At 46.2% G+C, this 133,931-nt stretch overlaps 2 protein-coding genes across 4 annotated transcripts in view; one reads left to right on the plus strand and one right to left on the minus strand.

Moving 5' to 3' along the window:
* LOC121440550 (TNF receptor-associated factor 6) overlaps positions 1-20,755 on the plus strand; it is a 24,631-nt gene extending 3,876 nt beyond the window's left edge. For both annotated transcript variants that reach the window (XM_041641285.1, XM_041641284.1), the window contains exons 3-8: positions 2,332-2,649; positions 5,554-5,704; positions 7,864-8,022; positions 9,599-9,670; positions 12,140-12,217; positions 14,321-20,755. In XM_041641285.1, coding sequence (XP_041497219.1) covers positions 2,354-2,649; positions 5,554-5,704; positions 7,864-8,022; positions 9,599-9,670; positions 12,140-12,217; positions 14,321-15,157 — 1,593 coding nt within the window. In that variant the 5' untranslated portion in view covers positions 2,332-2,353 and the 3' untranslated portion in view covers positions 15,158-20,755. The remainder of the gene's footprint in view (positions 1-2,331; positions 2,650-5,553; positions 5,705-7,863; positions 8,023-9,598; positions 9,671-12,139; positions 12,218-14,320) is intronic.
* Positions 20,756-30,709: 9,954 nt separating this feature from the next.
* Positions 30,710-121,638, minus strand: LOC121440573 (proline-rich protein 5-like). Of its 2 annotated transcripts, none has more exons than XM_041641327.1 (9): positions 121,590-121,638; positions 85,998-86,278; positions 84,733-84,813; positions 71,562-71,610; positions 59,611-59,668; positions 53,532-53,623; positions 47,050-47,190; positions 41,588-41,714; positions 30,710-33,809 (listed from the first exon to the last, which is right to left on the minus strand). In XM_041641327.1, the coding sequence occupies exons 2-9, from the start codon at positions 86,159-86,161 to the stop codon at positions 33,409-33,411; spliced, it is 1,113 nt and encodes a 370-aa protein (XP_041497261.1). In that variant the 5' UTR covers positions 86,162-86,278; positions 121,590-121,638; the 3' UTR covers positions 30,710-33,408. The 2 variants fall into 2 exon arrangements, with proteins under 2 accessions (XP_041497261.1, XP_041497260.1); XM_041641326.1 differs by lacking the exon at positions 121,590-121,638 and adding an exon at positions 111,431-111,664.
* Between the last annotated feature and the right edge of the window lie 12,293 nt (positions 121,639-133,931).

Raw genomic sequence — 133,931 nt, forward strand, 5'->3', positions numbered from 1 at the left:
CAGGTCTACTTTAGAAACCATGACTAAAGAAGTAGAGGTAGGATGCAATCTGTAGAGAGGCACAGCTGTCCTTTGTCCTCCATATAAAAGCAGTAAAGGCGGGCGGTCTAATACTCAATCTTTGCCTAGTTCTGCTGTGTGCCAGTTTCTCATTCTTTCCTGTCTTCCAATCAGAATGGGCTTGTCCCAGGTATTCACGTTAGAAATGGTAAGGCTTTAGGAGGAAATTTCAACTTTTCAAAACTATATCAAAAATAAAGTAAAATGGTATGAGGTGTCAGGCGACTTTTTGGAGTTAAATCAACTCAGTGTAATAACACTGGACAGCACTTAAAAAGAAATAAATTTTAAATTATTTTGTCACAACACAGATAAACATAATGTAGTGCAGAAGGTTCTAGGGTCAGGTAGACTTGTGGATTGATCCCACTCTGCTACTTAGTTGGTGATCTTAGGCAAGTTGACCTTTTTAAACTCTATGGTTTCACTCTAATAAGCGAAGACAATCCTGTGTAAAACTGTATGAAATAATAACTTGTTCTGACTGCAGCTACAGCTCTCAGTGTTCAGTGCATATTAACACATGTCATCCTAGCAGGAACTCTAGATGGAACTCTCACTAATAAGAGAGGAAACTGAAGCATAGGGTTATCCGGTTTGCCTCAGTCGTGACCACAAGACTAAGAAAGGCCTAGGTGCAGACTGCCTAGCCCCGAGGCTGCACTGTACTACACTCTGCCCCTGCGACCAGAGCACTGCACTTCGATGTTTTGGTTTTTCTGTTTTATTTTGTTTTTTACGATTTATTTTATTTTCTGTTATTTGTCCATGCGAGTCCAGGTGCATAGAGAAGCCAGATTCCCTTAGAGCCAGAGTTACGGGTGGATCAGCCACCCAGCATGGGAGAAGGGCTCCAGCTCAGATCCCCTGGAAGAGCAGGAGCTCTTTACCTCTGAGCTGTCCTCCAGCCCCTCCTGCTTCTGTAGGAACCTGTCAGACAGTGACTGAAAGACTTGAGGCATCCAGAAAGGTGTTTGTTTCTAGGGGTGCAAAGACTGGGAGCCCTGTCCTTATTTCCAGTTCAAGGGGTTGAACCTAGAGCCTCACAGTGGCCAGGCCAAGTCCTCTGCCACTGGGCTGTTTCTCAACCCTCTTTTGACTGTTTTAAAGCGGGCTCATCCAGAATCCATCCTCCTGCCTCAGCTTCCCTAGTAGTTAAGATTACAGACCTGCCCCCACCAGACCCAATGGAGAACTCCTTTTGTTGTTGTTGTTGTTAGGGGTTTTATTGTTGTTTAGTACATTTGTGTACTGCTGTGTGAGAGGAGTGTAGGTGGCACCTGTATGGAGGTCAGAGGACAACTTATGGGTTCCAGGGGTTAGACTCAGGTGGTCAGGTTTAGAGGCAAGCACCTTTACCCACTGAGCCATCTCACTGACCTGGTAGCTTAATCCTCCAATTGGCAAACTGTAAGACAGAATTTTTATGTAGACAGGTATGGGGGTTATTGTCTGCTGTATTGACTAGAGGTTTGCATTCTGCTTCTAGAACTATAGTTTACATTAGGAATTTCCTCCAGGATAATTAAGCTAAAGACATGACTGGTTATAGGTATTATAAGTTGCTTTTAAACATTCATATCTCATATATATAATATAACAGTTTAGAATGTGAAGGCATCTATCTGCTCCTAATACAATAATTTTCCATAGGCAAAGAAACCTCACATGTTTTTCCAGTCACTAGTAGTGAAACATGGTCATCTGATCTGACTTGAAGGCAGAAAGATAAATATAAATATACACTTTTAAATTCCATTCCTTCTATATAAAAGAAATTGCCATACTGAGCATTTAGAAATCCACATGGGGTTTAAGTTCTGAGTGGTCCAGATCCCACACACACCCAGTACTGCTGTTCCCTGCAGGCTGTACTATTCTCTTCAACTAAGAATACCTAATGGACCCTTGATTACATGAAAAACCTCCTCAGTAGATGTTTAGTGAGCATCTACCACCATGTGAAGAACTCGTGTGCTGGGCATGGCAGTGAACACTAAATTCCTGATCTTGGTGTAAACAGATGCTTGGGCGTAGTAACTGAAGGGCTTTCCTTTTCCAACCTCCCGTTGTCATTGCATAGACTGGGAACTTTCCTTTGTGTTCGGCATAGGTGATTCATAAACATTTTGAAGGAGGGAATCAGATAACTTACCATGAAGTGGTAGTCACTCTAGAAATTATTTGTAAATAATACTAAAACAGTATGTGACTAGTATGGGTAAGCTATGTGTTTGCATGCTGAAGCATTTTTTCTCGCTTTGTGTGCAGATTGACTGATAACAAAGCTACTATGAGTCTGTTAAACTGTGAAAACAGCTGTGGGTCCAGCCAGTCCTCAAGTGACTGCTGTGCTGCCATGGCCGCCTCCTGCAGTGCTGCGATGAAAGATGACAGTGTGAGTGGGTCTGCCAGCACTGGGAACTTCTCCAGCTCCTTTATGGAGGAGATCCAGGGATTCGACGTGGAGTTTGACCCACCTTTGGAGAGCAAGTATGAGTGCCCCATCTGCTTGATGGCGTTACGGGAACCAGTGCAAACACCATGTGGCCACAGGTTCTGCAAAGCCTGCATCATCAAATCTATAAGGTATTTGATTTTAAGAAAGAACGATGCTTATAACAACCAAATACAAAGAGCATGTTAGAAACAGGCCATCCCTAGAGTGGTGGTGGCAAATGCCTTTTTTAATCGCAGCACTTAGGAAGCAGAGGCGGGAAGATCCCTGAGTTTGAGGCCAGTCTGGTCTACAGAGCAAGTTCCAAGACAGCCAGGACTACATAGAAATAAACCTGTCTCAAAAGAAAAAAAGGGAAGAAGGAAGAAAAGAAACAGGTCATCCTAAGAGTAGGCAGACAGAAAAAGCTGCTCTGAAAAAAAGAAGACGACAGAAAAGTGAGTGAGTTAGGGGCCTATCCCAGTTTGTGCTGCAGTATGAAAGGAGGCTCCTGTGTTTCCCATCCCTTATCAGGCTAGGCTTTGATTTTTTTACCCCTAGCATTTTTCCCTTAAACAATTGATAACTGATGCAGGTTTGTTTTTGTTTTTGTTTTCTGCCTACAGCACTGGAAAGTAGATCCTTGAGACTGAGATGTTAAACTGGCTTTCTCTAGTTACAGCAATAGTGCCTTCCTCACAGTAGGTGCTTGGTGTGTGAGTGTTGTCACTGGATTAAAATATACAAGACAAAAAGATCCTCATTCAGTTCTGTGGGTCTCACCTCCTGGGTTTCCATTACCTTCACACTGACCAACAGACTGAACCCTCAAATGGATAAATCCACTGAGGAGGTCAGAGCCCTCATTGAGTTCCAGTCACATCCCCAAAGCTCTGTTTTGAGCATTGCTGCATTAGGGACCAAACTGCAATGATTTCTAAGTAGACTAAGGCCATCTTGGGATACTTAATGGTCTATGAATTCTTACAGAGAATTTTTGTACCAGCTTTTCAATAAAACTCCATCCTTGGGGCTTGAATTAAGAAACAGAGGAGCAGCACATTTTTTTAATTTGAGGGGAAATGTGTTGCCTGGCATTGAATCAGTAGGAACTGTAGAGGATAAGGTTATGTTATGTGTTTGTTTCCCAGCCTTGGCGCTGCTGATATTTTGAGCCAGATGATTCTTTATTGAGGCAGGATGTCTAGACCCTGAGCTTCATGCCTGCTGTGTGTCCACTGGATGCTAATAGTACCACCTTCAGCCCAGCCTGTGAGGTCACAGCCAGCGGTGTTTAAGGCTCATCCTCCCGTCCCTGTTTTAATGTAGTATAATTAGGTAAAATGGTAGCACATGCGGCATGCTGATGTCTATAAGGGAGAAATGCACACTGTGTCATCAAGTGTCCAGGACGCTACCTTGCTAAGCTTTGTAACAAAATGTTTTGAAAGTTGTAGGATAGTGATAAGAGAAACAAATCCCACAAAAGGAAATCTGAGGCCTTAGTCCTGTTTCCCTCGAGGCTAGAAATGACAGAGTACTATGGTTTTAATCTCTTAAAAGGAACTGCTGTAAAGTCTTCATTGACTATCATTCAAGAAATCAAAATGGGTCTTGATCTAATTCATTTTCTTTTGGGTTTTCTAAAACTGTGGGTAGTGGTTTTAGATTTACTTTGTAAAGTTATTAATTTCCCTTAGATATGCATGTTTTACAAGGTTTGTTTCCACTTTCTATGTTTTAAAAGTATTTGATAGTTTATTGTGTAATTTTTTTTTGAGACAAGGAATATAGTCTTAATTGTCCTGGAGCTCCCTGCATGGTCAGGTTGACCTTGAACTCAAAGAGATCCCATACCTGGCATGCATTATGTAATCTTAAACAGAACCCATAAAGATCAGCTCTGTCTCTCTTAGTTCTGTGCTGTTTGACAGTAGTGTTGAAGAAACGTTTCAGTAATTGATTAAGGCTCCCGTGGCTTATCTGATTATCACATTTTCTGACACAAGACTGAGACATCTCTGGATGGCTGGAGGGATGGCATCTACTGCTCTTGCAGATGACTCAAGTCAGTTCCCAGAACCCCCAGCAGGTAGTTCATAACTGCTTATACCTACAGCTCCACAGGACCCAATACCTCTGACCTCCATAAGCACCTGCGTTCATGTGCACATGCCCCCACACAGATACAGATACATAGTTAAAAATAAAATATCTTAAAATGATATTTTGAAAATCAAAAAATTCAAAGGGAATAGCAGACTCCCTGGTTTTCTGAGGCTGATTTTTCCCACCAAAGATGAGGGGAGAGCCGGGCGATGGTGGCGCACGCCTTTAATCCCAGCACTCGGGAGGCAGAGGCAGGCGGATCTCTGTGAGTTCAAGACCAGCCTGGTCTACAGAGCTAGTTCCAGGACAGGCTCCAAAGCCACAGAGAAACCCTGTCTCGAAAAACAAGCAAAAAAAAAAAAAAAAAAAAAAAAGATGAGGGGAGGTAGAACATCGGGAAGCCCACCACAGAAGTCCTCTAGCTCTGCGGTAGTTCACCCTTGATATGCAAATGAAATCATTCTATGGCTCAGGAGATGGTGTCATCATAGACCTCACTTCAGAACTTACCAGAAGCCTCAGAAGAGTTCTGCTAACCAGTTTGACTTGTGTTTGTAACACTATGAATGTGTTGCTAAGACTGTAAGCAGCGTAGTCTGACTTAGTGGTCGACTGTAGAGGTATTACAGAGCACAGCCAGCCAGACTGCCAGAAGTCTTTCCTAACTGACCTTCACTTCATTTTTATGCCAAACTATAATTTTATTCAGTGTTTTGCTTATTTTCCAGCTGGAATTTATCCTACCATCTACAGCCCATCTGCTTTTGATAAATAGTGCAGCGCTAGTTTGCATCCATTTTATAAGTGAATTCATAAACTCCACAGTGCACTATCATTCTGGTGTTGTTGTGAAATATAATGCATGCCTTATTTCATAAGGAGAGCTGCAGTCAGTCTTCCAAGGTGAACGTTTCAGGCTACTAACTTTAAGTTCCTGCTTCTTTTAGGGATGCAGGTCACAAGTGTCCAGTTGACAATGAAATACTGCTGGAAAATCAACTGTTTCCTGACAATTTTGCAAAACGAGAGATCCTTTCCCTGACTGTAAAATGCCCAAATAAAGGCTGTTTGCAGAAGATGGAACTGAGACATCTCGAGGTATTAAGATGTTTTCTAGCTGTTGTCACTACACAATGTAGTCTGTAGAGCATAACGACTTTGCCCTGTTGTGTGTGTATCATTATAGCAGATCAGGATGGGTGAATAAATTCTTGCCGTTATTAAGTGTAAAAAAAAAACAGAAAATGTTTTATTCTTTCTACTTTGACTTTGTCCCCGCAATAAAATAAGTCTGTGCTCTTGGGAGGGTTTCAGATAAGCACTTTTACAGTTCAACAGTTGAAGAGCTCCTTAATTGGAGATTACATCTTAACCTAACTTTATTTCTCTCATTTTGAAATAAGAAACAAAGTGTCTTACAGCCATCATCTCAGTACCTTCATCATACTTTCTCTATTTTTTTAAATTGCACATTGTTTTATTCCCTGAATCAAATATTCGTATAGTTTATGAATGTTTAGGTTGGGTTTCAAGTCTGTCCCTTTTATTTTGTTCTTTAAAAAAAAAAAAAGATTTCCTCCTTTCAGTATGTGTGTGTGGTATGCGCAGGTGCTCATGGAGGCCAGAAGAGGTATTGGATTCCCTGGGATTACAGAAAGTTGTTTACAGTCCAGTGAGGGTGCTGAGAACAGAAATCTGGTCTTCCTGAAGAACAGCATTCCCTTTTAACCAGTGAGCCACCTCTTTAGTTCTATTAGTGAGAGTTACCCTTTGTTGTGAGCCATGCCATGGTGGGCTGCCATATGTCGGGAGCCACCTTTTTGGGGTGAATACTGCTGTGATCCTAGCCGTGGCGGGTTTGTGTCCCAGGGTAGGCGCGTGAAGATTAGAAAAGTTGAGGAATCACAGTGACACAGAATAGTAACAGGAGGGCAACTTAGTGAACACTGAATGCTGAATTTTTCTGAGTTCGAGTTCTGAGTTAGCCGGTGTTTATTTTTCCATGCACTTTATACCCCAAGGGGGTGTACAAAAGGGGGGACAAAGGCAAAAGACTGCTTTAACATGATACAAAGGACAGCCAGAACAGTTACTTGCTTCAGTGCTTGAGACATCAAGCCATTAATTAATGAGAAAAGCATTCTGTTGTTTAGGCAGTGAGCCCACCCTAGACCAAGTATCCTGAAGGCAGCCACACCATAGGTCAAACCTCCTATTTCAAAAGAAGTAAATTCTCTGACCTTAGGTCAGGGTGGAGTGGATCTACCTGTATGGGCCATATTAATGTTCACGACACCAAGCAACTACACCCTAAGTCAGGGTGTGTAGACACAGTTGTTGTCAACAACTTTGAGCAAGCTCAAACTCTGACCTTCAGACAAGGTGGAATAGGCTCACATTTTTGGGCCTCCATAACCCTTTCAGCACAGAATAAATTACTAATCTGGAAATCTAACTTCTTTCCAAAACTTCTCTAACTGGAAATTTAACTTGAGACTTCTTATTCTTTTTATAAACTTGACATCACAATTATTGTTTGAAAGACTTTATTAAGGCCTCCATGCTGTTTGTGGCTAGAGAATGTGGTCTTTTGTTACTGTCCATATTTAGTCTCTATCCTGTGAAGATACACTCTGACCAAGCAGTTTAGAGTAGGAAAGGCTGTGTTTGGCTTATAGTTCCAGATCGTAATCTGTTGTTGAGGAAGTCAGGCCTGGACTCACACAGAATCCTTGGAGGAACACGATTTCCTGGCTAGCTCAGAGGCCCTTACTCAGCTAGCTTTCTTTTTTTTTTTTTTTATTTTTTTTTTTTTATTTTTCGAGACAGGGTTTCTCCGTAGCTTTTGGTTCCTGTCCTGGAACTAGCTCTTGTAGACCAGGCTGGCCTCGAACTCACAGAGATCCGCCTGCCTCTGCCTCCCGAGTGCTGGGATTAAAGGCGTGCGCCACCACCGCCCGGCCTCAGCTAGCTTTCTTATACATCCCAGGACCACCTGCCCGGTAATGGTGCCACCCACAGTGGGCTGGCCCTCCTCCATCAGTTAACAGTTAAACATCCCTTGTAAACATGCCCAGAAGCCAATCTGATCTGTGCAGTCCCTTAATTGAGACTCCCTTTTCAGGTGACTTGTGTTATGCCAGATTGACAGTTAAAAGTAATTCTGGAAGAAAAAAATTGTTTTCTTGGAAAAGATTATCTTTAGAAAACATTTTTAGGGTTTTCAGATACTAATCAATTATTTTCCTTTATCACAGGATCACCAAGCACATTGTGAATTTGCTCTTATGAATTGTCCCCAATGTCAACGTCCTTTCCAAAAGTGCCAGTTTAATATACATGTTATCGAGGATTGTCCCAGGAGACAGGTGTCTTGTGTAAACTGTGCTGTATCCATGCCATTTGAAGAGAAAGAGGTATGTACTAACTTAGATGTGTTCGTTACATTTAAAGTACATATTTGAAGGGGTTAGCATTAAGATAAGGATGTAAATACAAAAATTAATTTATATTATCAGGTTTTGTTTTGAATTTTTTTGTTGTTGAATTCACTCTGTAGTCCAGGTTGGCCTCAAACTCAGAGATCTGCTCCACCACCACCCAGCTATATTATCAGTTTTTAAAAGCTAAGTTTTATGAAAGAAATGAAGTTTCAGGGAACCCAGGGACCTTAAATGTAGAGTTCATATTTCCATATCCTTCGAAAGCATTAGACTAATTACTGAGAGTAAACAATGAACAGGAGCTGCTAGGAAAGATACCTGCTGCTTTCCTCCCTGTCCATGAATATCAGTGAACAGTCTGGTGGCAGATACTGTGAAAAAGGGATACAGACTGGTTTACATAGGGTGTCAACTATTGCATCTGTAAGAAAGAATTTATTAAATACAGCAAAGTGTGTTCCACTGGTACTAAGCCATTGGCTCCATTCACTTTTCAGTGTGTATATTGTCCTTCAGTTGAAGCTAACCTTTAAAAAGAAACAGTATGGTGCCTGGCAGCATCATAATGGGACGGCACTTGTTTCCATCCGGCTGGGTTGTAAAGAGGCTAATTAGTTTCACCCTATGTTTCAGTGTTCTGGTGACATTGAACCCTACCCTTGTACTCTGTACTAAAATAACCTGCGTAAGTTTATCTTCCTCTGCAACTGATACTTAGTTACTTCCTTAAATTTATACTCTTCTAAATTTGTTTCTTAGAAAATTGAGCATTTTATATTAAGTGTGTTGATAAAAATAGTCAAGAAAATTGTTGAGCGATGGTAGCGCACACCTTTAATCCCAGCACTCAGGTGGCAGAGGCAGGCGGATCTCTGTGAGTTCAAGGCCAGCCTGGTCTACAAGAGCTAGTTCCAGGACAGGCTCCAAAGCTACAGAGAAACCCTGTCTTGAAAAACCAAAAAAAAAAAAAAAACACATAATAATAATAATAAATAAAATAGTCAAGAAAATTCAGCTAACTTGCTAATAATAAATATGTAAAATCTCAGTCATAATTGGAACAGATTTGGTGAACTGATGAGGAAGGCTTGTCTCTTTTCGGCATATCTGTTAAACCAGCGTTACTGTGTTCTACAAAGTGGGACTCCTCCTTTTGAGAGTTTAAGTACCAAAGCCTGTGCCCTAACACCTTTTGATTGATGGCTTGCTTGCTTTAAGTTACCGGAAAGAATTGTAATTAGCTTGTTATGCTGCTATTGAAACTTTTGCCCTTGGAGAATTACACCAGCCGGTACTCCATGCTACTCCGGTACCATGCTACTCCGGGGTGCTCTGCTTCAAGTTCAAAAGGAGTCATATCTGTTTTGCATGCTAACAAATTCTTTGAAGGAGATTGAAAACCGAGTCTCATTAACTAGCAAAAGTCTCACGTTGTGACTGTACATAAATGTTCTTCATTTGCACACAGTGAAAAAAATTACTGTAAAAATTAGTCTTTTTATGTTTTCAGACTTTCTCATACATTTCTTAATTCTCTCATACAACTTAGATCCATGATCAGACTTGTCCGTTGGCAAATATCATCTGTGAGTACTGTGGTACAATCCTCATCAGGGAACAGGTAGGTGTCTCTTTTGCAAATTACTGTGTCCTTAAGAGCTTAAAGAAGTGCTACAGTTTTTTTTTTTAATTGAGAATATAAAAAATAAGGCAAAGTCAGTATATGTTGAAGCATTCTGTTGTACAAAAAAATATGTAAGTTAATGTAATTGAATAAATATTTAAAAGGAACAAAAATTAGTATTTGTAGATGCTTGAATCATGGTGGCTGGTGTATACCTTTACTCAACACTCAGGAGGCAGGAGCAGGTGGATCTCTGAGTTCTAAGCCAGCCTCATCTACATAGTGAGTTCCTGGACTTCATAGAGAGACATTTCTCAAAAAATAAAAAAATAAAAGGATTCCATTGGCTAGGAATGGAACTCAGAGGACTAGAGACCCTACCTAGTGTGCCCAGCACAGACAAAGAAATCAAAACTGAACCAAAACAGATGAATTTCAAATGAAAACAATTGAAAGTGAAGGGCCCCACTTAAAAACAGACTCGTAGAAGAACACATATACACATTGGCATGAGGCCTGGTTGTCTGGAGGTTGACCGAGAGAACGAGGAAGCAGAAGAAAGCTCCGGCTCAGCAGCACAGTACTGTGCAGCACCAGCTCCTACAGAATGCAGAGGGCTTCCAGAACCACTGCAGAGCATCACCAAAGACAACAGTTGTCATAGAAAACTGTTATACTTTAATTGCTAATAAAGGAAAATTCCATCAGATTGCTCTCTGTTGAAAGTTAGGGAGTTTACCACAAAGGATGAATATTAGTCACTAAATCTGTGTGAGCTAGAAATATAGTGAAAACCTCCCTGACTGCCTTACTTGGTAAGACGTTGACTAAATGTTCCCATGGGTTTGTTTGTAGTGTTTTTCCCAAGAATCCTAATTTGAAGGTATTAAATGTTTTGCTTATGAAGTCATCTTGTACCCCTGGTTTTCTTTTTTGTTCTCAATTAATATTTAAAGGAAACTATGCTATGCCAAACTTATAAAAGCTCAATGAAAGTAAAATTTAATAAAGACAAAAACCATAGTGAAACTTCAGAAAAACTGAACTTTGATCTACAACTATGGCTCAATTTCTTGTGAAAATTAGACCCAACTTTCACATGACTTCTTTCTTCCCTCTTTATGTCTCTCCTCCCCTTTCTCTTCCTCCTCTTCTCCTTTCCTTTTCTTTTTCCTTTCTGTACTGGAATACACCCCAGAGTTGATGCCTGCTAGGTGAATGTACTCTTCCCATAGTGAGCTGCCTCTCCAATCCCTTGGTACCTTTTCTGTGTTTGGTTGGTTGGTTCTGGTTTTTTTATTTTTGGCTTTTGGGTTTGTTTGTTTATTTGTTTGTTTGTGGCTGGGTATGTAGCCATGGCTGGCCTGAACTCACTGTGTAGATCAAGCCAGTTAGACTCAGCAGCCCCTGCCTCCAAGTGCTGGGATTAAAGGCATGTACCATCATACCCTGCTCCTTTGGTACTATTTTAAAAAGGTGATCTCACCCTAAACTAAATGCTGAAGTGTCTTCACCATCTTCCCTCATGGAGCACAAGAATGCACTGACAGATGCTCTCAAGAGTATCAACATTGCCGAGAAGAGAGGCAAATGCCAGGCCCTTCTCAGGCCGTGCTCCAGAATCATCATTCCCTTCCTAACCGTGGGGGTGAAGCCTGGCCACATTGATGAATTTGAAATCATTGATGATGACAGAGCTGGGGAAAATGCTGTGAACTGCACTAGCAGGTTGAGCAACTGTGCAGTGATCAGCCCTAGATTTGAGAGCTCAAAGACCTAGAAAAATGGCAGAATAATCTGCTCCCATCCCGTCAGTTTGGCTTTATTATAATGACAACCTCAGCTGGCATCATGGACCACAAATAAGCAAGTTGAAAACACACAGGAGGGAGAATTCTTGGATTATTTCTAGAAATGTTGAAAAGCCTCCGTGGACTGTGCCCAGGTTCAGTCCTATTTCCAGAAGAATAGCAGACGTCAGGCAGCGTTGACTGTGCTGACTGGTGACACTTCTCCTATGACCAGTCGAGTCTGGGGTGCTGTATCCAGCCAAGGATGGTTGTATCTCTACCATATAATAACCAAGTTCCCCAGTAGAGCCAAAATAAATATGCCTGGGTTTCAAAGATAAGATGATTTATAAAAGATTGTCATATGGGAAGTAATAGGTCTGTTCAGAGGCTTTCATGAATGTATGACTGGTCCCTGGGTTTGCTGTGGAAGTTGTTAGGGTGTGTAAACGCCACAAGAGGGCACCAGTGTTCTATCATAGAAACAAACCCATTTTAAGAAATGAAGTTTAGTGAATTGGGTGATGTAAGATGTTAATATTTAATTTTTCTCAGAATTGTGAAAAAACCGTAGATAATACACAGTTTTGCTTACTTTAAGATTTTAAATGTACTGTCATCATCTAGAGCATGATATTCAGGGAAAGACATTTTTCAGCTTCATTTTGATTTTCAGATGCCTAATCATTACGATCTGGACTGCCCGACAGCACCAATCCCTTGCACCTTCAGTGTTTTTGGTTGTCATGAGAAGGTAAGGTTTTTTTGAATTCTGCAATATGAATTCAGAAATATATATATTATACACACACCATACTCAGGTCTATACTGAAGAATACCAACAAATTTAAGTGTTTAGAAACATTTATATATAAACACTGTTATTGTAAATTATTATGAATATTAATGCTATTACACATGTAGTAATGGCTTAAGTATTTAGGTACACATGAATGAACATATATAACTGAATCTTTGCCCTTTTTAATTTGTGTGTGTGCACATATGCACATCAGTATGCATGTGGGTATGTGTGTTCCATGGCATACATGTAGAGGCCAAAGGATAGCTGATAGGAGTTGGTTCTTTCTTCGCCCATGTAGATACCAGGAGATCAATCTCAGGTTGTCAGTCTTGGTGGCAGGCACCATTGCCGTCTTACCAGCCTGTGGACTGAATCTTAACAGGTGGGGAAAGCAGTGTTCAGGGCAGCTCTGCAAGATGTCTCAGTGGTTCCTGGCACCGACCTACATCATGTGGCTCACAGTGGCCAGGAACTTCGGCCCCAGGACTCCTACACCTCTGTATAGCACCTGCATTCACATGCATCCCCAAACTTAGACACACACTCCTACCTGTAGTTTAAAATAAAAATAAAATTTTACTAAAAAAAAAACAGACAAGAAGACGAGAGAAAGTGAGAGTAAGTGTAGTGACTTATTTTTTTGTTTGGAGGTTTGGTTTTTTTTTTTAAATATTGTTCAATCTAGCGACAACAAGGAAGATATGAAGTAGAATAAGGGAAGGCAGTATCAGAACTTTTTACTAACAACACTCAAAATAAAGTCAGCATGCATAATGAAAGTGAATGGAGAGAGAGCTCTAGGAACCCTGGACACATTTAGGAGGGAAGGTCTAATAGTAATGAAGTAGGTACAATAGGCAGAGAAGGGGGCATCCGGAATGACTGTAGGTTTATGGTCTCAGTCACTGGGTTGGAAGGAAAGACTTGAACAAAAAGAGTAAACACAGAAAGAGCTGTGCAGCTGAGAACTTAAAAAGAAAGAAAAGGTGTTTTAGTGGTAGTGAGTCTAGCCAGCTCTGTGCATTCGAATGGAGATGGCCCATGTGTAGCCTAGAGTACTGACTTGGAAAAGTAAGAAGAAATGGAAACAGTATTGCAGTGATACAGAATTTGTCTTACAGAAAAGAGAGGTAAGCAAGGCAAGAAACCTGAACAAACAGTATTCAAAACAAGTGCATGGTAAGGAGGAAAGTCCTGCATTGTCTCCTAGGTTAGCTCTAAGATGAGGTCACAGTGTGAAGTGTCTGACCGCTTACTATGTGTCACTCTTACTATGGCCTGGTTCTCTCTGGTGTACATAATTGCATGTTTTTCTCTGCTCTACTTTTACAGTACTTAGAATAAACATATTTCACAGCTTAAAAGATAAAATTGGTAACTCATACTTAAAGGTTATGAAGAAGTTCTATATTATGTGTGCATAGAGAAAAAACTGAAGGATATCAAAATGCTAAGACAGATAATAGGTAGCCTATTTTCTTTTTAATCACCTGTATTTTTTATTTTTCTGTAATATACATTATTTTATAGTTATGATTATCATAAAACATTTAGGATTTTTGGTGGTCTTAGAATGCTGTGGAGATGGCAGTTTGCAGTAAGTCAGCACCATAAGGGGAGCTGAGGTAGGCTCAGGCGGCTTTAAAGGGGAGAAAAATGATGTTGACTAAAGAAAGCATGATCCATAGAAAGCTTTGCCTTGTTTTTCTAATGCAAAAGTTTTATTAGCTGTACTCTGATGAGAGAAACATTAGAGGAAGGAACATGGGAGAAGGAGACCTAGGTGTTTGCTGTCTTCAAGTCAACAAAGAAGGATGGGTGTCCATGCTGCCTTGACAGAAGGGAGATGAATTGGAGTAACAGCTGAGTGCTCTTGAGTTAGCACCAGTCAAATAAGAGAATTATTTCATTGGATCAGGTAACAACACAGAGAAGTGATAAAGGTTTAAGAGAAATTGTGATGCTACTTTTCAAACCTCTTGTCTGTCTGACTGGGTCCTTTTCTTCTTCCTCAGTGAATGCTCCCAACTTGTGACTTGTGCTTTGTTTCAGATGCAGAGAAATCACTTGGCGCGACACCTGCAAGAGAATACCCAGTTGCACATGAGACTGCTGGCCCAGGCTGTTCATGATGTAAACCTTGCTTTGCGTACATGTGATACTTCCTCTCCGTCCCGGGGATGTTGTCCAGACGACCCAAATTATGAGGAAACTATCAAACAGTTGGAAAGTCGCCTAGTAAGACAGGACCATCAAATCCGGGAACTGACTGCCAAAATGGAAACTCAGAGTATATATGTAAGCGAGCTCAAACGGACCATTCGAACCCTTGAGGACAAAGTTGCTGAAATGGAAGCACAGCAGTGTAATGGGATTTACATTTGGAAGATTGGCAACTTTGGGATGCACTTGAAATCCCAAGAAGAGGAAAAACCTGTTGTCATTCATAGCCCAGGATTCTACACAGGCAGACCTGGGTACAAGCTGTGCATGCGCCTGCACCTTCAGTTACCCACTGCTCAGCGCTGTGCAAACTATATATCCCTGTTTGTCCACACAATGCAAGGAGATTATGACAGTCATCTCCCCTGGCCTTTCCAGGGCACCATACGCCTTACAATTCTTGATCAGTCTGAAGCAGTAATAAGGCAAAACCACGAAGAGGTCATGGATGCTAAACCAGAGCTGCTTGCCTTTCAGCGTCCCACAATCCCACGGAACCCCAAAGGTTTTGGCTACGTAACATTTATGCATCTGGAAGCCTTAAGACAGGGGACCTTCGTTAAGGATGATACATTATTAGTGCGCTGTGAAGTCTCTACCCGCTTTGACATGGGTGGCCTTCGGAAGGAGGGTTTCCAGCCACGAAGTACTGATGCAGGAGTCTAGCATCCATTTACTTGGGTTAAAAAAACTACAAACCATATGGAAAACCAGTTCCTTCCTTGCCTGCTCCCAGTCAACAGTATTCAGACAAGCAGTGGGAAAGGCGTAGCACCAGCAGCAAGTGTCGGCAGTGAGGTCCCTCCACTGCTTACTGTTACAAATACCTGAGGCAGTCTTCACAGGAATCTACAAATCTATATGTCCCCTGTGTCTTCAGAAACCTAACATTGGCGGGGCCTGTGGCTCATCTGTCAGTTAGTATACCTCTTTGTTGTACTTCATGGACTTTTTCCAGGTACTTCACTGTAAAAGAAAAAAAAAGGCCAGAGTTAGTGTGCTGAAGCTGAATTGTTTAATAATGCTTGGTGCCGTAGAATGGTGGGCTAGTTTTAGGATGTTTAGGTACTATATTAAGCAGAATCACTACTGCCTGTGATTACACCAGTGAGAAAGTTGCTGCTCTGGTGCTGAGTTCTCATTTTAGTGGACGCTTGTGAATTTCAGAAGCTTTGATCCATGGCCCTGGAAAGTCTTAAGTTCTCATGTGCTCCCTTCCATTATTCTCTAAGGGTCCAGGGACTGCTTTAGCCCTTCCTTACTTAGCGTGAGCATTTTATCTGTTGAGCACCAAGTACTTCTTCCCTGCTTCCATATTTTGAGGCTCAGGCAGCAGCTTCTCCAGTTTGTAATATGTGGTAATGTGGTTGCCAACTGTTAAATGCTGTGGCCATGTAAGCTCCCTTGTCTTTGCAGTGTAGCTTAGTGTCTGCATCCCTGAGCACGTCTTCTGTCGCTTGCCGACAGAATCACCAACATAAACATTCGAAGTGATTCAGCTCACCAGCCATTAAAAGTCATCTGCGGATGACTGCCGAACTCTTACAGCCAGGGAATTTGTCAGCCCTCTTGACTGCCTTTTGATTTAACTTAGTTAATTGAAATAGAACTGATTTTTTCAACGGACTGGAGAGATGGCTCAGCGGTTAAGAGCAGCTCTTCCAAAGCCTGGTTCAACTCCTAGCCCCTGCATGGCAGTTCACAACTGTCTGTGACTCCAGTTCCAGAGAGTCTGACACCTTCATACAGATATACATGCAGGCAAAGCACCAAAGCACATAATTTGAAAATTAATAAATAGAATAGATTTCCTCAAAACAGAGTTTGTTAAAACTTGAGAAATTATAGGTTCTTGAGAGATGACTAAACCAAGGCTGGCAGTCATAATGGTTGTATGAACACCCTGCTCAGTGCCAGCCTGAGCACGTTCTGTCGAATGTCGTGGTGTGGAGAGGGCATTATTGTGCTGTTCTGTGTCTGCTAATGGCCTGTGCATATAAAATACTGTGGAAGTAGTTCTCAGGGAGTCCTACATCTAATTAGAGCATTGGTAAAGAACCTAAGGGGATCTGTCTGCTGCTGTTTACACAAGATCGTTCAAGTTTTCTGGTAGGAAGAAAAGGCTCTTCTGTCTCCGGCCAAATCCGAGCCACTGGCCAGCGCTAGATCTGCCCTGCTTCCCAGAGGACGCTCAGAGACCTCGGTGGAGGAAGGAGTCTGATTTTCACTTGTAGCCTGTCCCCAACAAGTGGCACTTTGACCTCTTAATTTTTCTCTCGTTGCTTCCATTCCACCCACAAAAATGAAGGAAAGGCTTTGTCCCCTACCTTACACAAGCTCACATGCATCACCAGTTGGTTTCCTGGTGGTGTGGGTCTTAGCTGTGCCTTTAGCAGTCTTTGAGCCTCTTGCAACACCTCCCGCCTAGGGAAGCCTGCATTGCCCTATTCCTGCAGTTGTTTCCCACTGAAGAAATGTGGGGTTTCCTGAAAAAGCAAGCAATAGTTATTTTTTATTTACTTTTGAAAATGTACTCAATTATTTGAGGGTCTATTTTCTGTGTGTATTCTTAATTTTTTTTTGTATTCCATAGTAAGCTTTTTTATCAGTTAAGTGTTACCACAAAATATCAGCCCCCCCCCCCTTCCCCTCTCAGTTTTGAAAAAGGAAATGATATTTAAAAGCTTCCTGGTCAGATTTCTATTTAAAAGATGTCTGTATTAGGTACTAAGAACAGTCATTTCCTGCCTTGGTTTTGGCCTTTTTTTTTTTTTTTAACTCCAGCGTCATAAGTTTTTTGCCTAAGTTAAACTTTTTCCAACATGGTGATGTTCCTGCCTATGAAACAAATTGGACTAGATGTCTCTAGTGTATGTGTTGAGGAGCTCAGTGCTAAGCCACAAAACATTGACAGTACTGGCTTTACCAGTGGAAAATTGGTGTGACTGTCCCCACTACTGACATGAACGCTTTACTTAATGTCCATCAGCTGATGTGCATCTTAGCATAGTTTTATAGCTTCCTGCATTTGGTGTTTGTAATAAACGAGTCAGCTAGTTTATGATACTCAGTCACCATGGATACAGAGTAAAAATAATCAAGCTGATATTAAAAGACAGCCCTTGACAAGGTCTACTCAGAATCAAGTTTTAACCTAGAAAGCTGGTTTCTTAATTGTCTCCCCACTCCTGAACATTTCCTGATTCACCAGTTAACCTGTGTCTACAGTGTGTTGGCCATGGTTTCTTAACAATCTAGAACATTGCTATTTTTCAAATTGTTTTTTCTTCCAAAAATGTCCAACTTATTATTGGAGATTTTTTTCCAAGTCAAATATCTTCTATTAGAAATCAAGCCTGTTGGTGATTGTAGTTTGGTAATTGGCTACTGTCCTTTGGGTGTGACCATTTCTGGCTATTCAACTTACTTTCACAGACTGAAGAGGGGAAACGGCGAATTAGAATCACAAGTGCTTTTTCACCCTAACAAGAACCCACCCTAACAAGAACTGACAGGCGCTGGGTGATTTCTCAGTTAAATTTTATGACTGGCGTAAAGCTGAGTTTTTACCAGTATCAAGCAAAGTAAGACTAACTTGTGAATTATGTGTGCAATTAGACTGTTCTCTTACAGAGAAGTTGCTTGCTGCTGCTCTACCTAGACTCTCAATCTCTTGTGACCAGAAAGTTAATTACTAGAGAGCTTATTCTAACTTAAGACTTTGAAGGGCTTTCTTTTTCTTTCTCTTTCCTGTTATTAACCCACTTCTTTCCTGACATGCCTAAAATTCTCTTCATTGTCTTAACATAAAATGTCATTACATTTTTTGTGGGGTGTTGGGTGGTTATTTTCCTAGATGCCCTAAGCGGGTGACTAGGACACAGTCAGTAATCATCTGATTGTCTGTTGAAATACTCTAAATGTCAGCAGGCTCAGAAGAGCTGTCATTTGTCTCACAGTTGATGTAACTGTCTGTGGAATGGATTGGTGTTTCCCAAGTCCCAGAATCCAGAAAAATGAACCAAATGTGATCAACCCGAACAAGTTAACACTTGCTCACATGCCTTGAAGTCACTCGAATGGAATTAACCTAGTTCTTTCTCTGAAGGTCACCTGTGTCCTTGATGTTTTAAACTGCTCATCCCCCACCAAAAAAAAATTCGGGTTAATAAAAAGATAAAACTGGAGAACGATTCTAGTTCAAAACATTGTGGAGTGTGGAGAGGTGTTCCTTGTCCTGCCCAGTGTCTCCTTAGCAGACACTTTGTATCTCCTGGGTAGCCCTACCTGGCAGAGAAGAGAAAGGGTGGCCTACAGGACACTTGACACTCAGAATATAGCACCGTTTGTCTCCTGGAGCCGCAGTTCCCTTCTTTGCAGGACCCAGTGAAGGCCAAGGTCCTGTTCTAGTGGCTCCCGAACCCCCTGTTCTCAGCATACTGTACATGGGCCTGAGCAGTATGTGGCAACACCTAGTGGAAGCCAGCTGCTTCCCAGGTAGGCAGCTTATGTAAGGTTGCTAAGGTGAATGTTACGGGTTTTGCGTTTTCCCCAGCACTTTATCATAACAGTTCTCAAATATGGAGATAGGTTTAAACCCAGTGGACATCTGCCACCCAGGACAGTGTTACCCTCTGTGCGGCTCCTACTTCTCTTTAAGACTGTTCAGTCCTCAAATAATTAAACAGCTTGGAGTTGTCTCAGATTTTCCTTGGAAACTTGTGAATTTTATTGTAATTCAAACTGTATCCTCTGCTTTATGTCATCTTAGAGTTTGTGTGAATGTTGTGTGGAGCTTTAATCTCTTTTTGTCTACAGGAGAATTCCCATAAAGGGTTTACTTGGAGGTTCCTGGTTATGCAGACTGTTCTAATGTTACTTTCTTATTTGAGTTAATTCAGTGGATAAGAGTGTAATTTGGGGCACATTTTGCTAATATATATGATTTAGTTCCCTGGGGACTAAAGTGATTTAGCATAGATACTATATTTGGAGTCAGGAGATAAATTGTTGTGGGGCTCTCTGTGACCTCTCTGGCTAGCATCGTGATGGTCCTCAGGAGGCGAGAAAACAATTCAGTTCAGCACGACTGTGCAATTGTTATTAGTTCAAACTTCAGGAGCCTGACCCCAAGTAGTTTTGGGGGACATATTTAAGCACAGTACAGTTTGATGGAAACTTTTCCAGTGAAAATTAATTCAGTCCTGTGTATACAATAAAACATACATAAATCTCTTTGAGGAGCAAAGTAAGCTAAATAAAGATCCAATGTGACCACATCAGTACTTCATAAAGTACACATGACACCTTCCATAATGGATCCTGTAGACTTAATGCACAGAAAGCTTTAGATGGGGGTCTGGAGGAGGGTCAGATGTGATCTCCTACCACACCGATTGCACAAAGGTCACCAAGCTAGACACTTTTCTGTTCCCAGCCTTCCAAGTGGATCCCATTCCTTGTCTTGAAGTAATAGCCCTGTGTGCTGACATTCCAGGTTCCCCTAGTACTTGTCCATGACTACGGGCTGGTCATATATGTTCAGTTTTATTCTGAGTTTAGCTGCCTGTAAAGTGGGAATTTGAAATTGAAATATTATGGAGTAGGTAGCATTATTAATGCCCAGGTCTGTTTTTGAGGGTATTTTTATAGACTTAGGGAAGGCGCTTATAATTTTATAACTGAAAATTAGCATGAAATCTGACTTTAAAAATCAAAATGCAATGACGAGATGGTCACAAGCCTGCTGTGCTCAGAGGGCTGCTGTGGAATTGGTAAGGGGACTCAGAGTTTCACTGTGTGAGGGGGAGTGTAACGACGAGGTATGCGTGGTAATAAGCTTAGGTTGCAGCAAGCAGGTTTGTTTGGGAACACTCTCTGCCAGGTGCTATGTAAAGCAGACCCTGCCTGGCCCCCACCTTGCCTCACATGGTCTCCCTCAAGCCAATGCAGCTGATTGCAGGATTGATGCAGAGGGAAAGTCTGAGGTTACTGTGCTGCAAACTCTGCACTCCATCTAGATAGGTGTGACATCTTCCCAAACCCAGGTCACACATGTGCACTCCCGTTCATCTTGCAAGAGACACCTGGATCTGACTTTCATATGTGCCTTAGCTGTAAAGATGCGCCAAAATGTATGCCTTGAGTTGTTTTGAACGTGTTGACTGACATACCTCCTCCCCTTCTTCCTTATCAGCCTGTATATTGCTCACTCTTTACAAACGAATGCTTAATTGAAATAAAATATAGATGCAAATATCACAATGGTATTAAAATAACAAAAGTGTCGGGTAATGGTGGTACATGCCTTTCGTTCCAGAACTTGGGAGGCAGAGGCAGGTGGACCTCTGTGAATTTGAGGCCTGCCTGGTCTACAGAGTTAGTTCCAGAACAGCTAGGGCTGTTACAGAGAGAAGTCCTGTTTTGGAAAATCAAATAATAATAATATATGATTGATTTGCCTTAGGGTTCCCTCTGTTTAGGGTACTGGGCCTCACTAGGACAAGAAGAAAAATAACCAGGCACTACTTTCTATTTAAAATAAAAAATCATGAATACCTTGATCCTTAGGAAACAATAAATGAGGACTCACTGTATTTCCTGATTTCAGCAATGATTTCTGACCTGAAGATTCAAGTTTGAAATACAAGCCCAGAGAGTTTTCTATACTGTAGGCCCAGTGAAAAACGTGACCACATGAATTTATTTTAGACAGAAACTGGCAGGGTATCCATTCTCCCCGATTCCAAGCCTCCAGATTTGCTCTGCCATCCCCTTAACAAACTCCCCTACTGTTTTGTTTTTATGTACAGCGTGTGTGTGTGTGTGCCAGGTGCCCTGGGAGGTCAGAAGATGGCATTGGATCCCCTGGGACTGGAACTGCATATGACTGAGCTCTGAAATAGGTGTCAGGAATCAAATGTGTGCCCTCCAGAGGAGCAGCCGGTGCTGGTAACTGAGTTGTCTCTCAGAATAAAGGTGCTCCCGTTATAGGGCTATTAGAAGTTTTTTGGAGCTTTTCTATCTAAAATAGACTCAGCAACCCTGAGGACAATATCAAGATGGTAGGGCGTGTAAATGCTTTAAAAGATGCTACCTTAATTTGAAATTCCAAATACAGAAGGCTTTTTAATTTAGCATCCCACTTCTATTTTGGTAAGCTGCCCACTCTTAGACTGTTTCCATGTGTGTAGTTAATTTTTCTATTCATGTGTACATGTTCATGTGGGGGGATATTCGTGTACATAAAGTGCACATTGGAGATACATGTGCACATATGTCCTTGTTGGGGTCACGTGTGCATGTCAAGGCCAGAGCTCAATGTTGGGTGTCTCCTTGATGGCTCTCCCCCTTGGTTTTTTTGGGGCAGAGTCACTGAACCTGGAACTCACCAATTTGGCTAGACTGGCCAGTGAGCTCCAGGGATTGATCCACTTTGTCTTGGTCTCCATCCCCCACAGTGCTGGAGTTACCAGTCCCATGCCTGGCTATCTTACGTGGGTGCTGGGGATTGAACTCGGGTCCTCATGCTTGTGCAGCAGGCCTGTTACCAGCTGAGCCATCTCTAGCCTGTTTCCACATTTGATTACATTTTATATTAGGATCAGTATGCGTAAGAGTACCTCACACTGCATTAAATATAATCCTTTGCTTTAGAGGGTTCTGTCTCTGGAATGTCTGAGGCAGCCAAATGCCTGGGACAGGCTTATTGTGGCTCTTGGTGTAAGGTGATTCAGTCCACAGCTGACCCTGCTTCTCTGGGCCTCTGGCATGCCTGGCTGGCTGGGGCCTCAGAGTCCCCTCCATGTGCATGTTCCCAATGCTAACTTCTCCCAACAGGCCCCACCTCTTCTAAGTTAAATTGTCTCAGAATACTGCTGCATCCTGAAGCACATGGCCTTTAGGGGGCATTTCCAGACCCAAGCTATAGCACTTGAGATAGAGATTTTTACATTTTAATATGAAACTGAGTCTGATGGCAGACTTCATACTCCAAAAACATTAAGTAAACCACACTAAAAGGCAAATTTCAAAATCCTGAAACAGATAATTTAAAAAATAATAACGATATGGCTCATACCAATACCAAACCAGCATGTGTTAATTTTATGAAATCTGGCTAAGATCACATGTAGTAAAACATTTTATGAAATCGTAATGAGGGAACCAAGGGATGCTACAACTAGTTCCAAGAAGAAGCCAGACAACAGACACAGAAGTACTGGAATAAATATGTAAACAGACCAATCCTTGCTTCCTCCAGAGCGGAGGAGGAAAGAGCAGGGCACAATTCCTCCTCTAAAACCAACGATGACTTTGCATTGCTGTCAGCTATCCACAAGGCAGAGTTGTACGGTAAGTCACCTGTTCTAGACTGAGCTACGCTGAGTTCACTGAAGCAATTCTCCCCACACCCTGTGCTAAAAGCTCAATGAAACATGCGGATTGTAAGTAAATCGAGCTGGGCCCAGTGGTGCAGGGCTACGAGCATGTGGAGCGCAGGTTCAAAGCCTGCCAGTGAGATGGGAAGCCTGGCATCCCAAGACGCAGTGGAACGAGAGAAGTGGCTCCTGCAAGCTGTCCTCTGACCTCCACACAGGCATGCACTCGTACAGACTAAGCACAATTTCAAAATTTATTTTAATGACAGTTAGGATGGCAGTTTATTGGGAGAGCACTTTCCTAACAGGTATGAAGTCTGAGATTCAGTTCCCAGAACTGAAGAAAAGGTGTGGGGGGTCCCAGTTCAGTCTGTTATCATACTTTTCTGTCAGCATCTGCAAAACCCCAGACTAGAAGATTGCCTGACAAGACTCCAGAGCAAATCCAATGTAAGAACAGCACAGTAGGTGCTGAAGGGATCCCAAGCCTGCGGAGCACTGGCTGCTCTTCCAGAGGACCCGAGTTCAATTCCTAGCACCCACATGACCACTAACAGCCATCTGTAACTCCAGTTCCAGGGGGTCTGATGCCTTCTTCCAGTCTGCACGGGCAATGCACACATGTGGCACACAGACAGAGATGCAAGCAAAACACCCATTCAAGTAAAATAAAAAATATATCACTCTTTAAAAAGAGAAAGAAAAAGAACATTGTGGCAGTAGGTGGCAGCAGAAGCCTACTCCTGAAAACTACAGTCTTCAAAAAGAAAGCGTGGAACAGGCTCCATAAATTTTCCCGATGGTACAGAAGTTGGAATGGACTCATTTTTTTCTGGGAAGCAAGTCCTTAATTTTTGCTTTACACCCAATGAAAGCTATGAGGCATTTTCAGCAAATGTTGGGAAGCCTCATTTCAATTAATATTGGATTGCCAAATAGCTTCAAGTTAGAAACCCTTGGGGAGTTATTAGATCTTACCGTACACTGCCATTTTTGAAAGTCAATAAAGAGTTAAGTTTTGGCAGTTTCATGTGATTCAACCTATATATACAGATTCATGGTCGTCCCCAGTCCCCTTTCTATTACAGTTGATGGTGGGTTCACATTTAAGAGCAGCTGCCTTGTCTACGTTTATGTTTAGGAAAATGGACTATCGGGCTCTAGTCCATCCCAAGGCTGAACAATGAGAACCAATGTGGCATTCACATCCCCACCCATCCAGTTCACTGGGCAGCTTTCTCACGGTGTTTGATCGAAGAACCTCTCCACGTGCTTACCGAAGTGCCTATAAGGGCTGAGGGTGTAGCTTAGGGATTAAGTGCTAACCTAGCCTGCACAAGGCTTTTGATTCAGTCACCAGTACTTAAAAAAAGAGAGAAGGAAGAGAAGGAATGTGGAGGATGTGAGAGGGTAGAACAGAAGAAAGGGGGTGGGGAGAAGCCGTCTCCACTACTGCAACCACCTATGCCAAACCCCTAGCCAACTTGCTACATTAGACTCCAAGGGAGTGGGCAAAGAGATCTTGATTTTAAGGATGCTCCTGGCACCAGGAGGAGGGATGAGAGGAGGTGTGTGGGCATCAAATGGGATTGTTAAAACCATGACTCTCACACCAGTGTAGAGACCAGAGCATGTCAAAGTATGTGCTCTGTTCATTAATTTCTGACTGAACCACAAGGTGAAACTAACTCAGTGAGTACGTGGGGAGAGAGACTTGTACAATCCTCCAGGAGATGCCTGCTCAGAACAAGTGGGAATAGCAGAGCGAGAGTACCTGGTTACAGATGGCAATGCTGAGTCCCTCAGGGAGGAAAGGGGATATTATGGAATTTGACCCCCCCCCCCAAAAAAAGAAAAGGATGCTGTAGAGTTTGACCCAAACTAGCACACAATTTCATGGTATCCAACTCTAACAAAGAACCTGGAGGATCAAACACACAAAAAATTCTAGAGAATCAAATAATTCTTAGTTAATAAACTCACTTCACAGGACAAGTTTATCATTCATAAATTTATAATAGGATCTCATTTACTATTTTTTTTACATTTTGAGAATGAATAATTAGTTTGACTTAAATAATTATATTGAAGTATGTTTTATATATCATAAATTTCTCCAGTGTCCAGGTGTCTCTTAGACAGCAATCAAAACAGTATCATTCACAAGTATAAAAGGGGGAGCCCAAATATCCAAGTTGGATGAAAGGTCAAGTCATTATGCATATAATGGAATACTCTTCAGCCTTAAAAATAAGAGAAAAATTTACAGTTCTACAATGGAGGGACCTTAAAGACATCCTGAGTGAAGTGAGCCTGTCGCATAAGGCAGACCTCCACTGACTGGAGTTATGGGAGTTAGCGTAGAATCACTACAAAAAGTAGAATGGCGCCTGCCCATTAAAAGGAGGGGCAGTGAGAGTTGGTGTGGCATGGGTAGGGAGTTTCAGCTGGGTAGCTGGCAATGCTCTGGAATGCTCTGGAGATGATGGTGGCGATAGCTGCATGGCAATGTGATTTGCCTGATGCCACAAAACTGTAGGTTTAAAACTGGCTAAAGGTATAAAGACATGTCTGCCATCCCAGCAGCCAGAAGCAAGAGGATCGTGTAGAGGCAAGCTTGAGCTGGTCAGCCTGGCCGCATAGTATGTCCCAGCTGTTTCCAGTTGGGGTTCTAATGCATAACACTGCTTGAACATACATATATATGAGGAGTGTGTGCGCATAAGTGTGTGTGTGTGTGTGTGTGTGCGTGCATGTGTGTACTTATTTATTTCTCTTAAATAGAAACCTAGAGCACTTAAATTTTTGAGAAACTGCCAAACTTACAAAGCAGCTGCACCACTTTGCATGCTGGCCAACAGTGGACAAAGGTTCCCATTCGCTCACTTCCTGGCCAGCACTTGCTACTGTCTGTCTTCTGCAATGGACCCAGTTGTCCTAGTAGGCATGAAGTGTTATCTTGAGGTCTAAAACTCCCATTTCGCCCCTGCTCAGTAGGGTCAATCTTCATTTTGTGAGAGCTTCCCAACCATTTAAATGTTTTCTTGGGTGAACTTTTATTCACAGCTTGTGCTTTTTTCCCCCATTGAATTTATTGTCATATTTCTAGGAATTCTTTGTAAGTCTTGTTGCAAATCCTTGACAAATATGTATTTTGCAAGTATATCCCTCTAGTCTGTTGTCTTGGTGGTGTTTTCGATTTTCTTCTTAATTATTTTAATGAAGCCTAATGATGTGTTTCTTTATAGCCTGGAAGAACTTTTTACTTAACTTATTGTTTCAATCATTTTCTCCTTTTCTCTTCTAAAATGTTTTGTATTAGCGCTCACGTTAAGCCTCTTGTCTATTGAGTTCATTTGTATGTGTGGCGCTGGCAACGGTCTACAATCACTGCCTTGTGTGAGTATCTGGTATCAGCAACAAGCACGAGTTGTTGGATTATTTTAAGCAGTTCTCTAGTCAACTGCTTTGCACATTTGTAGAAACATTACGAGGAGAAACAGTTGACTGTAAATACAACGATTCTCATTTCGGTTCTGTTCCATTGACCTACATGTCTTCACAGGAGTGACATATCGTCTTGATACTGTGGCTATAAGCACAGGAACTCAGACAAAGCCAGATTTGAATAATGTCTTATCTGTACCTTTGTCTAGCTATGTGACCTCAGGAACTGGGGCTTTAACTTCCTTATCTAGTAAGACTGGGATACTAAAACTTGCTTCATAAAATTACTCAGAGGGCTCATACAAAACAACTAATGTATAATACTTAATAATGGTCCTTGAACTATAGCTGATGACTAACAAATGTTAATTTGTGTATTGTGATTCATATCTTCCTTTTGAATTGATCATTAATCATTATGAAATTTGCATCCTTCTAATTGGCAACATCAAGTTTCTCTTGCTAACTGTTATTTTTACATGCTATATATTTTTCTGTCATTGTAGTATCAGTCTGTTTTTTTATATTTAAAGTGTGTCTCTTGTTGGACATGGTGGCACATGCTTTTAGATTTATCACTCGGGACAGAGACAGGCATATCTTTGTAAGTTCAAGGCCAGCCTGGTCTACATAATGAGCTTCAGAACAGCCTACATAGTGAGACTCTTGTCTCAAAATAAGTAAGTAAATAATAAATTGTGTATCTCTTAGAAACAAAATGCTATTATTTTGCTCTCCTTTGGCCATTTTTGTTTCTCCATTGACTTGTTTGGTCCACTTACATTTAATGTAATTATTGATATAGTTGTGTTTAACTCCAGAATCTCGTTTTGGCCATGATCCTATCTTAGAGTGAGACTCAACCCAATACTGAGAATGTATGTCAAAGCCCCCAGCTTTAGTAGGGCCTGAATCTCCTCAACATTACGTAGGGACTGAGATGAATTTGTTCTGTTAATCACCATAGCCGCTGTTTCCCGTCAGCTAGATATGGTAGTTTTGGGTGTACTACTGTCTTTCCCGTTACTATGACAAAATACTTGAGAAAAGGGGCGCAAGTTTGTCTGGGCTCATACCCTAGATGTTTCAGCACATGGTCACATGAGTAGTACATCACAGTGGAAAAACATGGCAGGAACAAAGTTTCTCACATAATGGTAGCTTGGAAGAAAAAAAAAGATGAAGAGGCTGGAGTCCCAGTTTTCCATTCAAGAGCATAACCTGCAATGATCTAACTTCCTTCTGCTAGGGCCCACATCCTAGTGGTTCCCTGTCCCTCAATAGACCCAGGGGCTAGTGACCGAGTCAACATCCAGTCTTTGGAAGACACTTGGCACATTAACCATAACATGCTCTGTGCCTGGGAATGAGCCAACACTTCAAGGGAGAGCTTGTCTGTGGATTTCAGTCACCGGTCTCTATCAACGTTATCTTCAAGCTCCAACTCCTCCACAGCTTTCCATCTCAGTCCAGAGCCCACTGCTTCCTGCTGTTACCCCATAAATGTGTTGGGGGAAAACCAGACTGAGCTTGTCTCACAGGGTTGCACTCTCTCAGTAACCGGGCCCTCTCAGATCCCACCTGGACTGAGACATTGCCAATTCTTCCAAACATTTGTTTTATGCTTTTTTTTTACTATTATTATTTGGCAGAGAAATGAATCTGACGCAAGCCTTTGCCCCATGTGAAGAATCAAAAGCCTTACCCTGTTTCCATTTATTGAGCCCATCTCAAGTAGGTAGGAAACCTTCTTCCTGGCAAACAAGTAGACTTGATCCTATATCAGTCTACAGAAAATGGAATGGTGTAATGGATAACAACAAAGTTATCTAAGATATTTAACTAGTATCCAACTGGATTCTCTAAGACTGCCATTGTCTTGAGTATCTGAAGGCCTTTGGGGATCCAGGGTCTGATGAGAACACAATTCAACTGAAGAAGGTATTCCCAGTGCTTTAGAAGGCTTTTCGAAGGTCAGTAAACTGAGCCCGAGAAGTCAGAACAGCTAAGGCCAACCTCATGAGTGACATGTGAAAAAGGCATTCTGAAGAGGTGGGCAGTTGTACTGTACAGGAACAAGGCCTGCAAGAATATTTCCAAGGTGTGAAGCTGTTGAGTAATAAGCCATAAATAGGACCCATTGTTTCTTGGGAACAGATGGATGTCACCTGTGTTTCACCTATAACTCGAGGATGCTGAGGAGTTGTCACCAAGATTGCTTAAGATTGTGAAGAGCCCTTAGGTGGGGTGGGAAGAATCCGTCGGGAGGCTCCAGTTCTGTCCGCACCCAAGTGAGTAACCTTGGTTACCTGGAAACACTGTTGTCTTCCCCCAGGGAATATAGTTTTCAATCCTGGTCAGTCAGGGTCTAGTCAGAGAACAAAGCTGCATCTGTTATTTTACTAATTTATTTATTTATCTATCTGAGTATGTGTGCATGTGTCCACCATGTGAGCGGGTGCCCATAGAGGCCAGGAGAGGATATCAAATGCCCTGGAGCTTGAGTTACAGTTGGCTGACAGCTACCTGAAATGGTTCCTGAGGACTAACCGCGGACGCTCTGAAAGAGAAGGAAGCAGGTTAAGCTTAACTGCGGAGTCGTCTCTCTGACCCCCACATCCATTATCTTTGCACGGGGTTTAATGCAAGATTGTAGAAATTAAGACAGCAGAGAGGGAATGTGCTGAGATCACACAAGTGGCAGCTACCGGCATCAACCACCACCCTGTGATGAGGCAGAGCAGAGTGGCTGACATAGCAGAGGCTAGAGAGGGCCCAAGAGCTGGACTCCAGACTCTGAAGATGAGACTAATATTTTGGGGTTGTATGTAGTGGATATTTTTGACACATGTGATATCGAATAGAATAAAGCTCATAAGTGAGAGTTCTATAAGTCCACTTTAAAATGTATAATTGAGAATTGACTTAGACTTTTTATGGTGGCATCTAAGCTTACATAGAATAGAATAAACTCAATTGATGAACTTCCAGATTTCCTCATAAGCTCAATTTATCAGCTTTCCTGGAGTAGGATGCCTTTGCTTACCACCAAAACATGAACCAGAAGTATTTAAAGGAGGTGAATTAAGTCTATACATTCACTTAAAAATACGTGAAGTGCTGGCCTGGGTTCATAAACAGGACTAAGCATTATTCCAAGGCAGCTTGGAAGATTTTGCTAAAAATCTGCTAGATTTATAAATAGAATAATCAAATCTGTCACCCAAATGTAAAAGCCTAAAAAAGATTTTTAACTTGCTTATTGGCACTAATGGCAAATAATATGATTGGTTAAATACATAATTATTATGTTTACTAAGTATTCAGTTTCAAAGTTACACTTACACAAATAATATGGAAGAGGGGGAAAACCACCCAAGTCTATTCTGTGGACAGCCATCCTGCTCAGGACACTGGACTCTCCTTGTCCAGCTTTTGCCCATGTCCTCTGGAAGTGGCCAGTCCTCAGCTTCTCTGGAAACCATGAAACCATCACTCACCTGATAGCAGGTGCTGGTAAGCTCCCGGCTTGGCTGCTTGGCTCTTCCTTTTCTAATTAGTCAGGATGCCTCCTGGAGCAAGATGCTCCAACACTAGACGTGGGGCTTGGTCCCTACCATTCTAGTGTCCAAGGAAACAGACACTTCGGTGATTTTTCCATCACTGTATTCCTAGCGCCAAGAACAGGCCTTATGCAGTGGAAGCTTCCCTTAAGTATGATGGGTAACTTGGCGTGTATACACTGTGTTAGTCTGACATGGTTCTCGCTGAACTAGATCCAAGGTGTCAGGGCTGGGTTCTTTTCAAAGGGCTGCCGGGGATAATGCCTCCTTGCCTATGCAGCACTAGAGACTGTTCCTATTCCTCTGCTTATGCCCTTTCCTCGCCACTGAAAGAAAGACTCCCTGACCAGCACAGCTCCAGTGTAATTAATCAGCGGAGACCGTACCTCTCCAAATGCTTTTACTAAGCCTGCTGAGCCCTCCAACTCATACTGCCCTTCTAAAAGTATTTACGCAGAGAGTAAAACATTATAAATTTCTTCTGTCAAATAGAATCAGGAAAAACATGCGAGGAGCTCATAATAAATATAACACAGTAAGCATTCCCTCTAGGTCAAACACTCTGAAAGGAAAACTTCTTGAAGAGCTTTTTTTAGTGTTTTTATGTTCACAGATGAGATGCTTCTCCAGAAAAACACGCCTACCCAGTCTAGGCTGGCCAACGAAACCAAAGGCTAGGACCTGGCTCTGGAAAAAGGGCAATAAAACAATGGAGCCTGTTACACACAGCCAGTGCAGGAAGTATTGAGGGGAGAATGCACCATGGCCAGCTTTACCGTGCTTGCAAATTCAGTCAGAACACAATTGAAGTACTCAACACCGCAGCACACATGACAAACAAAATATTTATTGTATCTATTTTAGAAACACACAATAAGAAAGGAGTTCAGTTTGGGAGTTCACTCAGAGCCCAGAGTTGGGATTATACGGTCACCAAACTTCAACCTAGGGGAACCCTTGGCATAGATAGCAAGATGAAATCTCCCTGGCACCAGAGGGAGGAAACCTGGGTAAAGCTTCTACAGGTGACTCTTGCAATAGGTCTGATGGCCAAAGCCCACAAATGCCGTAAAACGTTGCTGTATACAGTCTGGGGTATGTCTGTACTAATGCCAGGTGTGTCCAAAGAGAAACTTGTAAACTGTTTAAAGTCAGCAGCAATGGAGTTCAACAGCCTGTCCACTTCTAATACAAGAGCTCATGTATTATACTGACAACTGCTGTCCTTGACAGAGACATCCAAGATAAGGAAAACGGCATATTTAAAACATGCACTGTTCATCTTATCAATGAGAAAAGCAAACCCAAGCATGACGAATTACTTTGCCAGGGTCAATAAATAATCTCAAGTGTGTGCTTGGTGTACTAACAAGGACCCAGCCATCAGTTAAGTTAAACAGACTACAATGTTCTGCCCACTAACAGACGGTAATTAACTTATGGAGAGGTTTTTTTTTTTTAAGTTATTTTCAGTGTGTGTGCATGCGTGTGTTTGTCTTGAGTGTATATATGCACACTGTATGCATGCAGATGCCCCCAAGGGACAGAAGAGGGCATCCAATCCCCTGGGACTGGAGTTAGCGATGGTTGTGAGCTGCCTGATGTAGGTACTGAGAACTGAGCCCACATCTTCTGGTCTTCTGCAAGAGCAGAAAGCGACCTTGAGCACCAACCCACCTCTTCAGCCTCCCACCTGTAGACTTTAGACACTACATACAGAAAGATTAGTTTCGCATGAAGTTCTCAAAGGAATTTGAACATTTCTCTTTGTGTATATGGCATGTGTGCGGTGTGTTTATGTGTGTGCACGCATATATGGGTTCACACACTGCGTGGACGTGTATGCGTGCACGTGTATGTGCAAGAGCATGAGCACAGGTGTGTGACATTTAGACAATTCTGTGACAAGTAGACATCTCTCTTCTGTCATTTGCTCTTGGAAGGACAAACTTAAGATATTTTTTTTAAAAAAATTTCTAAAGCAAAATGCATCAAAAGCACAGCTATGGTCATATTTCAGATCTTTCCCCAGAAGGGATACACTATCAAGACTTAGATGAGTGTGAATGACCTCTTCTTCTATTGGTGGCTTATGCACTGAGATGCCATCAACAAAATTTCCAGATCCTGAGAGGTTAGCACACACCAAGATCAGGAGAAAGTTTCTATGTTTTTCTAAGCTTCTACTAGCAAGACCAAAAGACAATTATAAAGAGGAAGCCAGGGATTCAACATAGACAAAAAAGTTCCCTTTCCCCAATCTGGAGCAAATATTAGTCAGGACCTAGCACAGTAACAAAGCCTGCTGCTTCAAACAGCATCACAAGACAGATACAACAGGAATCCCAGACACTTCTGGGTACTTCTATAAGCCCAGGGAATAAACACTCCTCCAAATAAAACGTGTCCATATGCCTATCTCTCTGTCCACGGATGCATTCTAGTTACTAGGCTTCTCTGCCTAAGAGGCAGGCTCCTGATTCCAGCACAGTCTTCCCTAGAAGCCTAGACACTTAGAGCACAGGCCCCTGCAGAGCCAGCTCTGAGGTATGTGAATCCCGCCCACTGTGGGTCCCTGTGTTCTGAGCTATCTCATCACCCTTTGAAGGGGTCCACTTGTGTTCCATCTGCAAAGACACTCCTCTGGAAATGAACAGTGCAAGATCCTACGTGCAAATATTTACGAACTTTTTTTTTTTTTTAACAATACATGTTTTACAAATTCAAGTGAAATCCAGGTAGACTAGGTCAGTCTTTGTCTGCCAGCCTCTCAAATGCACAACAGGAAAGCGGTCAGTTCCTGAAACTAGAGGAGTAAGGCACCAGTGACTGTGAGGGTTCATTCCTGCAGTCTGGGGGGAAAGCCTGAGAGGGAAGCCTGAGGCTAAATGCAAGACAGGGCTGCACCAGTCTGGTAGATTCTCCTAGGCTAAAAAGCCCTTCGTGTAGACAGCACATGACATCTGGACATAAGTAAGGGTGCAACCTGTATCCTCACCCACAAGGAGGATAATGCTTTCAAGGTCACTACAACCAAAATGATAAGGACACATTCCCAGGGCCACGTGTGACATGGGCTACAGTTGACCTTCCATGCTATACAGAACTTCTGCTAGTCTTTCTATCCATTGGCTTCTGCTTCATGGGATCATTTGGGGAACTGCCAAGATTGGCATATTCTAGATGCTCACGTGTGGTCCAACCTTCTGCTATAGTCACACCAGAGCATTATATACTGGGAGCATCGGGCCAGTCCAATATGATAGGAAAGGCCCAGAGATGAAGCTCCAGATGAAGTAGGTGAGCTGGAAGTCAGGAGAACAGTGGCATGAGGAGCTAGTCACAGACACCGAAGTGGAGAGGTTTACAGGTGTTTTCTGAGGGCGTGGAGACTCGGCTTGGGCCCTAAGAAATAAGGCACTATCACTCAAAGCCAGAGCGCCTCGGTGATCCACGGAGGAGAGACAGCCACACAGTCCTCATCCTGGCCACAAAGCAGGGATGGGGAAACCCCAGAGGTGCCAGCTCAGCTGAGGGAAGCACAGTTCATCTCTGAGTCCTCCTGGCTGCCACTTGCTACATCCTCTAGTTCCAGTTCATCGGGGCTGTCGGGGATGCTGGGTTCACTGGAGCACTGGCGGTGTGGCGGCGGGAAGCTCGGTGGCAGGAGCAGGTGCTTGTCCTCGCTGCCAGCCTCCTCCCCTAACCCTGAGTGCATCATGGTGGCCATAGCCAGCAGCTGGATGTCTGAGTGGGCATTGGCCACGGTGTGCCGCCGCACACTGCCACACTTCTCCAGGTACGCCTCTCCTTCCTGCTCTGTCAGCGGAGTCAGGGCCATCTCATTCAATGGCCGGCCAACCGAGGTCATCAGAGAGGCGTAGTTCAGGACAGTCACCTTGGGCCGGACCCTGGAATGCCTCCTGGCTGCAAGAGAAAAGGCAGCAATGTCTGCGATGGGGAACGGTAACAACATCTTCTGAGGAGCTTCTCATCAGATGGAGGAAGAAAGAGGAAGCGCCTCAGACTCCAGAACAGCTTCAGGTGGCCCTCCTGCCCCTGCCCCACTGAATCTAAGGAACTCCCCCTCCCAACAATGCCACTAGCAACAAGTCATGTCTCACACCTTTACAACCACACCTTGTGGCCTGGCTTGTAGGGAAACCACAATCACCCTCACAGAAGCTGGACCCAACAGCTTCAGAGGACATGGACTAGAGACAGTCTCTGTTTCTGAGGTGAGGCACCCATCTGCGAGGTAGGGTGTGTGCAGAAGCCAGAGTCAAAAAGAGGACAGGAGAGTTCCCATTTCAGCTGTGACAGAGACTCCTAGGATCTGGGCGAGCCTCCAGGTAGGGAAGAGACACATTGAAGGCAACACAGGGACATGAACTGCACTGACAAGAGGGGAAGATGTTACATGTGCTAAAACATGAGACGGATTAGCTAGGGTGGGGTGTCCAGGCAGAGCACTGAGTGGGAGCAGGGGCCAGTGCCAGGGAGAACACAGGAGAAGCTGAGGGAATGCAGAGTCAACATGTGGAACTGAGATCCATTGCATTTCTGGCTCAAGGATTTTCATGGGCCTCAACCTGCTGGAATGAGCCCAGGAAAGGTCTCTCAGGTTTTCTGGACATGATCCATTTTTCAGTGCAGTCAAGTCCGTGAAGGGTTCTACTGGTAGTGAATTAACAAGAGTTCACTTTGGATGCAGCTGAAAAGAGCTGAGAATTGAAGCCAGACTGAGACTGAGACAGTCTTGGGGAGTGGGAGTGGGTGGTGGAGAACCATGCTGTCTTAGAGGTGGAGAACCATGCTGCCTTAGGGGTGGAGAACCATGCTGCCTTAGGGGTAGAGAACCATGCTGTCTTAGGGGTGGAGAACCATGCTGTCTTAGGGGTGGAGAACCATGCTGTCTTAGGGCTGGAGAACCATGCTGTCTTAGGGGTGGAGAAACATGCTGTCTTAGGGGTGGAGACCCATGCTGTCTTAGGGGTGGAGACCCATGCTGTCTTAGGGCTGGAGAACCATGCTGTCTTAGAGGTGGAGACCATGCTGTCTTAGGGGTGGAGAAACATGCTGTCTTAGGGGTGGAGACCATGCTGTCTTAGGGGTGGAGAAACATGCTGTCTTAGGGGTGGAGAACCATGCTGTCTTAGGGGTGGAGACCATGCTGTCTTAGCCTTCAGCAAACACTTGCAGAGCTACACTTTGCAAAATGCTGCACTACCTGCAGAAAAGAAGAGGTACACAAATTTGATTGGGGGGGAGGCCAAAAAGCTTGTGTGGACTATGGGGGTTCGAGCCCAGCTGCAGCTATGTGCTAGGTGCCCAACAAGTGCTAGGCACTGTACCCAAAGGGAGATGGTTCACCAACGGCATCTCCTCCCAGTGTGTTGCAGAAGAGAAACATGAAGTCTGCAATCACAATTACTTACTCAATTAATTATTCAAGTCTGGGGCCCACAGCAGACCTGTTTGTGACCTTCACAAGCTAGAAAGAGGTCAGGTCATTTGAGCAGCAGTAATGGGGCATGAACGGAAAACTTCTGGTCAGGAGGAAAGCATCTCTGGCCTACTGGGAGTGGCTCAGGGTCCATGACCTGGCCAAGGGCTACACCTAGCCACGCAGGGCCAACTTAAGTCATGCTGAAGAGATAGGCAGAATTACTGTTCCTTTAATGAGACACTGTATTTTCCATCCCTAACACAGTGCCTGAAGTTCATCGGGGGGGGATTAGGTTTGAGTCCTTACCTTTGCAATGACAAGCACTTTACTGACTGAAGCTCCTCCTTAACCGCAAGAGAGAGATCTTGAAGAGAGAGTACTTCAGCCATACTGGGAAATAGTAAGACTCAAGACACACAGACCTCTCTAGGGCCTGGACACAGAGAAGAATGTGTCCAAGGCCTTGCATAATTCTAAGAGGAGGACAAGCAAATCATGGCAGCACAGCATGACAAGGGCTTGGGGTCCCTGGAAAGATTAGTAGGTAACCTCACACCTGGAGGAAGAGTGGGACAGGCTGCCCCTAAGGAGCCCATAACACAACATGGCATGGCATGGCATTGCTTGGCCCTGCCCTTGGCGCTGTTTCTTCCCCTTGCTCTCTCTCAGGAGAGAGAGCACGTGCAGGTTCAAGCCACGGGCAGGTCACAGAAGGTGGGTAACTAGCACCAGACCAGAGTGCACAGATGAGCCCTGGCCTAGTAGTCACCAAGGTCCCTCGCTGTCCATGTTGCCTCCACTCTTGCCATGCAGTGATTTGCCAGAGAGGCCTACAGCTAGCTCTTTCCTCTGCTTTCTGGAAGAATATTTTGGTTCCCAAGATGTTGCTGGCAGAGCCAAGGCCACACAAGCCTCATGGTTTGCCAAGTGTCCTGGCAGGCAGTGCTTCCTTGGTGAGCTGCCAGTCACCACAGCTAATCCTCAGAAGTCAGCAGAATGGTGACTCTATCAGTCAACCCTGCCTGGCTCCTTAGTGAGCCTGAAAACCAAAGGCTGGGACCTGGGCGGACAGGCAGCTTCCCACCGTTGGGCCCATTATATTCTCCCTTTCTTCATTGCACCAGAGACAGCAAAACCATGCCCACAGAGAAAAGGGAGTGGAGTCTCCCATTGAGGGACTGGCTGTGACTGTCTTCCTAGGGCCTTCTGAGACGAAGACTGGGCTTTCTTTGCAAGGGGGGCACTCTTGCAGGGAGAGGCTGGCCTGTCACCTCAGCGGCCCCCACTCTCAGGCCACTTCCCCTTCCTCCTTGACTTTCACAAGGTAGGGCCAGCAGAGCCTTTACCCCCCCCCCCCCCCCAGGCCTCCAACTGAGCCAGGAATTCATCCCCGAGGAAGCCAGCACCAGCAGTTTCTTTCAGATTCCTAGAGAGGCAAAGCCTGTGTAGGGAGGTCCTTTGTTGGGGATTGGCTCCCCAACAGGCCTTTGATCTTCTAGGCTCCCAGAATGCCCCTGCCTACCGAAACCATCAGGGGCTCCTGCTCTAGGCCAGAGCTGAAAGGCCCAGGCGGCCTTTGTCATGCAGAGAAGCTAGTATCCAGCTACAGAGACGGTTACAGAGGGGCCCCAGGGATACAAAGGAGGGAGGCTGTGGGAGGCTAGGGCTTTTGTGAAGGAGGAATCTAGCCCGCTAATGTTTGCTGCAGAGGAGGGGCCCTGAGAGGCTCAGAAACCCCAGGCAGCTCAGGAATTTGGGTAACTTGAAAGGTAGCACTTAGGTCAGGCCTGCACTGTGGTTTTGTTGTTCTCTTAGCTTCACTGTGGCCCCCCTCACCTGATACTGCCATTGCCCTCTTACATATAAAAAAAAAAAAAATTGGAGCAGAGGGCTTGCATACGTGTGCATACCACACACGTGCGCGCGTGCAAGTTCCATTTTGGGCTTTAGATTAGATCACTTATCTGTTGTTCTAAAGCAAGACCCCCTGTCCTGGTCCAACTCCAGATCCAGCAAGTGATTGCCCCAGCATCTCTGGAGTCAAAGATGCAGGGACACAGGGTAAGTACCTTTCTAGCCTGCAAAGGTGGAGTGTTTCTCAGGGACTCTGAGAGTAACAGTAGCACCACCCTCCTCCAGCCACGCACACTTGCCAACAGCTTGGACAGGCGTGTTCCACACAGCCACTGGGTGAGTGGCTTTTCAGACTATATCCCAGCTGCCCTGACAATCTCACGCTGCTCTGGGCACCAAAGCCGCAGTACAGTCCTGCCTCAGATGAAAAACGATCTTTCATGATCCCAATGTGACTCTTAAAATTGTTTCATTGTCCACTTTTTAAAAATTGTGCGTGCGTGTGTGTGTGTGTGTGTGTGTGTGTGTGTGTGTGCACCTGAGTGACTGTGCTCACAGAAATCAGAGGTATTGTAATTTCCCTGAGCTGGAGTTACAGCGGCTTGTGGTGGCTTCTAGAAACTGAACTTGGCTCTTCTGCAAGAGCAATATGCGTTCTTAACCTTTGAGCCTTTCTCCAACCCCTCAATTACTGAACTAATACCCCTCTGCCCCACACTGAATGGATGCTCTTTTTACCATCAGAAGAGGTCTCTGTCCCCAAAGGGTAAGGAAGGCCACCTCAGTTTTTAACATACAGAAGTCTGTGATGAAATGTTGGCCTGGGACCCCTCCTGGAATAAGGAACAGAAGGGCAGGATCACCGGTACTACTGTTCCGTAATGAACTCGGGTCCCCAATGCTGACAGGGCTGGGCTGGGGGTGGTAGACTATCGAAGGCAGCTGCAGAAGCTCAAACATCCTACCTCAAAGAGCCCGGTGAAGTTAAGTGCTTACAAAGCAGGGATGGTGACCCTGCTCCACGGCCCAGCCAGCACACTGCCGATGATTTGGCCCATACCCAGTGCTCTTTCTTGCCACTGGCAACTCTGAATCTATGAAGCCCCTTCAGTTCCTCACGTGCTCCATCCTCTGGCCCTCTCGCAACCCCCTAGACCTCCCAATCATCCTTCCTGACGACTCCCTTCCTCTTGTTAACTCAGCTAACTCCTGAACATTGCACACCTCCCCAGACAGCTCACTTCCTCCAGGGAGCCTTCCCCGGTGTTTTGTCTGGGTGGTCGCAGTGCTTCCCCCTAGAGCATCCTTATACAGATGAGTCTCTGCATCCACTTCGCCCACGCCAGACAGACCATGGGCAGGAATAGATCCCATTTGCCACATCTGCAGCAGCACACAGGAAGAGTCTGACGACACAGCTGCTGAGATTATTCATCAATGGGATAAAAGTAATTTTTAAATTGCTCAGAAGAGGATAATGGTCACCCTCTGTCCCTTTTAAAGCAAAGTCCCTTTCAAAAACAAAAACTGGGCTGGCAAAATGGTTCAACAGGTAAAAGTGCCTGTCACCAATCTGTCAGCCTGAGTCAGAACCCCATAACCTACATGATGAAAGAGAAAATGGTCCCCCACAAGCTGTTCTCTGGCTTCTATACTTGGGTTGTGGCAGGTATAGATGGACATGTGTGTGCATGCACACACATGCACACGAGTGCACACACATGTGCATACACACATAAACAAATAAAATGTACTTTAAAAACCACACTATTCTTCCTACAAGAATAAAGCCAGGGCTAGAGAAATAGCTCAGAGGTTAAGAGCATTGACTGCTCTTCCAGAGGTCCTGAGTTCAATTCCCAGCAACCACATGGTGGCTCACAACCTTCTGCAGTGAGATGGGATACCCTCTTCTGGTGTGCAGGCATACATGCAGATAGAACACTAGTATACATAAAATAATTAAATCTTGTTTAAAAAAAGAAGAATAAAGTCTTGGGCCTCCCCTTATCTGACAAAAGCGTACATTGTTCCTATTTGGGCTGGAGAGCCAGGGCCAGCTCTTCACAGAGTTCTCATATCTCCTCATGTTCCAGGCATGGGAGACCAGAATATGCCTCCTCAGAACATGAAGTGGGGGCTGAAGAGATGGAGTAGCAGTTGAGAGCACTGGCTGCTCTTCCAGTGAACCCAGCTTCTATTCCCAGCAGCACGCAGCGGCTCAAAACCACCTGCACCTCAAGCTCCAGGGGAAGCAATGCCCTTTTCTGGCCTCTTTGGGCACTAGACACACAAGCTCACACATACAGGCAGAACACCCAGACACATAAAAGAATAAAATAATTTTTAATAAACACATGAAGGATTAGTGAACTAAAGGCACTGAAGAAGCAGGTTCAAGCTGGAGGAGCGGAAGTTCTAGGCCATCCTCAGCTACATAGGAAAGTTGAAGCCAGTTTGGGCTACATAAGACCCTGTCTCAAAAATTACTGTTCTTTATTAAAGATATTACATAAACAGGAATTCAAAGCCAACTCTTTGAAAACTACTTGTTCCCTGGATGTCTCTCCTGCATGTGAGAACACATGTTTCAATACACTCATTTGTTTTTCTCGTTAATCTGTTACAGGAATCTGTTCCAACTAAAAGCTTATGGGGCTTGAAGAAAAGTTATTTTTCTTCCCCTCTTCTGGCATTAGGCCCTGACTATGGTACAGTTCTTGGCATAGCTCAGCTAACCTGCTGGCATCCTGACATCTCCCTGGGTCCTCATCCCTGTAATCACATGAGCCCATGCAGTAATAAGGAAGGGAGGCTCCATGGAGACTGTGCAATATAGCATCTAGCTTGGGGCGCAGGGTGGGAGACTATCTTCCTTCGGTAGCTTTCTGATCTTATGTGGAGGGAGTGAGGAAGAGATCAGAGATGGAGGCTGTGGGCCGACCTGGGGGTCAGCTGACAACCGTCAACCTCCTCCAGTCTGTAGATACAGTGAAGCTAGTACCTCCAGAGAAACAGGAGCAGGAAAATGGTCAGTAGAAGGCTCGGCTGTCTACACAGAGAGACCCAGGAAGGGCAGCAAGGGGGCTCCTTGCCCCCTTGGCTGTGAAGCTCAACTACAACTCGATCACAGCAGAAAGAAGGCCAAGAGACTCTAGCCAGGTGATGCTTCCTGTTCTGCAGCTTTCTCTGGGTGCTGGCTGCCCAGGCTTGCAAGTACAACTGCCTGCATGGATCTAACAAGCATACTCGAATACCTGCAGCTTTGCTGCATGACTGTGTGCACGGCACAGACACCACTGCAGATGCTGAAGACAGAAATAAGCAAGTGAGCGTCTGCACTGTAAGTGCTTACATCCCAGGCAGTAACCGAAGTATCTTTATCACGAGCCTTTCCCAAGGCTGCTTCCACCAAAACAGTGGTTTTGTTGGGAACTATTCTACAGTACATTGTACTGCATCATCAGTCATTTCTACTGAGACCATCTAGATTGTGCTCTTCCTGGAAGAAGGACCAGATCTGATTCTCCTCTAGATACTTTAGAGAGACTAAGACAGAACCTGCTACTGCAGTAGCTTCATGGTCACCAGAAGAGGAGGCCCCATCCAGAACCCAACCCTTTCAGTGAAAGCCCTTGCAGTACCTACGGAAACAGAGAGAGGACAGTAGGTAAAAGGTTTGCCTGTGAAGATGACATGGAAGCTTCACATGCTGAGCCGCTGTCAAGAGCAGAAACATCATGGGTGGGTTTCCACTCATGTGAGTGAAGGGTGTTATACTGGTTAGTTTTATGTCAGTCTGACACAAGCTAGAGTCATCTGAGAGGAGGGAACCTCAATTAAGAAAATGCCTCCATAAGGTCTGGCTGTAGTCAAGCTGGTATGGTATTTACTTACTTAATGGGGGGAAGGCTCAGCTCATTGTGGGTAGTGTCATCCCTGGGCTGGTGGTCCTGGTTTCTATCAGAAGGAAGGCTGAGCAAGCCATGGGTTGCAAGCCAGTAAAAAGTTCCCAGTGAATGAAATCAACTCTTTCTTCCCCAAGTTTCTTTCGGTCATGGTGTTTGATGATAGCTAACTAAGGAAGGTTTAATTATAAAAAAAAAATACATTTTCTAGCAATAGATACAAGAAAATTAATGTCCAGACACATACAAAGATCAGAGCCATTGATCAACGGCTGAGACAGGAAGCACCACAGAGGCTGGGATCAGTCTCTGAGGAAAATTGGTAGAGGGGCGGGGTTACGGCCACATGGCCTCGGAACATCTGTAATTAACAAATCAAGATCTGCCCTGGCCTTCACTGGAACAAAGTGCTAGGCAGACAACCAGTGCTTAGCACCATGAGGTGGGTATCATTACCCCCAAGTGTCTAGACTTTAGAGTCATGTTCTTCTTACCCAATGAGTACGCGGGGCCTGTGCAGCTGCGGTCCCCACTGATGCCGAGGAAGGGAGACACCACTTGCTTCACCAGCTCCTCCAGCTGCAAATAGCCCTCACTTGGGCCTGTGGGCTCATGAACACTCTACAAATAAACACCCAAGATAAAGGTTAGTGAAAAGTGTCGCAGTGGTGGACACCGGTCAGCGCCTGCCAATGACCCTCCTTGCCGTGTGGCCACATCAGCCTCCTTGTGGTTAGAATGGAGGAAATGGGCCAGAAGCACTGGTCATTTGTCCCAAGTCCATGGATGAGAATGAAAGAAGACAGGAAACGAAGATGAGGTCATAGGTGGGAGGAAAAGGATAAACGCAAGGCTTGGAGCTCCGTGGCTCTCGCAGGTCCATGGGCCATAAGGACAGAGCTCACATTGAGCCCTACAGAGGCAGCAGTCCTCGTTTCTCAGCCCCTCTGCCAGGTTGTCTAGCAAAACGCAAAAGACAGATTTTCCTGGCCCAGTATAAAATGAAGATGTGAGGCCCTGATTTGAAAAATCAGTTGGGATGCTGAGTGGAAGATGAGAGAATCAATAAACAGAAATTATGAGGCAAGTGGAACTCTGAGCTCGAGGCCAGCCTGACCTACAGAGCAAGTTCTAGAATAACCAGGGCTACAACACAGAGAAACTCTGTTTCAAAAAACAAAACAAAAAACAAAATCAAACCAAAAAACTAGTCATTCGAAGGTCAATATGTGGGTTCTCCCAGGACAGTGTAGGCAGCATGGTCCCAACTCTTGCTCTAAAGGGACAGGGTGGCAAGGCCCAACAATTACCCCACCCGCAGAAGAGTGGGGACCTTACCGACAGCGCACAGGCACACCACAGAAGCACCACATAGGGACTAACACGCAGGCCTCCCAACAACCCTTCCAAGGATGAGAAATAAAGACGAGGAGGAGGCTTAGGAAGCTTGTCTAGTATAACACAACAAACAAATGGCAAAAACAAAGAACATAACAACAACAACAAAAAGCCCCACTGGACTGGAAGCCAAGCTATCTGGCTCTGAGTCCTTGTGACTGTCACTTTATTACCAGAGTAGAACATGGAGAAAAAACACTTAAAAGTCCAAAACAGGAGAAGGGAAGAGTGGTCCAGCACAGCCTGAGGCCTCAAACTAAGACTTGGGTAAAAGCCAACCAAAATAAACGCATGGCAGCCAAAGCTGGAAAGGGGCTGCTAAAACCTGCTTGCTAGAAATCCAGCCGCTCCTTGTGAACTCTGTTTCTCATTGGAAGAGGTGATAAATGTGCACTCCTGAGGAGGGGTGGCAAAGACCCAGGGCCACCAGGAAAAGGACAGGGCCTGGGAAAGAAAGAAGGAAGGCTCCAGGGGTCTCTGTGCTTAGCCAGAAAGATTATCTCCTCGATCTCTCAAAAGAGAAAGCCCTAAATGGCTTTCCTTAAAAACAAAGAATTCACCATGGTCCCTGAGTTGTCTGCGGAGCGAAACAGATGGGAACAACTCCTGAAGGTAGGGACCCGTGGGTAAGATATGGTTCCCAAGGAAATAGGCCCTCCCCTGGTCCTTCTCAGCTACATCAAATGAGATGCTTGGGTGTTGGATAGCTTGAGAAAACAAGAGGCCTAAGAAGCAGCCTCAGGTGTATGCAGAGTTTGCTGTCTGGGACGACAGACGGAAGGAAGGGACAGGTGCAGCCAGTGACTGTCCATTGGGACGACCTTGACTGTGGCACTGGGGATAGGCATGGTGATTCTCCATACCCTCTTTTGAGCTTCACTCCCCCTGAGCTCAAGCATTAGAATGCTTAGCGTTGGAAATCAAAAGAAAAAGAAAAGAAGCTGCTTACACATGAAGTTCTGCCCAAACTGGAGGGGAGCACTCAAGGCAGTAGGAAGGAAAAGGCACAGGAGCCAAACCAGACTTTAGGGCAGAGTGGTCCAAATCATAAAGCCACCTTTATTAGGTCTCAAAGCCCAAGAAACAGTTGTTTCTTCTTCTATTTCTTCTCTTGATAGTTCTCATCAACTTCTTCTCCCCGAAAGAGACATTACAGGAAACAGAAGTGACAAAAGGCAGGAGGAAAATGGATAACAACACAGCTTGGAGTTGGGTAGCGCTCCCAAAGACATGACCCTTGGGGACATCCTCAGTCTTCTGTCCCACCGCTAGCCCAGTTAGCAAAACAGTCAGTAAATGACAACTTTTCATGGTCCAGTATGAAACAAGATGCTAGGCCCGACATTCAAAATGTGAAGAGTGTTGAGTGGGAGATGGGAGACTATTAACCTAGGCACAGGGCCCTCCAAGGACAATGTCACACACCCTGCCTCTTGGTCAGGACCCCATAATGATTGAATGCTTCCCTCATCTAGGTGGGGCCCCTTGAGAACAAGAGCTTTCTACCTACAGCAAGAGATGCCCTGGCATCTTCTTATAAGGGAGGGGTTGATTCAAGAAGGCTTGAAAGGCTGGTAAGAATGGGAGAGCTGAAGTCTGTGAAAGGCTCTTTCTCTTTGTACCAGATTCATTTGGGAAAATCTTCCCCAGGTCCCATGTCCCTATGGAGAGTTAGGGCCTAAGAAAGACAAATCACAGTACATCCCTATAGCAGGCATGGCCCCAGAGTGGATTCCCTGAAATTCTATTCTGACTCCGAAGCTGCTGCTCCTCAGGACCCAGAGAATCAATTTGGACCCAGGGAAGACCTACACTGATTGCTGTCAGCCTCCCTGCCTCAGCTCTCTGAGCTCCAAGGGAGAAAGCGGCTCAGGAGACCTATTACCACGAGGCTCAGAGGGAAGCCATGCCAAGTACCCCACCCCGGAGAGTGGCTATCTTAGAAGTTCGAAGGGTGTTTCCAGTACCCGAGGAGGATACAGGAAGGAAGGCTAAGAGGTCAGAGAGAGAAAGCTAAGGGAAGGCCGACTGGTCCAGCTCCCTCACATTAGGCTGAAGTCCTGCTGGTTAGCTGGCCTCTCTGATCCTCTTCCTCCTTGAAGTGGGAAAAAAAGATCCACAGCCGAGACTATTTCCTTGTCCAATTTTCCAGAACTCCAACATAGCCAGGGAGCTTCTCCAGCTGTATTTTACTCCTCTGAAAGAAGCCATGGCCTTGGAATCCTCCTTGGTCATTAGCAGCTGGCTCCACCTCTTTATGAACACCTGCTTTTATGATCAAGACTGGGCTGGGTGCTGAGGGCACAAACATGAGGAAGAAGCTTAAGATTGGCTTTGACTATTCTGGACAACAGTGTTGAGATCAGAGGGGAAGTGAGCACCAAGATCTCAGCCTCGCACGGACCACGAAGGCCAGAGCACCAGGTAAGCCAGCTCCCAACATCTGAGGGAGAGGTGGAGGGGCTCCAGGCCCAGGGACAGTCATGAGCAGCTTTCCTAAGATCAGCTGGGAAGAGCTGCAGGTACACAGCATGGTGGGTAAATGCGACAAAGGCAGAGTAGTCCTTCTGGGACATCTTCAGGGGCTCTAAGGGGTGACGACATGTGTCATCAGGAGACTACACAAGACCCAGAACCTCAAAAGGCTTTTATTAATAGAAACATGTCCTCCCTCTCCAGCTTCAGTTGGGGAGAATCTGCAGAGGGCAGCCACACTCGCAAACAGAAAGGGATGTGTGGTAGTTAATCTTGACTGTCAGAATGGAAACGCCCCTTGAGGGCTTATCTAGATTAGGTTAATAGGGTGGGAAGACCCCACCATACACATGGACAGCATTGTTTTCTGGGCTGGGGTCTCAGAGTGCATAGAAAGAGAAAGCCAGCTTAGCATCTGCATCTGTCCTTCCCTACTTGCTGATACAGATACAAGATACAGTGTGGCCAGCCGCCTCGCCTTCCTGTTGCCATGCCTTCTCTGCAGTGATGATGAAACCTAAACAACCCTTCCTCTTTTAAATTGTTTTTCTCAGGTATCTTGTCACAGCAAAAAGGGAAGTAACTAGCGCTGGATGCCTCCCCAAAGCGTTAGAAATGAAAACAGAAAGTGGAGCCCAACTTCCGAACCTCACTCCCAGAACCCTCAGGGGCTCCTTTCTACACGCCATATTTGGGAGCTAAGCTCTGTGTCCAGTACTTCAGGTGCAAGCTGCCATGCCTATCCTTTTCTTCCCTTTTACAGAAAGGCTGGATGTAGACTGATACCCACCCTCATCTCTGAGACGACCCTTCCTCTTTTCTGATTAGAGGAAAGGGGAATATGTAGAGAGATAACCAAAGGCACATAGATGGGGCTGGTGGCATCTCACTAGTCATCAAGAGCCGGATGGAGGCTGGAAAGTGAGAACTGCCATCCACGGGAAAGGGCTCCCCAGAGCATGTTGGATCCACCTGACCTCACTCAGGGTCAGCTGATTGGGCAAAAGGGAACTCCAAACACAGCACATGCCAGTCAGATCTCTTACCCAGAAGAGGGAGCAGGATTCTGAATATTAGAATCTTACCACCTCTTACCAGCTGGGGGATTTTGCTCAAGCACTTAAGTGTCCTGCTTTTGTTTCCTCGTCTGGAGCATGGGAATAAAACAATGCTGACCTCATTAGATGGTTATTTGGATTGTTTAAGAAAACAGTACATTTATAGTCCATGTGCCTGCACCTGGCAAATCACCAGAGCCTGTGAAGTGTTAGCTCATCTTCCTGTTGCAGATTTAGGATTGGGACAAGAAGACAGCATGGAGCCATCTGGGTAGTGTCTCTCTGGTAAACACCACGGAATGTCACATGTAATCTGATCCGAATTATTCCACAAACAGAAAGACCAAGTCCAGAAACAACCAGGCAGGCCACAAGAGACAGCATTCACACACACACACACACACACACACACACACGCACGCACGCACGCACGCGCACACACACACACAGAGGAAGAATGATCCAAACAGAGATAGAAAGTGACCAGAGTTGGTGGCTCTGGGACCCATGTAGGAGTTCTAGGTCTGTCTTGACTCAACTATGGGAGATGCTTTGTCCCTGTTTGCACTCCTTGGATGAGCACAGAAGGATGTCTTCTCCTCACTAGCTGGCACCACAGTGGAAACCTACTTCTGTGCTCACAACCCTGGGCTGGGTGCTAAGGACACAAGCAGAAGGAAAAAGTTTAGGAAAGGCTTTGACTGTTTCAGGCAACAGAGTATTTAGAGCAGAGGGAGGGTGAGCACCCAAATCCCACCCTCACAGGGACTGAGAAGGCCACAGCACCCAGTGAATCAGGTGTTGTTTTCTTCTCTTACTCCAACACCAGCACCAGGTACAACACCAGGAGCCTGCTGGGCGTACAACAAATACACATGAGCCAGTGAACCAAGAAACATGGACGAATAAGCAGAAAAAGGCACAGGTCAGCTGCTCTGCTCTGCGTTAGCCCTGCTCCCCATCTCCATCACGGCAGGATTACTCGGCTGCTTGTGGCATCAGGGGCAGGCCTCCCCAGCACTCACCTGCAGAATGAGCAGCATTTGTATTACAGATGAGGGTAACTTGGACTGTGCCAACAGCAGCGAGTCACCCAGCTTCACCTTCAGCAAGACCAGGTCCCGGAAGCCCAGCAGGGAGATCTGGCGGATGGTCAGCTCCTGTCCCTGGGAAAGACAGGTGGAAAGGTGAGAGGGGACGCTTGCTGAGTTCCCACCAGCCTTCAGTGCTTCAGGGGAAGTGTTCACAGTGCACTCAGGACGGACTGGCAGTGCAACACTCGTGGGCTGTCACAGAAGACCCGGGTCTGCTTTCTCCTGGCATTAAGGTAAGGTATGGGTCAACCAGATTAGATAACCTAGAGACGATCCAAGAAACATATAATAGCGGATCTTGCTGTCAGGAGAGTCCAGTGGTTGGGAAAGAGGAAGAGAGAGGAAGGGAGGAGAGACGAAAAGGATTACAACTCTCTCCCCACCTCAAGGCTGCTTCCTCAACTTCATCCGTTAAATATTTAAGTGCTTATCACAGGTCAGGCAACAACAGCCCGTACATGGTTACATAAGACATCAGCTTCTTCCATAATCACAAGTAACTGAGGAAGAAAAGTGATTTGTAAGTAGGAAAAGCCTCACTATTTCAGCTGCTGGGGTAGTAGGCAGGAGATGAAGATACCAGTCGCCATGAGAGTTTGTGTTCGCTAGGTTTTGTGTGCTAGGCAGGGCCCTAAGATTCTAGATGTAAACAGTGCATGTAATGTCCACTTCTGTCGTGGCTTGTGTGTGTGTGTGTGTGTGTTCTCACACCCGTGTGCAGGAATCCTGGGACTTGGGGAGGCATTTTTACATTTTTGAAAGTGTGTGTGTGTGTGTGTGTGTGTGTGTGTGTACACGCGCGTGCTCAGGTGAGTATGTGACGGAGGGGGAAACCTGACTAACCCCACACTGTCCTGATTAAATATGACTCTTCCCTGTGCCTGTGATGGCACTTCGCGATGCCATCACACGGGTGGGCATTCTGCAATCACCTGAGGCCTCTTCAGGGCATCCACCAAGCTGTATGTCTGTGGAGCTGGGGCTGGACTCTCCTTAGAGGCCTGGCCATACTGTCCTCTGTCTGTCTATGATGTTAGTAACCTTCTAGTAAACTTCCTCTGTCAATTCTCAGTGGTCCCTCAAAGCCATCTGAGATGTTGCAATTTTTACCTCAAGGTTTTTTGTTTTTCTTTCTATAGCATTAAAATGATTACAAATCACAGGAGAAAAGCACTTTTACTCGGTCTTAGGGCTCAGGCAGTACTTAGGTCTAGAAATGACATTCTCGGCTTAGCTCAAGCTGGACTAGAGAAGGATTTCTGGTTGTTAGATAAAACCCCACCATTCCTTAGAAACTTGTGAAATGGGTCCACCCATCAAAAGGACTCATTTCCCTTGCCTCTGGCAGGGACATATGGCTCTCCATTGACATGTATGGGTGGTTCCTCATCAAAGCCCATGCTGGCCTCCAAACTCCCTCAGTCCTTATTCACAAGTACTTGTTACACATCTGAAGTTCCCCACACCAGCCAGCTGACCCCTCTCACTCCCCTACTCCCGCACTATGCTAGCCCCAGGCTATTCCAGCTCCTTTATAACAGCAAGGTGCTTGCCTGTTACCCTACCACACCCACTCTCTACTATTTTTGCCCACTATTCTCTCTCCTGCTATTTTCCCCACTTCCCTGGCCCATGTCTAGTCTGCTTATTTTTCTCTTGGATCTGGATTCTTCTCGATGACTTTGGATGTTCTCTCTCACATCCACAACAAAAACCTTCCCCCTAATCACGGTGCCAACATCTCGGTGGTTTCTTTACTGCGTCCCTCACATATGGTCTTATTCTTTCACTACCCATGCTTGATAGCTAGATGGTTAGGGATGCAAGACCCAACACTAGCCCCTCATTAATCTGTTTAGGCCAGGCTACTCAATGATACAGGATGCTGGAGGATGATAGGAACTATCCAACTTTTGTTCATGGCCCCTTCTGTGGTATCCATCCGTAGTAAAACTGTCTGATTTAAATCATACCAGCCAGAGAAAAAGAAAAAGGCAGGCAAGGGCAGGCAGACTTTTAGAAACTACACTGAATGTCAATCTGGAGGAAAGAGAAGACAGGAGAAATAAGAAGGCAATTCTAGAACTCCCCGCCCCCACCACTAGCAACTACTTGGCATAACCGGTCTTTTGGGCCACCCAGGCACTGGGGCCTCTCCACTTGCAGCCAAAAGAATGACTCCTGGTACTTTGTCATTTTGTTTTGGATTTCACTTTTAAATCATTGAGTAATAGATATTGTTAGGCTACAATTCAAAGTTAGGACAGGGTTAAGGCAAGCAGAAATCACCTTCTGTAGCTTCTTGATATCCATCCAAGAAACCCCTCTTCAAAAGCTTGTATTTATCTTCTGGATTTTTCTAGAAAGTTTTTACCTCTATAAAATTCACATTTAACCTTAAACATACATAGAGAGCATACTTTTCATGCCTGTATTTAGCTTGGTGTACCTTGGACATTTGTACAAATCAACACACCTTGCTTCTCCCTTGCCCCATATTATTTTAAGGTCACATAGTATTCCAACATGTGAGTATACTCTAACTGCTATTTCTTCAACTAAAATACCTTTTTTACTACAACAACGCTGTAATAAACATGTTTATCCATGACTCTCTGGACCCTTTTGTTAGTATACCCAGATCACTACCACTCTTCGAAAGAAAACTTACACTATCGAAAATCCACCTTTAAAAAGGAATGGGGAGCCAGGAAGTGGTGGTGCACACTTTTAATCCCAGCACTTGGGACGCAGAGGGAAGCGGATCTCTGTGAGTTCGAGGCCAGCCTGGTCTACAGAGTGAGTTCCAGGACAGTCAGAACTGTTTCACAGAGAATCCCTGTCTCAAAAACAAACAAACAAAGAGCATGGGGAGACAGGTGAGTGCTGAACAAGTCTGACACCTGAGTTTGAGCCCCCTGAAGCCACATTGAAAAGACCAGATGCAGTCTGTAATCTTGCAATTGGATAGGCAGAGCCAAGCAGATTCCTAGGGCTTCCTGGTCAAGAAGTCTAATCAAGTCAGTGAGGTGACAGGCTTGGGAAAACCCTGTCTCAAAGTGGGAAGGGCACCTGACATCGGCCTCTGGATATATGCTCACACATGTACACGCATACACACACACACACACACACACACACAGGTTTTATGGATACTGCCACGTTAGCTTTTCAAAAGAACTGACTCATGTTCCAGTTGATGTGGGATTCCCCTCTGTATGCTGTGAATATCATTGGCCAATAAAGGAACTGCTTTGGGCCTATAAAAGAGCTGTAAGGGAACAGAGCTAGGTGGCGAAAACTAAACAGAATGCTGGGAGAAAGGAAGCGGAGTCAGAGAGAAGCCATGTAGCACCACCAGAGACCGATGCCGGAACTTTAGCCCGTAAGCCACAGCCATGTGGCAATATACAGATTAATAGAAACGGGTTAAATTAATATGTAAGAATTAGCCAATAAGAAGTTAGAACTAATGGGCCAAGCAGTGATTTAATTAGTGCAGCTTCTGTGTGATTATTTCAGGGCTAAGGAACCGGGACCAACAAGCGGCCCCCTCCTGACAATACCCAGTGAGTATCTGTGAGCACATTTTCTCAGACAGTGGAGGGAATGGAGATGATTGTTTGAGTGGGTAAATATGGTAGACATTCAAGAGTAACCCATTCCAAATCCACCTGCTTGGCCAGGCTAGAGAGCAACGGATCTAAACAATTAGGGTAACCTCTCCTACTGAACCCCCAAATCAACCTGCTTTATTATTGCCACTCCATCCTTCCCCATGCTATTTCCTTTCCAGAATGTTCTTAGCCTCTTCGCATGAAAATACCTGCAGGAGTGTGGGCTAGCAGGAGGGTCACAGCACTCCCCAGGAAAAGATGAAAGACTGCCCTAAAGTACCTTACATATTCGGAGAGATAACCGACTTAGTAAGTGACCAGAAGGCTATACAGTGTCAGTACCAGGTTGAAATGTGAGCCCAAGAGGGTTCAGACTAGCAGTGTGAGATGCCGCTTGCACTGGTACTGTACTCAATACCTCACACCTTCAATGCAGCCTGAAACGTGGAACTTCACATCTATGGTCCCAGCAGCCAAAGCCTTTCTCCACGTGCAGACTCTGGCTTCTCATACTGCCTGGAAATGCACTGGATGTGAGATGAGGTGCTCGGTTCTCAACAGAAACAAGTCAGTCACTGCTTCCTGGGACTTTCAATTTGTGGTTCTCAGACTCTGACAGGGTTTCCCTTCGTAGTGGACCAGAGAAGAGACACCTACTCATCCAAAATTAAAAGCAAGTCTATCTTTGCCCTTGAAACAGAAAAAAGTCATCTCCACGTTACCTAATACACAGACCTCCCACTCTCTGTGCCTTCTACCTTGGTGCCGGTTTGTGCAAGCCTCCCTTATCGCCTTTGAATTTTCCATTTATTCTTTGAGTCCATGCCTCTCCCTCTCTCCCTCAGCCAGCAAATAAAATGGATGAGCATAAGCAGATGTCCTTCAGGGTCAGCAGGGGGAGAAAGTGGCCTCCAAGTGATTGAGGGCCGCGAAATTGCTGGGGCTGAAGAAAGTGAAATAAACAGGCACATAGGATTGCCAGACCTGGCCGCTTGGTCAGAGAATCAAGACAGACCCCTCATTAGGTCTACAGAACTGTGCCCCTGCCTGGCTCTGAGCCCCTCCGTGCCCATCCGCCACCTTCTGTAGCCACCACCTCTTCCTGGCAGTTGCTACACAAATGAGCCTTCCTTTGGGTTAAACACAAGACACCGGCTAAATTTTGTTTCCTACACACATGTCGGAATCCATTGTCATTTACATAAAATTTATAGTTAAGGCAACACCTGGCATTTTTATTTGCTACACCCGTGAACCCTACCCTCAGGTCTATTGTTCTGATGACCTGCTGCTTGGTAAGGGGCGACAGCTGCAAGGGAGAGGGTATCTAAGGGGTCAGAAGCCACAGGGTCTCCAGCATCACTGGTTCAGACTTGAGGATGCTGAGGGGAGCGAGCGACAGGCCAGGCCTCTACTTGAACTGTGATATAGGAGATGGGAGAGGCAAGCCTGAAATGGGAAGTGACACTCACTAAACAAAATTTTAACTGTTGGGTGTGGAGTGCAAGCAATCCTATGCTCCTTTAAAACCCCTTCCGTGCAAGCCATATCCTGGGGCCTTCGCTGCGGAATGAGGAGATTCCAACCATTGCTGGTGGCTCTGCTTGCAGTATGGTTATTACACCCTCCCCCCCCTCCCCCCCCCCCCCCCTCCCGTCAACAAAGCCAGAGCCGGCAAAAGCCTCAGCCCCAGGGGCAGGAGAGGAATGTGAGCAAGCTGCAGGTATGGGAGAGCAATCTGGGAGAGGAATAGCCTGCCAATTAAACTAGACTGTCTGGCCAGCAAGGCTCAGAGTCCCGCTGTCTCCCCCCACCCACCACCACCACCACAGGGGTTAGGATGTGCTGCTACGCTGACTTCTAAATGGATGATGAGGATCTGAATTCAGAGCTTCATGCTTGCTGCGACAAGTTCTTTACTGTTGAACCAATCGCCTTCCCTAAATCCCACATTCTAGAAAAACATTTTATTATCCTTATTACTTTAAATTACATGTATATGCTTGTATCTCTGTGTGGGTTTGTGCTTATGAGAGCAGGGACCCAGGGAGCTCAGAAGAGGGCAGCGGAGCAGTTGTGAGCCATGCAACATGGATGTTGGGAATTACACCCAGGGTCTGCTCAAGAGCAGTACAAACTCTTAACTGCTGTGCTATCTTTCCAGGCCAAAATCCCAATCCCCAGTTTCTCAGGAACTGGATGGTGTTGTGCACAAAGTTAAGTGTGTAACTCCTGACCTGCACTGTAGAACTCCAGCCCGCCCACTCCCCATTCCCCACCCCCCACCCAGCACTAATATGTCATGTAGTTCTTTAGGTGAGAGACCATCACAGACAGCGAGGGATGGCATCCTTTCCCACGACTTCAGGACAACAGTAATTTGCTTAAAATGTGTTACAAGGAGATGGGGGGGAGGGGTGGAGTGGCTGGGTTTAAGGGGTGAAAGGGCATGAGACACACATGTGAAGTCATCCTAATGAACCAAGACTTTCTGATCAGTGTGCACTAGTAAAGTACTTTAAAATTGCACTTCAAGGAGGATGCCAGTAAGAAACAGAGGTGGGGTAAGAAAGAAAGAGAAAGAAAATGAAAACCCACCCTGTTCAGTATATATACCATCAAAACCACAGGGATAACAAGAACCTACAAATTGCTGGTTATATATAAGCCTCTCTTCTCTTGAAGTTAGGGGCTAAACACAGATCCAGAGAGTCCTCAGAAGGCCTCCGAGTCCCTTTCTAACCAAGGTGCTAGGTCAGTGGAGGAGACAGGCTGTTGCATTCCAGTGACACTAACCTGAACCGGATAAAATATTGCCTGCAGGGTGGGGAGAGTCTCGGTGAAGAAGTGATCCCAGACTTCAGCCAGAACCTCAATGAGACTATCACCTACACATGGGAGAGAAGATGGGAGAAAGAAGAGAAAATGTCATTACTCATGGGAGAGGCCACAGGGCCACTCCTCCTCAAATGAAAGTTACATACACTAGGGATCTTGTAGCCAGGAGCCGCTGATACCCAGAGATCATAGCGACAGTGTACAGGGTCTTTGTCCCTCTTAAGGCCATCAGAAGACCCAATTTGCTCAAAGGATACACACAACAACTGAAATTCAACATCACTAGTTGCAGGCTGCAGAGGGAGGCCCTTTGGGTGAGGGTTTTGGAAATGAGCTGGTCTTTGGCTTCTGCTCTGTCTTCCTGGCTTCCTGTGTGGTCTCTTCCACACTTGCCTACTGATGGAGGAGGGTCATCTGTCTATGTGTTACTTTCATTGGTTAAAAAGAAACTGCCTTGGCCCTTTGATAGGACAGCAGCTTAGATAGGCAGAGTAGACAGAACAGAATGCTGGGAGAAAGAAGCAAATTCAGGCAGTCGCCATGATTCTCCGACCCAAGACGGATGTAGGCTAGAATCCTTCCCGGTAAGCTACCACCTCGTGGTGCTACACACATTAATAGAAATGGGTTAATCAAGATGTGAGAGTTAGCCAGTAAGAGGCTAGAGCTAATGGGCCAAGCAGTGTTTAAAAGAATACAGTTTCTGTGTAATTATTTCGGGTGAAAACTAGCCGGGCAGCCGGGTGGGCGAGCAGCAGGAATGCAGCCCGCAGCTCCTTCTACAGCCTACCACCACAACGACACCCACCATGAGGCTCCTACCAGAAGACAACCCAAGTGTCTGAGCCTCCAACTCAGTGAGCCAAGTCAACTTCTTATTTATAAAGTGACCTTAGGTATTTTGTTATAGCAAAATTCAGGTGGGAAGCCTCAACTGAGGACACAGAATGTGCTTTTCTATCTCCAAACTCAGGAAAGGGGGGTGAAGATTTAAAAATCACACAGCAGTCAATATCCATGAGTATTTACAGCATTTTCAGACGCTCAGCTAAAGTACTGATCACTACTATGTGAGTACCCCACTACCCCATCTTACAGGCTCAGAGACACAAGTAACTAGGCTAACAACAAACTCCTCCTCAAAGGCAAAGTTGGGGTCCCTGACCTCATGGTCTTTATCTGATTGTTTTGAAGAGTGCTTGCACAGTTGTACACTGATCTGTTTGCAGCTATACATTGCTCCATCTGGACAGTTGTTATACTCACCTAGATTTGCAGTTATACATTGCTCTGTGCACAGTTATACATGGATCTGTTTGCACAGTTATACACTGCTGTTTGCAGTTATACACTGACCTGTTTGCACAGTTATACATTGCTGCTTGCACAGTCATATACTACTGATATACTACTGTTTGCACAGTTATACACTGCTGCTTGCACAGTCATACACTGCTGTTTGCACAGTCGTACACTTCTCTGTTGGCACAGCTACATTCTCTGGCCTGATTCTGGCTGTGAGCTGTCAGGTGAGAAGCAGAAAGAAGATCTACAGTATCACCTTCACCCACTGCTGCACCATTGCTGGGAGGCACCTCCTAACTGTGCCTGCTCACCCCTGGCACCAGGAAGTCAAATGCCACCCACAGGCTAAAGTATACAGGTCATATCATGCCACTGAAGGGATGAGAGAGGAGAGAGCCTGGTTGAAGTGGCAGCTGCTTAATGACCTAGATGTCAGAGCTTATGGGCTACTGTCTGCTCATCCTGAGCAGAGAAACTGGGTCAGCCACGACAAGACACCGAGAGACGTGTTTGGCAAAACACCACTCGTTCCACGGAAGGAATCTTGATAGTTTCATTTAGAGTCTTCTGTCTATTAATTTAATGGGCAATAAAAGCAGTGGCCGGGGAGAAAGCACAGAGCAAGGGCACAGCTCGTCGCTAACAGCTGCTGGAAGGGCAGGCTGGGTGCAGAGCAGTGCCATGCTCTGCTTTCCCTGGCAAAGCACTAATCAAATATTGCTAGGATTGTCCTTGGCTAGAACTTGAGAGACTTCAGCAGGTTTGTCTTGGGACGGGTTTGTCCCTCTTCCATTTTAGGTGCAGAGCATCCAGCCAGACACATCAATAAACCACTACATAAAGGCCTCCATGGCAAAGAATGGCAAGCACCAAATGTGTAGGCTTCTGCACATGCCAGGTCTCTCAAGGGTAGGAGGTTCCTATCTGACCCAATAGATGACATTACAGAGCCAATCTTTCAAGTTAGCAGGGACACTTTCTGTTTTCTCGTGCAAGAAGGACACTTCTACAATGTGGACCACACAGCCAAGAGGCTCTGCTTCCTTCTCCTTGTCCTCACCCTCAGCTAGATTTCCCTCTGTCTTTGAACTATGGCTGTGCAGGAGCCTTTGCATATGATAATTCCTCTGCTCAGACTTCTCTTTCTGTCCCTCTTTGCCTAACTTGCCGGTTAATCCTCCTCTTTTCAGTTCAGCTTTGATTCTTACAGTCTGACTTTATTCCTCCAGTTAATCAAACTCTCGCCTGTGTATATTAGTAGAACTAGTCTCGGTTACACTCACAACTGATCACTAACACACTCACCCTACTTCCACACACTCACACACAACTGACCTACTAATAGATGGTGATTTGATTCATATCTGCTCCTATTTCCAGTTCAGCAGTCTCAGAATCTAGCAAGGACCTGGCATCCAACAAGTGACTGATCAGCCACACAGAACCATCTTCCAGATGTAAGCAAGGCTCATTCACAGCAGGGATGAGGCAGGAGGACACCTGGTCTCCTAAATCCAAATTGAACCTCGAAGAGCAATGAAGGCTGTTCCGGCTGCTTTGTTCATAACCCTTATCTGAATCCTTCTACATTGAAGGGAAGGAGACAGAACCCTATGGCACAGAACTATGCCTACTTCCAAGCTAAGATAGAGGCCTCAAGGGTGCATAGAGGAGTCCTTCAACCCTGGAGCTGGGAGGTACCTTCTGAGAGACTGGATCCGATGGATGGCTATAAAGGTCAGGGAGGAAAGAAGGTTCCAGAAGGTGTTCTGTGAGAGCAACAACAACAAAGGAAGAAAGACGTAAAGGAAACAGGTAGCCTCATTTCCAGAAACAGCCTACAAGTCAGAGCTAGCTTCCTACAAAGATGAAGGTTTGAATGGAAGGTTCTAGATGTCTGCCATCGAATCTGCCCTCTGATATACCACAGGTGTTAAACCAGCGGCAGCACAGAGGTTGCTATCAAAAACATCCTGAAAAGCAAGGCCAGTACAACTGTAGCAAAGACTGAAATCAACATGGTGTCCCCGTCCACCAGCTGTCACCAGGTATAGCTGAACACAGTAACAAACCCAAGTACAAGCAGGAAGCTGCCAGGGTACCTTCACCTAGCAATGCACAGGGCATCCTGGTTATTCTCAAATTTGATTTTTTGTGGCACAAGAACCTTTTCAACCAAACAAAACCTTTGTTTAGGTTCTAATACATGAAATAAAAGAGTAGAATCATATTGTTTGAAGATGATGACATCTCTTTACGGTCTTTCTGTGCCTATTCAGTGTGCAGAAAAAGCTCCAACACCACCACCGTGAGACAAGGAGAGCTCAGGGGATGCCTGGAGTGCGTGGGTCCCTGGCCATGCTTTGGGTTTACAAGCACAAAATCTTGGATGATATTTGGTCAGTCCACCTAAGCTCTAGCACTGAGTTTCTCTTTTTGAGTCATCTCTGCTCCTGGTCACTTGTATCCATATTTCTACTTTCCTATTTTAAGGATGTCTAATTCTTAGTCATCGCTTGTTTCATGGAGCAGGTATTACACATTTCCAGGAGCTGTAATACTCCCAGAAGAACGACAAACAAGTGGTATGGCCAGGGACAAATGTTTCTTGTCCCTCCCTCGACTGGAAGGCTACCTTCCACATCTGTGTACTAACCTGACTCCTGGATACAAAGACTTCTAACTTCCTGGTCAAAACAGGTCAACACTGATGGACGAACAGATGGAGAAAATGTCCAGTAAAAGAAGCCACTTACAAAAACGCAACTACTGTATGACCCCTCTCAGTCATACACTTGCTGAGTCAGACAGGGTCAACTCTGGGCACAAGGCGTGAGAATTCGCAGTTTCAAGGTGAAGAACTGGAGACCACGGCAATGAGATGAGAAAAGTCTGTTCTGTGAACTGTGAGGTGGTAACGGGACATTTTGTGTTATGTGCTTTATCACAATTTCAAATGATTTCTTTAATCTAATTTTATGTTGTGCATGTGTGTGGTTTGTGAAACACATGCATACATGCATGCAGGTGCACAAGGAGGCCAGAAGAGGGAGTCTGCCCTCCTGGAGCTGGAGGTACAGGTACTAACTAGTTAAGTGCCTGATGTGGATGCTAGGAACCAAACCTAGGGTCTCTCTACAAGAGCAGCGATCATCCTTACCTGATGAGCCATCTCTCTCCAGCCCCAGTTTTAAAGAATTTATAGCCTTGGTTTTGTTTATTTGCACAGGATATTTGTACACTGTGTGAAAATGTATTGCTGTGATTGGTTTAATGTAAAGATGAATGGCCAATAGCAAGGCAGGAGAGGTTAGGTGGGACTTCCTGGCAGAGAGAAGAACTCAGGGAATGGATCTTAGCTCCAGGATTTCATAAGAGACACAGAGGAGTCAGACATACAAAATGAAGGGGGGGGGGGGGTAAAGAACCACATGGCAGAGCTTAGATTAATACAAACAGGTTACGTTATAAGAGCTATCTGGGAAGAAGTCTAAACTATACTCCAAGTTTTCATAATTAATAATAAGTCTCTGTGTCATTATTTGAGGACTGGTGGTCCAAAGGAAGGCTGATAAGAAAGTCCAACTAAATGGTGTAGTGGGTATTTACAGATTTAGGGAAACAAAAATCACAGCCTAAACGTGAAAGAGAAAATGCTTGAGTGTGCACATGCAAGCATGTGTGCAAATGGCTTTCACTGGACATGATGTCCTCAAAGTTCGTATGTGCTGCACTCCAGTATACGGCTAGAATGGAACATGCTACGTGTTTGGAGTCTGGGTCTGGACATCCACCTGAGCTACATTGAGGTCATCAGGCTAGAGTCCAAAGAAAAGGTAGACCAGCTGTCTGCAGAGTATGATGTTATATGTACCTGATATTACTACAAGTCCTCACCCCACTCCGTAACTTTAAAATGACACTCGGAGCTGGGGATGTGCCCCAGTTGCTAGAGTAATAGCCTAGCATGCACAAAGCCCTGGGTTTCATCTCTAGCTCGGCATAAGCCAGGCATGGTGTTGCATGCTGATATAGCAGAATCAGAAGTTCCAGGTCATCTTCCGCTATGCAGGAAATCTGAGAATACAGGAGCTGAGAGGGAATGAGAGAGAGAGAGAGAGAGAGAGAGAGAGAGAGAGAGAGAGACTTGGCAAAATTCACTAGAGAACTAAGAAACAAGCTGAGTCTCTAGAAGCCCTAGGTGGAATTGAAGGGGTGGCCAGTTCTTTCTTTTGAGACTACCTCCCTTCTCTAGCCAGTTTCTTTCCATCCAGTCAGCTGGATTCTAAAACCACAGACAGACGAGGAAATTTCTTTTCATCTTTCAGACAACTTCCCATGGAGCGGGAGCTTGCTTGTCTTAATGTCCCTCAAATGGAGAGCACTTCTGTCTACCGTGATTCCAAGAAACATATCGCAACAGTGGATGGGGACCAGAGTGACCAGCAGCACCTACGGTAAAGCAGCTGCCAGTATCCCCTCAGAGGACACCACCTGGACACATCCACAGAAACCCCTTACCCAGGTCTCCAATAAATCACCCCATCCCAATGCATTTTTGCAAAGACAGTCGGGGTTGCACAGACAGGGGCAGCTGGCTCAAACCACTGAATGCAGCAAGGATCAGGGCGACTCACTCCGTGGGAGCCTGCTGCTTTTGGACAGCAGAATCTCAGCTGTGTAAACATCAGAGGTTGAGTCACAGCCCCGTGCACCAGGGCCTCGTACTTGCCTTCACACTGCTTGATCTTCTCTTCCACAAAGGACAGTCCTTTTGCAAGAAGCTGGTTCTGCCAAAAGAGAACAAAGAGGACAAGAGCTGGGAGACTGAGTAGGAGTGACCAGCCCTCTCCGATTCCAACTTGTAGGGCAGACTTTCCAGGCCTGTGGTACCAGTCAGGCCTCTATGTTTAAGAAGCCCTTTGTCCTCCTGGAAGGGCACGACCTCAGAGGAAGACTGTGACGACCACGTGGCCAAAGGGCAGTAAGCCAAAAGCCAAATGCAGTCTCCACCCAACCTCTCAAACTAAGGGACACAGAAGGGGCACAGCCCAATTCACTATTGATCCCAATGTCCTTGATGACTTAAACCCATATGGAGAGTCTAGACAAATGTGAAATTAAACGAGATTGTTTTTCTTAAGACAGGTGTGGTGGTATATGCATTTAATCCCAGAACTGAAGAAGCAGAAGCAGGTGGATCTCTGAGTGCAAGACTAGCCTGGTCAACACAATCAGTTTCAGGACAGCCAGGACTACAAAGAAAGACACACACCCCCACAACACACACACAACACACACTGCATCTCAGAATAAATAGATAAATAATTATAAATAAATTTGGGGAGCTGGGAAGGGGCTCAGTAGCTCTGTTCCTCCAAAGGACCCATGTTTGAATCCCCGCACCCCCATCATGTGGCTCACAATTGCCTACGTAACTCTAGCTCCCTGGGATCCAACCCCTCTGTCCTCTCTGTATCTGCTCTCATGGTGCACACACTTAACCGTCAGACACACACATACACATACTTAAAAAATTAAAAAGAATAAATTTGGGGTTTCTCACTCTCGGGGTTTCTTACACTGAACACAACAGAAAGAGCTCCTTTGCAAACCCTCAGGCAGCAGTGAGTGTGTGCCCATCAGCAGCACCAGGTCATCAAGGGCTGTGCCCCGTCCTGGGGGAGGTAGAGAGCCAAGGCGGCACACCAACAACAAAACGCAATGCCCTCTCCTCACACTGCCCTTCAGAAAACCTCAACTCCCTCATGCAGTTAGCTTAGTAAGAGTTTCTTCCGCTGGACTGAAACACCATGACCACAGCAACTTGGGAAGGACAATGTCTATTTGGCTTATATACCCTGAGTCCCAGTACACTGAGGGAAATCAAGGCAGGAACTCAAGCATGGCAGGAACCAGGAGGCAGGAGCTGATGCAGAGGCCATGGAAGGGGGATGCTTACTGGCTTGCTCCTCATGCCTTGTTCAGCCTGCTTTCTTATAGAACTGAGGACCACCAGCCTAGAGAAAGCACCACCCACAATGGGCTGGTCCCTCCCTCATCAATCACTAATTAAGAAAATGCCCTATAGTGTATATAGCTTGCCTATGACCAATCTTATGCAGGTATTTTCTCAAGTGAAATTCCCAGCTCTAAGATGACTCTTGTTGACACAAAAACTAGTCAGCACAACAGTGACGATGGCAGTGTGTGCAGCTGAGTGAGAAGAATGTGGGTACCACATAGGTTCAGGACCTGCTTATTAAAAGTTACCATCACAGACAGGGTTAGTTACAGACAAGGTCTCACTATGTAGCTCAGTCTAGTCTCAAACTTGTAACCTTCCTTCCTCTGCTTCTTGACTACTGGGATAACACGTATATGCCTCCAGTCTCTCCAGGATTTCACTAGTTTTCTTTTTTTTCCCACTAACAGTATGATTTTATTATGTTTTCAATTTATTTTAGTATGACTTAATTCTTGAATACCTATGTTTATTATCTGTAATGATGTGTCTGGGTCTGTCTGTGTGGGAGCGTGAACACGTGAGTGCAGTTATCACGAAGGCCAAAGGTCTCAGATCCCCTGGAGCGGGAGTTACAGGCAGGTGTGAGTCAACCAATGTGGGTGGTGGGAACTGAACTTGGGTTCTCTTCAGGAGCAGGATGCACTGTTCACCAAAGTGCCACCTCTCCAGTCCTATAGTTTAAAATCTTAATGGACATATAAAATAGTTGTGTATTCATGGCCTTCAAATGCACGTGGGTACTAGGTAGTGATAACTGACATATCTCAGATATTTAGAACTTCTTGGTGTTGGGAACACTTAAGAGCCTCATTATCATGATACCTGTGGCATATCATTAAGTTGTTACAAAAGCTGTAGACACAAACCATCGTATAGCCTTAGTAATTAGTGACGGAGGCGTCTACATCCTAATATCTTCCCGGGAGTGAGAAGTGAAGAAAGATAGTGATGGACAGGGCTTTAGCAGAGGTACTGGGAGTCTCTGGAGAGTATTGTGTGGCGAGCACGCCTGGGTCGGTGTGTGGTACACTTGCCCCTGTGAGTGCATGATGTTGGAGTCTTTCCACCCCGGCTCCACTCTTTTCAGCAAGATCATTTAGCCAGCAAGACCCCAGCATCCTCCTGCTTCTGCCTTTCCAGCACTGGAGTCACAAGCTCACACAACCAGGCCTGGATTTCTCACGGGTGTTGGGGACCCAAACTCGGGTCCTTATTTTTGCACAATAAACACATTACCCACTGAGTCATCTCTCCAGTCTCTGTATCAAGACAGTTTACCAAAGCACTATCAAATTTCTTTGATTCTAAAATCCCACAGAGACTCAGATATGAACCAATTTTAAAAAATAACTGGCCACTGTTTAATTTTAAGATGGCATATGGTACTTCAAAATCACAGTTCAAACAACACCATACTGGAGTGTACCCATTTTGTTGAAGGGGAAAAAAACTGTCCATCACAAAATACCATGGACTGGACAGGCAATTATACCAGAATCCCCACCGGTTTCTCCAGCTCTGGTTGAGCAAATGCCTCTGGGTCAGAAAGCAAGAACGCAGCCCGAAGCCAGCTGGTCTAGACCTCCTGGAAGCCAAGATGGGTGTGAAAGATTACTCGGATGAGGGGTTAGGGCAGTCACTCCACCTGAGCACAGATTCCATGTGAGCTCGGAGTGTCTGCCCTCCTCCTTCCTCTGAGTCGGTCTAGGTGAGAGTCTCAGAACGTCACCCTGCACCGTTCAGGACTCCTGATGTCAACACTGGTACCCCAGCCTCGTCCAGAACAAAGCTGCACATTTCCAAGGCACCAAGACTCCTTCCGGTAGGGTTTATATCATCTTGTTCCATCTCTCTAGTTATCTACACAAAGGGAAGAAGCAGCAGTAATCTAGGATGCTGAAGGAAAGTTTTTAAAAAATTAGTCCAGGTTATAACACGATTTAGTAAATACTTCCAGGGCTAGGGACATACGTCAGTAGGTAAGAGGTACTCGGTAGGCAGGCATGAGGACCTAAGTTCAAATCCCCAGTTCTCATGTGCCAGAAGTGTGGCAGGAAATGCAGAGAACTCCAGCTCTGTAAGGGGTTGGGACATTAGGCTCTCCCTGAGGTTTGCAGTCTGCCAGCCTAGCACCAGGTTTAGGGAGAGATCCAGCCGCAAAGGATGAAGGTGGAGCGCGAGAGACAGGACATCTGACATCCTTCCTCTGAATCCCATATGCACACAGGCGCATGAACATCCACATGCACAAATACTCAGATATAACACACACACACAGAAAGAGGGAGGGAGGGAGGGAGGGAGGGAGGGAGGGAGGAGAGAGAGAGAGAGAGAGAGAGAGAGAGAGAGAGAGAGAGAAATGCAAACAAAAACTAAATATATCCTCTAGGTTTTTAGAGCCTTGAGGGCAAGGACCACTTCTCCCTTTAGCCCTCCATTCCCAGCACGATGCTGGGTACAGCTGATGCATCACAAATCTTGGTTGAATTTAATCAACTGCCTATTTTGATGACAAGAATTACTTTGCATTTTTGAGGAGTCAGGATAATAAGTAGAATGTTTTTAAGGGGCTGGGGGAGATGACACAGGGACCCTAAATCTGTCACCATTCTCTTCATTTGGTAAAAATTCCTTTGCCCAAATCAGAAGGAATAAATTTCACCAGATGGCCCGGTGCCTCTTCTCTGGCCCTTAGTCGTCTCCCTTTGAGGAGATATTGGAAGGAAAAATGTGCGTTTCCAGGGAACGGGAGTTATTTCTGGCTTAGGGGGGAAATGACACAGAAAACATTCTTTCTAAGGCTCTCATGATACACAGCACGGAAATTCTGCAGCTTGGATCAAAACAAACAAAAACGTGGGGTCTCAAGGAGCCTTTCGGGTCATCTACTGCTTCTCCCTGCTAGGAGTCTGCGGTCGCGATTGTCTGCTCACACACAGATTTGTTGATATTTAAGGGGCTTCGTTTTGCAAGAATCTAAAACCCCTTGAAAAGCATGCCACAAAAACTTTGATCTTCCAGTAACTGGTTAGGTTAGAGTTTCCTTGCCCAGATTCCAGCCCACAGGAATGCAGCTTAGATTCCACTAGACATCCTTCATTCGGGGCCTGCTCAGTTCTGCAGGGTTCTCAAGGGCAGCGGAGCCCCCAGCTTCCCTTCTTCGAGGAAATACTGCCTTCACCCCCTTCTCATTCACACACTAGCTTGACCACAGCCCTGTTCTCTGCTCAGCTGCCAGGACCGCTCCTGTCCCCACCCTCCTCCTGCCAGGACCCTACTGAACAAGAGTCTTCAGTCCTGTGAATCTGCAGTCGCTCATCGGCACTCCTGTGGATCCTGCATCCCCTACGGCCTAGCATTTAAAGGGTGCTGCAGCTGGAGCTCAGGGCTCTGTAGTTGCCATCTCTAAGTCTTCTGAGTGCACACATGCATGCGCGGCACTGTAACACAAAATCACAGGGATCCCAGGAGGAGTTTGCTCGCTCTCTTCATGCCCCCACCCTGACCTACCACTGCTGTCATCCTACCTCTAGGGTGGTAATGAGTTGGTATTCGTGTTTTGCTGGAAGCTTCACCCCAGCCCCTGGCATCTATATACCCAAAGAGTCTGGAATGTTCTGGCAGAAATTCTACCCCAAGGCCCCTCCCTCATCTCTCTCTAAACCCTGCCACATCTCAGAAAGCCCGCCAAATGATGACCCATCACCCAGAGATGCTCAAGACCATTCCCACAGGGTATTTAAACTGCACCCCCCCCCCTAGAAAACAGACACGTGGTTTTCTGGTCTCCCTTTCTCATCTCCTCTCTGGGGGGTTGGGAAATCATCTGGGAGCATTTTATTCCTTAAACCTGTGCTTTTTCTAACTCGGTTTGATTTGGTCTGATTTGGATTGCTGTGTCGGCAGAGAGGCTTCTTGGGGCGCAGAAAGTTTTCAGTTAGGAGATGTCTAGGTCTAGGCATGGCATATGGAGGTCTGGGTTGGACATGTGTCTACTAATTCGTGAGCAGAAGCTTGGTGACAGCCACCTCCATCTGGGTCTGGTACTGCTGTGATACATTTGCTAGGTGGGCCTCGTTGTCTCTCACTCCCATCCCCGCCCTGTGATCTGTGTGCCACAGTGCTGAGATTGCAAAGCCCTCTTTGGCGTTTCCTGACTTCTGTACGAAGCAGGGACAGACCCATTAGAAGAACAAGAAGTCCATACCCCATCTGTCACCTGTAGCCCCATTTTCATTTAGCACTGGGCCCTACAGCTTATGAAGCCCACACCACCACCATCCACTTCACCTAGGAAGATGTCAACTTGGCATCGATGGGGTTTAGGCCTGCTTAAAGGTTCTGGGAGATAAAACAAAACAAAAGAAAAAAACCAAGGATAGAAGAGAAAGGAAGGAAGAAGGAAGTGAGGGAGAGAAGGCAGAGAGAGGATCAGGAAGGGAATAAGAAAGAGAGGGAACTACCCTGCACCATGGGTGTAAGCATCTGTTCTCCCTGGACCTTACCTCAAGGACTTCCCATCCCTGACAAGGGGCGGAATCCTAAAGGTTCTTCGCAGACCTTTGCTGCTAAGCAGTGTTGACTTAGCTAGGGACTCTCCTTCTCTCTCCCTGCCCCTCGCCCTCCCCACCACCTTTCCAGCCAGACAGCTTCAAATCACAAACCACCAGTTCATTAAATAGTAGCTCCTTAGGAAATGACTCGGGGCTTGGCAATGGGCCGGTTGTTACTTAACACATCCTTCTGGCATACCATCCATGAACTTGGCCACGGGCAAAACAGCACATTAATGAAGTGGTAGAAGGATCCGGAAGTGGAAAGAGCTGACATTTCCCCCCTCTGAGACACAGAGGAATGCACTGCAAACAGAAACACGAGGCTTGGGAAAAACTCCTCTGACAAGGGCGTTTGGAGGAAAGCATCCCAAGTCACCCACCTCTGATGGGAAATAAGATGGACCTATCCTGGGCAGCATGGGGAATGATGGAGGTGCCAAGGTGGGCAGAAAAGAGGTTAGGCATGTGTGGGGTGCAGCCAGTCACGCATGTACGTCAAGCAGGGTACCTGTCAACCCAGCCAGAGGCACCCAGGAAAGAAAGTAATCAAGAGAGAGAAGAAAAGAGAAAAAAAGCAGGCTAGGGAAGAAAGATGCTCACCCCGCCTTTCCAGGGGGAGAACGCCATGCCAAACAGGATTACAGGCGCGTACCGCCATTCCTGGCTTCCGGGGTGTGAGGAATGGGACACAGAACCTCATGCATGCTTGCCGAGCACATTACCAACTGCGCTACATACCCAGCCTCAGTTGTGACGCTCAAGAAAGCTTCCCAAATGAAACAAAAACTCCCGACAACCTTTTCTTCTCAGGAGCACCGGACAGCTGAGCACTTTTACTCATTTTAACCCCGCATGCGCAGTGCCTACCGCAGCCTGCTGTGGCTCCCTCTGCCGTCCCACCAAACTTGGCTCGTTCAGTCCTTCTCTGGTCTATTAGAAAACACTCGATTTCACACATAACAGGCTCCCGGAAATATGTTCTCACAGAACAACAGGCCTACATGACTTCAAAGGAATCCTGCCTCCATGGAGAGCCAAGTCTCTTCAGAGCCCACCTTCGGGTGATCTCGTCTCAGCCTTTTGTGCCTCTGCATTCCTGTCCTTCATAATAAAAGACACAGGAACCAAATCCAATGAAGCCAATGGAATGATCCATTACCTCAGCAGATCTATTGATTCTCATCTTTATCTAAAATCTATGAAGGCCTAAAGTTATCAATTTTAAGACTCATGTTTCCACTTAGTTTCATAAAATATGACAAAAGCACAATAAAAATATCCGAATAATTGCACAGAATTAATGTAACTGCTCCAGAGTCTGGGGGCAAGAAATCCGTCGACAGGTAACTCCTGGCTGGCAGAGAATACTCTGTAAGCCCACTCAGGTAGCTCCACCTCAGAGGTGCCCCCCATCCCAATGCCAGGCCTTTGTCCCAAATACCGGTCAAACCTCAATCCTGAGGACCTTCTGACCTAAAACATAATCCTCACCCAGGCTCCTTGTCAAAGCCTCTTCCTGCCCTGGCCCCATCTTTAACCTGCAGAGTATGCATGGAATTCCCCTTCTTCCCAGATGGCAACGTCACCATCTCCGCTTCCTTTTGGGGAATCTTGCTGATTATAGAAGTCTTTGGAGACGGATAAAAAAGGGAGCTGTACTTCTCCTTCCCCATTCAGTTGGGATTTGAAAACCACAAGAGTTTTTCTCATCACTCTGTCCTTCTCATTTTAGTTTTTTTTTTGTTTCTGTATTTGTTTTTTGTTTGTTTATTTGTTTTCTGAGACAGGGTTTCTCCATGTTGCCATGGCTGTCCTAGTCCTAGAACTCACTCTGTAGACCAAGGTGGCTTCTCACCTGCCTCTGCCCACTGAGTGCTGGGGTTAAAGGTGTGCATCACCACCGCCAGGATAGTCCCACTTTCATAATTAGTTATTTTATTTTATTTATATTTATTTATTCTGGGTCTGATCTGAAGACCCCGCCATCAGTCAATGCTAGTGTGTGTGCTGCTGATAGCAGATTCATTTATATTCTTGCACTGTTTACAGTTTAAACTCCATTCTGCCTAGGACCTCAGCATGGGTCTCCTCTCTCGGCCCCTGCCAAGTGCACATCACACTGTGACGATTGGTCTTGCAGCAATCAGATAAACAAAAGTACGCACACTCCTATGTATATTCATTTACATGTGTGTGTTAACCTGTACATGTGCATACACACACGCATGCACGTGTGCACACACACGTTTCCCTCCTCCCTAGCGCTAACTCACCCAGGGCCTTTGACTTCAGCTTAAGTTTCTATATAAAGCAAAACTTTAATCCCACCAAAAAAGAAAAGAAAATGGAACCTTCTGGGCTTGGGGCAAGGTTTTTCGCAAATAGTGTAACCCACAGATGCAGAACTGAGAAAATGTGGTATCCTACACCCTGCCCTCACACTCTGAACAAGAGAGATACCTTCCTAGGTAATCCAAAAATGCAGATCATTTTATAATATCCGTTTTTGAGCATGGAAGAGAGGCAATTATTCCTCCAAGCAGCCACTAGGGTAGGGTTCTACTTGGAAACCTCAATTTTCCTCCCAGGCAACAATTCAAAACAGACAGGGGAAAGCGGGGAGGGGAGTCAATTCTGGAAATGTCAGAGATTTCTCTGGCCAGTGTCTCAGAAATCTATTCAGGCTCCTGTACTCCGAACAGGCTGTGTTCTCTGCGTGCAGACCAGAGATAAGCACCTTTTTCCTACCCTCACCTCAGGTCATTTTCATTATTCTTCACTGTGGATGTTCTTTCTTTAAAACCGTAAAATGGAAATGCTAGCCTGCTCCTGCAAAAGCAGAGCCTCAGACAGGAAGAGCCCTGTGTGGGGCTCTGTAAATAAGGAGCTCTCACTGGGAGGAAGGGTCCCAAGACAGGGGCAGACCTCACTTCCAAATGCAGGTGCCTGGCGATGGCAGGGATGGCAGGGATGGCAGGGATGGCGGGGGATGGCGGGGGATGGCGGGGATGGCGGGGATGGCGGGGGGGGGGGGATGGCGGGGATGGGGGGGATGGCGGGGATGGGGGGGGATGGCAGGGATGGCAGGGATGGCAGGGATGGCGGGGATGGAGGGGGATGGCGGGGATGGCGGGGGGGGGGAATGGCGGGGATGGGGGGGGATGGCGGGGATGGCGGGGATGGCGGGGGGATGGCGTCTGAGCCTCGCACTAAGGAAGACTACAGGGTCCAAGGAGTTTGTTCACATTCTTCTGAGCCACCAAGGTTTAGGGACTTCCCTGATTGCCCCGAGGCTCTGCTACTGTAGGCCCCCACTTCCCTCCAGTCCTTTGTCGGAGCCTCTTAAGGCTTCATCCCTGAAAATGAGACTGTTGTGAAGCTAAGTTTGCCTCTGTGAGCCTGACTTTCTCCCGTGGGGATTTCTTGTGTAGCTTTGAAAGCCTCCTCAATAGTGTCCAGCCCCAGCCTTCCCACTTGAATGTCTGCTGAACCTCCTTCACCACGGGGCCATAACCAGGGCCACCTGCACCATCATCCTTTATGGGCTATTTTTTTTTCTTAAAATTACTTATCAAAATTGCCATTAGGTATTAAAAGGAACCAGTAGCCGCACCACTCACCACAAGTGGAAAAACCACTCAGAAATGAACTCACAGCAAACAAAATCATGCCACGAAATTTCAGCTAGTCATGTATTCCTAGCTGAAGATCCCAAGTTCAAGGCCAGCTCCCTCTTCCTTAAATAAGGAGACTGCAGAGTCCTGCAGAACACTGCCCAAGACTTGAACACAAGGGCTAAAGAAAAAATTTAAAAGGGAAACATCTCTGATGTTATTCATTGTCACTGTATAGGTCACCAAATGTCACTTCTGGTATGCATGATAGACAATCCTCCTGCCCTCCCTAAAAAGGTAGACAGAACATCCAATATACACTCTACGCAAAAGAGAAGGATACTTAAATGCTTAAAAACACCAGGAAAGAAATGTACACCCACAGCTTAAAAAAAAATGAAAACCTACAGTAGAAAAGTATCTAGGAGAGCGTTCCTCCAGTTTAGCACCCTAAATAAGGAAAACCCCAGATTCAAAGTTCTGAAAATCAGACCTCATATCACACCCCCAGAAAAAGACTCAGCGTTCAACCAACGGCTTCACAGCCCAGGATCCTGATAGGAAATGCCGTGTGGTTATTAGTTTTGAAGAAGCTGGCATCTTTGTAAGCAGTATTTGCCAACCCCCAAAACCTCAGGGCTTCCCTTATGCATCAGTCCCCAATCGGACACACCCTTCCGATGGGCCAAGGGGTCGCCCCCAATGCCAAAAGACAGCTGACATTTACAGATTGACTGAAACCACACGGACCCTGTCTCTTTGAAATGTCAAGGCAGAAAGCAGCCAGGCCCAGCAGGCTTCTTCAGGATTGGTGAAAAAAAAGAAAAAAAAAAAAAACCTTCTCAGAAGGCTTCCTTCAGGGCACTCAAGAGAGACCACAGGGGGCTGAGTGCGGCAGAGGCTGACCTTTGAGAGAAGGTCAACTGAGGTGATTCACACTTGGGATTCTTGTCACAGTCTGAGCCCTCAGGATCCCCCCACCCCCACGCCAATAACAGATTCTGAGGAAGATCTGAGTGAACTCCAGGTTTCCACCAGATCTTGGTCTGTCGAGGCTTAGAGTTAGTGTTTCCTGCATGTGTGTGTGTACAGTGTGCACACACATGCACATGTGTAACGCACTGGTGTAAAGATGATTGACACCTGTCATTTTTTAAAAGTGGACGAAAGAGTTTGACATTTCTTAATACTTGAGTAGAAAAAGAAAATGACTTCAGGGTTTTTAGCAACAAAATTCTCTTCAGTTTTAAAATTGTGCTCTACTTGGACACGAAATAATACAAAACAAAGTGCCACCGAGGTATTCACATTCCTTTCCCGTTCAAACGGATGGCTGGCACTTCAGGAATGTAAATAAGGACCAGCATAAATTTAACAAACACTATTATCTTGTGCTGGCCAGTAAAAATTATTAATTCATTTTAATTAACAAGCAATTTATTTAACCCTACAGTACCACTATAAGGGTATGTCCTAAAGGTTACGTCCTGGCTTTGCAGAGAAGGAAACTGAAACAGAGACACAACAACTCACCCATAATAATCAGTGAACGGCTGTGCTGAGCCCTGAACCTGGGTAGCCCGCCTCAGTGAGCCATGATCTTGACTACCACGCTATGTTGCCTGCTATAGCTGGCATTGAGTTCTCCGCTGCTATTATTTCATGCAAACCACTAAATGAGGTCAACTGAGGTTCTCATTTTACAAACGAGGAAACTGAGAGACAGGCATAAAACAGCTTGCCACGCCCCCACTAAGCAAAAGAGTGAGAAGTAGAGACTACTGAATCCAATCCTGCCTTCAATGGACTAGGAGGCTTAGTGACAAGCAATAACCTGTCTAAGGGGCACATATACCTAATCCAAATAAATACCGCACATAGGACAGGAAGGGCTGAGGGCAGGGAGGGAGTCAGGGGCCTCTGGGTGAAAACCATGTCTTCAGTAGCAGTGAGCTGATTCTGTCTGCTCCCTCCTGTGTCCCTGGGCTGAACAGTGTGGCTGTCCTGAGACTACCTGACATGCAATACACGGCCCACAAAAAAAGAGGCAGACAGGAAAAAGAATTGCTTTCTACCAAGCAGGCCATGCAGATGTTTGGACAAACACAAGACCAACAACACTCTTCTCACTTCTTTTTGTTCTGGAAACTTTTTTTTTCCCACATAGAAGTGCTCTGTATTCTTCTTTGAGTTAATCAAGACAAACTGGCTGTGTATTCTTCTGTGAGTTAAACACACTTGCAAAGCCTCTGAGGCACAGTTCCTCATATGGTAAGGACAGACAGAACCCAAATGAGCAGCAATCTCTGACAATATAAATAAAATCCCGAGACTGAATGCAAGAGACCCAATCTCCACTAACATCAGTGAGCAAGCTGGCCCAGTATCCTCCTATAGCCACATATAACTGTAGACATTAAAGGATGCCCTTGTTGGTATGGCAACTAACTGCAAGGAGGATGGGTGCTGGGGCCCCCGAGCTTACCTGGAAATAGTCTGAAATGAATGATCCAAGTTCACTCTTCAGCAGCCGCCTGGGGAGAGAGAAACACAGAGCCACAGTCAGGCAGCCGTCTGTGTGCTTACAGCTCCTGAAGGATGACAAGAGGCTCATCACTGATGACAATGTGCTTGCTAGCCCCATAGGGGTGGAATCTAGGCCTGAGGAGGGAGGATGCTTTCCTGGGTCCTGGTAGCGCTCCACCTCCAGAGCCACTGCAGTAATAATAACATTTACAGACACTGTGTAGTCTAAAACACACTTCCCCCATCCAAAGATGGAAAGTGTGTGCAGGACGGTATAGTTACAACTACTGTAGATAGAGAAACCATGCCCACCCCCATCCTACACATTAATCCAACAGCCTAGGTTCGAAGCTAGAGCTTCTGCAGGCTGAACATTGTTTCCTATAACTCCACCTCTCCTCTCCTTTAATTCCATCAGGGATGCCCAGACTTGAAATTCTCCTTGAGGATATGATGGGGTGGTCTCACTATTCATCTTGAATGTACTGAGGCAATCTGCAAAACGGACCACAGTGAGGAGAATTGGGTTTCTGGTTACCTAGGCAACACATTTACTGAGCTGCCCTGTATGCTCCCACATATTGTACTAGCAGTGAGACCACCAAGGTGAAGAAGACACACAAGGTCTCTGCTCTCATAGTTTCTACTCTTGGGTGGAGGATGTGGACAGAGACAGAATGGTAGCAAATTTACAAGATGATGTCAAAGCATCTTAAGTTCAAAAATATAAATGAGTAGAGATTTGAGCACCAGGTTTCTTCCCCTTTCACAAATAATGGGCCCATCCCTACCGATCCATCTTGAATTTGAGCCAGACAAGAGGAGAAAAAGCTAAAAACAAGAAAAACTGGCTCCCAGAACCCAATAAGTTCTCTAGGGAACAAAGTCTCCCTGACTCCAGTGTTCTCATTGCCCCTCCCATTTGCTATGGTTATTAAGCCACAAATACTCAAATTTCTGACAATCTTGCTAGGTATTAACTTCCCTCGAAACATGCTCACACATGTCACTAAAGGACAAACAGGCGGTTACGGCAATATGTCATTATGTGCATAAAACCTGGACAAGAATTTGGGGACAGAACAAGAGAGAAACACTCATGTTTGAAATTTTCACAAAAGCTTGGGAAGCTGAAACACATGGAGGATAGCACCCTTTCCCCAGAGCAGAAAACACATTCGAGAGAAGACAAAGCATCTTGAGATTCAACTTAATGGCAGGCAACCTAAGAGTCACTCCAGCAATACAGCCCAGGGGTTCTCGGGATGTGGGCAAGTCTAACGAGAGATGGAAACTTATCAAAAGTTCCTGGGCCGGGACTAAAGAGATGGCTTCACTGTAGACGACCCAGGTTCTGTTCCAGCACCCACGTGGAGGCTCGTGAGTCTGCTATTCTGTACCCCTTTCTTATAGATGCTGCAGGTGAGGCTCAGAGAAGGGTATTCTTTGTCTAAGAGCAGAGCAAAAGGTGGACCAAAGCCCTGCCTAGGCCACCGGGCCACAGAACAAAGTCTCCCAGATTCTACTATACATATATAACCAACTGTAACTTCAGTTCCAAAGGATCCTATGCCCTCCTCTGATCTCCATGGGTACCAGGCACACATGTGATGCACATATAAACATACAGACAAACACTCATACACATAAAGTAGAAAGGAATTCATCTTGCTTTAAAAAGCCATTGGGCGAGCACACACGGGAGGGAAAACAGAACTGAGTGGCTGACACTACATGCATGGAAGCGTCGGAGAAGAATGAAGCATGGGGTCCGCTTCCAATAGAGAGCGAAAATGTCTCCTGACGGTCTCTGCAGCCATCAGTAAGTCTCAAGAGTATGGGTGAAGAAGACATGTTTGTGGAAAAGTACAAGAGTCTAGTGCTATCAGCTATAGATATATTTATTTCTGAGTATATTCCTATACACTCAGAACGATATTCTCAAAGACTAGTCAGTGAAATGCTGTTATAGTCACACCTGCCTCTGAAAAGAAGAAATTAGGCTTTTGGGTTACAATAAAGATTTTCCACCTTGTACCCTTTTTATAAGAGTGTGTGTGTGTGTGTGTGTGTGCATCAGCACATGTTCATGTGGGTTTCTTATGCACATGGAGACCAGAGATCAACCTCAGGTGTTCCTCAGAAGCCATCCATCTTGTTTTTTGAGATAAATTCTTTCTCTCTCATTGGGACCCATGGCTCAATGATTCAACTAGGCTAGCTAGCTGACCAGAAGCCTCGGGATCCTCCTGGCTCTGCCTTCCCAGTACTGTGATTACAAATGAACACCATGCCCAGCATTCACAAGCCCACTGGGACCAAACTCAGGTCTGTCTGCTTATACAGCAAGACTTTATCACCGAACCTTTTCTCTTCCCAGAATTCTCCTAGACTGGTAGACCTACCTATACTTTCTGCCTGGCTACTGGTCAATTAGCATTTTAGTAAACCAATGCAAGTGTCAAATATTAACAATATACAAGAGCATTATCCCACAGCACCTGGCTATCCTAGAACTTAATTTGTAGATTAGGCTGGCCTCGAGCTCAAGATCCCCCTGCCTCTGCCTCCTGAGTGCTGGGATTAACGTTGTGTACCACTATGCCCTGCTTTTCTTTGCTTCCTTTTCAACATGACCACTGAATTAATCTCCTTTCTCTGCTTCTCAGCATCACTTGCTTTTCCAGTTCGCTGTTGATGACAGGTCTAGCGTGTTAGGGCAGCCAGGGCCCAGACTCTGATCCTAACACACTGAACACTGCCATCTCCAGGGCAATCTAGACGTTGTCCCTCTTATGGCACACTCTGCACCCCTTCCCCAGTAAAACAGAAAAGAACAACTGACAGAGAGAATAGGAAGTCGGCTAACTATTTCTTTGATCTATAATACTTTACTAGAAGCCTGTTAGGTATTAGATACAATGCCGGGCAAAAAAATGGAAAGGAAACAGAACACACAAGGGTCCTCTCCTCACTGACCACACCCTCATTCAAAAGCTGAGATTTCTTTAAAGATTGTTCTGGGGGCCTGAGTTGGAATCCTAGAACCCAAGCTTAAAACAAAACAAAACAGGCATGGTAGTGTGCACTCATAACCCCAGACTAAGGAAGTGGGGACAAACACTACCGCTGGGGCTCGCTGGCCAGACAGCTAGAACTGGTGAGGCTGGTCCTAAGAAACAAAATGGACGGCTCCTAAGAAATGATACCCAAACCCAGCGATGGTGGTGCACGCCTTTAATCCCGGCACTTGGGAGGCAGAGGCAGGCAGATCTTTGAGTTCGAGGCTAGCCTCGTCTGCGAAGTAAGTTCCAGGACAACCAGGATAGTCAGGACTGTTACACAGAGAAATCTTGTTTTGAAAAGCAAAAAACAAACAAAAAAAAAAGATTGCCTTGGGTTCTCACACATGCACATTACATATATAAACACCGAAACAGACACATATACACATACATACATACACAGAGGTACACACAAACACATACACATATACACTGAGGTACACACACATTTATACACACACAGAGACATTACACACATGTACCTAGATACACACACACAATCAAGGTATGAGAGACACCAGTCCACATCACAGCAGGATAACCTCCTACAGCTTCACCATACCCTGGCTCACCAGGTTTATCTAGTTCGCACATGAGGCATAGACAGAGGAGACTCCCAGTACCCCAGTACCTAGACATAGGTTCCTTCTATTTTCCCCAGTTTTTCCCAAGGTTCCTTCTTTGTCAACAGAAATGCAATTATTTGCTGGAACAAATTAAAATAATAAGGAATAAGAACAAACTGTCCCTACTATGGTGTCTCTTATTCTAAGTCAATTTACTATTCGTGTGTATCAAGCCCCGGTGTGCATGACATTTGTATTTCTGTACTTTAGCCCAGGCAGCATCTGCAGAGGAGCAGATAACGACCAGCTTGTAACCCAGAAGCTGACCTCGGAGACAGCAGCTCATTAAATCTGGAAGCGGCTGCCTGGGTCTGCTTCCCTGCTACTGACAGTGGTAAGCAAGCAAACGAGCCCAACTTTCCTCCTCCCAGTCCTCAGAGAATGTGTGGGTGGTGAGATCACCCCAGGGCAGGATGGCAGCAATGGGCAAGCGAGTGCATCCTTGAGAAGATTTTGTGGATGAACTCCTGGCTTGGCAAGCGATAGTCCCAAGGATTCTACCAGGTCTATCAGACTCTGGAGCCTACAGTTCTACAATCCCACCCTACTTCTTGACTCCTGCCTACAACAGCAGGAAGCCTTGCCCAACCTCACATTAAGGCCCCCGGAAACCGGTGAGTGGAATAGCTTGGGAGGCTCTTCTATCCGTGAGCATAGCACTCAAGAGGCTAACGGGTAGAAATCAGGTAGGAAAGGGGAGCTGTGGCTGGAAGCCGATGTGAAAGGGCCTTCGGGTCCAGGCCACGCCCACATGAGCATTCCCACACCCCTGGCTTCATTTGACAACAGAGTTCCGCTCACAGTCCCTCCACCGCAAGCAGCTGAGCACCGGGAAGGAAACGGTTATGTGGGACATGTGAGCCCAGTGAAAGCAGAAATAGCGTGAAGTTCAGTTAGAAGCCAAAAGGAGCCACAACAGGGGAAAGGGGAACAATTTACTGGGCTACACCGTGTCACACCCCCATCCCTGCGCAGGCTGCCCAGTTGAGCCGCCACCCCAGCTCACAGGACTTCCTATGATTACACAGACCTTGATTTCAATCTCACACCATGCTGTCAGCAGTCCCCACTAAGGCTGGCTCGGAGGTAAAGCTAGCCGCTCCAAAGCCGGGTTCCAGCCACAGAGGCACTGGGCAGAAGGGGCTCTGAAGAGCCCTCTGAATCAGCCACCACCCCCCTCCTGCATGTATAGGCCAGCCAAGTCCCTCTGCTTCTCAGTCTGCTTAATTTGTCTTCCCAGGTCAACAGTAGAGAAAGGGAGGCCACTTTGGGCAGGTGCCACCATTTAGGTGGGATAGGTCAAGAGAGTAATACTGGTTGTTAAATATTTGGCCACCCCAAGTTCTCCCCAGGCCCCTTTTGTGGGACCCACCTCAACTGCTTCAAAATCCAAGAACAGCAAGGCCTTCCAGGCAGGGCTCCAAACCAGATGTCATAGCTATGTTCATCCAACCTGACCGCTTGACTCTGAAGACTCCCACCTTACAACAGGACTTGTTTGGAGGCGCAATTGTTTAAGTGGTAGCATACGAAAGTTCATCTTTCAAAGTCCTTTGTGCTATTCCACTAGGATGCACTGGAGTTAGTGGGGGGCACAGTACTACCAGTTCCACATATCTCTGTTTGTACCCCAGTGGGTATCAGTGGGAACAATGAGGGAAAAAAGATTCACCTAACAATGGGCACAATAAATTCCTATTATGAGGTACAAGCTGTGTGGGCCAGCTTGCACACACTTGAATACTCCAACAGCTACCCAGGTGGGAGTCTCTGAGGTTGCCCTCCTCTGCCCAGAAAGGACTAACGCTCAGAGAAATCAAATGGAGACAGTACACCCTGTCTACAGAGGAAGAAGGCAAGCCGGGGAGGGCTGAGGAAAATTCCTCTCAAACAAGCAGGCAAGTCTCAGATCCCATGACTGACACCAAGCCAGGCTGTGGGTCTAACATGGCCAGATTGGAACTTGGCAGAAAATCTAGAAGCCTTGAATTTTAGGGAAGAAGGGCAGATTTCTAAACAATATTCTGACCAACACATGAGCCAGCTGCATTGGCTTCCAGCTGCCACTTCTTGCTAAGGACTTTCCTGTCCCCCAACATTTGTTTCTCAACTTCAGTGCAAGGTGCCAACTCAAGAGGAGGCAGAGCCAAAGAGCTCAAAAGGCAAGCAACCCTCCAGAGTCCAGCCTGGTGGTACACGTGTCATTAATCCAGGGCAAGGGAGGCACAGCCAGGTGGATCTCTGACAGTCTGAGGCCAGTCTGGTCTACAACATGAGTTCTAGGCTAGCTGGGGCTACATGATGAAACCTGTCTCAAAAAGAAAGAAAAGACAGGTCTTATCTTAGTTCTTTTTAAAGACACCATGCCCAGCACCCCCGCTTACTTCCAGATCTACTTGTGAAGCCGCACCCAGGGGCATCGGGCCTAAAGGAGTCTGTGCCAGTGCTAGGGGACACCAGAATCTTCTGACACCATGGCAGGCTGCGTTTAAATCCCAACCCTCTCTGCAGAGATGACCTCAGTGAGCTGGACCACTCTGTGCAGTCATACTTTCTCATCACTTTGACAGGGAGTCAACACCCATCTTCCAGGCATGACACTTGTACAGCCGTGGAAGGGCCTGGCACATAGGGCTCAGCGGGCACCTGCTGCTGCCATCTGCTTCGGGGAATGGTGCCTCACACTGGTGTTGGAGCCATCAGCTACCCTTGGGTGAGATGTAGGCTCCCCCTCTTCTCATCCGTCTGCCAAGCTTTTCCCAGCTGTGGTTCCCACACCAGTCAGCAGACTCAGAGAGATGGGAACCTTGATGGTGGATTTCCGTACAGGATTCGAGCAGCCCACTCACTCCTCCGGTGGAAGTCTCGCCCCAGACCTGCCAGAAATCAAACAGTTGGAGCCTCCTCTCCTTAAAAATCTCGGGTTCCCTTTATGCCACCTTCCTCCTCAACAACAGAAGCGATGTGATTGGAGAGAGAAGGAAAATGTCCATTTCCTACCTCGGGCCAGCTACAGACAACTCATCTCCGACTTCTAAAAGAATCACCTCTGAGTATTTCTGCAGAGAAAACATCCTCCCTGGGAGCTGAGAACACAACACGAGTGGTGGAAAGACGGTTCCATCTTCAGCTGCCCTGTGGACCCGATGGCTACCTGCTCAACCCTCAGATTTCAGCTTAGGAATCAACCCTGTCCGCAGTCTAATGATCTGCTACCACCCCGCTTCAACTGTCAGACGACGTCTCCCTGTCCAGCTCCTCTCTGCTGCAAACTCTGTGTCACCTGCCTCTACAGCTGCCCCAGAACGTGTCAGGGACCTGGCAGAGCCCACCACAAACGTTCAGTGAGTGGACGGCAACACCATCTACAAGCCCAGCCCAGGTTCTCACAAGAGCCAGTGAACGTCGGTCTGGGTTTTCTCACTGTTCTCGCTGGCCAGGGAAGAGCCGAAAAAGGTGTTTGCTGAGAAAGGATTGTAATCCACGTCAGGAATCGGCCACCCCTGCTTCTAGAAGATTCCTTAAACCCAGACCTCCAGCCAGGGGTAAGGCGGGAGTGTTAAATACCACATCCAAGCTCCGGAGAATTCAGTCAGGAAGGCGTGCTAGTTGAACTATGCACGGTGATGACTGGGAATCTGGTCCACATCAGTCTATTCAGAAAGTTCATCCCCTTGTCTCTGAGGATGTCGAACCACAGTCTGCTTCCTAATGCAGTTGCAAATAGAAAATATTCTGGTTTATGGTTTTCATATTGACAAAAACAGGTGCTTGGACTTTATTTGGGGAAAACTGGCCAATCTGTTTTGGATGGACTTCCTCCTAAGGTCTGGAAACACTTGTCTATAAACTCAATATTGTGTTTTAGAACTTAGTCACACTTGGACCCAAGTTCTTACCTGTACAAACAAACTATCTACAAAGATGATGTTTACAATGACGTGTCTTAAAAGAAAGGGCCAATTATAAGGTATAGTTATACAGACGCCTGCCTTTGGCCATCTTGCAAGCTGGCTCCCACTTGCAAGCATCCACTTCTCCCAGGCGCATCTCAACTACATTGTGAGAAAGAGGGCCCTGTGAGGCTGTCAGCAAAATCCCATGACAAGCATGAGGACCTGCCTTGTATCACACCCACACGGTCTGAGCATGTGGTGTGGGTCTGGAATGCTAGCATTCGTTTCCTAGATCTCATTGGTCAGTCAGCTCAGTCAATAGAGATACCCCAGGCTCAGTGTCTCAGAACACAAAGTTAATGCCGGGCAGTATGCACACCTTTAATCCCAGCACTCAAGAGACAGAGACAGGTGGATCTCTGTGAGTTCGAGGCCAGCCTGGTCGTAGAGAGAGTTCCAGAAAAGGCTCCAAAGCTACAGAGAAACCCTGTCTCAACCCCCTCCCCCAAAGATTAAAACCCTAACCTACCTCTCTCTCCTCTCTATCTCTCTCTGTCTCTCTGTCTCTCTCTCTCTCTCTGTGTGTGTGTGTGTGTGTGTGTTTGTGTTTGTGTGAACCAAAAGTGTGCAGGTGCCCAAAGAGGCCAGAAAGACACCTGATATCAACCTCTGCCCACTCCTCGAGTATACACACACACACACACACACACACACACACACACACACACGAGAAAGAGAGAGAGGTTGAGGGAGAGAGGAGAAATGGGGGAGGAAGGAAAGGCGGAGGGGGAAAAGGAAGGCGGCCAAGCCTGGCTGGGATCAGAGACCCAAGGGAGAGGATTCAGCTTTGGACACTAGACTTGGGTGAGCATCAAAAGGCTCACTACTGCTTGGCTGAATAGAATGGAGAACTGAGAGAGTCATTTCCTCTTAGACTTGGTCTCCACAAAAAGACGAAATAGCTGTCTGTCCTTGTAAGAACTCAGCCTCACCCAAACTTCAGTTCCAAGCACAAGTTCAGAGTGAGCTCGCCTCATCCAAAACACTGGGGAAATGTCATGCTCGCTCTGTCCCTAGGATGACTTGCCACCCTACCCTGTGGGATCCTTCGTGGTGTTTAACACGCATTGTCCCCAAGCACGGACCATAACAGCAGAGTATGCCCAGCACTCACGAAACCTTTCCTGTACCAGATTTTGTCCTAAGACCCCTTAAGCAAGACCACAGTCCCCCAACTGCTGTGAGGTTGGTCTACTATCACCCACAGTTTATGAAATGAGAAACAAACAGAGAAAAATTAAGCAACTTCCCCAAGCACATAGGGCTTAACTAGTCTGGATTCCATAGGCTCCGAATCAACGGTGGCTGGCTTTCTTACATTAAAGCCTTCTATCAAGTCTAGAACACATAGGTCACGTAGTAGGACTGGTGAGGTTAACTTAAGAATGAGGCTGGGGACCACTCAGCCTTCCCTCCTACCACATCCTCTTTCCAACATTCCTGTTACCCCTGTTGCCACCGTGATGCCCTCCAGACTGAAAAAAGTGTAGGTCTATCCTGCAAACAGAGCTTAGGAGGAGACAAAGGAAATTCAATGCTCTGTGTCTGTGGCCACGTGCAGAGAGCGGCACATTCGCTTAAGTGCTGAGATCGGTGGAGCAGCTGTGTCTACAGATACTTGCAAATATGGGAATATATTGGGTGGCTTGCTTTATGCAAGTTGAGAGGTCCAGGTATGGTGGTCTGAATGAAAATAATCCCCATAGGTTCATATGTTTGGATGCTTGGTCCCCAGTTAGTAGAACTGCTTAGATGGATAAGGAGGTGTGGCCTTGTTGGAGGTGTGTGACTGAAGGTGGGCTTTGAGTTGAGGTTTCAAAACCCCTTGCCAGGCCCAGTGTCTCTCTGCCTGCTGCTTGTAGATCAGAGTGTATAGTTATCAGCTACTCCCCCAGCACCATGCCTGTCTGCTTCCTGTCATGATGATCATAGACTAACCCTCAGAAAATGTAAGCAGGCCCCAATTACATGTTTTCCTTTATAAGTGTTGCCTTGGTGATATCTGTTTACACCAATAGAACAATCGCTAAGACACCATGTCACACATCTGCCTGGGACATGTTCCACATTCCCAGGCCGACTCTGTGCCTGTGTTAGGGATGCCTGTCTCCACGCCATCACTAGATTAGAGAAGCCAAAGAGCAGAGCTCCAGATGCAAACAGAGCCCAAGCTCTGCATTCTAAGAGCTACAGTTTACTCTAGGTTCAAATCCCACCAACCACTGTAGTTCCCACCAGACCGAAGACAGAGAACCTTTGGTGGCACCCCTAAACTGTCAGGAATATCTGGATGGTCAATGTTTCTTGGGGACATAGGGTAGAATCATCATATATATATGATGAACTCAAGGCCCTGTGAAAGAAACTAAAGCAGAAAAAAGCCATGGACATCAGTTCAACCGACTTCCCAGTAAGAAACTGCTCTTGGACACCACACTACGGTACTGAGTGAGGTGCCACTGTGTGCTGAACTGTGCACCCTGCCCCCCCAATTCCTATATCTAAGGCCTGACCCTCCACATGATGAGACGGTGAGGCCCTTGGGAGATGCTCAGCTATAGCGGGTTTTAGGGGGTACAATCCTCAAGGCAGACTGGCGTCCTTCTAAGAGACACCAGAAAGCTGGCTTTCCACCCTTGAACACAGCAAGAGGCCATGTGCGCTGACGGTGAGGTGATGCAGAACTCCTACCACCAGAACTGAGCTGCTTAGCACCTTGACTTTGGGCTTCTGGGCTCCAGAACATAAAGGAACAGGTTTCTGTTGTTTAAGCTACTCTGTCTGGTCACTTGTTAGCAGCAACCCGAGCAGTCCAGTGTGGACTTCAGATGCAGGCATTCAGGCAGGAGATCAAATCTGGACCTATATTTAGAGTTGTGCCACTATGGTCCAGTCACAAGGTTTCTCTCACTCACGGTTTTCTCGTCTATAAATTACACAAGGAAGATATGGCTGTGTGCACACAGAAGGTGCCTCAAGTTGTCTAGGACACAACACACTTCCTCAACAGGAACATCATATACACTGCATATACACTACCTTCATAGTTACGGGTAGCATGTTCGCCACATTGGGACCACAGTGTTTTGTTAGGTCTGCACCAAAGCTTGGAGAAATACACACTTTTAAAAACAAACCTTTTTTGAAAGACCAGAAAGTCAGATACACCAATTTATAAAAGATAATTTCAAAACATAATAAAGCTTAAAGTCGTAAAAGAGCTGGGTGTGGTGGCTCATGCCTTTAATTCTATACTCAGGAGTCAAAGGCAGGCAGATCTTTGTGGATTTGAGGCCAGTTTGGTCTACATAGTTGAGTTCTAGGAAAACCAGAGCTACACAGAAATAAGTTTTTAAAAGAAAAAAAATTCTACATAAAAAAATTTAAATTTTGGGTTTTCTGGGAGCATCTTTGCATGCATAGTTCCCAGCTGGCCTTGCCATTCAGAAGGTTCCTTGGCACCCGGTGGCTGCTTTGCTTTCCTGGGTTGTGGGGGCAGGTAACATCACGGGCTTGTTCCCACCTTCCTAGCTGCCCTCAATATTTTTTAAGTACAATGTCCGGATCTGTCTCCTGAAGGGAGAAACAATTAGCACATTCCTGAGCTACTGAATTATTTATTTATATTTCCACTAGGGGTTGAGGAATGGGGGTAGGAACTCAAGGTTTTTGGAGTAAGCTGTCCTCTTTCTTATAAGTCTGGCTGGTGACCTAGCTCTGCCCCTAAGACCATTATCTTCTTGGGACCTCACTTTCCTTCCCTGTAAAATGAGGCCTTGGGCTAGATGGTCTCTTCCGTCTCTTTCCACATTTATGTAACTGTGACATGAAATTCAAGTACATAGATAGAAATGTACCACAACAGTTTGCTTATGTGCTTGAATGAAAACAGACCCAGCTGACCTTAACACAGACCCTGATTCAAGGTAAACAGGACTTGAACAATGGCCTTGTTTGTTGTTGGCCCACTGAAGGCCTGGATCCTTACCCTAGATGTTCTGCCTTTAACATTCTCAGAGAGGAATTAAAAGGCTAGCTAACTCAACTTCCCAGCCCTTGCTGAGCCTGGGGCTCTGAGCCCTGTTCTGAACCTTTCTCATTCCAGGACACAAATCCAGCTGTGCCACGGTCCATCCAGTACCCTATGTACGTAGGCTTTCTTACCGCATGCACAGGGCCTGTGCACCTGCTGATTCCTCCCGCTGGAGCCTTCTTCCCCCTAATGAACTCCTGTAGACCCTCACATCACAGCATAAGCATCACCTCCATTGTCCCTGGACTCTTGGCAAGACCAAGTCATGTTAACATGCTTTCTTCATATCAATTATGTCATCATACAGCTCAAGACTGGTTGACTAGTGATCATCTCCCATCAGACTGTACATCCCAGGAGAGTGAGCTGGGGATGTGGCTCAGTTGACAGAATGCTTGCCCACTAAGCAAGAGGCCCTGGGCTCCATCCCCAGCATCTTTTTTTTTTCCCAGCATCTTATAAACCATGGATGGGCTGGGTGGTGGTGGTGCACGCCTTCAATCCCAGCACTCAGGGGGCAAAGACAGGTGGATCTCTGTGAGTTCGAGGCCAGCCTGGTCTACAGAGCTAGAACAGCCGTGGCTGTTACAAAGAGAAACACTGTCTTGAAAAAACAAAATAAAAATGAAATAAACCAAAGATGGTAGCACATACTTGTAAACCCAGCACTCAGATGGAGACAGGAGAATCAGGAGTTCAAGTTCATCATCAGTTATATAGTTAGTTCAAGGCCACTGCAAGCTATCTGATGGGGGAAAAATGAAATTTATGCCCTGGCAATGCTGAAGCATGCATGGGCAGCCCGCATATGGCGGTTCTGTTGAGCTTGTCCATATTGGGTTTCATGGTCTAAGTTGATGAAAATGACTGACCGGGTCTCTTCCTCAAGAGGGCACCAGATCTCATTACAGATAGTTGTGAGCCACCATGTGGTTGCTGGGAACTGAACTCAGGACCTTTGGATAACAGGCAGTGCTCTTAACTGCTGAGCCATCTCTCCAGCCTATAGGCTACCTGATACTCTGTCTCAAAACAAAGCAACAACAAAAACCAGGAAAGCAGGGTCCACATATGTCTGCTCCAGCACCTGGCCATCAAGGAGGTACTCTAATATTTGTTACTAAGTCCTTTATTAACAGAAATAAATCTCAAGTATCCTGGCTCCAAACACTAAGTCATATTGTCTAATATAGTTCCCAATAAATGTTTACAGAATTAGTATCAGCTCCTATCTATCAATCTGTATCCCCAGCACAAAGTGCATAATACACGTGAGCATGGGCATTGTACCTGAATGAGAAGTCTAGATGGCAAAGGTCTCAACACAACAGACACAAGAACAGTTTTCCAGCAAGCAAGGGCTAAGTAAGACAATGGGAGTGGGAGGCGGGGTAGGGGGACCCTAAGCCTCCTAATGGGAAAACAGCACTGGTTTTGGCCAGTCAAGTACCTGATGTTCTCATTCAGTGCATACAGTTCATTGCTCTGCAAACCGCCCCCTTTGAAAACGTTGATAACAGCTGTCTGTACACTGCAAAGAGAGAAAAACATTCCAGTTAGGTGATCTGCCTTCAGGAGCCATTTTTTCAAACAGATCACAAGAGAGGTCATGAAGAGCTGGGAAGCCCTAGGGGATACTCGCAGCTGCATCTTCTGTCCCTTTCCTATAAGTACTATAGGTTACCTGTCCTAGAAGTACTAAGGAGACCAAGGCAAACAAATTCAAACGCAGTTCCAGGCATCTTGCAGGTCACAGAGGGCTTCTTCCCCCTGGTCACATAGAGGCAGACAGTGGACCAGCTCTCTGAGAATTGCCACTACTGGGGCCTGCAAGCATCCAGAAAGCGTTCATTGCCAGCAGGGGCTGACCCTGTCTGATCTTACAACTGGGAAGTCACCATCTTCTCAGATAGAAACTGCAACCGTTTGCCTTAATAACAAAATTTTCCATGGGCCTTCCTTGTCTTTGTATTTCACGCCAGTGAGGGAAGTAGACAGGCATAGAGTTAGGCTCTAAGGGCTCAAGTCCACTCAACTCCAGGGACCTGGGTCCGAAGTCTCAGCAGAAGAGCTAGTTAGAATATTGTCTGTGCTGAGGAATTTTACAGGAGTCAATGACCCTCGGAATGCCAGAATATTCCAGACAGCCCCACTGAGAGGCACCAGCCACTTAGAAAGAACACAGAGAATTCAGTGATGCTTTCATTTATCTGGAGGCCACCCCAGATCTGGAAACCAGTAGCCCGCAGACTTACGAGGCAGTGCTGGTGTGCTGATCTGGTCAGGGCTTGGCTCACAAGCTCTGCCGGACACCTTCCAAAGCTGCATCTCCTGCCCCAAGCACTAGCGGCTCAGGTGAAAGAGACTGTGGCATGTGCCACCCACCGAGCTTTGCACAGAATCATGCCTAAGCTTCCTAAATAGGAGATATGAGGTCATTTGAAAGACTCTGCCCTTAAATCCTCATGCGGTGAAGGGTGTTAAGGGGCATGAACAGTAACTGTAAATTCTAACTCAATGATCCCAAGCTGGCCAAACGGATCCTGATAGGCTAGAACTCACAGTAAGCTACTTACGCTATGAAAACAAGGGGCACTTGCCCCAGTCATCATCAACACTAGGATCAGACTTCATGAGCAAGGCTCTCAAGACAGCAGATGTTCAACCCATCCCCAGATCATCCCAGACCTCTCCCTCGTGGTCCTGGACCCTTACCTGTTCCAGGCAGAGTTGGAACTCAGCTGCAGAGCCTGCTGGGCAGCCTGGAAGCGGGGCAGCTCACTGAGCACGGGGGAGCTCATAAATCGTGGTCTGGGACGGCGGAAGGAGCCCATCTTGTGGAACTCAACGGGCAGGAGGGGAGCAAGGCCTCGGGTCATAAGTCTAGGTGAGGACTGAGCTGTGTCTTCAGGACCAGACGTTTCTGGCCACGCACGGAAAAGGCTTCTCCCAACGCTGCTTCTGGGATCTCTTAAAACTCCACTCCGAGCCAACACCTGAAACAAGAGGCGACCTCTCCTGAGAATCTGGCTGGAAACATCTAACTAAAGGATGCTGGAGATACTCTCTAGCTAAATGATCCTAAAATCAATGATGAAGGAGACACAGCAAGAGCCTCTATTACCACTGATGCTCCTGTTCACTGTGTGTGCGTGTGTGTGTGTGTGTGTGTGTGTGCGTGTGCGCTAGGCAGGCTTAGAGCATGGGACATCACTTCATGACTGAGATACACCAAATCCTCCAAACAGAAAGGCAGCCTTTGTGAGCGCCTCAAGAAAAACGTAAAAGCTCCTTTTCCTTGGCAATAAAGACCTTCCAACCTCTGTCCCATCAGCCACTGTGTTGTCCAATATTCCTCGGGTCACGGGTGTTTCCTCTCTCAGGCACATCTTGCCATGCCTTTCCTTACCTATGGTGTGTTTATCTAGTCCATCAGGACACAGTTACTGTTTGATGTGTAATAACCATTGTAACAAGTCAAGCAACCAAAATCTCTAAGGCCCAGGCCCTGCCTGCCTTCCGGAGGCTCTCACTTCATGGGAAAGATGACTGATTGCTCTTGTACTTGTTCATTCAATAAATACTCACTGAGCCTGTCAGCTCCAGGTGCTGAGATACTGCAAGATGATAAGAAGAAGGCCACGGGACCCTTTCATGTAACTGTTCCGCGACCCTGTCCCAGGCACTTTCCAAGGCTTTTAAGCCATTTCTTGTTCTCCTTTACCAGAATGATCTTCCTTTGGCTCTCTGCATTTCTAAATCCAACTAATTCTGTCAGGTCACGTCAATATAACCTTGTCACTGAGCAGGGCTAGGTGCAGACCTGTAATCTTAGCTACTCAAACGGCTGAAGCAGAAGAATCCAAAGTCAAAAGCATTCCTGGGCTACAGTACATGTTAACGTCAACCCGGACAACTTAATTAGACCTCCAGCTCAAAATAAAAATAGAGAAACTATAAAAAGTGTCAGAAAGATGGATCAGAGGTAAAGGTCTGTCACCAAGCATGACAACCCAGCGTTCAACCCCCTAGCCTAGGACACACATGATAAAAGGAGCGAGCCAACTTCCACAGGTTGTCCTCAGACTTCCACAAGTGCACTGCACACACACACACGCGCACACACACACACACACACACACACACACAAAATAAGTAAACATTTGTCTTAAGTAAAGAGGGCTGGGAATGTAACTCAGAAGTAGAACGTGTATACATGTCATAAGCTCTTTGGGATCAATGTTCAGTTCCACATATACAAAATAATCTTGTTCCTTGTAGCAAAACAGAAGATGCTTTATATCTCCCGTGGAAGGCGATGGCTTTGCAATGAGCTTTGGTTCTGGGGTTCAGAAGTTTACTCAGGCCCTCCCACGTCAAATGACTTCAGACACTGTGAGTGTTCTCAGGTGCTAGTGTACCAGCCTCACAGGACTGGGAAGGGATGAAACGAGATGGGCTGAGATGCCCAGCAGGCTGGCAGAGCTGTGCCGCAGGGATAGATCGCTCCTTCTATGTTCTTCTCTCAGCGCTTCGGGACCCACCATTGCAGTCACCTCAGCAGACTGGAGTACAGCAGGAAATAGCCAAGGGCGCTTTCTCTCTCGAAAGGTTTAGTAGATTTCACTCAGGGTGTGTTTTTGTTTGTTTTGTTTGTTTGGGTTTTTATTTTGTTTTGTTTTTTACTGCTTCTTCTGGCCTAACTCAGATATGTTAACTCAGATAAGTCCCAAAGACCAAGGAAGGAAAAAAGAAAGATACCAGCCATGAGTGGCAGTCTGCAGGTTGGCAAGGAAAGTCCCACAGCATTGGCTGCAGCATTTGGCGCACAAGGAAGGGACACCACAGCCAGAACCATGACAATTCAACTTGTCAGGAGGTATGGAGGTGCTGGTGGCTTCATATAGACAATGGGCCTACTGACACTGGATTCACAGGCTCAGAAGGGTGACTAGTCCCACTTTTAACTCTGTAACTGCTTTCCTTAAGAGAAGCAGTTTCATGTGCCATTTTCTTAAAGTCTTTAGCTGGGAACCCTGCACACTGAGCAAATCAACAGTTATCAAAATCAATTAATAAATGCTGCAGAAGCCCGTTAAGTTCTGGAGAGGGTTTCAACAGGTTCCCAAATACCAGAAAACCTAGAAAGATCTCTGCACATCAGTGATGAGGGGAGGGTAAAATGAAACCATGGATCCCTCAGAATACAAACACTGGCTGGCCCAAGTCTTCGCTTGCCAACAAAGGTCCCTCTGCTTTGTCAGGATGCATCGCTGGGCCCCGCTCTGAAAGGCCTGTGAAGTACAATCACTATGTAATTACCGGATATTAACTCATCCTGTAAAGCTGCCGCCCACTCTGGGGCACTAGCTCAGGGAAGCAGAGGAAGGCACGGGACACAAAGTAGGGGCCGTGCACATGACATTTCTCCTAGGGGCTGAGACTATAGAGGCTCTAAGGAGGCTCCTGCCCCTCCATATCTCAGCTACAGCTCCTAGATCTCCCATCTTAACACCCCACACAGCACGCTAGGCAGCCCCAGTCACATGGGCCAGCTTCAGCAGCATAGCCTGCCCTGTTATAAACAAGGGTAACTCTCAGCCCAAAGAACAACAACTGCAGTGCAAACACCTGAGTCAGGGACACACGCAGCAAAAACTTCCCTCTGGTTTGTTTTCAGTCCCCAAATATCGGCCTTCTCAGCTGCAGGTCCCCACCACCCCTGCTTGTCACAGAGGCAAGCAGTCGCATGGAGACCAAGGGAGGAAGCTCTGCCCACAAGGGCCTGAAGAAAGGTTGGTGCACCCTGTATGCACCTGCTAAGGCACTGGCCCTTCAAGCACCAGCTTTTCCTGACCCAGATACGATGAGTCAGAAGTGACAGGACAGACAGGACCTAGGAGCACAGCTGTTAGAAACAACAGACGTGGTACTCATGAGCAAACAGATTTATCCAAAGTCTCCAACATGGGATGAAGCCAACACGGCCTAGAACTTCCATTCCGCAGTGCCAGGCCTGAGAAGTTCTGCAGCCCCACCGGTGGGCCAGGGTAGGAAGCCCTTGAAGCCCGGGAGGAGATCCACACACACACGGAACGTATAAGCCTTAGCTTACCACTCAGGACAAAGGTAGAATTAAGGATGAAGGGGGCATGAGTAAACTGCCTGATAGGATACTGGGCACAATCACCAAGGTGACTGACTATTCAGCCCTCTCGAAATGCCATCTGAAGTTAAAGAAGTTAAGTAACCTATCTGAGGACACAAGTCACTGCCATATCATGGTCAGCCTGCCTTCCCAGCCCATCTCCACTTTCCACACTACTAAATTCAGACAGGATCCTAGAATTACAGTTACTGAGTTTGAAATACCCATCACCAACCTTCATGTCAAAACCTAAATCTCATGTCACCAAGATAAGTAATCTACCAAAATCAACTGGATGGGCCACACACAAACACACACACGATTGGGACCAAAGAAACAGAGTAAGAGGAAAGACCCCATGAGGAGATGCAGGCTTGCCAGTCAGACAGACAGCCTTGCCTACTGTGTGACCTTGGACAAGGTACACGACCTCTGAAGCTTGATTTTTCTCTCCAGGAAAGGGATACACCAACAGTGAATCCTCAGGGTACGGGGAGTGTTTGTGAAGCACCCACATGCTTTACCTGACAAGGAGCAAGCTTGACACAGTACTGACCAAATCAATAAGGGAATACTGTTTTGTATTGTACCAAGATTGCCCAGCCCTCACAGCAGCGGCAAAACACCAATGCTTCTCTCATTGCTAGGGTCTTCCCCAGAATCTGAACCACATTCCCTCCAACCAGGCCCCTGACACTGTCAAAGAAACGGACTTGATCTCTTCAGACATTGGTGTCTTACACACAGCTTCAGGTACTAAGGCTTCACCGCCCTAACTCATAAATCCCTTGCTTCTAAATCTCACCCAGCCCCAGGCTGGGGATGCAGCTCCGACAGAGGGTGCCCGAGTAGCATAAACCAGCGTGATGATACATGTCTGTAATCTAAGCATTGCAGAGGTGGAGCACAGGATCAGAAGGGCATAAGGGTGTTCAAGGCCAGCCTAGGCTACCAGAGACTCTTCCCTATAAACAAAAAAACATACATACATACACACATACATACATACAAATAAACATATCATGCCCAACCACAGGAAGCAGGCAGAGCAAGGATTCCACCCTTAATTAAGAAACTGAGGCAGAGGGGGCTGGAGAGATGGCTCAGTGGTTAAGAGCATTGCCTGCTCTTCCAAAGGTACTGAGTTCAATTCCCGGCAACCACATGGTGGCTCACAACCACCTATAATGAGATCTGGTGCCCTCTTCTGGTGCGCGGGCATACACACATACAGAATATTGTATACATAATAAATAAATATTTAAAAAAAAAAAGAAACTGAGGCAGAGTGACTCATCCAGGAACTGGCTATAACTAACCCAGAGCTAGTCAAGAAAGGCTCTACCTTTAAGCCTGGTCCCATAACATACCAGCCCAGGTGACTGGTTTTGTCTTTTTTTTTCCTAAATATTTCAAGATTATGACTCATTATGAAAGTTATGACTCATTATGAAAGTTATGACTCAGTATGACTCACACTTGAAAAGTGTATGCAACCCAGGCAGTGGGGGCACACATCTTTAATTCTAGCACTCAGGAGGCAGAGGCAGGTGGATCTCTGTAAGTTCAAGGCCAGCCTTGGTCTACAGAGTGAGTTCCAGGACAGATTCCAAAGCTACACAGAGAAACCCTGTCTCAAAAAAAAAAAACAAAAAAAAAAACAAAAACAAGAAAGAAAGAAAGAAAGAAAGAAAGAGAAAGAGAAAAAAGAAAAGTGTGTGTGCACATAAGCACATATTTCAAATATGACAGAGACCTGCCAGCAGCTGGAGGAATACAACAGCGCCTCAGAAAGCCATGCCCCCACTTCCTGGACAATGGCATATTTGCTTCTATAGAGGAAAGAAAGGAAGAGAGAGAGAAAAAGGAGGAGGGGAAGGAGGAGGGAGAGGAGGAGGAGGAAGAAAGAAGAAGGAGGAGGAGGAGGAGAGAGAGGGAGAGAGAGAGAGAGAGAGAGAGAGAGAACATTCAAGGTGTCTGCAACAGGAAGTGGCAGGCTACCCGGCAACTGAGCGTACACATATTAATGCTAGCCATGATGTCACCCATAGCCACTAAACACTTAATATGTGTCTTGTACAACTGGAGAGTGAATTTCGATTTTACTTAATTTTGTGCCTGTGTCTACATGTTCGTGTGTGTACATCTGTAGGAGCGGCATTCACCATCAGGTGTCATTCCTCCTCAGGAATTCTTGATTCTAAAACAAAACTCACTCTCCTTCCCCAAGAAGCTTTCAATAGCTCCTCAGCCTGGAATGGAGCCTCTGCTCCCCTCGGTGCCGCACACTGATTGGCTCGACCTTGTGCAGATCTTGCCCAGGCAGTAGCAGCTGCTGAGTTCTCCGTTGAGTGCAGGGGTTCTACCATGTCTAGGAAACACCATTTTGCTTTAGTCTTCCGCCATTTCTGTCTTATGCTCCCTCTTTAGCGGTTGTCCCTGCGTCCTGTGGAGACAGGAGGTGACACCAATGTCCCCTGGTAGATGACCCCTCCACAGACATTCTCTATGCGTGACCAGTTATGGGTTTCTGCATTAACATAATCTACTGCACACAATGCTTCTCTGAGATTCAGCTTCAGGACTGAGATTCATTTATCTACAGCTAAAGATATGTCTCCAGAAGGCAGTCAGATACTATGTCCATTACCAAAATCTAGCAGTTTTACACTTGGGGCCTAACAGTTGCCCAGCTTCAGATTCTGGACCAGATTTATAGTACTAGGTATGTTCGAGCCTGTGGATTAAGCCCTAAGGACAATCAGAAGGTAGTTTGTTACTCCCACAACATCCATTCCATGGTTGTGATAACCCGATGCCTATCTTGTAGGGACAGTCATTATTGTGAGTCACAGAGCCATAGCTGTTGATGACTTTTACTCACCACCTTGCTTTTCATTCAGTCTTCCATTGGCCTAGACTTGGTTCCCTCAGCTAGACTGGTTGGCCAGCGAGCCCCAGGAATCTTCCTGTCTTTGCCTTCTCAATGCTGGAATTACAAGCCCACTCCAGCACACCTGGCTTTTCTACATGGCTTCTGAGGAGCCAACTCGTCTTCATGCTTATGCGGCAAGCACCGTACTGACGGAGACAACTCCCTACCCCTTACTTCACTTTTAACAGCCACAATATTTTAACAAGGGCGGGCGATCCTTTCTTCCTGCTAGTACACTACAGGACTCTCCTACTGCTTCGTTGGTCTGCTTTTCAATTAGAATGGCAGACGAAGCAACCCACTGAGGGGAAATCACATTTTATTCAGCCATCACCCTGTGAAAGGACATTTAGGAAGATTGCAGGATTCTGGGATGGCAGAGGGTGAGTCAGTTTTTAGGTCCAGCAGCCCTGATGTGCTTCTGATGCCTAGGCTTGTCTGACAGTTCCTAGCCAGCTTCACTCTGTGGCTCTAATGTCCACCCACACAGAAGTCCAGAAATAGCACACAGGAAAGGGGAAAGGGGTGATGTCTCTGGCTCCAGGGGATAAGACACCACAAGGCCATGTCACTCCAGGATGGGGATCACAGGAGCTATCATCATCGTTCTTTCTTTTACTAAGAGGCAGGCAGAATGACCTGAGGATACCTTCTAGACAAAATCTCACACAGCCCAGGTTGGCTTTGAATGCACTCTGAGGATGACCTTGAACTTCCGACCCACCAAGTGCTGGGGTTACAGGCATTTGCCACCGTAACAGGTTTATTTTTGCCTTAATCCCCAGAACTCATTAAGTTTTACCTTATATAGCAGAAGCTATGATGAAGTTAAGCTCTTAAGAGCAAGAGATTATCCAGGATCTGTGGGTCCTACATGTAATCCAGGCAACTTAAAAACCATCGTGAAGATGAAGGAGCAAAAAGCTGGGAAGACAGAGACAAAGACAGCAGTGATGCAGATATAAGCCAAGGAATGCCAGATGCCTCTTAGAATCAGGACGAGGAAAGTTTCCAGAAGGCTCCAGTATGACCTGACTCTGGACCTGGGCTTTCCAGAACTGTGGATAAATAAATTTCCATTGTTTTAAGTCACGAAGGTCACGGTAACCTGTCACAGCAGTTACTGGAACCTACTACTTACTGCATTCACAGCCTTGGACTATCTGAACTACAGTTTCCATGAAGAAGAAAGACTAAGGAGAGTTTCCTTGGAGAGATGTGAAGATCAGAGATATTACTAGGAAGTGCAGGGCTTGATTCCTGTAACTGTCTAGGGAATGGTCCAGGTAGAGAGAAGCTCTGGTCATAAAAGACAGGCAGAGGAGGCCATGTTGATGTCCGTGGTCTGTGCTGCCACTGGAGGTCATGCTGATATCAGTCTGTGCTGCTTCCTGAGGTGATGTGATCCATGCTGCGATTAGGGGCCAAGTTGGTGTCCATGGTCCGGCTGCCACTGCTATGGACAAGGAAGCGTCTTTTGCAGTGGTATCTATGATGGTAAATGGGAGCCACTGAAGGTTTCTGGACAACCTCCCCTGCCCGAAACAAACAGTCCAGAAAGGAAGCTTGCAAACTGTGATAAAGATGCTGAAGTGTCGCTCTTCCCTTGATGGCTTTTGGCAGGAAGGGGGTGGAGCTCAGTTTTCTTTAAATGGTTGGCCACTGGGAGTTTGACCAATGAGTATATGGAAATATGAATTAGACTTGGTGGATTTTTTTGGGGGGGTGCAAGGGTAGAAGGGTGAACGTGGGAAGGATGGGAAGTGAGTGTGATAGGGGTGGATTGTACAACATTCCCAAATAAATAGTAAAAAATGTCATCTTTGGAAAAAAGAATAAGAAGATGGCCACTATTATACGTTATCATTATTTCACTCCTCTGGTACTTGATCTCTTTATCTTCTTGTTGATGTTTGTTTGTTTGCTCTAATAAGCTTACATGCCAGTTCTGTCTTCTGGAGATGCTATATCTGCCATCTGCGTTTTTGTGTTTTCTCAAATATGCATCCTTAATAAAAACTTACTCTCCTGGGCCGGGGGAGGGGGTGCCACAGGCAGGATGGTGTCAATGGGATGCTCTTCTCTGTCCCATAATCCCGCCTGTTCCTGAAGCCACTTACAACATATCACATAATAATGTGGCTTATTATCAGTTACAATTGTTAGGCCAACGTCTTGGGCTTCGTACTGGCTAGCTATTATTGTAAGTTAACCCGCTTCTATTAGTTTTCATTTTAGCATGGGGCTCGTGGCTTGTTATCTTACGTCTTGCTTCCCCGGCATCTCCGTGACCTCACCTTCTCTCTCTCTGTATCTTTGTTTGGACTTCCCGCCTAGCCATATTTTGCCTGTCCATTGGCCAAAACAGCTTTATTTATCAACCAATAAAGCAGCACACATCCAGAAATACATCCCACATCAGGATGGCACTATCACTTCTGGCTGGGCAGCTGACTCCAAAGAGGGATGAGGTTAGGTGTGGTGGCTCACGGAAGACACACAGGAAGTGTTTGGTAGGTGCAGCCCGTTGTTTATTTGTATAACCACCACCACTCCATCCATCGGCTGAATCCGTCAGAACGAAACACCACAGCCCGGTTGGCTTGCACGGTACCAATGGACACCCTAGCTCTGGAGGCTGGAAATCCAAGAACCAGGAATCTCCTGAGGCCCCTCGCTCTGACTTGCAGATGACTTCTTTAGCACTGGGTCTTCCCTCCATGCTCTCACTGAGTTACCCACACGGCTTATTCTATGGAGATACTAATAGATTGGATTAGGGCAAGAGTCAAGTTCTTTACACATGTGCAGAGGCACGGTGGCTATAGCTTCAATGCAGGGACATCACCTCAGCCCATACCCCCACGATAATCACAGGAAGCTCAAGTCTAGTATCTCTGCATTGAACAGATTCTCTTCTGAAGGACCAAGCTACGGAAACTGTCACGTAAGCGTGCTTTAAATGATAGATTTGGTGAATGGTCCACTTCTGTTCTGCACACAGCTGGGGTGTGGGGTTGACAAAGCAACCGTGAGGGTCGCAGAGCCCCTGAGAGGCATCGCTGGCCGGGCTCTCTAGGTGCCCCACCTAGTTTCTTTGCCAAGTTCTTCACCCATCTTGGGAAAGAATTTGTAGCCACGCTTCTTCACCACAGCTGGCAGAGCTGGAGTTTGGGGTCAAGACAACAGATTGTGGACGGCGTGCATGAGGCACGGAGTGGGCGTGGAGATGAGGAGGGGAACAAAGAAAGAGCAGGGGGTGAGGATGGGGAGTGCGTGTGGGAATGGGGTTGAGGATGGAGGCAGGGCAGGAGGACAGGCGGGGGGATGAGGATGGGGAAGAGAATGAGGGTGGAGATAAGGATGCAGATGGAGCGTAAGGACAGGAGTGGGTGTGAGGGCATGAGGAGGGCAGGGACAGGGATGGGGAGGAAGCATGAGGGCAGGGGTGGGGATAGGGATAGGAACAAGGACAGGGCCTAGGAATGGCGGTAGAGAGATTGAGCATGAAAACAGGAACAAGATAGGGACTGGGGATAAGAACACAAAGCATAAGGTCGGCGTTAAGGAGAAGGCCTGGGGACAGGGTTCTGATGGGGCAGGGGAATGATACAGGGACCCTATGCACCGATAGATACAAGGACGAAAGGAGACGCTGCATTTATGGCACATGCAAATGAAATCCACTAGGGCTCCAGCTTGGCCTCTGAAAACGGAAGTAGCATCATGACACACAGCTTAAAATAAAGAAGTGTGAGCTGGTAATGGCTGGAGGCTTCCAGGAAAAAGCCGCTTCAGTGTAAACAAGAGTCAAAGACAGAGCCACCCAGTCTGATGTAACCTCCAGGAACAAGAGAAGAATCCAGTTCCCAGGCAGACAGAAACAGCCCGCTTCACACGCTTTCCCGAGCTCAGCAGCATCTGCCTTGCATCCTGAACACAGGCGTCAGTGTCTCCCTGAAAGGCAAGACTCAGCGGGACTCAGCCCCACATTCACCGACACCGGAACTCGCTGACCTGTCCCCTCCCCCACAGCAGAGCAGCCTTGATAATGATGGTGGGGATGGCCGAGCTAGTTCCTGGGGGTCCCTGTCAGACAGTGGGCACACAGATATACCCCCTCTTCTCAAAAACAGATTTAGGAGCAGTGGCCTGGAGATAACCATACCTGCCGTGCTGGCTGGCGTTTTGTCTATTTGATACAAGCTAGAGTGGTCTGAGAAGAGGTAATGTCGACCGAGCTCATAGGCAAATCTGTAGGGCATTTTCATGATTGACGGTTGATTGGGAAGGCTCATCCCACTGTGGGTAGCGCCACCCCAGGCGGGTGGTCCTAGGGTATAGAAGCAAGCAAACTGAGCAATACATGAGTAACTGAGCAGCAATCCTCTGTGGTCTCCTTCAGCTCCTGCCTTCAGGTTTCTCCCCTGACTTGCCCTTCACGATGGGCTGACTATAAGCTATAAGATGAAATATGTCCTTTCCTTCCTAACTTACCTTTGGCCATGGTCTTTATCAAAGCAACAGGTAGCCCACTAGGGCACTTAGACGCTTATACTGACCCACATATGTGCTACATATTTCACAGTGTACCCCCAAAGTTTGTGGAAGCCCTTGGACTTGGTCCTCCAGTCACCAGGAGACAGGCTCTGTGACCATCACACAGAGGATGTGGGGTGCACAATGGCAAATCTATCTAAAGTCGCACACTCAGGAGAGAGTGTGATGGGACAAGAATCCAGCAATGAAGAACACACAGTCCTCATGCCATTAAAGTCACTGTCACACCAACACCTTCTAAGACTCCCCACAGCTCGGAGAGTAAACCCAGCTCCACCCTTAGCACCCTTGCCTTCAGGTACTGCATGCCAACTCCTTAGCTCACTTCACTTCCGCCACCACCTTCCATTCCCCACCGGGGCCTTCCCATGCGCTGTGTGCCCAGCCCATTCTCAGGCTCAACCCATCCTCTTTCCCCTTCATCCCTTGATTAGGTCTCATCACCCCCAAAGAGCCCCTCCTCGCCAACTTGGTGGTCTTATCACAACTGGCCTTATAAAATGTACAAAATTGTTACTTTTTCTTTCAACATATTTTTACTGACTTTTGGGGGGATTTCACATCACACACCCTGATCACACTCATTTCCCAGTCTTTCCTGCACCGCCCCCCCAGCCCTTGTTCCCTCCCATCTTGACAAAAAAAGGGGGAAAAAAACTCCAGTCCAATTTGTGTTATCTATTTACTCTCTGAAGCCTGTCCCCAAATAGAACTGAGTCCTTCCCTTCCAGCACCCCCACCGGAAGTCATGAAGTGTGGAGAGCTACACTTCAGCATTCTTATCACACTTTATAAGAGTTAGCTTCAAGGACTTCCTGTTTAGGCTGCTACTTTTGAGAGGTGTTGGAGGGGGAGTAGGGGTTGTCACAGAAGCCTTCCACATCTGCGATCATCGGTATCACTGCCAAAGTAGCTTCCTTGCCCTTTATAGTCAGGGGAAGCACGGATCATGGGTCTCCACCCAACAGCACAGACCACAAACACTGCCCCCACCCTACCCGACCCCCTGCTGCAGTAAGGCCAAGGACCCAGACCTGGCCCTTGGCAGCAGCCCGGACTGTGGACCTCACCATGGCCTCAGGTGGCAGCGAAGGCCTCACATCAATATGACCCCTGAGGGCTGTACAGACCAGAGAGAGCAACATGGGTGCAGGAGGCAACACAGACCACGAACATCGACAAAGACGCCAGCTGCAGTAAGGTAAGAACCAGACACGACCCTCGCCAGCAGCATGGACCTAGATATCACCATGACCTCAGGTGGCGCAGTACAGGCCACTCACATAGCCCCACAGACACCAACGTGGCTTTAAGCCACCACACAGACCATGGATACCCACATGGTGTTAGGTGGTATCACAGGGCTCAGACATTAACCTAAAGTCCTGCTGCATCAGGACCACTGACCCACACATAGCCCTCGGCAGTATCACAGACCACAATGGCCCTTCAAGGAGGTCCAATTGTTCCTCACCTCTGGTCTACCATTGCCAGGGCTATCCTGAGGCTGGGCAATGTGCTCAGGGGCTGAGTCTACATCTGCAAAGCTCCAGGCTGCTGTACAACACCCTGCCAAGCCCACTGGGCAATGACATGTTTCCCTGTCACCCTCAGCCCTCTCTTACCCTGTCACCCTGTCACATCTCTGGTTCTGCCTCTCTTCACAGTACACACACTGCTCAGCTCTTCCATCCGTCCAGCACGCATTCATTCTAAGTGTGGCACCTGCCCAACGGTCCCCTCGCTTGTGTGAGTACCCAAAATTGTTGCCTCTTAAAAGGCCATGTCCCCAAGTACCCTGTGGTAGCCCACCCACTGAGGATACTGTGAAATCATGGGTGCTATCCAGGGAGTCATGGAAAGAAACAAGGCTGCACACAGCTATGTGTATACCATTTTGCTGCTGACACAGAACAACTCAGGGGTCATTTTCATATTTTAATTAAGAGCATAAAGTGACTATGGAACCCTGGACCAGATACTGATCATGCTCATCCCCACTAGGGCTTCTGCCGGGTGGCAGGCACGCCAACACCAGGGAAGTCTCTTTTCTGTGTGTCCTTCTGTACTTTCTAAATTTGAAATGTGAACCAGGATTATTGATTCAAATAGACAAAGACACCAACAGTGGCTCCTACAGCCCTGAAAAAAAAGAAAAACGTAAGAGAAAAGATTGTGTGATTTGCTCACAGTCAGTGTTTAGAAGGTAGGTGCTCAGAACCAGAAGCTGGCTTTTGGTATCAAGCCAGGGCTAACAATCCCAGCCCATTCACACACGTGCCGGTTCACTCAGCTCACTCAGCAGGCTCCCACAGCGGGGCTGCTGCGGAGAAGGACCTGGAGGCCGAGGACTCGCTGATGGAAGAGAAAAGGAAAGATCAAGCAGTTTCTCCCCACCTCCACCACTTTTTTTGCACCATACATCACAAACTGACCAAAACTGGACAGCTCTGACCACGGCAGAGAGTAAGGGGAAACCCACTTGTCAAACTAAAACAGCACCTACCCAGCTTAAAGAAGGCAGTCACTGGACAACCCAATCAGCTTTTGACACTGGGATATTAGTCCAATTTTATCTGACCTTTCCCAAAATTTGTGTGTGTGTGTTGTGCTCACATGGTTGTGTGTGTGTGTGTGTTGTGCTCACATGGTTGTGTGTGTGTGTGTGTTGTGCTCACATGGTTGTGTGTGTGTGTGTGTTGTGCTCACATGGTTATGTGGATGTGTGTGTGTGTGCTGTGCTCACATGGTTAGGTGGATGTGTGTGGATGTGTGTGTGTGTGTGTGCGTGTGTGTGTGTGTGTGCTGTGCTCACATGGTTGTGTGTGTGTGTGTTGTGCTCACATGGTTATGTGGATGTGTGTGTGCTGTGCTCACATGGTTAGGTGGATGTGTGTGGATGTGTGTGTGTGTGTGTGCGTGTGTGTATGCTGTGCTCACATGGTTAGGTGGATGTGTGTGGATGTGTGTGTGTGTGTGCGTGTGTGTGTGCTGTGCTCACATGGTTTTGTGTGTGTGTGTGTTGTGCTCATGTGGTTATGTGTATGCGTGTGTGCTGTGCTCACATGGTTAGGTGGGTGTGTGTGGATGTGTGTGTGTGTGTGTGCGTGTGTTGTGCTTGCATGGTTATGTGAATGCATACTCATGTACATGCAAGTAGAAGACAGAGAAAGAACTCTACAGTTCTATAATGCCGGCATTAAAGACATTGTCAATCATACATAGCTTTTTACATAGCTTCTGAGGATTTGAACTCAGGTTCCCTTGTCTGCACTGAGCCATCTCCCCAGACCTGATACTTCTAATGTGATTTTTTTTCAAAGAATTTCTCACAGCTGACTCCTATCAAACTTACTCAGCTGGCTGGGTCCTTTAGAGAACAAACGTATAAGTCTTTGTTTCATCCCATCATAGCATATGATATGCATATGACCCCAGCATTCTGACCAGAATTTTCCTCCCATGTCTGCTGACTTAAAGTTCACTAAGGGTTTGTCCTCCCAGAGCCGAGATTTTTCTCCTGCTTGGCTAGCTGTGCAGTCTCCTACTTGCTGACACTACCAGAGGTGTCAGCAGCAGGCACCACGGAGAGTCCTCCCAAAAGAACTCAATCCCTAACATAACACAACCACAGCCAGCTTCAGCCTATGATTGGCTCCAAAGCACCACTTCTTCAGATTCGCTTGTCTTCATTTCTCTGTCTGAGCTCATCATCACCCCATCATCTATCTGCTCCTTCACTGAAACACAGTATCCTCTCTCTCTTTCAAGGAGACAGGGTGAGCCTTCAGCCCCCTCAGCTATCACAGAGACACACAGCAAAGCAAAACCCTCTGAGCCAATGCAAGAAACCAAATCCACATTCCAAGGCCACTGCATGAAAACCAGGTCAGAAAGGCTACTATTAACAGTAAGGTTGTTGTCAGGGAGTGGGGCGGGGGGGGATCTCAGCAGAGGCAGAGGCAGGTGCTCTCTGAGTTTGAGGCCAGCCTGGTCTACAGAGTGAGTTCCAGGACAGCCAGGGCTACACAGAGAAACTCTGTCTAGAAAAAACAAATAAATAAACAAACATTAAGGAAGAGGAAGCAGAGAAGAAGGATGATGAAGAAAAAGAAAAAAATGACAATTAAAAAAAGAGTGGGATTGTTTCATCATATAAAATGACTAACATGGCAATTTTATTGACATTATTACTACTGGTTAGATTAATATTAATTATCACTAAAGGCTACTTGTGATGGGCCAGGCCTCAATCTGCATGTATTATTATCATTAATTTCCACCAAATCCAGAAAGGCTGGCTTTATTAGATTATTATCTGTTTTATAATCCCTATGTTGTAAGATGAAGAGACTGAGGCACGGAGAGTCACTTGCCTGACAGCAGAAAACTCATAAAAGTGTCCCAAAGAGCGATCCTACAGGCCCCAGAGTCTGGGCTCCCAAACTCTCTGCTTTACACATGTGTGTGTTGGCTACACAGGCTGCCAAGAAGCTGGACACCGCCCCTCACTTTCCCTGTGAGCATCACCTTTCCTACCTCGTCCTTTCGCCCTCCCAGGAGGAGACCTTGCTTCTCCAGAGCCCTTGGCACGCCATTGTCTTTGTACCAATCGTTCTTTGTGAGTCTGACCAGACCTGAAAGAATAAAAGTCCTTCATAGCAAGGGCCCCACCTGCCTTCTTCCACCACCACCTGATACTGAGCACAGTACTGGGTACCACACACTTTTAAATGGGTGAGGAAAAGGAATTTTCTAAGTCCCTGGGAAGAGCATTACAGAGGGGTCAGAAAAATCCTCGTCATGATCCAGCACATATCCATCCGGGCATTCCCACTCACCGGCACCTTGTGGACCAGAATCACAAGGGCAAGGAATTCTGGGTCAGTTGATCAGCCAGTGGCACTTGTAGACCTAGCAGGGAAAGGATGTAGAGTGCAGAGTGGTCATACTCATTTTCTTAAGGACCAATGTTCAAAAGTCTGTGGGGTGGCTCACATCTTACAGATCTGAGCCCCGAGAGGTTCAAGTCAGTGTGTGCTACACTGTGAGACCCTATCTCAAAATAAACAAACCAAAACCAACATGGAAATCTCTAAGGATGCAAAAGGCTAAGGCACAGACACTGGGTCCCAAAATAAGATAAAAAAGGCCCCAGGAGAAAGATGAACAACTTTCTCAGCGTTCCCTGGCAACCAAACCGAGAATCTAGAAGTCCAAATTTGGACACTCTTCTACATCCGAGCAAACAGAATACAAGCTCAGGGCTTGACCTTGATTCAGCAGAGGTCACTAATTATCTGGAGGACCGAGGACACTGGTAATAAGTAACTATATGACATTACTGCTTGGACCAGAAACCCACTGTATAATTACAACAAAACCCCCCCTCTTTGGTGCAAGTTAAGCGAAACTGTGAGAAATACCACACTTCCTATTTACTCACCTTGACGTCCCCACTTAAAAACATCAATTTTCTTGGAGTGCACGTGGCTTGGGTGTGGCCCGTGAATGTCATCCACAGTGGTTCTGCAGTGCCTACTCAATGGTAAGCCAGAAAGTCTAGACGCAGACGGTAGCTGAGACGCACCATTAAGGAGCAATTACATTTCTGACACATAATATATCTAAAACACTGATGGGTGAAGGAGCGGTCAAACGCGACTGCCTGGCAGCCAGAGGCACTTTGAAGTGCTGGGAAATGTGCTCCGTGTTAAATGTGCTGTTCCTTGAAAAGTAGGTCTTCTCTCAGAGATAAAATGCTTGTTCCAAAGAGAAGGGGTGAGGAGAAAACAAACTCCCCAGGTAATAAGTCAGGAGCAGAGTTATTGCAATGCAATTATTTCACGGAAGTCACAAGTTGGCCAAAGTCTCTGTACCTCAACCACAGTCGAGCATGTGCCAGGACCTAAGCAGAGAAGCCATTGGCCCATAAAGAAGACTAAAAGTAATACTATCATGGCGACAGGCACCAAGGTTACTGCTGAAGATGGTCAGTCAGACAACCAGAGGCAGAATGTTAGAATACATTCGGAAATGACAAGGCTAGACCCATCAATGGTCAGCTGAAAACTATCGGTTCCCCAGTCCTTGCCCAGGACTCTGGAGTGTGGGAACTAAGCATGGGGAAGGAGACTTTGAGAAAGGAAAACAAACTTTTGTAGGTAAGACGTTTTTGTTTTGTGTTTGTTTGTTTTTGAGTTAGGGCTTCTCTGTGTAGACCTGGCTGTCCTAGAACTCACTCTGTAGACCAGGCTGGCTTTGAACTCAAATTCTTCTGCCTTTGCCTCTGGGGGGCTGGGATTAAAGGCTTGCACCACCACCACCCCAGGGTAGATAAGTAATAGTAAGAACTTGAGAAGCCCTGAGGGCAGACAACACTGTCTCTGCGAGACAAAGATGGGTGACATTGCATTGCATCCAATACCTACTGCTGGCTGTAAAGACAACTCATATATGCAGCCTAGTAACAATAAGAAAATAAAAGGAGAGAATAATTGGTCATGACTAACAAAAAGGATAGGACCCCCTCCTTAAAGGGCAAAATCAGTAATGGTCAAAGCAGGAATGCAGTAAGATTACAAGCAGGACTGTGGCTAAATAAAGCGCACATCTGCCTTTCTATCTGTCTGTCTCTCTCGTATTGTGGACTGCTTTTCAGAGACAGAGTCTCAGCATGTGGTCTAGACTGACCCTGAACTCGTGCCCTTCGGGGCCCTGCCTACAAATTTCTGTGCTACACTGTGCACTACGACACACGCCCTTTCCAGAAAAGCTGAAAAGTTCATGCGTCAACTCTCCCAGTTTGAAACTTGTGTTTTGAGTTTGTAGAAAAATATGCCCAGTTCTCAGCCGCAGCAGCAGCTTAAAGGGGCAGTGTAGAGAAATCTTGTACTGGTTGTTGAGGTAGGCCTGAGAGAAAATGAACACAGGACTGAGTAAAACCAAATACAGCAATACGGCAACCAAACCAACATTGAAACACAACTCCAGAGGTCGGCAGCAGTACAATGCCTGCTCACATCTGCACGGCACATGAGTACCTAAAGCCCTTTCCCTGGATGGGGAGGCTCTGAGAATTTCAACGACATCCCCGAGGCCCACTGCTGCAGCAGCATAGCTCAGTCCTAACATCTGTACCATCCAGAACCTCAGAACTACAGCATCCATCACCTTAAAAAGTGCAGTCATCCCCCATCATCTACAAAAAGTGCATTCCAACACCGCCAGTGAATGCCTCAATCTACAAAGAGTGATGAACTTTATATATTCCATGTTTTTCTTCTACATACACATAATCTATCATCTTAGTTTCTTTTCCTGTTGCTACAATATAGCACCATATGGAAGGAAGGATTTATTCTACAACCCACCATGACGGGAATGTCAAGGCAGCAGGAGGCTGAAGAAGCTGACTACATTGTATCCACAGAGATACAGGGCAGGAAGAGAGAGTGATGTACGCAGGCCACTGCTCAGCTCCCATTTTGTTTCCACAGCTTAGGATCCCAGCCAGGGAATGGTGCCACCCACAGTGGGCAGATCTGCTTACCTCAATTAAGACAATCGAAGTTTTGCCTCACAAATATGCCCAGAGGCACATCTTCCAGGGGATTCTAGATTCTGTCGAGTTCACAACACCAATCCCACACCTAAGATAGTTTAATTATAAAGTGAACAAAGAGATTGACAAAAACAGAGTAATAACATACTCTGTTAAAGATTTGTAGTCAGTGTTCATTATTAGGTAAAATAAGGGTTACTTGAACACTAGCCCTACAACACAGTAACAATGGTTCTGATCCCTTTGACATCTGCTCAGGCACTAACAGGCAGGTAGTGCATACGAGGGGAGCACACTGCACAAAAGCATTATTCACCCAAGCAGCAAATCACAGAACAGCATAGACTTCATGATATATCAGAACAGGATATAATTTAAACATGAATTGTTTCTTTGGGGAATTTCCCATTTAACATTTTCATAGTAGCTGTAGTTAACTGAAACAAAGAACAGTATCAGGAGTAAGGGATAACAGCAGACAGATTCCGGGGCCCATTCCTGGGTTTTGATACATTAACACTGAGGTTTGGTACTGGTTTATGCCAGATGACTCGGTATACACTAGCACTGATAACATAGGGCTAGGCCAACATTCTCAACCAAAGTGACAGTCTCCTATTTCCCTAGGAGACAGTCAGCATGAATGGATTGTTACCACTGTGGGGCTCGGGGCAGAGGACACCATGATTATCTAGTAGACAAAGGCCATCTCACAGCACCACAAGAACTCTGCAGTTCAAAATGTCAGTAGAGCCAAGGAGGAGAAACCTTGCTTCAAACCCTAGTATCTGGGCACAAATACTATGTTCTGAGATGCTACATGACCAATAGCACCCTGGAGTGGGGTAGACCCAGTGGAGCCACAGGTTGTAGTTTCATGGGATTTCCTTGTGACCCTGCTATGTAGCAATTTCTTATGAATTAAAACATCCCACCAAGGAGAGGGGCTCACCAAGACTCAAGAAATAAGCAACTCCCAAGTTTAGGAAGTTACTGAAACTCATTAGATTCACAAGCCCCAGCCACCCCAACAAACTTAGATTACCAAGGAAGACTGCTAAACATCAAAGACAGTCCAGCCTGTCCATCTGCCTAAATGTCATGCAGAGAGAGCCAGAGTTCCCCACGTTGGGCTAGGCTTTTGGCAATGTCACTGCCGTTGAGTCTTCCAGGCTGTCAGTAACCACAAAAAGCTCATTGGTTCAGCTGAGCAATGGTGGCACACACTTTTAATCCTAGCACTTGGGAGGCAGAAGCAGGTGGATCTTTATAAGTTCGAAGCCAGCTTAGTCTACAAGAGCTAGTTCCAGGAGAGGCTCCAAAGCTACAGAGAAACCCTGTCTCAGAGGGGGGAAAAAACACTCACTGGTTCACCAATTTGAACTTTGGAGGCATCATTACTTTGCTCTGTCCCTGGTTCCCTATGTGGGGTGAAGAGACATCTGTGCACATCTTCCCAGGTATAGTACCACACAACAGATTTGTGAGCACTTTGGCCATACTGGATGACACTTTGGAGTAGGTCAGTTTTACAAGATTTGTAGACAGCAAAAGTGAAGTCCAGAACAACTGAGAAGATAGTACACTGTGATCAGAGTCACTCAAGGCAGGGCCTCAGTCAGATTCCCAACCTCAAGTCCCCAGCCCGTGTGGTCTCTCCAGTGCCAGTAAAGGCTAACAGTGGGCACAGGTAACAACTCTGCATTAAAACAGACCTTTGGGAAGAGGTGTGTGTGTGTGTGTGTGTGTGTGTGTGTGTGTGTGTAAAAGGGCATCCTGTGAGGGTTTTTCTGAGGCCTAAAAGACATCTATTATCCTGCTGGTAGGTGAATTTTTAAAAAATAATTTTAAATACCACCCATTAATTTTGTCTGCAGATACCACAAGTAAAATAGTCCAAGGGCTCCAAGGGGAGGAGGAAGACAACTGCCTGATGCTTCGGAGTTCTCCAAACGCCTGCCAAAGTTGACTTGGTCTCCCAGAGACACCAGGAGAGGACGATGAGTCACTTTCAAAGGATTTCTGAAGCATTCAACAGCAAATATGAAAGAGTTTACCCTGAGGAGCTGCGCTGCTGAGGTCAGGAGCAGGTTGTGACAGGGTGGGAAGCCGCTCAGAGCAGGTTAATACAGACACATTTCAGAGCCAGGGGTAGGATTGCGTCCCAGTTCTGCGCAAGGGGAAACAACCTTTGGCTATTGTTGCAGGCTCTGCTTGAATTGACGCATATCCCAACGGTCCAAACAGATGATGGCACCCAACACAGTCCTTTCTTTAATCCCCAAATTTGCAAGCAACCCAGCTCCTTCCACAAAACCAAGAACTCAGCCAGTGTCAAGAGCACCAGCAAGGTTGGAAAAAAAGCTCTGTAAAGTAAGAAGAGAAGTGGGAGGAGGAGGCATTGCTGATGCGCAAGAGAGAACCTGAGTGTACACGTGAGGTTCTTCTCCTGATACCTCAGGACCAAGAAGGGAGCTTGGGAGAACAGAGAAAGGCATGAGGAAATATACAATCCGATGTAACACGTAATCACACGCAGAGTATACGGCACATGTAGTTATGCTGGACAGCAGCAGGGCGTGTGTTTGCCAGGTCCTTCCATAGACCACAGTCAAGAGGAAGAGTCTTCTGGAGAGTTCGCCATTCTCCACTAACCTTCTAGGCTACCTCAGCAAACTGGGTTCTCCAGAGGCTGCTGAAAGTGGCCGAACATGGCCATGAACTTCTGATTTTTATAAAAATGTCATGCATTGTCTGCTACGGAAATGTAAGGCTTGGATAGCGAGATCTACATATGTAGATCTCTCCTCTCTCTCTCTCTCTCTCTCTCTCTCTCTATATATATATATATATATATATATATATACACACACACACACACGTATTTATCTCTACATTTATATACTATATAAAAACGCCTTAAATTCTTGAATATGTTACAGTTAAGAATGCTGCAGGTTTTTTTAGCCAGCTTCTATTTAATAGAGTGTTTAAATTCCTCGTTAATGGTAATTAGAGAGCAAGCAGCATTTCTTTAAATGCTGCTAGACAGAACTTAATCCAATTTGGTAATCACTAACCTCTGGGCGTTTTCCCCCCTCTTTCTCTGTCTCCTAAATGAAACCCAAGCATTGATCTACAAAGGCTATAAACTGGCAAAGCATAAGAAAAGAATATTTAAAGAGCGAATGAGTGACTGTTAGCTCACAGGGCCAAGTCCAATTAAAATGGAAACAGGTCTCACGGGCTCCCTTACATCTACAGACTATAAGCTGGTGCAGAATAACAAAAGGCACTCCCAGGAGGTGGGGGACTTACTTTCCCACTGCTCCCCCTCTGAGAACTGCATCCAGTATGTCATTCACCAAGTCTTCTTATTTGGCTCTGTGACCGAGGACCACTCCTTCCCAAACCAGCATAGCGTTATTCTCTATATTAACTCTATATCCCTTTCCTTCCATGGGCCTATCCCCCTGAGGCCACTGAGTACTACAACCGCCTCTTCCCCCACTGGAGATTTCCTGTGTAGCTGGAACACTGACTTCTGATTTGGAAACTTCCGTGTAAACCACTACAACCAACTTGAGAACTTGGGAATCTGCCAAAATGTGAATTATCTCAAGCTGATCTCTGATGGTTTCTCACTGCTTGTGCGAGCTACGTCCCCACTCCCCTTCTTGACTGCAGTGTGGCTTCTTCCTTTATAAAAGCAAGGCCTTCTGCTTACCAGGGTACCCTGAATCCTGGACAGGGCACATAAATCTTCCTTTCAAATCTCAGAGACAGAGGTATTAATTCTCTCTGCTCTGTAAGGAAATGAGTATTATCTATAAGCACTGCCTCTAAGGTATTTACAGCTTGCATAGAGGCAGGTAGCTCTACAGACCAAGCCCTTCGAAGACGCAGGCATTGTAAGAATTCCCTCACAGAGATGCACATGCTAGCCCTCAAATCAGTCCTATGCTGGCCTGGTTCTGCAACATGGACTAAAGAGAGAAAGTACGCAATTCGGAAAAGGCTTTGAATTTGTTTCACCTGGTACAGGGGCTCTTTCACAGGCACGCACACCCGTATCACTAGGACAGAGGAACTTGAACAGAGCTGAAGGCGCACAAGCTGTTCCTTCTCCCGATGTGTGGATTAAACGTTGAACATGCACTAAGTTAATGAGTAAGCTGAGAATAGAACATCCAGGTAAGTTCTCTCAGTGGAGTTCTCAGGGAGACATTGCAGTAGGGCTCTGGGACCAGACGAAGGACGTTTTCAGTAATTGTGTGCTCTACACCATTCGAAAAAAACAACAACCCAGCACGTGGGCGGGGGAACAGCTCCATTGCCACACAAGCCTGAGGAACCAAATGTGCATTCTCAGAACTCGTGTAAAAAGCCAGACCTGAAGGCTTGCTTGCACCGGGGCAGCTGTGCAGAGGGAGATCCCACGGACTTGCTGGCCAGCCAATTAGCAAAATCAGTGAGAAAGCCTGACTCAAAACACAAAATAGGAATCAATTGAGGAAGACACTGACATTAGCACACACACACACAATGCAATATGCATATACATACCGACATAACACACGACACACACACACTGACACACAAATATAATTAAATGATGATCTAGTGAACATCTGGAAAATCCCACAGAAGGGGAAGACGTCTTGGGTGCCCAAACCTAATCTAGTTTTCACCGTTTTCAGAAGGAGGTTTTGTTTGGGGAAGGAGCTTTTTTTTTTTTTTTGAGACAGGGTTTCTCTGTTTAATTTTTTTTATTTTATTTTTTAAAATTTATTTATTTATTAAAGATTTCTGTCTCTTCCCTGCCACCGCCTCCCATTTCCCTCCTCCTCCCCCAATCAAGTCCCCTTCCCTCGTCAGCCCAAAGAGCAATCAGGGTTTCCTGCCCTGTGGGAACTCCAAGGAACCCCCACCTCCATCCAGGTCTAGTAAGGTGAGCATCCAAACTGCCTAGGTTACTCAAGAACAGGGTTTCTCTGTTTAACAGCCCTGGCTGTCCTGGAACTTTGTAGACCAGGCTGGCCTCGAACTCATAGAGATCCGCCTGCCTCTGCCTCCCGAGTGCTGGGATTAAAGGCATGTGCCACCGTTGCCTGGCAAGAAGCAGGTTTTTCTTAACGTTTCAGCATTAAAGATAACTGCTAAAATTACACACATTGAAATAAATACATAGCCATGCCCCTCCAAGAGCTGAAAGAAATGCGCTTCACCGGCTATACTCAGGTTAGACCCAATGTAAGCAGGCTTATTTCTACTACCGACTTTCTTTTACACATGAATGGGTTCAGATGTTAGAAGGGCATTTAGAAAACTAGAATGACACGTGGGTGTGGAGAAGCCAGAGACAGCTTGGTAGCCTGGTCAGCCATTGCTCGCCTTCTGTGGAAGGCAACATGACACAGAGCCCACTCTCCACGGCCACGCTGGTCCATTCTCAGTAATGCAATGAGAGGACTCCTCTGCCCAGTGCCACCTGGTAGACCACCGTACTCTCTCCAGCTGTAGAAGGAACCTTACTAGGGGCTAATTCTAAAATGTGACTACATTGATTTCCATTTCTATCCTGATTTTCTTGCAGCTTGGTGTTATCAGTCAACAGCGCCTTCTATCTCCAGAGTAATTTAGCAGATCTAACAATGACCTTTTGCAGTATGCGGGGGAAGAAATACTATTACTTCAAACCTTAAGTGGTCAATATCACTAGTAGATGGTCAAAGGCGTAGTCTTGAAGGCTGATAGATGCCATGCTGGAAGAAGGCAGACGGGTTGGGGAAAGGGGCTGACAGGATGATTGTCTGGACTGCTGTTCTCCTTATCATGACTTTCGGAATTTACATGTGTCTCCTGGGGAAGGATTCCAAAACTCCAAGTTTTGGATGCCTGGAGATTTTTTTTTCATGCGGGTCTCAGCAGCAGACTTGTAGCTGAGCCGACGCGCGTAAGCATCTCGTCTTGGGCGCGACGCAGCGCAGTAATTGAAACCTTGCACACCGCAGGATTGCAGTGGCGTCTATAAATACTCTCCACTTTACTGCTGACAAGCAAAACGCGGGCTTCTGGCACCGCGGAGGAAGAGGCGGCGGTGGCATGTGATCCCCGGCAGGGCGAGGGCAGAAATCGGGGAAAACCCTACTGCCCACGAAGGTGGCACCCTAGAATCTATTCATGAAGACACTTCTCAAGCACACCTGGTCCCAGTCACAGTCCAGGGAAGACTGGGAGCGATCCCTGGGAACCAAGTCTTGCTGCGAGGCGCCCGTCCCACAGCGCCCCCTGCGCGCAAAAACGCGCAGTGCGCGCACACACGAGGCGCGTGGAGGAAATCCCAACCCAACGCCCCGCGGGCGCGAAAGACGAAGCGGAAAGGGGACGCCGCGGGCGCCCAACACTAAACCGCAGCGAGCTGTCCAGAGTTTCCCGCCACCAGGGGCCAGATCTCTGGCGGGCTGTCCCCTAGCTACAGTGACCTGCACAGCGCATGCAACCAAGTGGCCACCTTGTGCTTGCAGGCCCCCTCCAGGAAAGAAGGGGACGGGTGGGAGGGTCGGCTTCGCGTCTGTGTCTCCCCCTGAGCACCCGTGGCTCTTTAGATCTGCTCCTCGGGCCGTGGGAGGATGAAGCAGACACACGTACTCTTTTCTGCCTCCTATCTCGCTAATGGGTCTCCCCCGATCAGCATCTCCCCAGAGTCATTCACAGGGCTTCCTCGCTCACACTAAGCCAAGGGTGGCCTGCCCCTTCCTTATCCACTTCTTGGTGGTCTACCTCGCCACCCTCTGCATCCTGTGCGGAGGTTCCTTAATCACGCGGAGCCTCCTCTGGCCCCCGTTCCCACCCCCAGGTCACGCTCGCCGAGTTGTTTTCCAAGCCTGTGAATTTGCAGAACGGATGACTCCAGGCCCTCCAGGGACTTCCCCACTCACCCCCTTGGGGTCCCTGGCGTGAGTCACCCGAGTCGAGGCGCGCACCGCCGCCGCTCGCCTCCGTTTCAGACACTGCGCGCGCAGGAAAAAGTTTCCGGCGTTCCAGGGAAAGTTTTCTCGCTGGAGAGAAACAAGCGATCTGGATGGTTTTCGCCTAGGTCTCCCCTCCTGGGTCCTCTCCCAGTTCTGCCCTCCGCCTGGTGGCGTACAGCCTGGGTTCCTCTCCGGAGTAGTTCCCGGAGTGACTGGTGACTGTTTCCCTCCTCTCTCTCAACTTACGGCCGCCTCCTCTCCTCCCCCACCTCCTCCCACTTTTCCTGTCCGGTGCACATCGCTCTAGTTTCTCTCCAACGCCCCCGCCTCGCTTCACCCCGTCCCACGACTCCTCTCCAGCAACAAGGGGAAGCGGGGGACCCTGCGCTGAAATTCACCTCAACAATTTCAGGAAATCCAAACTCGTGGTCTTAAAAAAGCAGGAGAGGATGCTGCAAGTCAAGGAACTCCGAGATACCTTTCGCTCGCCCAAGAGATTGACCTCCAACTGCTAACCTCGCGAAAAGAAACTGCTCAGGAGCCCAGAGGTGTTTGTGCAACCAGATAAAAAGGAGCGGAGGTCTGCAGAACATTCCTGAGACAGAGAGGGTTTTGTTGTTGCTTTGGAGCACGCACGCGCGACTCTGTTTTAAGGAAAGTTTCTCAAACAGATTCCACACTTGTTTGCGTCTCTTCCTTAGCATTGCAAAACGACTTTAAAGATCTGGGATTATCTTTCCAGGCGAAGGTTTCGCGAACACAACAGGTCTTCAGAATTGAAACCACAGAAAACCAACGAATGTAAAAATTTGAAAACACTAAAATTATTTTTATTTATTTTTTTGTTGTTGTTGCTGTTCTTTGGAAGGTGCTAAGAATTTGAGCTGATTGTGGAGCATTCCTGATCCTAGCAAGGTGTTACTCAACCTATGGGTCATGACCCCCCTGGAGGTCGCATATCAGATACCCTACATATCAGATATTTACATTATGATTCATTGCAGTTATGAAGTAGTAACGAATATAATTTTATGGTTGGGGGGTCACCACAGCATGAGGAACTCTATTAAAGGGTCGCAGCGTCAGGGTGGTTGAGAATCACTGCAGCACGTTGGAGGTAGAGGTAGGAAGACCAAGAGTTTAGGAAGGACATAGTGCTCTACACAGTGAGTTCTATTCCACCCTGGGTTATATAAACCCTAGTCTCAAAAAAGAAAATTCTTTTATGCAGCTGTTTGTAGGACTCCTTGTTAGCATAAGTGACTCTGTGGTTGAGCGGGAACTACTTTTAAAAGCGCTGTCCAACCTCCTATTAACATGTAAACTTTAAAACCACAGTGACATTTGATGAAGGAAAAGATGTATGTTCCCTTTTTTGGTTAAAACTAAGTATGAGTTTGCTTTGGTCCCTGTAACCCCATGAAGCCTTTGTGTTAAACTGTGTGTGTAGAGGAGTCTATGAACCCCAGGGATAGTAGAGAAATCTAAAGGATTCTGAAAAGAACCCCCAAGATGGACAGAAGGCCCTTAAGTCTCACTCTAAGAATCTCCTCCATATCGGGGAAGGTGCGCAGCACAGTGCAGGAGGCAGATAGCCTGGGGAATAGGCAGTGATCAAGAAGCAAAAGCTGGCCTGGCCAACAGGGTGGCAGAGGTCTTTAAGTCCGGTGAATCTCTGCAAGTTCAGCCTGGTCTGCATTCTGGGCTACATGGAGAGACCCAGTCTCAAAGCAAAACAAAAAAGTAGGAGAAACGGGAAGAAAGGCCAGGAGGAGGAAAAGGAGAAAGCCCAAAAGCCTGCAGCTTCAAGGCCTGGATGTACACCATCACCTTCATCCTCGCCTCAGAATAGCATCCCATTGGACCTCAGTTTACTCCTTTGAAATGGGAATAAATAATAACTATCTCAGGTTCACTGATAAGGATGTAAGGAATACACACTGAGGACTTCCGGAGAATCTCTACAGGAACTCAGAGGACAGAAAGCTGTTGTTACTGTTATCCCTACCGTGGGGAAAGGATAGCCTTGAGACTGGCATTTCCCTCTCCAGGGCTCCTCCCCTACAGCTCTTTGTTCAGGGAGACCTACTTTATTTCTATCTGCTTGTAAACAGAGCCCGGGGAAGCAGTAGCCAGAGAACCTGAAGTTCCAGGTCAGCCTCGGCTGTATAAGGAAAGTCTGTCTCAATACAAATAAAATTGCAAACCATTCCTTTTCCCCAACATCCTTCACTCCACCCCTTTTCCCCTTTAGCATCCATTACCTTGCAATATACTATGTACCACATAAGTTAATTTTCCTTCCCTCCTATCTACATAGACAACTATCTAAAAATCATTCCTTCTGTTCTCTGATGGTTATTGTCCAAATTCCCAGACCAGTGCCAGGCACACAGTATGCCCATGGTATACTGTAGGAATAGAACGATGAATAAATTCATCCCATGCTGCCTCTGTCTCCGTCTCTGCTGAGCAGAGCCTTGCGCAATAGAGTGTGTGTGTGTGGGGGGGGACTAATTACTAGACCTGTCCAAGGATGAGAGGAGACACTCTTCCCTGTGGAAAAGCATCTTCCTGGGAAGGAAAAGGGGAGGGTCTGAGAAAAAATATCCAAAGATTGAGAGCAAGTTTTCACGAGGTTTTAACCTGAAGTTTTGCTAATTTAAGTTTGCTTGCTTGCTTACTTGTTTGCTGAGGTAGCACTCTCAAAGTCCAGGCTGGTGTTCAACTCCCTTAACCTAGGATGACTTTGAACTCCAGGTTCCCCTTCCTCCACCTTCTGAATGATGGGATTATCCACATCACACCCAATTAGTGCCACCAATTTTGTAAACAGAATCTTCTTAAAAGGAGAAGCCAGTATTCTGATGTAAATCAGGACTTCTCTAATGCCATTCTCTCATGCTTGTCACTTTGCAAATATATAAATATATATGTGTATATATGCACACATGTATATACATGTATGTATGTGTATGTATGTGTAATGTGTATGTATATGCATATGTATTGTATGTATATGTATGTGTAGTGAGCACTGCCTTTTCTAACTAAGAAACAGAGTCTTGCTGGGAGCATTCAACACAGATCAAGCCATTTAAGCACTCATTTGGTGGGGGGTGCTATCTCATTCTTTAGTAAGCAAACCCCCTTGTAGAGTTTGCATGTCAGTCTCTGAAGTGGAACTTGGCCCAAACCAGGCTTCAGATGAAAGGGTAACTCCTAGGCAGCCCTTTTAGGACTAACAGTGGGAACCTGACTTAAGTTCAACCAAGCCATAGATTTGTCCTTTGACACAATCTGTCCCAAAAAGTATTGGGTAAATCATATTCCATTTTCAGAACTAGAAATAGAGAGAGAAAGGAAGAAGAGAAAGCTAAAAGGTCAGGCTTCTAGATTATAGACGCTGCAGACTGTCTGCAGATAGACTAGTTAGACGCTTCTTATTGGAACTTCATGCTGTTCCATTTTCTTCAATCAGAAGACTTCATATTAGGGCTGGAGAGATGGCTCAGAGGTTAAGAGCATTGCCTGCTCTTCCAAAGGTCCTGAGTTCAATTCCCGGCAACTACATGGTGGCTCACAACCATCTGGAATGAGGTCTGGTGCCCTCTTCTGGCCTGCAGACATCACACAGAGAGAATATTGTATACATAATAAATAAATAAATATTAAAAAAAAAAGAAAACTTCATATTAAAAACAGATTCTCAGCCTGCCATGAAGGACCTAGGAGCAGCGGTGTTAGCCTTACTGTAGGCCTGCAGGACCACATGACCAACTTTGCAATACTTTCCTCCCTGTTTCTAGTTTGTCACAATCACAGCCACTCCCTGCTTCTCTGGCTCCTGGCCTAGGCCACTCTCACTGTACCTTGAGAGGGATGCCTGGGCTAGGAGGGGCCAGAGTTCTGAGCAAGCCGATCATGCAATCGAGTGTCATGGGCTTCAAACATTTTACCCCTAGCAAGAGAGAGAACCCATTGTTTTCAAAGCTTTACACATAGTGACATCATTTGAGTACTACTAAGGTAAAGGCAGCCACAGAGGAGACACACAGACAAGTGAGCACAGAAGGCAGGAAGAAGCAAAGGCCTTTAGGGGGGAGGCCCCTAGGAACACAAACTACCTTCCGCTCCAAAGGTCTGCTGTTCTGCTTTTTCTTTGTTCTTACGGCAATCCTGCCCACCCAACCTTTTTCCTCATTGCCACCCAAGAAGAGCCCCAGTCAGACCACAGTCAGATGAGCAGTCAACACCATCCTCAAGCAGGAAAGAATAACACAGGGCTTCTGTGAAGTCAATACAGGTGTTTCGTTACCTGCTTCCAACTCTGAATCACAACAGGAACCCACTAGAGTCAACAGTACTAAACTAGGCAGAGCCTTACAGGCTTGGTAGCCAACAGGGGTGACGCACTGTCTCCAGTTTAGGCCATAGGGGTCTGCTCTCTAGCTTAGAGCACCTTCCATACCTCAGTGAGGAAAGGCACCACCTCCCTCCAGACCTTGTCTTGTCTCCTGTGTGCATGTCTGTGTGTGTGCACTTGGGGAAGGAGACATGCACATGCGTGTACAGGGTGGAGGCTAGAGACTGAAGAGGGCTGGATTCTTTAGTTGCTCCCACGCTATTTTTTGAGGTGGGTCTCTCAATGATGCTGAGCCTCATCCCTTCTGCTGGGGTGGCTGGATGGTGAGCTTGAGGGATGGGTCCTCCTATCTCTGCTGCCACAGCACTCAGAGTACAGGCGTAGAATGCCCAAATCCAGCTTTGTTCAAGTACTTCTGATTCCCCAAACAAGGGTTTTATGCTAATCTCCCCAGCCTCCCTCCTCTTACGTGCAGGGGGGAGAGGGCAGGAGGGGAGACCTCAAAACTCCTAGATCTTTTGGCTCAGAGGTTATGGTAGAGGTACGGCGCATAGGTAGGTCTCTCAGTCATGTGTACATTCAGGACTCAAAGCTCCAGTCATAAAATAAGTTAACGTGGTTATTCACGATAGGTGCCACCCTGAATAGAGAACTCGCATAAGCACCGAGAAATCCTCAGCATTCACCAGCCATAAAAACAGGACCATATAAGAAACGAGTTCTGCATCTGACCCAATTGCAAGGTATAAAATCAGCGACCTTTGGTACACAGGGAAGGTTTATCACACACACACACACACTCCCTCCAGCCAGCATCCACCAGAAAGAGTCAGAACCTTGACGTTTGCTGGGGGTGGGGTAGAATTAAGATGAAACAAACAAACAGTGAAAATTCCCTTCCACCTTTTTCTAGTCAGCAGCAGAGCATTTTAAATACATTGATCCTTGACTTTTTTTCTTCTTCTTTGGGTATTGAGGAGTGTCCACATTCCCATTTAAGACAGCTGGTGATTAATTCATACTTTGAAAATGATGAGAACGCTTGAAAAAGTAGGTATTGCAGATGGAAAGCAAGGTAGAGATCCTACACGAATAGTCCCTTGGAAAAAAATTTCAGTTATTCCTTTGCACAATCCCAACTCCACTGGTGGGCCAAAACATTGTGCAGTTGTTGATTTGTGTTAAGTACTAGAGGTGCAAGAATGAACAAAAAGGTGTGGTTCCTACCTTCAAGGAGCAAGAGACAAACACATAGGACAGGGATCACTTTTTCTACTAGGGAACGTTCTTTCTGCTGTGATAGAAACCTGGCAGAAACAACCTGAGGGAGAAAGGATTTATTTCAGCTCACAGTTTCAGGGATGTCGTCCAACATAGCAGAAAAGGCATGGTGGCCGTAGTAGCAGAGGAATGTGGCAGAGGCTGCTCGCACATCGGTAGATCAGGAGGTAAATAGCTTCGCTACAAACAGGCTGGACTATGACCCTCAGAGGCTCACCTTCAGGAAGCCACTTTCACAGCCATGTTTCTTTCCTCGGAGGTTCTGCAGCCTCCCAAATGTACAAATATGAAGTTGTGGGAGACACTGCACATTTAACCCACAACAGGTTTCAAGACTGGTGAATTTTGTGAAAAGGAGAGATCAGAACACTAGTGACCAGGCAAGAGAGAAGGGCTCTATGAACAGTCCTCGGGAATGATCTCTCCGAGGAGGTAATTATGGAGTGAGACCAACACAATGAGAAGCACTCCCAGCAACACAGGAAGCCTGAGTCAGGAATAAACTTGGGAAGCTGAAGGGCAGGGAAGAGCAGCCACCTGTGCGAAAGATAACAAACAAATAAAAAAAGGGGAAGAATGAATTCTGGAACAAAATCAAGGTCACATCAGAGACCTGGTCCTATCACCACCGGATGGACTGACATCCAGTCACCACTGGAAGTTATGGAAGGGTTTTATGATCAGTTTGTACCTTGAGTGTCCCACAAAGGACATTGGTAAAATCTGGTTCCTAGTGTGGTGCTATTAAGAGAATGGGTCAAGCAGAAAGTGATGGATCGCTGAGAATGTGCCCCTGAAGGGGGAGGGAGGGCCGACCCCAGCCCCTTCTTTCTCAGCTCACACAGTAAGGCCAACCAATAAAACCAGGGCCCATATCTAACCTGTCATCCTAGACTGAGTGTCTTGGGTGTGTGCTAGTGACACAAAGATGACAGACTCAGGTCGAGTGCCATAAGAGGCTACTTATGCCCATGAGTTATCTGACAACATTTTCCCCAGGGAGACACAACACACGTGCGTGCTCACCCCAGAGTTCTCACAACAGACCAAAGGACAGATACCATCCAAGTCCACTTCGGCTAAACAATGAATTTTACTGGGGTTACTTACAAGAGCGTGGGTGAGCAGAAACAATTCAAAGACAGGTGCATCACCAAAGTCCTTTCTCCCCCCCCCCCCCCCCCAGCTCACAAAGCTGGGAACCTGGAGCATACTGCATACCCGCCCCAACTCAATAGCTTGAAAAGTGTCCTTTCTAAGTGACTCTGATACAAACCTCTTTCCAGGAAGCTCGGTTAGTTTCTGCTTTTGCCAGGCCCTGGTCTGGTCTCATAGTCTTTTTTTTTTTTTTTTTTTTTTTTGCAGTTTAGCTGTGCTCTCCTGAGAAGGACTCTGAGCTACATATGTAAAGCTAAACATTCATTTACATAAATTCAAAATTATGAATCTTATTTTTCTATTAGGAAGAAGGTCTATGTAGCCCTGGCTGTCCTAGAACTTGCTATATAGATATAGACCAGGCCAAACTCAAGCTTTCAAAAATCCCCCTGCTGAGCCTCCTGAGTGCTAGGAATAAAGGTATGTGCCACCCCTTTGGGCAATTTTTTTTAAAGGAAGCTCTCACTGGGCTGGAAATATGGCTCAACGGTTGAGGGTGCCTACTGCTCTTCTACAGGACTCGAGTTTAGTTCCCAGAAGATCTCAACAGAAGACAGGATGAGCAGATCAGCAGTGGACCCTTTAGGACTTGGCAGTGATAAACCAAGGAAGAAAGAGATGGTGATGCTCAGGGATTGAGCCCTGATGATTGTGCTACTATAGCTTTAGGGATGCAGGACTGTCTGGTGTGCTTGATGGATGAGGGAAGGCAAGTGCTCATAGATAATGCTTTGTTTTTCAGTGGAAATGCTGGGCTATAATAGAGGTCAACACACACCTACCCATTAAGGCTGGGCCATTGGGGGGCATTCCAAATAAATACTAACGTTCATCCAGAAAGGAGATTCCCATCTCCCTCCATCATCACAGAAGGCACTTAAAGGTACCTATGCCAAGAACCACCACGCTTCTGACTGTGACATGGAGCAGTGGATGGTTCCATGAGTTATGTCAAGTGGCTGGAAATGGCGGGTGGACACTAACACAGGAAAGACGAGCTGTGACAACCAGACTGCCTTTTAAGGATGCAAACTAACGGTGCTTGCTGAGGACCCAGGTTTGGTTCCCACCACCCACATGGTGACTCACAACCATCAGTAACTCCAGGGTCACATGATCGACACTCCCTTCTGACCTCCGCAGACACCAGGCACAAATATTGTGCTGTAGTGATATTTCATTTGTATTTTAATAAATAAAGTGTGCCTGAAGTTCAGAGAATAAAACAGCCGCACTTCTCAGCCTTACAGACCAGGCAGTGGTGACACACACCTTTAATCCCAGTAGCCACACTAGTTTGCCATAGAAACTGGGTGGTAGTGGTGCACACTTTTAATCCCAGCCCTAGAGAGGAATATAAGATGGGAGGAGACAGCTCTCAGTCAATCTTGTTCTTCGGATTTCTGGAGGCAGGATTGCCATTTCAGACTGAGGTAGAGGTAAGAGCCAGTGACTGGCTGCTTTGCTTTTCTGACCTTCAGGTTGAACCCCAATTTCTGTCTCTGTGTTTTTATTAATCATGCTACATTGTGCACATACATATGTGCAGGCAAAATTGTCATACACGCAAAATAAAAGAAGCAAGTCTTACAATAATGATAACAACAACAAATTAATGCAAGTTAGGGAATGGGAAGATCGCCCAGTGGCTTAAAATGCTCGTCCCTGTCTCAACCCTTATAATCTACGTAAAAGATGGGGCGCAGCACAAGCGTCTGTCATGGGGGTGTTTCTATACAGGTAGAAGGTAATGACAGGAGAATCCCCGCTCTCAGACCAATTAGCCTGTCTCAAATTCAGCACTAAACAAGAAATCGCAGTCTTAAACAAGGTAGAAGGTGGAACTAACATCCAGGGCTGTCCTCTGACCTCCACACGTGTGCCATGGCATGTTTGTACCTTCATTCATGCACACAAACAATGTGCACACATGAATACCACATATAACATTCATATACATAGCAATTTCTTTAAATTTTAGTCACAAAAATTAAAACTAAGGTTCTGTTTTGGGGGCTAATGAGATGGCTCAGTGGTTTAAGGCTTTTGCCTCCTTGCCTGATGATCTGAGTTTTATCCCTGGGACAACACCTGAAAATTATCCTCTGACCTCTCCATGTACACACAGAGAGACAGACAAACAGAAGCAGAAAGAGACAGAGAGATAGACAGAGAGAGAGACAGAGAGAGAGAGAGAGAGAAAGAGAGAGAGAGAGATACACAGAGAGATTAAATACAATAAAAAAATGAAAGTGTCAAGTATGGTGGTAGTCCATGCTCTTAACTGCAGGGCATGGTGACAGCCATAGCAGGGCTTTAAGTTCCAGGCCAGCCTGTACCATACAGTGAGACCTTGTAACAAACAAACAAACAAAAACATCAGTATGAAAAACAGAAACTATAATCCACACATAGTTAGGATGCTTGAGCTCTTCTGGGTTGATTTCCTCACCCCACCCTCATCCCCGCGCCCAGCAGAAGCTGTTCCTCTCTGGCACGTGTTCCTTGTCTCCTAGAGACTCTTGCAGCCTCTTGATTGCCCTCTGATCAGCACAAGCAATAAGGCCAAATAAGAATCTCTTGATCCCCTAAACGACATCATCAAATTATCCTTTCTCTCTCTCCCCCTTTTCTGATCCATTCCCCAGCCCAGTCTGTTGTCAAGAGCCTCTTCCCTGTTCTCTCAGTCCAAAGGTTCCTCACCAGCAGAATCCTGTAAATCTCAGTGCCTTACCAACCTTTAAGTCCAGACTTAGAAGATCAATATTTTAATCTCAAGATGCTTTCAATCATTTAAAAAAGTGATTCTGTGCCCTAAATATGGTATCTGTCCTTACTTCCTACATTCAAAATTAAAAGTTAAAACTAATACAGGAAGTTTAAAATAATACAATTACTGCATATTTTATGAAAGATAAGATTGTTCAGAATGACACATTGGGAAAGAAGAGGCTGTTGCATCTCTGAGACTTTTCTATCCAGCCTCGTGGAGGACTGCTGGATTCTGCTAGCTCAGCATTCAGCCTTTCACACTGGCACAGGCACACTGCCCCCAGAACAGCAGTGGACTTAAGAAAGAATTGGAGTGAAGAAGGTAGATGACCCTTTGGATCTCTGTGAGAGTCATGTTACTCTCATGGATCTCTGCCTGGGTCCTGGGCATGGATGACCCTGGTCTTGGAGCACATGGAGAATGACTGTCCTGGTTGGAATCCTGGTTCTTCCTTGGTTCCCTACAAATAGTCCAAATGCTGTTGTTGCCCTCCAGTGTTCCCCAAACTGCAGACCTGGAAATGAAAGTGCTTGTCTTCCTGTTCTCACCTCCTGAAGACCACAGCCTTCCCCTCAGAATGGGCACAGTATCGTCAGGCTATTCCAGTCACAGCCTGTCTTCCTGTGGCCATTGTTGACTCCAGACGTAGCCCATCTTTCTTTAAAAAAAAAAAAAGATTTATTTATTTATTATGTATACAACATTCTGCCTCCATGAATGCCCCCATGCCAGAGGAGGGCACCAGATCTCATTACAGATGGTTGTGAGCCGCCATGTGGTTGCTGGGAATTGAACTTAAGACCTCTGGAAGAGCAGCCAATGCTCTTAACCACTAAGCCATCATCTCTCCAGCCCTCCCCATCTTTCCTTAAAGCTTTTATTTTATTCAAGTGACCTGGTTCATGGTCACTCTCCTAAGAGTGGCTCATGTCAGACTTCTTGATAATTTTGATATCCATAGCAAAAAATTCTTTCTGAAACGATGGCAGATCAGGTCCTCGAATTCTCTTCCAATGGCCTTGCCCTCTACTCTGCAGTCACTGCTTATTCTCATGGTCATCTTTGATCTTGTCACTTCCTGTGAACACTCCCTCCCACTTTAATCACAATAGCCCATCTTCCCAGCTAGAATTATACCTATTTTAACTCTACTGGGGCCCCAGTTGTAGCTAATAGCTTTCCATGGGATTTTAGTGATGCCTAGATGAAGTGTATGGGACATATGTGAAATATTTGTAATGGTGTTTGACACACAGAATTGTATTTTCAATGGCAAAAGCAAATATTAGGCATAACACTCAAAGAAAGAGGATACTTTTGAGACACAGTCTTATATAACCTAGGCTGGTCTTCAACTCAGTATGATGATGTGGGATTCCCCCCTGTATGCTGTGAATACCATTGGTTAATAAAGAAACTGCTTTGAGCCTATAGCAGAGCAGGGAGAACAGAGTGAGGTAGGGAAAACTAAACTGAATGCTGGGAGAAAGAAGGCAGAGTGAGGAGAAGCCATGTAGCCCTGCCGGAGACAGATGGTGGAACTTTACCTAGTAAGCCACAGCCTCATGGCCATACACAGATGATGGAGATGGACTGATTTAAGATATGAGTTATCCAGAAATATACTTAAGTTATTATTATCCAAACAGTGTTGCAAATAATATGGCTTCTGTGTGATTATTTCAGGGTTGAGCAGCCGAGAACAAGCAGCCTCTTAAGACAGTATGCAGCCAAGGATGACCCTGAACTCCTCAGCTTCCTGCCTCTACCCACTAAGTGCTGGTGTAACAGATATTTCCAGTTTTATGCATGTCAGGAATCATCAAACCTAGGGCTTTGTACCTGGCTGGAAAGCAGCCTACCAACTGAGCTACATCCCTGATCCCAAATAAGAAAACTTAATGTGTCTACTGTCTGTGTTTGTTTCCCTTGATAAATAATCCCAGTTCCTTTATCAATTTAACACTGTAATGTATTTTTAGTTTATTCTAGTTTTTCTTCACAGTCTAATATGTGTTGAAATTATGAATAATAAGAATGTTTAAGGAGACCTCTATAAGTAAGCCATAGATAGATAGATAGATAGATAGATAGATAGATAGATAGATAGATGATAGATAGAGATAGTCTGGTATAGTAGTGTATGCCTTTCATTCCAGCACTTGGGAGGCAGAGGCAGGTGGATCTCTGTGACTTTGAAGCCAGCCTGGTCTACATAGTGAGTTCCATGACAGCCAGGGTTATATAATGAGATCTTGCTTCAAAAATATAAATAAAATAGTCATCTTCATAGTAAAGCATGACATTCATATTTTCCCCACTTCTAAAACTTGTGTAACCATAGCATGAATAACGACCTTAGACAGTGATCTGAGCATCAGATACATACAAAGACAGATGGAACAAACAAGAGTTTGTTCATAATTGCCCATATCTGTTTTGGGGGAAAAAAAGAGCGAAAAGGAGGAAGAAAGCAAAGAACAACCAGAGAAAGAAGTTCTGTGGCTCCTGGGGTAGAACCCCAGCCAGAGCTTTCATCTAGGTGAGTCAGAAGCTTGATCAAAACTCGCTTAGGAAGACTGGGGAGATGGCTCAGTAGATAAGGCTCTTGCTGGGGATCTTCTGAACCCACATAAAAGCCAGCCAGGTGCAGTGGCCCTTTTGCAATCCAGCACTCAGGGGCCCCAGGGTAAGCCAGCTATCTACACCAGCAGGAAGCCCCAGGGTCCATGAGAGGCTCTGCCTCAAAGTAAAGTGAAGACAAAAGATGATACCCAATGTGAACTTCAGGTCTACACAGACACACACACACACACACACACACACACACACCCTGAAGGCAATCTGGGTCACCTTCTTCAATATCAAAGCCCACACACCACTCTAGAGCCACCATTTAGTATGCTAGATACCATGACACACATGGGTCCATCTGATACACTTAGCGGATCAACTCAAGCTGAGTTTTTCAGAGACTGGTGTATAAACTAGAACACTAATGAACACAGAACCTGTAATACAGATTTTTTTAAGACTTTGGCCAGAATTCCATTGATAAGTTGTCTCTTTAGATAAAAAGAGATGCTATTAATAGAAAATATAATAATTTTTCATTTGATCTAATGTTTCCTTCATAAATAGAATTCCTTTTATATTCTCTGTATAATATACACTCTATATGGCTCTCTCCCTCCTTCACTCCTCCTTCCCCTCTGTCTCTCTCTGTCTGTCTGTCTCTCTCTCTCTCTCTCATTTTTTTATTTAATGTGCAATGGAATTTTGCCTGTATATACTCCTTGCGATGATGTCAGATCCCCTGGAACTGGAGTTACAGACAGTTGTGAGCTGCCATCTGGTACTGGGAATTGAACCTGGGTCCTCTGGAAGAGCAGTTACTGCTCTTAACCTCTGAGCCATCATCTCCACATCCCCCTTCCTCTTTTCATCTCGCTCCTGCATACACACAAATACGAGACCTATATGTAACAAGTGTAGCTGACACTAACACCCATGCAGTATGTGACACTGTTGAGGGGACTTTGCTAGCAGAACCTCACGCCTTGGACAAGCTGCGAAATGACTGTTGTCGTTACCCCTACCCCCATTTCACAGAAAACCACTTTGAGCTTTTAAATGGTTGAGCCCTTTTACAAGGTCTCACAGCCTCCTGGAAACAGAAATAACCACCAATCACATTATTCTATTTGCTGTTCCTCGGTCTTTCTCAATTTCAGTAATCTTTACCTCGCAATTTTGGAAGGGGCAGTTGGTAGAACTGTTTAGGAAAGAGAAGTGTTCTCATCCAATGCATCCATTCTGACAGACGTGGGGAATGGGGGAAATGTTGCAGGAACAGAAAATGAAAGCTGTCAAAGCAAAGATGTTGCTGTCCCCAAGAACCAGCTGGCTCTGCCCGTGCCAGAGTGTCCAGCCCAGACAAAGTGAACCATGCTGGGCAGGGTGCACAGCTGCGGCACAAAGACATCTCTGTTTATTCTGAACATGAGGATAAAGTAGTCCTCCTGTCCCAGCAGGAACCCAGACCAACTCATCATTCAACATCTCCTCCAGAGATTGCACTCCGGCCACCCGAAACCTGATGTTTCACACCCTTTCACCAAGGAAGTCTAGATAGCTCCCCCAGATGGCTGTTTCTGAGAAAGGCAATACTGCAAGATTTACTGGAACAAGGTAGTTAAATTCTCAGAAATCCTGACTATGGCTATGATGTAGCTCAGTTGGCACATTGCTTGCCTAGCTTGTATGGAGCCTGGGTTTAACCCCAGCACTGAGTAAACCCAGTGTGGGGGTGCATGCCTGTAACCCCAGAACCAGGAAGGTGGAAGTAGGAGAATTTCATTCTTGAATACATGGCAAGTTGTAGGTTCAACCTAGATTATAAGAGGGCTGGGAGGGAGAGGAGGAAGGAGGAAGGACGGGAAAGGGAGAGAGAGGAGAGGGAGGGGAGCTTGCATATAGTATGCTAGAATGTTAAGACCTTGGAGGTGGTCTTCAGAAAAGAAACATTCAACAATTTAATTTCTGGGCTTGGAACACTCTTAACAGCTTAAAGAAAATGCACTCTGCAGAGCACAGTTGGGAAGTGTTGTCCAAGACAAAAGAATTCCGTCTGTCAAATGCACATTGTGCAGGCCTGAAGAGAGCACAAGATCAAGGAGAGATCTTAATTGAGTCTACTTGGTAGTCCCTGCTTTCTGCGCTTTAATTTCTTGGATGACTAGTCTGCTGATAGTATCAGAAATTCACAGAGAAAGAAACAGTCCTGCTTCACTCTCCACTGCGGAAGCAGAATGAGTAACCTTGAACATTCTCCCCTTGTCTTGCTTCGTTCTGGGGAAGCCTAAGACCTACAATGGTGGGATGTAAGAACACCTGAGCGCACACCAGATGCCAGCCCCAGCTCGGCATCCCACTCCTCCCCTACTCTGTGCCTCCACAGTAACCGTTGAATTCCCAAGGCCTCACTACACACACATGAACTGTGCGATGGGGGACAGCCAGGAGGAGGTGCTCAAGGAGTGATCATTAAAAGAGAGTTAGGAGGAGAGGAAAAAAGAAGAAAGTTAACTACAGTCTGGACTTACCGGATTGCCCAACTTCACACTGTAGCAAGAAGCACCAGGCCCCTAAACACACCATCTGAGCTCTTTGGCACCTCACAAGCCACCAGGACTTGTGGTTACATGAAAAGACTGTTTGCTGGTCACATTTGCTCAGTGTACTAACTCTGGTCAAATTTTAGCTTGCACCAAGTATGGTGGTATATGCCACTTTGGGGTGGAGGCCAGAGGACCGGGAGTTTAAGCTCATTCTGGGTTTCATATTGAGTCAGAGGTCAACTTGTATTGCATAACACCCCCTTTTCAAAAAAGGCCCATGTTGTGGCTTGCATAAAATTGTGTGGTATGTGGTACCCCTTTCCTTCATGCTTGACAATGACAACAGTTGAAATTTGTTGAGCACTTACTGGATGTCACACTTTAAGAACTTCACAGAGCTCACTGCCCACAGCTGTTCCCTAGAAACAAGTGCAACTATATCTTTACAGGCCAAGGAGCCAAGCGGCACAGAAAATAGTTGCTTTAGCCTCTAATTCAGTGAAGGAGTCAGGATTTAAAATGATGCAATTCAACCTCAAACTGCTGCTTTCCTCTTCTTCACTAAATCCACTCTTTCTGTCCAGTGGCAGAGACCTCGAGAGAAGCAAAGAGGTGAGGCAATGGGCTGGGGCGATGTCTCAGTCAGTAAAGTGCTTGTCACAGGCATGAGGGCCCGAGTTCAGATCCCCCGCACTTCCATAAAAAACCAGGTGTCGAGGTGTCCAACTGTAATGCCGGCATCAGGGAAGCAGAGAAGACGGGCAGATCTGAGGCTCACTGGTCAGCCAGTCCAGCCACACTGGTGAACTCCAGTTTCTGTGAGAGACCATGTCACACACATACACACTCTCACACACACACACACACACACACACACTCACACATACACACACTCTCACACACACACAAAGGGGCAGAGAAGCAACTGAGAAAACAACTAGTATCAATCAATCTCTTTATCTGTGTACACACACACACACACACACACACATACACACCTGCATGCATGTGTATACACCACACAAACACGTTCACATATCACAAACACAGACACAAGTAAATTAAAAGAATAAGGTGGAGAGCAGTTGATGAAGACACCCAGCACTGACCTCTGGCGTCATGCGCATGCACACATATGTGCATGCACAGTCACACACATACACATGTGCAAGCACGCACAAAGAACACAGGCAAACAGCACTCACACTTGGAAGGTTAAAAGTAAACAGTTTATTGATTTAACCTGTGGTAGCCTGTTACTGTATGGGCTATGTAGCATTCTAAGCACATCGCAAATATCAACTCACTTGATTCTCCTGGCCTCACAAAGCTCAGCTGAGGCCACCACTACTCTATCACTATCCTCACTTCATAACGAGTAGACTGAGGCACAGAGGTACAGAGACTAGTTACTTTGAGACTGAAAGCCAAACATTCTGCCTCTCTAATCTGTGGTGCTACCCACCCCTGAAAAGGATGGGAAGGAATCTTATTTAAAATGAAATCATCATCAGAGACCAGTGGCTGAGCATGGTCTCCAAAAGGAAAGCAGGGGCATCCATAGTTCTGAAGGTTCCCAAGCTGAACAGCTAGGTGAGTTAACCACTGTCCAGAGTAGAGTTCCAAGACAGACGGGCTCCTATTGGCCCTTCTGCAAGCTTGTGACCAAATGGGTGTTTTTGTTGGTTTGTTTGTTTGTTTGCATGAGGTTGGCTTCCTTGTATCAAACTGGTGCAAGGTTGTACTGTCAGTCAGGGTCAGGCAAGTGGAGAAGATAAGGCATCAATGCCTGCACTTTCGAAACCCAGCAGAGGACATGTGGGGGCAGGGGGAAGGGGGCTGGAGTTGTGTCATTTGTTAGTAATAGGAGCCAAAGTTCAAAGGAAGCAGTGGGAAGGTTCAACCCAAGTTAGGGCAGAAAGCAGTCTTGAGCTGAGTAGCTGCAAACCCCTCCTGACTCAGGGAGTCCTGCCTCAGAGACTGGGGCCCTGATATGAGTCTGAGCATGTGACATGCATGCCATATATATAAGCTACATAACTCAGAACAGAAACATGAGTAAAGGTACCTAGAAGGTCCACAAACTTTGTATTTTTTTCTGTTCGTTGGCATGCCAAAAGGAAAAACCAGACAGACCACGAACACATCCCCTTGCCTGTTTCTCCTCTCCCTACTTATCTTTGTCAATCTGTCTGGTGTTTGAGAAAGGTAGGACTATACAGGTGGGTGGTGCCGGCTGTGGGGTACCACACGGCACATGGGATCCTGGGTGCATGATGTGATCTCTAGGGCCTGGAACACTTGATTCTCTCACCACCACCCCTAGACAGTTCAGTTGCTAAGGTTCTTGCCATGTGAGCCCAGGAACTGAGTCCATTCCTCAGAACCCAGGTTTGGAGGTTCTTCCTTGAGCTCTATGCACTGAGGAGGTGGAGGCAGGAGGATCCCTGGGGCTTCCAGGCTAGCCAGCCTGGCCTAATAACAGAGTCTCAGAACAGTGAGAGTTCCTGCCCCAAAATAAGGTGGGCTGCACCTAAGGAACAATACCCAAGGTTGACCTCCGGCCTTCACACACATGCACACACACACGTGCACACATGTACACACGCATACACACACACACACATGCACACACACACACATGCACACATGCACATCACACTCTTACTCTCAGAGCTGGAGAAAAGCACCGTCCCCATTTCTGCCTCCATCCCAGGCTGCTCTGCACTTTACACATCCTTTCCGTCCAGTATCTCTTTTAGCCTGTTACAATCATTAGGTTACCTGCTCATCTCCACTCTCCTCACACCACACAGTTTATCTCTGCGTCCCTATGCCAAGACAGTGAACACGACAGAGAGCACATAGAGCCTTTTACAGTATAGGGGGAGAGTAAGAATGCAGAAGGGAAGATGGGTGGAGAGGAGGAGAGAGATGGAGAGGATTGCTTTTAAACCTCAGGTATGGCCTGAGAAGCTCCATAAAGACAGCCTTTACTGACTCCGTCCATTCTTCTCGTCCAGCCCTGCTTTACAGGAGTGTTCCTTGGGGTGAAGGCTCTGACCCAGGTACCTCCTTTCTTTTCTCAGGGTGATATGGGAGACTGAACAGTGAGGCACCCTGCCATTCCTTTACAAGATGAATTTTTAAAAGACAAGTGGGAGGAATTCATATCTGAACTGTGGAGCTGAAAGTGGAGGGAAGGGGCCCCACAGGGAAGAGAGTGATCAGTTTCAGTGAGTCAGAATACAGGAGTGAGAAGCACGCATTTCCATTCCCATGCTGCCCTCCCGCGTGCTTTTTTTTGAGCAAACCCTCTCTACAAGCTGGAGCTGGTGGCTGCTTCGGCTTCCAATGCCCAGAGTGTGAATTTCTAGTGACTCCTCCAACGGCTTGCAGGCTGACAGAGGGCCAATGTCGTCTCCTGCCTTCCCACACCCACTTCATGTATCTGTTCCCCACGACTTCAACCTCGTGACTTTGGATCTGGTGAGGAGCAACTCTGTTGGTTATCTGAGCCACAGACAGAACCTCCATGGTCACTTCATCCCGCTCTGCGTTGTGCAGAGGACCCTCTGCCTATCTCCTTGGGAAACAGCTGGTTTCTGTGTGAACCCGAGATGGTCACTCCAGCAGCATTGCCGTCTTGAAGAGCTCCAAATGCCACACAGACTCCAGATCCTACTGTTCTCAAGCTTCCACAGAGGAGACAATGAAACAGACACAAGCGCATGGGTTGGTTCAAAGCTGCGGTAAAGGGAGCCTACATAGGCTTTACCCACAAAAATAACAAATATGATCACGCTGTGTCTCTTGATCACTCTTGATGGGTTCTTTCCTCTGGTAAAAATAATCTCTTAAAAATTACGATGATTTCTGAAGGCTTAAGTTTCTTCCAAGTTATATCTGATGCTACTTAACATATCAGGAACTGACATGGATAACAAACTTGTTTATTCGGTACTAAGGATCTAACCTAGGGCTTCACCCATGACAAATACATGTTCTATTGCAGGTATACCCAGGGGTCATAGAGAATATTATTCAATGATAATTTATTTAAAATAATAAAAACCAATTCCATAAAGACATAAATAATATTTTCATGAGAGTATAATTACACTTTCCAAAACCAAAAGGTATTTTTGCAAATCTCTTTAATGTCCAAATTGGGAAAATTCGGCTAAATTTCACTTTTCCAGAGACAAAAATAGAGAAAGGCTGCAGAGAAAGACAGACACACAGGCGCACACACACACACACACACACACACACACAGAGGACAGGGGAGCGCTACTGTACCACTTATGAGCCAGTGTTTAGAGTGACACCATGCACAAAGGGTAAAGCCTAACTTGGCCTTGAGAGACAGCTTGGTGAGACAGCCCTTGTTGAGCAAGGATGAAGACCTGGATTTGATCTCAGCACCCATGTAAAATCTGGACGCAGCTGTATGAGTGCCCACAACTGTGGTGCTGTAGGGACAGAGACAGGAGGATTGCTAGAGCTTTCCAGATGTCAGACTAGTTCCGGGTTCATTGAGAGACCCTGTCTCAAGAGAATAAGGCAGAGTGGTCATCCTCCTCTGGCCTGGGCATGCGTACCCAACACATATACCCCCAACACAAGCGTGACTCACAAAGCTTTTCCTTGGTATCCAACAGTAAAACCATACACCACTTTCAGCCTGTTAGTGCCCAGTAACCACATCCCTCCACACCCCTCAAACTGTGTTCCAAATGGCTACACCCTAGAGAGATACTTGTCACAGACTCTTGCCCTGTGTTTTGATTGTGGGCACACTTTGATCAACACCACAGATACCTAAGCTCCTCATTTTCCTGTTTGGTGCCTTCCCATAGCAGGCATGGCCAATCCGCAGCCTGTGGGTGGCAGGGAGCCACACATAGCCAAGGCTATCTATAAATGGGGCCCAACACAAAAACAACCATAAACTTACTTAAAGCTGTAGCAGATGTTGTTTTTTGCAATTTTGTTTTTGTACCCTGTTTGCTCCATTCTTGAGAGAGAACTCTGCAGATAACAATCTCAAAAAGCTGGACCCGGCTGCCACTCTAAGCTGAGTTGAATTTTACAGCTCTGGTTGCCAGGGAAAATTCTACTTCCTAAATATTGCGAACAGTGGATGAGTAGTGACACAGATCATTGCCTGATTCTCCTTCCTGAGAACTGAGCACGGGGGTGGGGGGGGGACCTGAAGCCCCACTAATAACAGGTGGGCGTGTACAATCAGGGAAGGACAATTCGCTGCTCTGTAGTAACAAGCTTATGGTGAGCCATGATTTCTCAGAGTCGAACATGTGGATGTGGCTGATCAGGGCTGGGAAGATGGCTCAGAAGTTACAAGCACTTGTTCTTGCAGAGGACCTGAGCTTAGTTCCCAGTACCCATGTGGAGGCTCACAACCAACTGTCTCTCCAGTTCTAGGGAATCTATGTGAAAACACCCTCGGATATATGAAGTGACTGATTCATCCAAGACCACGAGTCTGCGTGACAGCAACAGTGGGATCAAACCCAGCAAATGAGTTAAAGACTATCCACATCAGGAGAACGCGTATTCCGGGGAATCACAGGTCCAGGCCATTGGAGAGCCAATCACTGGCTCCAGAATAGTCTACCCTGGACTAATTGGAAATCATCCAAACCATAGAAAAAAAATTATTTCTGTGAATGTGCTGAACACCATCCCATCCCAGGAATCTGAGTTCCCTTTCCTCCCCATCAGCATCTTCTCTTCTCCCTAACGGCAGACCCTTTCCTTATTCCCAAGATATGTTCATCACCCCAGGAAAGGGGTAAAAAACAAACTGTGTGGCTGGCTTCTTGTTGCTGTAGTCCTATTTGTTTCTTATCTGCTATTGCCGAACTCCCAGGACTGATACATACATTGTATTTCCACTCGTTCCCCCCTCCATTGACTCCTTGCAGCCTGGCTGCCTTCCCAGCACTTGACAGAAACCACCCACTCACGGATCAATGATGCACTTGTCAAAGGGCTTTCACTTCGTTGAAATTCCTGCTGTCCATGCCCAAGCTTCTGTCATCATGAGGGAGCCATTGTAATAACACAGACGTTCTTTTTACTTAAAAATAGGTCAGGTATTTAAAGGCTGTTGATCGCTCAGTGGCTGAAAACAGGGTCTCTGGAGCCAGACTGCCCAGTTCAAACCTTGCTGCCCCAGTTGACTAGTTTATCCCCAGAAGCAAGCCACAGCTAGAGGCTCCCATGTCCGTACACCTACCTCATTAGCCTTGGGGAAGCCCGTGCGATAGTCCGGGCACCGTCTTGTGCATAGCTCAGTGTTTTCACAAGCCTTAAGGCTGCACCTGTGCACTGCCTGGTAAGAGTCATAATGGGAGCCGCGTCTTGGCTGCAGCTGTGTGCCAGCTCATTTGTGACTACTTGCCATAGTAGTACCACTGCACCATCCAATGCTGCACCCCGCAGGCACATGCATGGCAGCATTCTGCATGTTTTTCCACTTTCAAAAAAGAAAAAAAAAAGGCTCCACTTTCATTATGAGAGGGCATCTCTTTCAAGTAGCACGTTTCTCTCATTGCCTCTGTGTGTATAGGAAATAACAGGCCCAGAGGTATTTATGTCACTTGAAGCTAACTATGGGTACAAACAACAAGCTGTTTAATAAGGAACAACCAGATGATCCACACCAAGGAAATTCCTCTAATGACTCGCCTCAATCTTTGGGTGTGCTTTTGCTGGAAGTGCGACTTTGCTCCTAGGCTCCTAGACAGTATAACCTGGGAGGTGACTAGAGACAGTTCTGTGGATTTGTGGGGTGTTGTGCTGGCCCCCAGCATCGCAAAGGACAGGTGTCCAGAACACCATAGGTGAGCACTACTACAGTCTGCATTCCACAGACAACATGCGGGCACAATGGAATCCACCCAGGGACTGTCAGCCAGGCTTCCAACACACGTGCACCCGCCACCAAGTCCTCATCCCATGTGATCTGTTTCTGTGACTCCTGCAGAAAATTAATGGCATGCACCACCCACATTCAGTCCTAAATCCCAGCTTTTGTATTGTTTTGGGTTTTTGAGACAGGATTTCTCTGTGAACAGCTCTGGCTGTCCAGAAACTTGCTTTGGCAGACCAGAGTGGCCTCAAGCTCACAGAGATCCACCTGCCTCTGCCTCCCGAGTGCTGGGTCTACTCCAGTGTGTGTGACACCTATGTCAGGCAAGTTCCAGTTTTTAAAGTGCTTCTGTTAAGGGAACTGTCAACAGAGAGGATCAAACGTACATGTCGACCCACTTTCTGGGACATTTTCTGCTGCTTTTTTTTTAACAACACTTTTATTGTTATATATGATTATAAGATATCTGACTACTAGAAAATATTCAGAAAAGTCAGAGGTCATAAATGAAGACTATCCCTAGTCCCACCCCCGGGCACTGTTAACACTGGAGGAAAGAAAGTGCCCTTCTAGACTACACAGTCAACCTATGTGAACCTCCGACATCGAAATGCACCGAGCTCTTCAGGAGGTATTTACTGTGCACAGGCCTGGATATAAACGCACAGTTAGAGAGTAAAGACAGCAGAACAGAACAAACACAAACCCCACGCAGGGGCTGGAGACGTGACTCCGCAGTTAAGAGCACAGGCTGCTCTTCCCGAGCGCACTGGTTTGATTCCCATCCTCCACACAGCAGCTTACAAACATCTGTGACTACAAGTCTAGAAGACCTGATGCCCTTTTCTGGCCTCCAAGGTCACCAGATG

The sequence above is a fragment of the Microtus oregoni genome, unplaced genomic scaffold, assembly GCF_018167655.1.
Source record: "Microtus oregoni isolate MIOR12 unplaced genomic scaffold, Mior012 000068F_ref0000429, whole genome shotgun sequence".
Lineage (NCBI taxonomy): Eukaryota > Metazoa > Chordata > Mammalia > Rodentia > Cricetidae > Microtus > Microtus oregoni.

Bases quoted from the DNA above. Each gene is read 5' to 3' on its own strand.
- LOC121440573 (XM_041641327.1), bottom strand. From the start codon at position 86,161: ATGACCCGAGGCCTTGCTCCCCTCCTGCCCGTTGAGTTCCACAAGATG. The intron at 84,814-85,997 runs GTAAGGGTCCAG...CTCTCTTTGCAG, and splicing joins TCCAACTCTGCCTGGAACAG to TGTACAGACAGCTGTTATCA. The intron at 59,669-71,561 runs GTAAGCTCGGGG...CTCTTTTGGCAG, and splicing joins TCATTTCAGACTATTTCCAG to AACCAGCTTCTTGCAAAAGG.